The sequence below is a fragment of the Myotis myotis genome, unplaced genomic scaffold (genome assembly GCF_014108235.1).
Source record: "Myotis myotis isolate mMyoMyo1 unplaced genomic scaffold, mMyoMyo1.p scaffold_m19_p_9, whole genome shotgun sequence".
Classification (NCBI taxonomy): domain Eukaryota; kingdom Metazoa; phylum Chordata; class Mammalia; order Chiroptera; family Vespertilionidae; genus Myotis; species Myotis myotis.
In genome coordinates, this window is record NW_023416401.1 from 26,215,269 (window position 1) to 26,357,541 (window position 142,273).

A 142,273-nucleotide genomic window follows, 5' to 3' on the forward strand; every position below is an offset into this window, starting at 1 on the left:
CTGGGCCTTTCTGGCACAACTTGAATAAAGCTACAGGAACACATGATTTCTGTATGTCAACTTTTCCAGAGTTCATCTGATATTCTTTTCTTGAATGCTGAATTTTACATATTTCTACTATTTTCTCTGAATGTACAAACTACTATAAGCCTCTCTGAAATCCTCTGTAGAATATGGGAAGTAAATTCCTCAACAACTTACCTAGGATTTGTTCATTTTCAGATGTTCTTGAGAAAGGGCCAAGAGTGATGATGCCAGAGCTGGGTAAGGAAGAATGGGGGATGGAATCATGAGCAATCTGTCTAAGATAGCAGCTCTTAGAATCACCTATCAAGAAAACGGCCCTCTGACCAATCTGGCACCGGAAAATACAGGAAACAACATATGGAGGCAATATCCAGGTGTCCATTTATAATTCTAAAATGAGCACACAGAACTTTCATACTGAGTGAATGTAAACTGTTTTCTACAGCATTATTGTTAAGATATGCCTTTGAAAATATTAAAAACAACCTAAGCCCAATAACAGGAGGTTGGGCAAATAAAATATAGTATTAAACACAAAGTTTGGGGTACTATTCCAGATTGATTTTAGGATTAAAATATTTACTGGCACAGGATCTCAGTTTACCTGTTTTCCTATATTTTTAGCCACTTGCCATCAGAGAATCCAGAAGCGCAGAAAAAAGCAATGCAAGCTTATCCTTTTGCGTGGTCCCCTTAGTTACAGTTTTTCAAGAGGATTTTTTTCGTCTTCTAAGAAATGTGTTTTAACTTAAATGTGGTAGAGGACAGGGTCCCCATCTGGGAATCAAGACCTGAATTCAATTTCTGGCTCTCCCACTAGCAAACTGCATGACTGGATAAGCTATTTATCTTCTAAGTCCTAAGTTTAAGGCAAAAGTAATAGATTAAAAAACTATCTCCACAGTGTGATTTTATAAGGGGGAAATTCGGTGAATCCCTGGATTGGTGATGAACAGGGTTTGAGCAACTAAAAATTAACAGAAAGACAGAGTGCAGATTGTAAGGGCTGATGTGTTTAGAAAATGGTGAGGGACAATTTCCTTAGCTATGGGTGGTACCCCTTCCCTCCCACCCACCTCCTCACAAATCCTCCAATGAAGTGTCTTTTCCTGTGAGACCTGCACCCTGCCCATGCCCTTCCCTCAGTGGCAGCTCACATCCTCCTCCCGCTTTGCTGAGCCACAATAATCAATGATCCCTGAACATGGTGTGACCACCCAGACTTTGCTCACAACGGAGAGGAAAATTCTGGCCCAATAACTGTTGGATGTGCTCCTTTCAGGGATTCCTCTGCTTCCATGCTGGAATTGTAGGGCAAGGCTTCAGCTCAGAAGCATGTTCTTCTAGGTGTGGTTCCTGTTCCCGGGGGCCTTCTGCTTTCCACTTCACTGGAATGGTTTTGTTTCAACCTGGGCCTAGGAGCCACATTTTCATTGAATTGGAACCTGCCCTTGGAATCCCAAGGTTCAAGTGCCTGATGAGCTGGGCCTTGTCTAAAATCTAATGAGGGCTGCTTTGGAGCGAGACAACACTGCAGCAGGCAGGCAGGAACTAGAAGCCTCAATTTGTGCCTTGTGACCAAGGGAAATAGACCAAATGGTTTGGTTATCGAAATATATCGCTAGTTGCTTCCTAGGACACACATAGAACAAGTCATTGTGTCAGAGAAAACCCAATGGGTATAGGTAGAGGAGAATGTATACTAAGAAGACCATGAAACTATGAGTAAATCTTGTTTTGAAACTCGAGTCATGCCCAAGTGAGTAAATCATGTTAGTTCTCTGCAAGTGAGGTTTTAACATATGCTACGATAGGGATGGTACTGCCGACCTCGCAGCCTGGTTGGAAGGACCGAGTGAAGTATCTAAAGATCTTGATAACACTGACAGCAGGGGATGATGGAGGGCGTATTAAATGCTGGGCTTGATCCTCACAGGTGCGAGCTCACTCTGCCTCAGAACCACCCTCACAGGTGCAAATATTATTCCCATGCTCATTGAACAGGCGAGGAAACAGGATTCCTCTAATTCATGTCCCCAGGGATGCCGCGCCGTTTTGTGGGAGGACCTGATCTGAACCCAAACATCAAGCTCTTAAAACTTCATGCAACGCTGCCAACACCTCCCACCCTCAAATCTTTCCCAGGCAAATCTACACCATGGCCATTCCCTTCAGCTGCGGTTCAGATCTCTGTTCTAATAAAGACGTAGGATAAGACAAGTAATATGATGATAGTATTTAACTCTCAATAAATAGCTGTTCCCTTCCCTGCTGCTCGCTAGTTCTTTTCAAACCACCACACAGGCTGCAGATCCAAGCGCCTCCGTAAAACTTCTGGAACCAGATTTTGGCCACATGGCTGCACAAACCTTTCATCTTCATAGAGCACCTTCCTCAGGCAAAGAAGGTCAGGGCGCCTGCAGGTCGGGAGCCCAGCCCGGCCCTCGCTGCCTTTCTCCGGGATCGAAACCGCTCTGGGCTCCCTCCCTGGTTGGAGAGCCAGCACCCGCCCAACCCTTCCCGCCCCTCCCCTCCGACCCCCGAGGGCTGGCGGCTCCCCGCAAGCCCCTCCTCTGACTGGTGGGTGCACCCACTTCGCTTTGAGTTCGCACCAGGTCAGGTGAAATGAGGGGAACCCCCGCAAGAGCCTGGCGAACCCGAGGGGCGCCCAGGTAGAGAACCTAAGGGCACATGCGCAGAAGAGGCTTCCCGGCGCTCTTCCCAGGAATCCCCAAAGGGCGCCTGATGCCTTGCCTGACTACATTCCCCATAAGGCACCGCGGCGCCGCCTCTAGCAGAGGGATTCTTTGAATAGCTTTTGCTTTAATTATAGAGCTTGGTTGATTGACATGAACCATTAATAAAAAGAAAAGTTGCTGAGACCGGTTTGGCTCAGTGGATGGAGCGTCGGCCTGCGCACTGGAAGGTCCCGGGTTCGATTCCGGTCAAGGGCATGTACCTGGGTTGCGGGCATATCCCCAGTGGGAGATGTGCAGGAGGCGGCTGATTGATGTTTCTCTCTCATCGATGTTTCTAACTCTCTATCTCTCTCCCTTCCTCTCTGTAAAAAATCAATAAAATATATTAAAAATAAAATAAAAAGAAAAGTTGACTATTAATTTCACCCAACACTATAGATGAGAAACGAAGATTACAGATTAGCAAATGTCCACCAAAATGCTAATGATCCTCAACATTTTTACGTTCCTCTGAAACCTAGCTTCAAGAACGCCAGAACTAGGTTTTCCCACTAAGCATCAGAAAACAGCCTGTTCCTGCTAATCATTAGCAGCTAATGGGATGGGGCCTCTGCCCAGTAACAGCCCAGAGGGCGGCAGGAGCCAATACCCTGGCCTCTCTCTCCCCTCCCACTTTGGACGGCCTATCAGTGCCTCTCATGGACCGGGTCCAACCAAGGGCAAGGGAGCCAGGGTATTATGACTCCCGGACTCACAAAGGTCAGACCCCTGTGAAAGACAGCAGGTGGGAGAAGGGCAGATAATAATCTGGAGGGGAAAACAAGGGGTACCAAGCCCCCCAGGGAATCGCAATGTATTATAACTTGGATGGGGATCGCGTTGTCAGATAAAGTGCAGGTTAACCAGTCCAGTTTGAATTTCAGACCCACAACCAATATGGGCACATTCTAAGGATGTTTAGCATAAGAACAATATGTCACAAGGACATTAAACCCATATTCGTTGTTTGAAAATCAAATGGAAGCTGGTGTTCTGTATTTTCATTTGCTAAACCTGACAGCCCATAAAGGAGTTTGAAGCAAAAGAGTAACCTAACCTAATTTAGGATTTAATAAATATATTCTTTATAAAATGAGGACACTTGTAGATTACAGTCAGTAAGTTCAGAGGGTTCGGGGGCACATAAATAAGTTCCAGGCGCATTTAGGCACATTCACAAGCAAAGTCTCCACTGGCCAGGTAACGTTGATGCGGGTGAGAGCCTTGACCGACTCCCACCTGCCTGAGAAGCCCTGAGCCATTTCTGCGCTTCCTTGCCTTCCACTTGGCATAGCTCTTTTCTGTGTACGGGGGCCTTTCATGCCCAATATTTCATTCTGTCCTTCCCACATTCCCGTGTGGAAAGTAGCTCGCATCATTGTCATTATGTGGCTGCTGAAAACGAGGCTCAGAGAGGTGCAGCCACCACCCAAGGTAACACAGGGAGGCGGCAGAAGGGCCAAGATGACAACTTAGGTCTGTGTGACTCCAAACATCTTTCCCCTCTTCTCCAGGGCTCTCTGTTCTTCCAGGGGTCCAGTACGTCCAGGCATGTCTATCCATGTTGGGTGCTGGCTGGCAGGTCCAGGTGTGGGGATCAGGAAGGAGCCTGCAGGGGCAGCTGCTGGCCTCGGTTCCTGTCGTATCTCCGCTGGAGCCGGGCATGAAGGTGGTGGACCCTCCTCGCCTCCTGGGCCGTGAAGAAGGACGCTGCGATGGTGTGCCGCAGTCGGCAGGCGTAGGTCTCCAGGAGGACCGTGGAACAAGCCACCAGCTGCAGGACCCCCGCGGCCAGGGGGGCGGCCGTGAGGGGGCGCTGGGCGGGCAGCAGCGGGCAGCCAGGGGAGGTGAAGCGGAGCTCCCACTGGAAGGACCTGTGGGCAGAGTGGAAGGGTTTCTCCAGAGGCCGCTGGTTGAAGAGGAAGGGGACGAAGTCCAGGACGGTGTAGGCAGCCTTCGTAAAGGAGAAAAAGGCCAAGTCAACCGACAGATGTTCTAGCCATTCCCTGCCCCCCACCACTTGCCGCTTTCAGGGCCCGCTCAACTTTCCCTGCCCTCATCTGCAAAATGGGCACAGAAGCAGTAGGGGGTGAGAACAGAAACACTGTGTCATGTTGTAGTGGGAATTAAATAAGTTCATCGGCGGATGCCCCAGGTCCCACAGCCTATCCCAGGACTCTGACTTGAAGGTAAGTAAAATTCAATTGCAAGTCAGGGATTTCACGAACCCTTCCCCTTCCCTCAAGAAAATGATTCTATGCCCATCTTCCCACCACCACACTTACATCATACTTGACCATGAGTGTAACGGGCACAGCAGGCAGCTTCTGAGCCCAGTCCACGGCTGCCTGTGCCAGGAGGAAGGCCACGTGGTCTGTGGCCACGGTCACCGCTGTGGCCACCAGAAGCAGGGTGAGCAGCCCCAGCCTTAGTAGACAGCTCAGCAGCTCCCCCTGGGACAGCCTTGGCCAAGCCGCCCTGAGCAGCCAGGCTGGTGGGGAGGTCAGCAGGTGTGTGGCCCCAGTCTCTTCCAGATGCTGGGCTAACTGCCGTGTGGCGTAGACATTATCAAACCGCAGGTCAGTCAGGTAGCAATGGAGATACCGGGCTGAGTTTATCAGGAGGCCCAGCATAAAGAGTCCTGTCACCACCCGCTGGATGCCCAGCACTGCTGCCTGGGCCAGGGACTCCAGGCCAGAAAAGTCCTCCAAGACCTGCTGAGTGACCTTGAGCATGTGAAGCCGGAAGACAGAGCCATTGCCCTGGGCCTGGAGTGTCAGGCCTCGGCCAGTGGGATTCAGAGCCCTGGACGCTGTGTGTAGCTGGTGAGTGGTGTTGAGAAGACTCTCCAGGGAGCCCTCGGTGACACACCTCAGCACCTGTCCAGCTGCGCCCACGTTAGCCAAGACATTGGGCACCACGGTGACAGCCAAGGTGGCAGTACTCCAGGATAGGAGCAGGCGGCGGCCCTGTGCTGTGCCCAGAGTTGGCACGCTGAGTGCAAACAGGCAGCGAGCTGGAGGCACCAGGCCCAGGCCTAGTAAGACCAGGAGGCCACAGAGAGAGGCCACCATGGCCGAGGGCCCCAGAGGATAAAGCAGCGAGGACACTAGCCAGTGGTGGGCCAGACCTGCAGCAGCAACAGCTAGGGAACCACACAGGAGAAGCTGGATCAACAGCTGGTCATAGCTGGCTGGGACAGGCTGAGAGAAGGCAGCCCAGGCCGCCTGCAGTGGGACAAGGGCCTTGCAGAGCCCCAAGAGCCAGAATCTCCACCTGCACACAAGAAATTGGGGGAACCTTTATCAGGAGGGTGGGGGTTGGGTGCCTGCCCATTGTCTCTGCCCCACAAACCCTTCACCTGCTAACAGGCTCCATCCCGTTAACCAAAGGAGAGGGCAGTCTTCCCAATTGGGCCAATTAGAGTAACCCACCCCAGACCCACCTGACCCAAGCTGAACCAATCAGAGCCTTCCCCAGGATTATTCACACTGGAGTTTTCAGGGAAGAACCCAGTTTGTATGCAGTTCCTGAGGATGGGAGGATGCTTGCGTCCATAATCCCAATTTTGTGAGGGCAACTGTCCCAAGAAAATGAAAGAGTCATGAAGAGAGAAGCACAAATAAAAGAGATAGAATGAGAAAGAGAAAAATAAAGACACGGTTTCACTGTTGGCACTGTGTGACACTGAACATGCCTTCTTTCTAAACCTCAGTGTCTCTTTTATAATTTGGGGGGAGAAGAGAAAGGGAGAGTGGATCCGTTGACCTCTGAGAAACTTATCTATTTTCCTTATATTTATTTATTCAACAAATATTTTTAAATCAACTACTATGTGTCACCCATTGGAGAAACAGGTATGAATAAATGGATGAGAATCCTTGCCCTTACAGAGCTTACACTAAAGAGTGACTGCAGAGGAATTATAAGAAGAGGTTGGATTCTGGATATGTTTTATTGGAAGAGTCAATAAAATTGACAGACTGATTGGCTGTGGGTGTGAGAGAAAGAGGACCATGAGGTTTGGTGGCCTGAGCACTGTAAGCATCGAGGTGTCATTTCCTGAGACAGAAAAATCTATGGTTCAGGCAGGTTTGAGTGAAGTGGGGAGAGAAGGAATTCAGTTGAAAGTCTGAAATTTAAGTTGCCAATTTAGCCTTTCAGTGGAGCTGTTGAGTATGTGGTTGGAAACACGAATCAGGAATTTAGAGGAGAGATCAGGCTAGAGATAGAATGTTGGGTGTTGTTGGTTTATCCATAGTATTTTAAATCAAGGGGCAGGATGAGATTCCTCAAGACGTGTGTTGAGGAGGAGGAGGAGGAGGAGGGAGATCCAAGGACTGAGCCCTTGAACTCTAGGGTTAACAGTTTGGGAGGTGAAGAACCAGCGAAGGAGACCAAGAAACCAGGCAATGTGGTGCTTGAACAGCCAAGTAATAAAATGTTCCAAGAAGAAGGGAGCGGTCAACAATGTCAAATGCTGCTGGTGGATCAAGAAAGATGCAGTAGCCGATGGGTGAAATGTGACCAAGAGAATTCACTTAAGATGGAAGAAGCTCTGGCAGGCTTGCAGGTGGGAGGTCCACTAAAGAGGGGGACAGTGATGAAGGGGAGGCTCCCTGCAGGGATATTCATGGGTGGCAGGGGTGAGACCAAGAGCACAACAGGTGGGGCTGGTCCTAGGAAGAAGCAGGGGCCATTCGTTCTTACTAGCAGGTGGGAAGGCAGAGGAAATGGGTACAGATGATGGTAGGTGGACAGGCAAAGTGTGGGCAATTATATATCAGCATCATCAGATATGCACAGAACACTGCAATTGTTAAAGGCATGACTCCAGAGAAACCAAGATGGTGGCATAGGTTAACGCCGGAGATTGCTGCCTCGAACAACCACTTCAAAAAACAACTAAAAGACGGAACGGACATCATCCAGAACCACAGGAAGGCTGGCTGAGTGGAAATTCTACAACTAGGAGGAAAGAGAATATCATACCCAGACTCAGAGGAGGCGCAGTGCTGAAGTGTAATACTCAGGTGCGGAGTGCGCGCAGAGCGGGCTGGCGGCGGAGGGCACGGTTGCTGTTTTCAATCGGGAGGGAGTTTCAGACTCTGAGCTCCAGATCAGGGCGAGTCTCTAGGGACCCAGACTCAAACGGGAGAAGCGGGACTGTCTGGCTTCGGTCAGAACTCGAAGGCAGCTTTCTCTCCGAGGTTTGCAGCGGTTTCTGGGATTCTGTGAGGCAGAGCCCCTAGGGACGGAACTGAGAGCAGCCATAACTGCTCACTCCGGCCCGCCCTGTAGATCCCCGGGGACCCGTCCCGCCCAAGCCCTGCTCAGAGCCATTTGCCGGATAGCCTCAGGCAAACGCTAGATTAGCACCACCCTAGAGATCCAGCACATAAGCTCTCCCACTGCAGACACAGTGGACTCTCATAGCCAGTTAGCCTGGAGGTCAAATCACCCCCAGTATTGCCGACAACAATCAAGGCTTAACTACAACAAGACTGCACACAAAGACCACTAGGGGGTGCACCAAGAAAGCATAAAAAATGCGGAGACAAAGAAACAGGACAAAACTGTCAATGGAGGATATTGAGTTCAGAACCACACTTTTAAGGTCTCTTAAGAACTGTCTAGAAGCCGTCGATAAATGTAGTGAGATCCTTAAGAAATCTAATGAGACCCTCGATGTTATGATAAAGAACCAACTAGAAATTAAGCATACACGGACTGAAATAACGAATACTATACAGACTCCCAACAGCAGACCAGAGGAGCGCAAGAATCAAGGCAAAGATTTGAAATGCGAAGAAGCAAAAAACACCCAACCAGAAAAGCAAAATGAAAAAAGAATCCAAAAATACGAAGATAGTGTAAGGAGCCTCTGGGACAGCTTCAAGCGTACCAACATCAGAATTATAGGGGTGCCAGAAGATGAGAGAGAGCAAGATATTGAAAACCTATTTGAAGAAATAATGACAGAAAACTTCCCCCATCTGGTGAAAGAAATAGACTTACAGGTCCAGGAAGTGCAGAGAACCCCAAACAAAAGGAATCCAAAGAGGACCACACCAAGACACATCATAATTAAAATGCCAAGAGCAAAAGACAAAGAGAGAATCTTAAAAGCAGCAAGAGAAAGAAACTCAGTTACCTACAAGGGAGTACCCATACGACTGTCAGCTGATTTCTCAGCAGAGACTTTGCAGGCCAGAAGGGAATGGCAAGAAATATTCAAAGTGATGAATACCAAGAACCTACAACCAAGATTACTTTATCCAGCAAAGCTATCATTCAGAATTGAAGGTCAGATAAAGAGCTTCACAGATAAGGAAAAGCTAAAGGAGTTCATCACCACCAAACCAGTATTATATGAAATGCTGAAAGGTATCCTTTAAGAAGAGGAAGAAGAAGAAAAAGGTAAAGATACAAATGATGAACAACAAACATGCATCTATCAACAAGTGAATCTAAGAATCAAGTGAATAAATAATCTGATGATCATAATAGAATCAGGGACATAGAAAGGGAATGGACTGACTATTCTTGGGGGGGAAAGGGGTGTGGGAGATGCGGGAAGAGACTGGACAAAAATTGTGCACCTATGGATGAGGACAGTGGGTGGGGAGTGAGGGCGGAGGGTGGGGCGGGAACTGGGAGGAGGGGAGTTATGGGGGGAAAAAAGAGGAACAAATGTAATAATCTGAACAATAAAGATTTAATTAAAAAAAATAATAATAAAGGCATGACTCCAGACTGCCTGGATTCAAATCACCACTCACCATCTGTGTGGCCTTGGCCAGGTTTCTTAACCTCCCTGTACTTCAGTTTTCTCGTCTATAGAATGGTACAATAAAAGTAGTACAGCATAGGCCGAAACCGGTTTGGCTCGGTGGATGGAGCGTCGGCCTGCGGACTGAAGGGTCCCGGGTTCGATTCCGGTCAAGGGCATGTGCCTGGGTTGCGGGCACGTCCCCAGTGGGGGATGTGCAGGAGGTGGCTGATCGGTGTTTCTCTCTCATCGATGTGTCTGACTCTCTATCGCTCTCCCTGCCTCTCTGTAAAAAATCAATAAAATATATTTAAAAAAAAAAAAAAGTAGTACAACATAGGGTCATTTTGTGTCTGGCAACTTGTATCATGTTAGCTGTTGTCTGTTACCAGAGCATCCACCAGGCAGGAACCTGGTCTCTTTTGGTCACTGATATGTCTTAGTGCCTAGAATAGTGCCTGGCATGTAGTGGGTGCTCCCTAAGTATTTATTGACTGTAGCATGTTTGCTTCCGTTTGCTCAGAAAGGTCAGCACTGATGGTGAGGATGCCAGAGGAGGCAATGAAAGCTTGAAGATCCAGGAGAAGGTAGTTGTCCAGGAAAGTGGGAAAGTAAATGAATAAAGGAAATGCTGGGCACCATGGAGGACCCACTTGAGGTTAGAGTTAATGAATTATGACCTCCCCAGCTCCTGAAGGCATTTTGATTTGGAACTAAACCACCTCCTCCTGTATCATTAGTATTCGAAACCTGGTAGCTGTGAGAATAAATAGCTACTAAACAGTATTGGGATGGAAAACCAGTTCTAAGTCATCGGGTGCCAAGGCCTGTGCTGAGCGTGGTCACTAAGGATTTTAGTTGCCATTTATTGAGTGCTTACTCTGAGCCAAGCACAACAGCAAGTCCTACATGAGCACTTCCTCATTCGATTCTCAGTACAGTCTTACGGACATTGCTGTTACTCTCATTCCATGAATGGGAAAACGAGGCTCAATGAGGTGAGGATTTACCCAAAGGCATGCAGCCAGGGAATGGCAGAGCATGAGACCTCGGCGCTACCTCAGATGCCTGGTGCTCCCAGTATCCAAGGTCTCCAGACCTACCCGGTCCTGATGAGGTGCGCAGCTGTCCCCTGGAGGGTCCTCATGCCTCCTGAATAGCAGCGGAGCCAGCCAGGAGGCCTTAGGCAGCGGCAGCAGGTGGAGAGGAAGTGTGGGGAATTTCGTCCTCTGAGACTTGGGAAAGCCTGTCACTTCTGCTTTTCTGCCCTTAATTAAGTCCTCCTGGCCGCCTGTCCCGCCCTGCCGGGGCCCACCTCCCAGGAGGTTGGGCAAGCTGCCTCATCCTCCTCGGGTAGGCAGGAGTGGGTAGAAGGTGTGGGAGGAGAGAACGGGCCTTTCCCAAGCAACATCTCTAGTCCTGGTAGTCCTGTAACAGGAAGATGGAATTAGTTCCATTTCACAGAGGAGGAAACTGAGGTGCAGGGAAGCCATTCAGCTCATTCGTGGCAGTGCTGGGACTAGAACTCTGCTCAGCTTTCTCTTTCCCTTTCCTTCCACAGTTAGGTGTCCCAGGAGCAGCCTTAGCCCACCTCTTAGAGGGTGGGGACCCACGGGAGACAACTGGATTTCTGCGAAGACTTTTCTCTAACCATCATTGGCTTTCGTCTTTCTCTCCAGCTCCCCTCCTGTCTTTAGGCAAATGGGGACCTGGCTTCAAAGCACAGCTCTGTCCCTCCCTAGCTGTGTGACCTTAAGCAGGTGACCTCATTTCTCTTACTCTCAGTTTTCTCCTCTTAAAAGAGAATAATTGTGATAATAGTTAATATTTATTGAGCACTTGCTTAGCATCTGAACAGTTTATAAATGAATTTATTGAATCCTAGCAATTTACAACCCTTCGTAGTAGGGGCTGTTATTGTTTCCACTTTTCAGTTTAGGAAACTGAGACTCAGAGAGTTAAGTCTCTTAACCAAGCCACTCAGCTGCTAAGAGGTGAAACCATAATTTATACCCCACAGTCCTGTTCCAAAGTCAACCGGTCAACCACCGTTCTCTACTAGTGTGGAGGGAAGGAGTCCTAAGACTCATGAGGACCTTGTGATGCTCTGGCACTGCAAATAGTAGCTGCTCAATAAATGTGTGTTCCCTGTATGTGCTAGGCTGCAGTCATTACCCTGCAGGTACACTTCCAGGCTGTCTTCTCCCAGCACCTCTGTGCCCCATCACTGCCTGTAGGACTGCCTCCTCCAGAAGGCCTCTCCTGAGCCCCCAGGTCCCCACCCTGCAGGATGGGCTGGTTAGGGGACATTTAAGCTGCATTCCAGACTCTCTGCCATTTTCCCTTATAAGGACATGGTGCCTGGGTCACTTGCTCAGGCCTGAAGGAGGATGTCTTGTGGCCCAGATAGGAGAAGTGACACAACTGAATGAGACACTTTGGGCCCACAGGGAGCCTAACATCCTTCCCAGATCACAACCCCTCCAGGAAGGCAGGCCAGGCACCCAGTGTGCAGAGAACGGGGCACCCAATGGGCCGGAGCAGCAAAGGCATGTGCCTGTGGAGCCATCCAGCCAAGGTGAGGGGCACCGCTGCCCAGGTGGAAACAGCAGTGCCCGGCCACGTGGAGACACCTTCACTAAGGGCAGCTTCTACTCTGCTCCAGCTGAAGGTTGAAGCCCCTTGAAAACGAGGCCCAACGTTTCCACATACTGTGTGTGCTGTGTGATCTTGGACAACACACTATCCCTCTCTGAACTTGTGTGGACTCTGCTGTAAGGAGAATATTTCTCGGGTGGCCTTGAGGATTTAGTGAGATAATGTATGCAGAATGCCCAGTAAACAACAGCTCGATGCTCCTGCTTGCTCCTTCTCACCGTGGCTGACAGCTATGCCTGCGTGTGTTTCGGGCTGCTGAGACCTGACTGTACAGGTCTCTGTGATGCCCACTGGGCAAGATCCCTGACCAGGGTCCCCTCACCTGGGAAATTTCAGGGGACGGTGCTGGTTGGAGATGAGCAGCACAGTGCCCTGGAAGACACCAGCATTTGCCCAGTTTCTGCACTGGCATCAGGGAACTGACTGGTTAAGACCCATGTTGGTCATTGCCCAAAGGCCTCTGGGTGGATGTGTAAGATTTGGGCAGATGGGGGCAATAGGCAGGGAAAGGGCAGAAGATATTTTTGGCTTTTCTCAGCACATGTAGGCAGCCACTTCTGCCTATATAAGGCTGGCTTGACTTCAAGTCCACAACAGCCGGAAGCGGCTTCTGAATCACCAAAATAGAATCAACGTAATTGAAGGGAATTTCTGCATTGAGGATTCATAGCCATAAGACAGGACAGGAAGAGGAAGTGGTAAACCCTCAGATCTGGAATCAGAATCAGAGGCCCATACGCTATGGGAGTCATTGAATCTTACAGCCTGTGGGTGTAGCACGTCACTGCCATGTACTTGATTTGAGAATATGCAGAGGTGGCTGAAATCTTCCCAAATAGACAGTGCTATCCAATAGAAGCAGAATGGGAACCATTTAAACATTTCTGGCAGCCACTTAAAAAAGTGAAATTAATTTTTTTAAATCCTCACCCGAGGATATTTTTTTCCATTGATTTTCAGAGAGAGTAGAAAAGAGCGAGGAGAGAGAAAGAGAAAGAGGGAGGAGAGAAAAAGAAACATCGAAGTGAGGAAGACACATCAATTGATCGGTTGCCTCCCGCACTGGGGCCAGGGGTCGAACCTGCAACCCAGGTACGTGCCCTTGACCGGAATTGAACCCGCAACCCTTCGGTGCCCAGGCGGACACTCTAACCACTGAGCCATGCTCACGAGGGTGTGGCATTGATTTTAATAAAATATTTTACTCAACCTAATATATCCAAAATAATATCCTTTAAACATGTCGTCAATATGTGTTAATAGGATATTTTGCATTCACTTTTTTGTACTAAGTTATTAAAATCGGTGTGTGTTTTATACTGACCGCCCATCTCAATTCCAATTAGCCACACTTGGGTTGCAAGTGGCTACCGTACCCTATAAGGCAGATATAGACCATTTCCAGCACCACAGAAAGTTCTACTGTGAGCACTGCTCTAGGTCATTAGAAACTGTGAACGAAAGCTAAAATGGACCTTCTAGGTCAGTGGTTCTCAACCTGTGGGTCTCCAGCCCTTTGGCGGTCGAACGACCCTTTCACAGGGGTCGCCTAAGACCATCCTGCATATCAGATATTTACATGACGATTCATAACAGTAGCAACATTACAGTTATGCAATAGCAACGAAGATAATTTTATGGTTGGGTCACAACATGAGGAATTGTATTTAAAGGGCCGGAAGGTTGAGAACCACTGCCCTAGGTCATGTTGCTCAGGAGTCATAGACACAAATGCCTTCAGAAGCCAGGAAAGTGCCAGAGTCTAATGAAGGGAGCCGGTGTCGTACATTAAGGAGTGGTGGGAACTGTGGCAAACCAGAGGTTCACCTTCCAACTTAAGTTCTCCCACCACAATTACTCAACTCCAAACAATTGTTGCCAGATAGCAATATGATCTGGTATTTTCCTTTCCAGGAGAAGCATAAATCCAGGTTTTAATGTGAAATCTCCTGAATTGAAAATGTTAGCAATAAATCAATAGTTTAAAACTCACGGAAGCGGGGAAGGGGAAGGGGGGGAAGAACCTGTGGGCTGGAGGCAATCCTGGGGACTGCTAGTTGCAAGCTCTAATATGATTTAAACCTTCCATGACCCCTTTTCTGTTTGCCCTCCACACTCAGTGTTCTCTCTGCCTGTGCCGCCAGAGGTAGACCAGGCGAAGAAACCAGTGTACTAGTATATTTGGGAGCAAAGGGTTCTGGGCAGAGGAAACAGCATGTGCAAAGGCCCTGAGGCAGAAGGTGTTGCGTATGTGGCTGGAGTAGAGCAGAGAGCAGTAAGAAAGTGAGATCAGGGAAATCAATTCTGTGAAACTCCCTTCTCAGGAATTTGGGGCTTTGAAGCTCTTCGATGCCCAGAACAGCAAAAAAAATCTAAAGGGCCAGTGTTGATTAACATCCTTTATTTTATAGCATTTTCAATCAGAAGTACTTGAAATCACAGTTCATCTGGTTATAAGTTCCATGGGTTTCTCTGTGAATGCACTTCTCTCCTGCCCTGTCCCACAGGGAACACACCTTCTCCCACTCCTCACCCCCGGGGCTGTAACTGTGACTAAATACTGACATTCTACTCAGTTGGGAAGGAGCCTGCTTCCAGGGAAACATCCATGACTCACTCCTGCTGTACTGCGGGTGAGTTCAGTCTCTGGGGACTGCCTTCCAGGCCCAGGCTGCTGCTCAGGGAACCTCATCCCTCGGAGGTGCAGGAAGGGGAGAGGTGAGGCTCTGGGGCCCTCGGGGTGCCTTTGCCGGTGCTATCTATGCTAATGCCGGGCCACTCGTTCCACAGACACTTGCTGAGCATCCGCAGGGCCCCGGACTGTGTTGTTCACTGGAGATGCCCAGATACTTCTGCTTGAAGCCAGCAGTGACGGAATCCCCGAGGAGAGCCCGCCAGCCACTGGCTCTCGGGAAGTCTCAGTGGCCCTGTCTGGAAAGAGGATTGTGATACTTGGCCTGCTTGCGACATGTCACCCTGGCCCTTTGCAAGTCCCCAGTTTCTCTCTTGACTTTCCTCTCCTCCCTGGAAAATATGGTCTTTGCTAATCAAACATCCTTGCCAGTTGGGGTAGGGTTGGAACCAGCTGCGGAGTAACCAGCAGCCAGCAGCCACACGGGCCTCTGCGGGCCACAGGCAGGTGGGTTCTGGCTGGAGGAGCCATGAGTCACCTGCAAGAGGGCAGGGCCCAGGCTTGGCCCAACTCCAGAAATATGGCCACAGTGAATCAGATTGAACAGAATCATAACAGCTTAGGTAGAGATGTCAGCGGGGGTTCTAGAACTCCCCTCGTGTGCTTGGGAGCTCGGAGAAGCAGGAAGGAGGCTCTGCAAGTCTCCGTGTCCTCAGGAGGCCATCTGTCCCTTCTGACCCCTTCTCCCCTTCCCCCTGGCTCCATGGGTTGAAAATTCCCCTGGCTGCTGGGTTTCAATAGGGGAAATAGTCAAACAACTGGTGCAGAACAGGCACCCACTGAAGTGAACATGTATCAGCTGTGAGCAGCTGGGACAGGTCTCCAAGGAAGGTGGCCCCTAAAGGCGAGATGGTGTGTCCAGAGTGCAACCTACAGTAGTCAGTGGGGAATGTTCACTGTGCCCTTGGGGATGGATAGATTCCCACCCCAACTGTTCAAGACAAATGCAATTCTAGATTTATTTATTGTTGCTGGAGTTGGGCCCTCTTGCATCCTAACCACAGTCCAGCTCAGAGATAAAGGAGCTTGAGATCTGGGAAATATCTGAGTCCTGAGCTGCATGAGCGAGGAGAAGGTGTCCTAGGTAATGAACTTGCTGACCCAAGTGGACCACCGGAGGTTACCCTTGCGTGTTGCCTACTGGATCACAGAGAATTGCTTGATCACCCTGTCTGATCCTAAGAGCAGGTACTGGTAAAGCCTTCTGGGAGGGCCCGGCCCAGAGTCTCCAAGGAGGACTCAGAGGGCAAGTAACGTGTCGTTGGCCACCAATGAGGGTGGCTTTCCCGTGACATTGGTTAAGTGGTCTTGGGCCCAGTCCGGGAAGGAGCCCAGTTGGAAGATGGGCTGTGCCCAAGTATTGATGGCCATGTTGAGTATCATGATGCCCATCAGGTTCATCAGGAGGCCTGTCCGCACCTGAAATAGAACACAGACTCGAGGCCCATTGTATACATGGAAAAACCCCAAAGTCATTCACCCAAACCCAGCTCGGTGGATGCCCAAGACCCTCCCATCTTTACACACCCTAGGCTGTCCCTCAAATGTCCTCATTCATTGAGTGGCTTATAGGGGCCAGGTACTGTGCCATGCAGCTGTCATAGGGTCATTTAACCCTGAAAGCAGCCCTATAAGGGTTATTATTATTATTCATATTTTACAGAAGAGGAAAATGAGGCTCAGAGAAGTTGGCTTATTTAAGGCTACACAACTTGAAAATAGTCTGATCTGATCATTAAATCACCTCCTCGCCCCCTCCCCCCCCACCCCGCACAACAGTTAAGGCTATAATTGTTTACTGGGAAGATTTTTTCTCCTGGAAATGTTTACCTCTTCAAACAGCTGGAAAGAGTTGCCCACTTGCTCCCTCCCCAGGCTGACTCTCATACTATGCAGTCCAAACACGGGCTGAAAACACCTGTTTCCCAGCTCAGTTTTCTGTTTGTTCCGCCCTAGCATCCAGCCGTGAGAAAATTACTCCCTTTAGGTTGCTTTTCAAATCGCTTCCTCAGAGCAAGTCTGCTTCAGGGGCTACCATGCCCTTCCTTAACGCTTCTCTCCTCTTCTCCCACTGCCCCCCACCCCCCGCCCCCGCTTTTTCTTAAATATATTTTTGTTACTTTCAGAGAAGAAAGGAGAGGGAGAGAGATAGAAATATCAATGATGAGAGGGAATCATTGATTGGCTGCCTCCTGCACGCCCCCTACTGGGGCTTGAGCCCACAACCCAGTCATGTGCCCTGATCGGGAATCGAATGGTGATCTCCTGGACTTAGGTTAATGCTCAACCACTGAGCCACACTTGCCAGGCTTCCACTTTCTTTTTTTAACAAGACCCTTCTCCAGGCAACTGTAATTGGGGAGAATTTCATTATTTTGCTTTTTCCCCCTTTGCATGTATTTTTAGACTTGCCATCAATGGCATGCATTACTGGTTTTCCATTTACATGTACATTGGTAACTTTTCTTTTTAAATACTGTTATTTAAGGTTTTTTGTTTGTTTGATTTTGCTAATCTTCATCTGAGGAGATTTTGTCATTGATTTTTAGAGAACGTGGAAGGGAGGGAAGGAAGGTGGGGAGAGAAAGAGAGAAGAGAGATGAGAGAGACACATCCATTGGTTGCCTCCCGCTTGCTGCCCCAACCTGGGCTGGGATTGATTTAACCCAGGTGTGACCTTTTGGTGCGTGGGCTGATGCTCCAACCACTGAGAAACACTGTCCAGGGCTCTTATTTAAGTTTTTAAAAAATGTAAGTTGATTTAGCAAAATTGTGAAATGAGTATTTCCCCAGATGGTTCATGAAAAGGGCATAGGCCAGGAAACCGCTGTGCTGGCTGCCTCTGTTCTAGGGAGTCTTAAAGCCCCTGACAAGTGTGGAGGATTAGAAGGAGTCCAAAGCTTTGGGGGAGCTGGGAGGAGGGTGGGGTCTTCCTTCGCCAGGGTCCAGGGAACCTGGCTCAAATGCCTGCTTAGTTCCACTTGAGTTACGTAGTTAGTTAACACCTGTGTGTGACACTGTTTGCTCTGGATCGCTTTCTGCCTCTCACTCTGGTTCTCTGGCCACTCATCCTGCTGAGTCCCTGAGCCTGGAAGCCAGCATCCTGAACTGGTTAAGCACATCACCCCTGGGGTGCACCAGTTTAGGATGAGTTATTTACATTCTGAGCGTCCAAACGCCCCAGGCCCAGGTGGGGGTGGAGGGGGAAGAGGCAGCAGGAGGTAGGAGGAGAGGAGAGGGTGGGAGGGGCGGGTGTAGCAGGGAGCATGGGGAAGAGGGAACACACTGCCCCATAGTTGAGCCCTGCTGAAAGCTGGAAACCCCTCCCCCCCCAACTCTGGGGGCTTCTGCCACACTCCTCAGCTGGCCAGGCATTGAGGCCACCCAAGTCCCAGGGTGTGGACTGGCATTTCTCCTCCCTAAAGATGCTGGGCACAGTGCAGTTGGCCCAAAAAGCAAGCACAGAGAGGGGAAAGTCCCTTGTCCCCAAAGCAAACTTTGGAAAGCAATCACTTAAGCAGTGTTTCCGGAAGTTGTCTAAACAGAGTGTTTGCTAAAATATATCTTCCTGGCCTCACTCAGAATGACTTACATAGAAATTGGGGGATGGTGGCTGGGGGAGCAGGAGCCCTGCCCAGCTGCCTAGCCCACCACCTGTGTCCACCCACCTCTCTGGGCTCTGCTAGAAAATGCCCAGACTTGCCTGGCCAGAGTTGCTCTGTGGTTGAGCATCAACCCACGCACCAAGAGGTCGCTGGTTCAATTCCCCATCAGGGCATGTGCCTGGGTTGTGGGCCCCATCTCCAGCAGGGGGCATGCAGGAGGCAGCCAGTGGATGTTGATGTTTCTCTCTCATGGATATTTCTATTTCTCCCGTCATTCCTCTTTCTGAAATCAATAAAAACTTATTTTTTTTAAAAAAAAAAAAAAAGAAGAAGAAAATGCCCAGGCTTACCATGTCTTTGACCAGCAAGTGTCCAGTGGCGAAGGCAATTGAGTTGGGGGGCGTCGAGACCGGGAGCATGAAGGCGTAGGAGCAGCCCACTGTGGCAGGGATCATCAGGTACAGGGGGTGCACTTTCAGGCGGATGGCCTGGGCTCAGGAGGGGGTGGTGAGACAAAGACACAAGAGGTAGAGACAGTTGGAGGGAGAGCAACACGGAGACAGATTTAGAGACAGAAAGAGAGACAAAGACACAGGGATAGAGAAAGGCAGCGTGAGCGTGCGCAGTCAAGACAAATGAGAAGACAGATGTAGAGACAATGAGAAACCAGATATACGAACACGCAGAAATGAGAGATACAATACACAGAAACGGACAGAAGGCGAGAGTCAGACCAAGGGAGAGACGGAGAAGACATTCTCAAGGTCAGTGACATTCTGGGGCCGCACTGCAGGGTCACCAGGGAGGCTGGGCTGGGGAGATGTGCCTAGGACACGCCTCCGATCTGAGCGCGCAGGAGCCACCGAGGCTTGTTAAAGCTCAGCGGGCTGGCCCCCACTTACCCAGAGCTGCTGACTCAGCAGGCCTGGGGTGGCCCCAAGAATCTGCATGTCTGACAAGGTCCCAGGTGAAGCAGATGCTCTAAAATAGCAAGCTCATACTCTGGTTTCTCTTCAGATCGCATAAATCTTTCGGCTTTTACTAAAATAGCAAGCCCTCTACCTGGTCCTAACAGTTGGAGTCGGGGCCCCTTGGGTTGGGGCCTCACTGGACTTCAGGGATAAGGAGAGCTCAAGATGGCAGCTGTTGGCAAACATTTCCAAACGTCTAAGACTGGGGGTCAAACGTGTCTGTGGGTTGGCCTCAGTCAGTGGGCCGCTGGTTCTTCACCTCTCTCCAACGACATATTCGCCTACAATCCATGTCAATTACTTCTGCAGCATTTTATTTTAAGGTAGGACATCTTGGGTCCCTTTAGGGAATTTTTGCAACCTAGAGGATATATGTTTTCTCAAAGGTGCTAAAATCAACCCCTTGTGTGTCAGATGTTTTGATTTTGATGATAAGCATCATCTGGAAGAATGTGTCCTTTGCTAGTGTCTTCTCCAGTAAAAGGCTGTAAGCTCCCTCTTCCCTCCCACCCTCCCACCCTCCATCTCTCTCAATGGCCAGATCCCTCAGATACTGGGGAAAGTCCTGATTCAATCCCATCACACTCAGCCAGGGGAGGGAGACCCCACCCTACATGGCAGGTGCCAGTGTGAAGTGGCCCATTCACTTTGGAGGGCAATTTACCCACATCTAACAAAACTGAGTGTCCGGGCTCTTTCATCCAGGGATCAATGCTGCAAGTATCTCCAGATGTCATCCAAAGTGTACAGACAGGAAAAGTTCCAGGAAGCCTTGCTGGATAATAGCAAAGCCTGGAAGCAGGTGCTTAAACAAATCGACAACTATCGATACTAATGGAATATTCTCCGGTCATTGACAAAGAACAGAGTGTTTCCTTGTGTATAGAAATACAGCATGATCTCTATTATAATTGACTAGAGGCCCAGTGCACGAAATTCGTGCACTTGGGGGGGGGGTCCCTGAGCCCAGCCTGCACCCTCTCACAGTCTAGGAGCCCTTAGGGGATGTTCAACTGACGGCTTAGGCCCGCTCCCTGGGGGGAGTGAGCCTAAGCCATTAGCTGGACATCCTTAGTGTTGCCACGGAGGCGGGAAAGGCTCCTGCCACCACCGCTGTGCTCGCCAGCCATGAGCCCGGATTCTGGTGCACTGACCACCAGTGGGCAATTCCTATGTTGAGTGTCTGCCCCCTGGTGGTCAGTGCACATCATAGTGACCGGTTGTTCTGCCATTTGGTCAATTTGCGTATTAGCCTTTTATTATATAGGATGCCTAAGTAAGCAAAGAAAAACAAAGTGGTTCAGACGAGTGCCTGGTCTGTCACTGTTTGCATACAAAGCATATACTCACAACATTGACTTAATTCTCTAGATGTGGGGTTACGCTGAGGTAATAACACCCCTTTAATCTATTCAAATGTAAAACTCAGGATAATCAGTTTTGAAATCCCAAGTGTAAACTCTTCTTGTCCATGATATGTTGTTCTTGGCACATGATCCTGGATTCGTTTTGCTATTTGCATCTTTATTTACACACGAGGTCGAGTTAGGACATTTTTCTCCCCTGGTTTGCGTTTGATTTTGGGGTCTTGCTAACCTGACACGTGGGTGGGATGGCTTTCTCTGCCTGTCTGTGCTCCGAAACGCTTTGGGCAAGTTGAGAACTCTCTGCTCCTTGAAGGCTCCAGCTCTCACCTCGCCAGCCCTCCAGGACTGGTGACCTTTAAAGCAGTGGTTCTCCGCAGGGGATGAGTATCCCTCCCGGCGACACTTGGCAATGTCTGGACACATTTGTGATGGTCACGATTTAGAGGGGGCGCTATTGGTATCTAGCGGGTAGGGGCTAGGGGTGCCGCTAAACACTCTGCTGTGCACAAGGCTGTCCCCACCACTTACCCCACATGTCAGTGGTGCCAAGGAGCCCGGGTTTACAGGGAGGCTAGAGCTTTGCTATCATCAGAGTTCCTCCTGTGGTTATTGGACTAGTCAGACTTTCTACTTCTGCTTAATCCAAACCTGGAAATTATATCTTCCTAGAAAACTTTCCAAAGAAGGCCATTTGGTCACTTTAAAAATATTTACTTTGATAATGCATTTTTTTAAAGAAAAAAACTCCACAGTATTTTTTCTTGGAATCTGGGTTCTGCCACATTCACACATTTTGGAAGAGAGCAGTGACTCCTGGGGCTGCCTGCGGGAGACCCCGCCAGCAGGGGAGAGGTTTCTGACCTGGGTGGTTGGAGGGACGGGTGCTCCTCCTTGCCTCCCCCGCATTCCCAGAAGGGCCCTCACCAGCTCTGACATGACGGGCAGGAAGATGATGATGGTGGCCGTGTTGCTGGCAAACTCGGTGAAGAAGATGACGACGCAGGTGATGATGAAGACGGCCAGCGCGGGAGACACGTTCTCCAACGGGTGCAGCTGATCGCTGATCCACAACGACAGCCCGGACTGCTGCGGGGGGAGGGGAGGAGCGAGGGCACCTCTTCACACCCAGTCCACCCCAGTGCCACCCCTGAGGGCTGGCCCAGGGGGGAGGGTTGGGATCAATCACAATGATGGCAATGATCCCTTCGTAGATGGGGAGTCTGAGGGTCAGCGCGGTTAGTGACATGTCCGAGGTCACACATGGAGCCTGGACTTGAATGAGCATCTCTGCTTCTTGAGCTCTTCTCTGTTTCGTACGCTATAGGCCCGGGACTCAAAGCCTTGGATCCTCAACTAACCCATTTGGTTCTCTAGACAATTCACTTGGGTCTAGCACCTTAAGCTCCAACTGGAATGGGAGAGGGGACTTGGATCCTCCATGATAAATCTCCTCATTCCTCCAATGACAGTAACGAATTAAAATGATATGAACATAAATATTGCACAAAACATTAACCTTGTGATTGTTATCTATTAATATGCATCAAATGTATAATATATAGAAGATATACTCTATATCACATGTCATATAAAACATGTATCAAGTATCTATTAAATATGACACTGTCAATATGATTATAAATAGTAGATATTTATGATCAATAAAAAGGATGTTTATTACAATGATCACAAATATTAACGCTGTTAACATTGTATTATTCATTATCATAACAATCACCATTAATGTGGCTCTATAGGGTGCGAGACACCTGCATACATTAGCTCCCTGAGTCCTCCCAACCATCCCATGAGGTGGACACTTGTCCCTGCGTCACGGAGGAGCAGTGTGAGCCTGGCAAAGTTTCTGTGATGTCCTCAGTCGCCAAACGTCATGGCTGGGATGCATTTCACACGTAGGGCCATGCGCCTCTGTGAGCTAACGTGCTCCTGCAGAGCTCCCTCGGGAACACCAGTCTGCCACGGCCCCTCTCAGTGAAGGGCATGCCCGGAGCTCACCAGAGCCCAACAGGACGGAGAAAGGACTGGTTAGAGCAGTGGTTCGCAACCTTCCTAATGCCACGACCCTTTAATACAGTTCCTCATGTTGTGGTGACCCCCAATTTCATTGTTACAAGCTGAACATAATGAAAGCATAGTGATTAATCACAAAAACAATATGTAATCATATATGTGTTTTCCAATGGTCTTAGGTGACCCCTGTGAAAGGGCCGTTCGACCCCCAAAGGAGTCACGACCCACTGGTTGAGAACCACTGAGTTAGAGGGTTCCCTCCCTGGCCCCAGACTCCACGCTGCCATCTATTCTGCAGAATCATCCCCAGCTCTTTCCAGGAGTTCTCCGGGAATGACTCCATTTACAAGTGTACAGTATGTATACTCTCCCCAGCTACTCCCTCCTATCATCAAATGTATCCTAAACTACCAGGCGTCCAGAACACCTTCATTAGGACCCCAAAGCCGCAAAGCTGAAGATGTAAAATTTGTGCTCTCTTTTGCCCCCCTGGTGGTGCCATGCAGCAACATCTCAAAAAAACCCACAGGTTGTTTTTTGTTTTCATTTTTAACAAAGATAACAAAACCAGAGGCTTAGATGTTGGCCAAGGCAGAGTTGGGTTAGTCCCCTGCCTTCTAGAATCAAGTGTATGTCTACCACAGCCCTTTTATCACCCCGTGCCATCTGGTACCAATACACTCTGCTTTATCAAAGAAACTATACACATTTCTTTTATGTTTAATAGAAAATCTACTGCTTATCCCAAACTTAAAATTTCATGATGGATTCTAGAACACAGCGCCCTGTTTTTCCATAAATAAAATAGTACACGTGTCCCTACAACTTGCCTTGAAAGAGACTGTGTAAAATTGAGGTTTCTTTTACATCTGCACTGCTTGTCTGATGGCCTAGAAAGTATGGCACATGGCAGTGTCGAGGCCCCCGCTTCTCCCCTGGCCCCGGGCAGCCTTCACAGAAAAAATGGGCCGCTGGTTTTTCCCAGAGGCCACGGCTTTGGCAAAGAGATGGACAGCAGTGTGTGCCATTCAACGGAAAGAGGCTGGAGAGAGGGAATATTAATGACTTGGATGAATGAGAAGTCAAGAACTTCCCCGTAGCCAGACCTCTGGGTGATGGGCTTCCAGCCAACGTCCCAACGTGGCTCAGCCTCCATAGCCACAGGGAGGTCTGGCAGCTTCGTGAGAGAGGAGAGCCTCCAAGTGCCTGGGGTTCTCTTGGGGACTCCTAAGGGCCTCACCTGCCCACTCCCAGTCCCCTCGGAATCAGCAGCTCTGTTTCCTCGGAATCACAAAGCCCCGCAGTGTCCTGGGACTCTGGGATCAGCAATAGGCAAGGTCAAAGCGGAAAGGCCAGAGGGCAAGGAGAAAGGGCTCTGGAGTGAGACTAAGTCTGTTCTCCATCTTAATCCTTTCTGGCTGTGTCATCCTGGCCAAGTAACTTAACCTCTCTGTGCCTCAATGTCCTTATCTGTAAAATGGGGATATAACACTACTTGTCCCAGATGGTTATTATTGGAAGAAAAAGAGCTCATCCCTAAAGCATTTAGTGAAGGGCTTGGGCATCTATGCCCAGGGCATGCCAGCTGTCATTAGTAGCACCAAGTCAGGAGATGCCAGAGGCAGCAGAACACCCAGAAATCACCCAGGGCAGTGGTTGTCAAGTTGTGTCTTTACGATCCTCGGAAATGCCAAGAGAGGCCTGAGGTCACGTTGCAGGATGGGAGAGGGAGGCTGAGCAGGCAGGACAGTGCTCCCCTCTTCCTCCTCCTGTCCTGCTTCCACCAGGCCCTCTTCTAGATCTCTGTGATAACAGTAGGGTCGCATCTTACAAGGAGGGTGTATGGTCTAAGTCAGTGGTTCTCAACCTTGGCTGCACATTAGAATCACCTGAGAATCTTTTTAAAATCCTGATTTCTGGGCCTCATCCTCCGGAAATTCTGTTTCTTTGTTACTAATGTTCTGGCCCCATCCCATAACAAAGAAATAGAATTTCCAGAGGATGAGGCCCAGAAATCAGGATTTTAAAAAGATTCCCAGGTGATTCTAATGTGCAGCCAAGGTTGAGAACCACTGGTCTAACTGAAATGCTTAACATTGAAACTTCAATGGAAAACACCCTTGAAAATCTCTTACAACACTCATAGCACATAGTAGGTTCAGCTGTGGGTGTGCACCTCTGTATAATAATTCTTAGGTAGAGAGAGCCAGTGAATTTGATTAAAAGAAGGAAACAAGAGAAGGCTGCATACATGAGGTGAACATTCATACCAGGGTACCGCTCTGGCCCTCGATTTCTTCAAGGGGCTGTGGTAAGGATTAAACAAGCACTCGTAGAAGTAGTTCCGGTGTCACAGTAAGCCCTGGATGTGATTTATTTTTAGTTATTTTACTTAACAACACCTACAGTGTTTACTCTGTGTTGGGCTCACTTGTAAGCATTTTGCGAACATTAACGTATTTAATCTTCATGGCAACCCCAGGAGGTAAGGCGTAGAATTCTCTCCATTTTTGTGGTTGAAGAAACTGGGGCACCAAGAAGATGTGATTTGCCAATTAGGTCAGATGACTTGCCCCAGGATTGGAATTTTGAGCTCACAGTCTGGCTGGTAAGCACCTCAGTGGCTACTTTCTCCAATTAAACTAACAACAACAACAACAAACATCCTCTCTGGCAGGAAATGAGGGACCGGGAAGAAGACCATGTGTCTACTCCGCTCTGAGGGGATGGAGCCTCAATCCCCTCAATATATTTGTAGAGAAGTTTGTTGTGGTGGAGACTAAAAGACTACACACAAAGGTGCCAGGATCAGGCCAGGTTTTTATCCATGAGACGGTAAGATTAGAATAACAACAAAAGTGGTGAGGTTGATAGTGGCCCCCGTGTTAGCACCAGGTGGGTAATGCATCACCCCTCTCCGGGCACTTTCCATACATCCATCTTGTCATCAGTCCTCAAAACCGCCCATCTGCTAGGTCCTGTCCAGCTAATGTGTATTCCGTGAGCAGGGGACACGCGGATAAGACAGATATGATTCTTGCCCTTGCAGAGCTTATATTCTAGCAAGAGAGACACCTGTAAACAAACAAATGACCGGGATCCTTTGAGGGGCAGACGCAGTGTGAGCAGAGTGGTAAGAGGGAGAGGGCTGTGTTGGTGGGGAGACTCCTTTAGATACGCTGGCCGGGAGGCCCCTTCTGTGGTGGTGACCTTGGAGCTGAGACCTGAAGGGTGAGGACCCCGAGATCTCAGGGGGAGCAATTGGTGGGGAGAAAGCCATCCGGAGGTCCTGGGTGCGAATGAACATGGTGTGGCTGAGGAATGCTGAGGAGGCAATGGGACTGGCGTGGAGCGGATGAGAGGAGACAGATGGGAGCTGACGGGGCTGGTGGGTAGGCCAATGGGAGCCTTCAGCCTGGAGTCTAAATTCAGGGGGCGCCATGGATTTAGTCTGAAGCAGGAGAAAGCTGGTGAGAGCACTAAGTGGGTGTAAGCGAGTTGCCCAAGTTCAGAGTAAGCCCTGGGATCTGATTCCAGCCCTGCGGAGCCAGCATGTGGGAGTCCGCACAGCCAGACTCACCCTGGGTCCCATCCAAGGGCCTCTAAGCCACAGGAGGCCACTGTGGCCTGGCAAGGGCACTGGGCAGGGACGAGGGAGCAGGAAGTGCCGTGAGCATTCTGGTCCCTCCGGGGCAGGCTGTGCTGCCTGGGGAGGGAATGGAACCAGCAGGAGCTGGGGGAAAGGGGCAGTGGCTACACAAAGCCCTCCTTGAACAGAAATCCCAGCCTGCTGCCTGGGGCCAGGCCAGGGGCCAGGCTGGCCTCCCAGCATGCTCAGCGGTCCTGCAGCCCATCCCCCCCTGAGAGAGCTCTGAGCTCAGAGAAGCCTCTGGGGTGTGGGGTCACCCTGTGCCTCCTCCCTCGGGGTCAGAATAGGTGCATCTCAGTAAACATCTTTTTCCACAGAGCTGCTCAGGGTGAGAACCTCTGTGTCATCCTTGATCCTGAATTCCCCTCTTCCCCAACATCCCTCATAATAACCAGCTATGTTGGCTATGCGCTAAGTTCTCCATATGAATAGGCTCACTTAATAATTGCAACAACTCTATGAGATGGAATCTGTGTGTGTGTGTGTGTGTGTGTGTGTGTGTGTTTTAATATGTTTTTATTGATTTCAGAGAGGAAGGGAGAGGGAGAGATGGAAGCATCAATGATGAGAGAGAACCATTGATCAGCTGCCTCCTGCATGCCCCCCACTGGGGATCAAGCCTGCAACCCCGGCATGTGCCCTTGACTGGAATCAAACCTGGGACCCTTCAATCCACAAGCCGACGCTCTATCCACTGAGCCAAACCAGCTAGGGCTAATTTTTTATTTTTATTTTTTTTTGAGAGAGAGACCAATTTGTTGTTCCAATTATGTATGCACTCACTGGTTGCTTCTTGTATTTACCCTGACTGGATATCGAACCTGCAACCTTGATGTATTGGGACGATGCTCCAACCAACTGAGCTACCTGGCCATGTGAGCTGGGATCCATTTGAATTCCTATTTTGTAGATGACGACATGAAGGCACACAGCTAAGAGGTAGAAGATATAAGACTCTAACCGGATGGCCTGGTTCCACAGCCCACTCTTTCTCCCAATGCACTGCATGGTCCTCTTAAGACCTGGATAGCATGTCACTTCCTCTGGGAAGCCTTCCTTAATACAGCTCCAGCAGAAGACAGTAGTGAAAAGAATCAGAGAGACACCAGTTCAAAACCCAGCTCTGCTACCAATGAGCTGTGTAACCTAGAGTCAGGCAGTTAACCTCTCTGGTCTTTGGGATTCCTTAAAAGGAGACAACAATAATACCTTTTCTCATCCATCCCTTTGCTCTTTTTGAAATCTGTACCATTGTAACTGTGTTATTTATTGGGGGGAAAAGAATAAAATGAAAACATAGTTTGCACAAAAAGAGTTGCTGTGTAGAGAACCTAAGTGTGCTACCCAGACCGCCTTCCCTGAAGGCCTTGTTGCCCCAGTGCAGGGAGTGCGGGCAGCGGACAGCCTGCACTGCCAGCCCCTGACCCCAGGCTACCTTGCTCAAGGTCACCCCTGCTCCCGGCAGGCCATATCCACAGATGCCGGAGGGAAGCCAGGGTGGAAAGGCCTGGCCATCCCTGACCAACGGGGTATCTCTGAAGGGCCGTCTCAGCTTGGCGCTCTCTGTGGGGTGGGTGGAGGCTTCGCAGGTCTGCCTCACAGCTGTATTGTGACCCCTCAAGGTCACCGAATGACCTCAGAGCCTGCTTTCGGGAAGCAAAACCTACACTGAGCGTGGCCTGAGGATGCACAGGGCCTCCTCAGCACTTCCTGTTTGCTATGGATTGCGTCAGCATGCCTCCTTCAATGACTCCCAACAACCCCAGAGTAAGAACTTCGAGCTGATTCATAGAGAGAAAACTGGTGCCCAGGGAGGTTAAGGAACTTGCCCAAAGGGCCCTCGAAAGGGGTGACAGAACTGAGATTTGAATCCAGGTACTTGGGTCCCCAGACCTGGGCTTCTGACTGGTGTATACCTTAATGGGTGACTTGCACTGTAACACTTCGAATCTGAAATTTTAAATTTGAATTTAAAAAGAGAGCAATCTGCCCTAACCGGTTTGGCTCAGCGGATAGAGCGTTGGCCTGCGGACTGAAGGGTCCCAGGTTCGATTCCGGTCAAGGGCATGTACCTGGGTTTCGGGCACATCCCCAGTAGGGGGTGTGCAAGAGGCAGCTGAATCGATGTTTCTCTCTCATCGATGTTTCTAACTCTGTATTCCTCTTCCTCTCCCTTCCTCTCTGTAAAAAATCAATAAAATATATTTTAAAAAAAAGAGAGAGAGCAATCTGAGGAGTAGTTTCAGGTTTCCATTACCTTAATTTCAGATGGACCTTTAGCTGGGTGTGGTTTAAATGCATGGGCTTACAGGGAGGGATTTGGGAGGTGGCGCGCGCAGCAGCAGCAGCTATGGGTTCAAATCCTGGCCCTGCCACCTGTCTGCACAAACACAGGCAAGCTATTTAGCGTCAGGTGCCTCTGTTTCCTCATCTTTGAAAAGGGGCAGCAATAGCATTTCCTTCAGTGGTGTTTATGAAGATGAACAAAGTCAGTATTTGCAAAGTGCTTCAAGCAGTGCCTGGCACTTGGGAAGTCCTGGAAACTGAGCCATTAGGAGCCTGGACTCCGAAATTACATGGACAGGAGTTTGAGCCTCAGCTCCTAAGCAGAGTGTGATGTTATGATCTTAAGAGGGTTGCTTAATTTTTCCTATTTGCTATGGATTGCATCAGCATATCTTTAATTACTCCCAACAACCCCACAGAGTAAGAACTTTGAGCCTCGGTTTTCCTACCTGGAAAATGGGGGTAAAATATTACCTAGACCAGCCGTGGGCAAACTACAGCCCGCGGGCCGGATCCGGCCCGTTTGAAATGAATAAAACTAAAAAAAAAAAGACCGTACCCTTTTATGTAATGATGTTTACTTTGAATTTATATTAGTTCACACAAACACTCCATCCATGCTTTTGTTCCGGCCCTCCGGTCCAGTTTAAGAACCCATTGTGGCCCTCGAGTCAAAAAATTTGCCCACGGCTGACCTAGACCCTAGGGTCCTGTGAGGGGTCAGTGAGGTAATACACTATGACACATGGTGGGCACTGAGGCTGCACTTCCTCTGAGCAGGGCTGACGACCCCGAGCGTGAGCGCCTCCTGGAAATCCTGCACCCCCGGTGCCTCACTCGCCTCACTCTAGTCCCAGCCCTGCCTCTGAGCTCACAGAACCCTCTGGAATAACATTAATGACTAATTGAATAAATAGTATTAAAAGTACCTAACATTTATATCATAGTGGCTAAGAGCATACACTCTAGAGTCAAACTTCCTGGATCGTAATCCGGAGTACAAAGCTGTGTGCCCTTGGGCAGGTGACTTTACCTCTCCGTGCCTCCATTTCCTAATCTATAGAATGGGAATAACGATGGCATGGATCGCACGGACTTGTTTGGAAGTTTAAAGCAGTTACTGCATGTAAAGCACGCTGGACAAGGCGAGCACTGTATGTGGTGGTGGCCCCCTGTGCTCACAGAACCCTCGAGTCGTGATGTTACTGGTACCGGCAATAGTATCGAGTCCACTGTGAGCTCCTTGAGGGTCCAGATCAGACCTTACTCCTGTCTTTCTCCTCAGCACCGGGCACTGAGAGGGGAACTATGATTATCCTAATTGGCAAAGGAGGGGGTGGTGTCTGCAGGGCCCATGGAGTCTCCGGCCCTTCGGCTGCGCCTGCAGCTGGGACTGGGACCTGCCCACGCCGCCCGGGCGTGCAGCCCTCCTGCCCGTCTTACCTCGCAGGCCTTGGCCATGGCGAAGCCCCCTCCCAGGAGGAGGATGATGCTCCAGGGGATGGTTTCCTCCGCCCTCTTCCACGTCAGCAGGGGCTTTGTCTCTGTGTTGGGAGCTGGGCAGAGAGAGAAGACACTCACTCTGAGGGGACACGGCTCCCTGCAGGCCTGTCTTTGTGGGGGCACTCGGGGTTCTCCAGGAAGTCACGATCTGGCTCTAGCATCTGACTTTGGAGCTGCCGGGGAAAACCCACACCACCATGGCATGGCACCTGCTCTATTCAGAATGAAAACAGGGGGCCCCGCGGCTGGGGCGTGTCCTGGAAGCAGGCCTCCACGCCAGGACACCCTCCCAGCCTCTCACAGTCCTTCTGGGCAAGTGTTACTTTCATCCTCACCCAGGGCAGAAGGTTCTCTCTGTAACTGGATGTGCAAGGGAGGAAGGAAAGAGGAAGGCTATTCAGGAGAGAAAAAAGCTATGGGAATCTTTGGCCCGTGGAACTATGGGATGGTTTTTAGGTTTTCAAAGGCGGTGGTGCGTGCAGTGGCCAGAACAGGGGCCAGCACACTTCTGTAAAGGGTGAGGGACCGGATAATTTAGGCTTTGCAGCCTCTGTTGCAACTAGGATGCCGTGATGGCACAAAGCAGCCATGGACAAAACATGCATGAACGGGCATCCCTATTCTCCACGGGGCTGGGCACTTGCTATTTTCATGTAAGACAGAAACTGTTTTCTGTTTCAAAAATGTGAAAGGAATGATGAACAGGGAGGGCCTTGTTTCCTGAAACACATTGCCCTGCACCCAATCCGCTGCCTCCACACATGTCACCTCCCTGTAGGCATTGGAGCCTGCAACCCCCGTTCTGTACACTAGGAAAGCCAGAGGCGAGAAGTGTCTAAGGGGCCTACTCGGGAAAGCCAGTCCCAGAGAATCCAGGGACTCACTGGGAGGTCACCCAGCAAATCAGGGACAGAGCTGGGGTACCAGACATCCAGGTCCTGGTGCCCTTCCCGCCGCCCCAGCCCGAGAGGAAGCTCAGGTCCTATGAGCCCACTCCCAGGTGACAGAACCCTGGACGGGACCCGGTCAAGAGCAGCCAGGCCACAGGCTGGTCAGGAACCGATGAGGCTACAAGGTAGCCTGGTGGGGGAAGATCTGCCCAAATAAGAATAACAAGTACCGCCCTGGCTCAGTTGGTTGGAGCATTGTCCCATACACCAAAAGGTTTGGGGTTCAGTTTCTGGTCGGGACACATACCTAGGTTGTGGTTTCAATCCCCAGTCGGGGTGTGTGTGGGAGGCAACCAACTGCTCGCTCTCTCTCTCTCTCTCTCTCTCTCTCTCTCTCTCTTTCTCTCACCATATCCTTTGGTGAGGATTTTTTAAAAAAAGTAGCATTGATTCATGTTATTACAACATGGCTCATCCTTAAAAACCATCATGTTAATTAAAAGCAGCTAGTCACAAAGAATCACATATGTAACTATGTTTACATTTATATAAAATGTCTAGAATAGGTAAATCCGTAAAGAAAGTAAACTGGTGATTGTCTAGGGCTTGAGGGGAGGGGCATGAGCGACTGCTAATGAACCAGGGTTTCTTCATGGGGTGATGAAAATGTTCTAAAATAGTACTGATGACTGTACAACTCTGTGAATATACTGAAAACCACTGAATGTACACTTCAAACGAGTGATTTGTACAGTATGTAAATTATATCTCAGTACAGCTGCTATTTTAAAAGGACAAACAAACCAAACCAACTAGATTCTTACTCTCAGAAGCATCCATGGGCAATAGAGAGACAACTGGGCAAAGAGAAGTGATAACTGAAGATAGAAGAATGGACAGAGGTCGCATAATAATATAGGAGGGGGGCCAGCAGCGGAGGTTCTGTGGGGACACAGACACTTTGAGGAAGCAGATCCTCCCAGGAAGCAGGAACTGCGAGGAAGTGGGGGTCACGAGGAAGCAGACGTTATGAGGAAACAGATGCCAGAAGGCAACAGAGGCTCCGAGGGAGTGGACGCGAAGGAGCGCACATGGTAAGACGGGAAGCCAGGGGGACGGAGGCTGAGGGGACAGGAAGTAGAAGCCGTGGGAGCAGATACTAAAAGAGAGTGGGCACCAGCAAGGTGAAGACAGAACTTACAAAAAGGCAAGAACTAGAATGAAGCGGAAACTATCAACATTCAAAAGCTAAGGAGCAGTGGAAACTATGAAGAGACCAAGAAATGGCACACGGAGCGGATTGTGAGGAAAGCGCCTGGAAGCAAGACAGAGAAGCAGAGATGGAGGAACAAGGGAAGCCTGTTCAGTTTTGCAGAGGCCAAAGCCCACAGCCTAAGCCCCTCGGACCCCGAGCCAGCCTCCTCCTGGGCCAGCTCTGCTCCAGGAACTATTGGTGGGACCGAGAAATCCTCTCCCTCCCGATCCTTACGCGGTACCCCCCACACTCCAACCCCCATCCTACAAAATTGGAACTATCCTTCCTAATATGCCATTTTTTTCTACAATAGAAAATAGTGCCTGGCCGGTGTGGCTCAGTGGTTGAGCGTCGGCCTATGAACCAGGAGCTCACGGTTCAATTCCCCGTTAGGGCACATGCCCAGGTTGTGGGCTCCATCCCAGTGTGGGGTGTGCAGGAGGCAGCCGATCAATGACTCTCTTTCATCATTGATATTTCTATCTCTCTCTTCCTCTCTGAAATCAATAAAAATAAATTAAAAAACACACAATAGAAAATAATTAGCTTAGGACCACTGTTTCCTGACTCCTGGTCCAGAGCTCATCTCACTCCCCAAATAGCGATGGGCCAGGCACACACATGCTCATCTGTGACAGGTGGCAGGTGTTGGCACCCTCTCAAGGCAGGCTGCTGGAAATCCAGTGGGGTCACATGTTGGATGGAGCTCTGAAGACCAAGGCCAGACTACAGACAGTTTGGTTTGGAGGGCTCTGTGATGCTTTTAGGCTGGATTTGAATGTTTTCCAGCAGTTTTGCCTCACTCCACACCGCTTCCTATTCATTTTAACCCAGCTTGAGATGCTCACATCTGGCCCTGTGGGCAATTGAGTTGCAAGTCCAGAGGTGGCAAAGCTTTTCTATAAAGGAGCAGAGAGTAAATATCTCGGGCTTTGTGGGCCAACAGGCAACAATGAGGCTATTGCAGAGACACTTAAATAACTAGAGAAATTAAAAGCCCACAAATTTCTTATTGAAGAAATTAAAAACTTTATGGCCACTGAAATTTGAATTTCATGTAATGTTTGTGTGTCATATTTTCCTCTTGATTCTTTTCAACCATTTAGAAATGTGAGAGCCATTCTCAGCTCATGGGTTGTACAAAAATAGACAGGCAGCTGGATTTGGCCCGGGGACCGTATCCAGTGGCTAGGCCCTGCCTGGACAGCCACCTCCGGAAGCCCAAAGTGCCAGACAAGGTAGCTGCTCAGACAGAGAACGGGGAGCGGGGGTGGGGAGACTCAGGGTGGCTCGTGGCTCGTACAGTAGGGCTGGCTCTCAGGTCCCAGGTGTGGGGCCCACCTCAGGCCACCGATTACTACGCTCCACACCACAGAACTCACTGAGCTCACCGACACCCCAGCCCTGACCACCTTACCTTTAAAGTCACACCACCACTTGAGAGAGGGCCTTTTGGATGGGAAGAAAAACAAGATGGTGACAATGCTCACGCCGGTTACAGCATCAGAAGTAAACCTACAAGGACAGACAAGGCCCTGAATCATGTGACCCTGGGCATCTCAGCAGGCCAAGGCTTGGCAGATTTACCAGTGAGGATCTGTGGGAGGGCATCAGGGCCACTGTGAAGGGGCCTGGTCAGCGGCCTCTGGATTCTGTCTTGCACTGAACTCAGCACGGATGCAACCACCCGTGGATGCAAAAGCCCTTTGCCCACAGCCCCCCCGGGGCTTTTAGATCCTGCTTGAGCCAAATAAATACTTTTCCTCCCAACTCAAGGACACGAGGTCAAGGGACTTGACCAAGGAGGAAAGAATCTGAGAGCCACAGAATACCGGGGTCTGTGGAACCCCCATGGGTCACTGTAACCAGGGTTCCTGTAGCAGCTCTGTATTTGCTCAGCTTCTGTTTGCATTCCTCCTGGGACGGGCAGCTTACTACATGGACATGGAGCTCACTCAGATCAGCAGAGCCCAGATGGAGCCAGCTTCATGGCCCCACAAAGCCTAACTACCAGCTTGCAAGGATCCACAAGGTGTCCAGTGGAGGAGATGCTAAGCTCTCAGAAGCCTGGGGTAGGCCTCTTCCATTTCAGATGAGGAACCCAAGGCTCAGAGAGCAGAGCAACTGGCTCAAGGCCAGACCATGGTCTGTGGGGAGATGGGTACTGAACCCAGATTTTCCCAGCTGCAAGTTCAAAGAAGCTCAGAGCCAACTACTAACAAAAGCATGTTTAGCCCACACATTTGGGAAGAAGAGTATTCAAATGGCCAAGAAACTGGAAAAGGTGGGCGATACCACTATACTCGAGAAATATAAATCAAAACACTAACGGAGTACTACTCTGTTTTTACCTCTGCGAACAGACAGGCAAACTTGGAAAGGGTGGTAACACCGAATGAGGATGTTGGAAAACATATAGGGCTGGTGGGAAAATAGATGTTTAACCTTCCAGAGGACAGCTGGCATCATGCTTCAATACTTTCCATGTGAATACCCCTCGATCTGGTTATTATACATCTAGGAATTCACCCTCAGGAAATAACTGGACTCTGTACACAGATTATGTACAGAGATGTTCATTTGATAAGACTGAAAAATAGAAGATGCTTAGTAGAGACATGTTTAAATAAAGTGTTTTTAATAATATATATAATATGTACATAATGAAATACCCTACATCTTTTTTTAATATATGAGATAATATCAATTTTTATGTGTAGACATACAACCAAGAAACCTTGTAAATAGAAAAAAAGTTTTTATTTGCAGTATTGGACACAATCCAAAAGGAATTGATAAGCTAAATTAAGATACTCCCATTCTATAGGATACTATGCAGTGTTTAAAAAGAATGAAATAGCCCTGTCAATGTGGCTCAGTGGTTGAGTGTTGACCTATGAACCAGAAGGTCACAGTTCAATTCCCAGTCAGGGCACATGCCCAGGTTGCAGGCTCAATCCCCAGTAGGGGGTGTGCAGGAGGCAGCCAATTGATGATCCTCTCTCATCATTGATGTTTCTCTCTCTCTCTCTCACCCTTCCTCTCTGAAATAAATAAAATCAATAAAAATATTTAATAAGAAGAATGAAATGGCAAACTGTCCATGATCCTATTATTATATTTCCCAATTTTTTGTTATATGTCTCTGTGTGTGTATTAATGTGCGTGTGTGTGTCTACAATATTACACACCAACTTTAATTGTGAATATCACTGGGGAGTGGGACAGAGGGGAGATGAAGGGCAACTAAATTTTACTTTTTCACTTCAGCATTGCTTGAATTTTTTTATAATGAGTAAACATAACTTTTATCATGAAACAAAAAACAGCAGATCACAAACAATATGTTCACTGTAATCACACTTCTGTCAAAAAAATCTTGTGTTTAGATAGGTTTCTTTTTAGTCAGTTTGCTTGTGTTTTAAAAAATTAGTTTTACTGAAATATATACTTAACATGGAATACAATGCACCCATTTTAAGGATATAGTTAAGTGATTTTAGCCTAATGTACAGAGTCTTATAGCCACCAATCCAATCAAGTTGTGGAATGGTTCTCAGAGAGGCACTCCTTTTAAGTCAGAAAGGATGTCCATCAGATCTGGAGACAAAGATTCTAGGTGATTTTCACTTTCTTTGTTTCATTCGAGCCGTTAACGCCTTCGCCGAGATTGGGGCCCATAACGTCTTCTATAAAAGGCCACCCAGTAAATACCTTGGCTTTGCAGGCCATGTGGTTTCTGTCATGGCTCAACTTTGACATCACAGCACGAAACCAGCCGTAGACAGTACCTAAGGTATGGCTGTGGTCCAACAGAACTGTATTTGTAGACACTGTCCTTCGAATTTCATATAATTTTCATGTGCCACAAACTACAGGGTGGGGCAAAAGTAGGTTTACAGTTGTTCATATGGAAGATAATACGATAATTAATAAATAATGATGCAAGAATAAATTCTGTATTTTGCTTACTCACAACTATAAAACTACTTTTGCCCCATCCTGTATAGTCTTTTGCTTTTCCCTAGCCATTTAAAAATGTAAAAACCATTCAAAAACAAGAGTGGGCCAGATTTGGTCCATAAGCCTTAGCTTCCTGACCCCTGTCTCAGATGACAGCGGCCATCTGGATGGTGTCATAGCTCCTAACTGTTCTCTCACCTGTATTTTTGACCCCGCTATGCATTCCCTAGTAAATGTAATTGATGTTTTACTGAGTTCTTCCTATGAGCAATTTTAATCATTTGACATGTATTAACTCATTTATCCTCAGAACAATTCGGTGAGAAATGTGCTGTTATTATACCATTTTACAGATGAGGACACTGCGACACAGATCCTCCAATAGCTTCCCATTACTCTTACTAAAAAATACCAAAATGCTTAACATGTCCAACAAGACCTCCATGATCTGGCCCTCACCTTCCCTTCCAGCCACGTCTTTCCCACTTCCCTCCCTTCCCACCAGGCGTGGGTCACATTGGGCTTCAAGGGTCCTAAGTTGGTTCCTACCTCAGGCTCTCATAGACATGCCTAGTGTGTCTCCAGTTTTTATCTCCACTCTTTCTAACTTCGGTTCTTCCCAGAACTATCCAAAGTCAAGGCCCGCACTCCATTCGTTTATAATTCCACCCTCTCACTCTTTCATTGCACTCATTACAATGTTATGTTGTTGTCTAACTACTTGTTTTTGTCTGTGTCCCCAGCATCTAGCATAATGCTTAGCACATATTAGGCTCTCAAAAAATGTTGACTGAGTGCATGAATGAATGAATGACATGATTGGGGCTGCACAATTTGTAAGTGACACAGCTGCCCATGAAACCCAGTTTTGTCTGATTTCAAAGACAAAGCTCTTAATACATGAGAACCCAAATGTCTTATCCTCCAAACCAAAACTCTTTATGACCAGGGACCAGAGGCATGAACCTCGCCCAGGTCACCCCACTGCACTGCCTCTCCAGCTCCACGCGGCCCATTCCGGAATCTTCCCTGTTGGACTCCACCTGTGGGTCCCCAGAGGCTCACCCAGGTTTGAAGAGATTGGACCAGCCAGGGATGAACTTCGGGTCCCGGAAGAAGAGGAGGATGGCAAACATGCAGAAAAGGACGAAAACGGCCCGTTCAGCAAACCTGTGGTATAGATATGCAGGCACATGGTGACCGTGGGCTCGGGCGGTCTGCGGGGTGGGAAGGCCTCGGGCAGGTGCCCACAGTGTGACTGGGCCCAGACCCTGCCTCTGAGAAACTGAAAGGAGGAGTTCACTCCCCAGGAAGCCCCCCGCGTGAGGAGAGGGCTGTTCTGTGGTGTGAGTGGTTCCTGCCTGGGCCTACCACACTCGCCAGGGTCCTTCCTAAGTATCAAGCAGCCCCTCAGCAAAACTATTTATATAATTTTTACTGGGAATTTCCCAGAGTCCTAGGGAGAATCCAGAGACAGAGAGAAAGAGTGAAAAAGAGAGAATCAGAGAGACAGGAAACAGAGAGGTAGGCAGAGAGTCACACACAGGGATGAACACGAGCGCAGAGTGGGACAAACACAGAAAGGGACAGACATGAAGAGAAGTAGAAAGAGAGAGTCTGCAAATGTTGGGGGCAAATATCTACCCAATGTGCCCATTTCACAGATTGGGGAACAGAGCCCAGAGAGGGTTAGTGCCTTGCCCGAGGTCGCACAGGAAATGAGTGGCAGAGTCAGCCCTTGGGGGCAAGCCTGCTGACTCCGAGTTATTGTTACCACAGGAAATACACACTTTAAACAAGGTCCTGGAAGCTGCCCAAAGCAATGTTGAGTCTCCCATGTACCAGGAGGGAAAGGGTGCATTTGGCAGGAAGGAGGCAAGTCCCTACCCCAAGTACACCCTGAGGAGCTTCCTAGTATCTACCCCAGCACCAGGGCAAGAGGCTGACTGTGTGAGCCACCTCCCTACCCTCCATCTCCAGGACCCCATTTCAGGCCACTGGTCCTGATATTCCCCTGGGACTCAGCCCCTGGGGACCCAGGAATCAGACCAAGAGGTAATTCTCTTGAAAGTCTACCGCCCAGTTTTCTCTCCACCCCATGGATCCCTGGATCGCGCACACCATGTGCCCCAGACTCTTGTATTCCTCCTGAATCACAGCTCGAGCCCTTTCTTCTCCAGTGGCATTGACCTCTGTGTCCTTCTTCCAGCCCCTGAAACAGAAAGTAGAGAAGTTAGGAGTGGCTACTGCAAGGGTGACTAACTTCGCCCCAGCCCACCACCACCTGGCCAGGCCTCATTATCTCTGTTCGGGAAACTCCAGTGGCCTGCTGGTCTCCCTCTGTCTTCCCTTCCTAAAAACTGTTCTCCCCACATACAGCCTGGATGTTCTTTTTAAATGTGAATCTGATCATCTGACTCCCAGGGGATCCTTTAGGGGATCAAACAGAAACATGAATAAACAGACAAATCAATGGAATAAAATAGAAAGCCCAGAAATATAGCCAAATATAAATGGGGATTTATCTGTGACAAAGTTGGTATCACAGCTGGTATGCAAAAGATGGGCTATTTGTTCAATGGTGTTGGATATATAGTTCAATGGAACAGAATTGGGAGTTCAGAGATAAACCCATACACATCTGTGGTCAATTGATTTTTGACAAGGATACCATGACAATGAATTTAAACCTCATAGCACCCTAAGGATAAACTCCAAATAGATAAAAAGGAATTTAAATGTGAAAAATATTAAAATATCAGAAGAAAACTGATTACTTTTTTTTATAACTCCTTTAATGGGAAGGCCTTTTTAACTGTAATGGAAAATTCAGGAGCCATATGAGAAAAGATTGATAAATAGTCTATGTAAAATTTTCTCAAAAATCTTACATGAAAGAAAGCACTGTAAGCAAAGTAAAAAGCAAGTTAGAAAAATATTTGCAACTCATATTGCAGAATAATCACTAACCTTTCAATATATAAAGAGTATTAGAAATCAATAAGATCAACCAACACCAACAGTCCATTTGAAAAATGTACAAAGGATATAGACACACAGTTTAGCAATTCACAGGAAAGTGAATACCAATGGTGCCCATGAATATATAAAAACTTTTCATACTGCCCCCCAATGTTAAAAGGTGTTCAAAATTACTCTTAATAAAGTAAATGCAAATTACTTTTCTCTTATCAGATTGGCAAAAATCCACTTTGCTGTATGGTAACAGACACTCTCATATGTGGTAAATGGGAGAACAAATTAGTACAATTCTTATGAAGAATGATTTGACAATATTTATTAAAATAAAAATGTGTTTTTATTAGTGGTTTAATATTGATGATGGCTGAATTAACTGAGGGTCTGAGCATAGCACCACCCACTATCCACACACCACCCACTATCTGCACACGGTGGGGAAGTGAGGTCTACTATAGTCACCAAGTGAGAAGATAACATGACATTATAAAGACAGTCCTCGGTATATGCAGAAGACCAAGACTCAAGCCGCCATTCCCTAGTGAGAAGGAACCTGGGTTGAACACAGCTCAGTCTGGCTCAAAGCTCAAGTGAAACATGAAGGTGGTACCTCGTGAACAGTCCCCCATACAGGAAGGAGATCCAGAGCCAAGCAATCAACAGGAACAGCACCATAAGAGGTAAGGCGAAAATGAACCAGGAGCCGAAATTCACCACGTCGCTCTGTGGGAAGGCACTGGAGAAAAGAGGGAGGCGAGAGCCAGCCAAGATCAGCCATGCTGGGGGGTGTGTGTGTGTGTGTGCGCGCGTGCTCACGCATGCATAGAAAAATGAGAAGTATGTTAAATATTCACAGTAGCATGAAAGGTATTTCAAATGTTTATTTTTCTATATTATCTGAGAGTTCTATAATGTACCCACCATTAAATGTATAATCAGAATAAACTAATGAAATGAATTTGGGGAACAAAGCCCCAGGAAAACGCTCAGGGCAGCTATTGCCCTGTCTCCTGGGCTCCCAGCTGGAGAACCGGAACTCCATATTACTTAGCATTCCTTCTAAATCCTCTCCTCCAAGACCAGAGAGTCCAAGCCTGAGCAATTAAATGTTGCCGATAACATGCATGTAATTTATATACAATTTACTCCAAATCCTTCATGTTTGATATTTTCACTTACAACTCCAGCATTTCCTCCCTAATTGCTTTAAATTTTTTTATTATTATTATTGATTTCAGGGAGAAAGAGAGAGAGAAACACCAATGATAAGAATCACTAATCCGCTGCCTCCTGCACACCCCCTACTGGAGTTTGAGCCCACAACCGACTGGGTATTGAACCATGACTCCCTGGTTCATAGGTCGATGCTCAACCATTGAGCCATGCCGGTCGGACCCTCCCTAATTTCTTTTAAAGTTGGGACAAAGTTCTGTTCATGTCAGCATGGGCAGGCAGCCTGAAATTTCTCTGATAGCAACTGCCACCCCACCCATTACCTGCATCCCCCACCTCAGGACCTGCCCTGAGGCTCCCAGAACCCACATCTTTCCTGTCCAGCCTCTTCCAGTTGAGGAGACTACAGGGCCAGCCCAGGCTGTGCCCACATCTGAAACAGGGCCATCTAGGTTTGCTAACCAAAACCTAAGGCACAGCCAAGTCTTGCTCAGAGAATGGAGATGAAAAGACACCAAAGGTCTGCAGCCGGCTGAAATCAATTGGCAAAATGCTGACACCTGGCCCATCTCACACCCCCTGAATCACACTCTGCAACTGAGACCCAGCTGTATTTTTTCATCTCCCCCAGTGACTCTAACAAGCACCCAGTGGCTGAGAATCACTGGTTTCTACCTGATATCAAATCATACAATCAAGGAACTTAGGCACCTGATATAATATAGTGGAGGTTTAAGGTTTTAAAATTAGTTTGTGAGGCAAAACTGGAGTGTACTTAAAATTTCTCATAAAAAGAATTTCAATTACCCTCAAGTAGAGGACCGATTTATGTATGCCAAACCTGCTCTCAGGAGACCAACACCAGCTTTCCCTCACCCTCCCGATACTAGGTCCTTGATTCCTTGGTTGAGTAGCAGGAAAAGAAACTGGTCAGCCGCTGGGGCCATGTGGGACATCAAAGACTTTTTACTGTTATCTGCTTGCCAAATGCTTACGTGCGCATTTGTGAAGATTAAATCAATGCAGGCCGTATCTCCACTGCACAGGAATCTGAAAACCTCTCAGAATCCTAGAATCTGAACATCTTAGGATCTTGAAATACAGGAATTTTTTTTAAATCTTTGAACTAAGAGGCTTGGAATGACCGAGTCGACAAGCCATGCTGTCTGAGAAGCCTTCTCTTGTTCTCATGCCGGCCTCTGTTGAAATAGTTTCAGAGATGGGAACACTTCACCTCCTGGCAGAACCCGCTGTCCCGCTGGCCCGCGTGCATGGCTGCCAAGCTTCTTACTGGACAGGACAGCGCAGACCAACGCCTCTAGTTGGGGTGTTTTCAAAGCAGATGCCACATCACGTCGCCCTTCTGCTCTCAGCTTCCACGGACTCCCCACTGGGTCTTCCAAGAGCTGCCTTCGTCTGGCCTCTTCTTACCGCATCTCCTCCCACAATCCCCCGCACCTTCTACACTGCAGCCTGGCGGCCTTTATGCCGTTCACCTTTGCTCAGGCTGCCCCTCTGTCTGCAAGGCGCTGTCCTTCTGTGTCCACAGGGTTCACTCCCTCACTTCTAGGGCTCTGCTCAAATGTCCTCTTGTTAGAAAGGCCGGACATCCGTGACCGACTCACTCCTGTGCCTCCTACCCCTTTATCCTGCTTTGATTTATTTCACAATTTATGACATGGACATCTCTCATATTCATTTGCTGTTTCCTTTACCATGTATCTCCCCACCAGAATAAAAGTCCCACAGAGCAGAGACTTGGCTGGGTTTTATGCTGAAGCCTGGCCAATAGAAGGCACTCAAGATACATTCCCTGGATGTTAGTTAACTGAAGCGGGGGCGGGGGCGGGGGGGGGGGGGAGGGGAGGTGGGCTGGGGGAACGAGGACACTTGCTTTTACCTCTTGATCCCACCAAGTAGGATGAGGTTGGGAGCCGTGCCGGTGAGAGTGGCCGTGCCCCCAATGCTGGCCGCGTAAGGGATGGAGATGAGGAGGCCCTTCCAGATGTTTTTGCGATATTCTTCCGCCTTCTTGTTGCTGTCTGCAAGAGCCGGCGGATCCTCTGCCTCCTCAGGGAAGTCTTTGCTTTAAACAAACCCAAAGAGACGCCATTCAGCACACACACAGCGATCCTGGGCTCACACGGAGCAGCTCGCACATTGCTGGGGTGGGGAGAGCTCCGTGGTCTCCTGAGAAGGTAATTCGGCACCCCTTCAGCTCAGGGGTTCTCTGCTAAGAATTAGTCCCAAAGAAATAATTGGGCAAATGTCTCGATGTGGGTACAAGAGTTCCCCATGGTGTTAAATACCATTTTAATTAATTAGTTAATTAATTTTTATCATTTCCATTTAGAATAACCTAAATCACCATCAAAAGGGGATTGGCTAAATAAAGATGATCCCCTTTCTGGATGCTATTTAAAAATTGTGATTTAGATGAGTGTATTAAGATGAAAGATATCCATTATGTAAAGTGGAAAGATAGGTAACAGCACTAGTTTTTATTTTATTTTAACAATACTCACATTATTTCATGAATATTTGAGTTTTAAGAAAAGTCTAGAATAGTCATAGGCAAAGTCATTTTGGTACCTTTCTCGGGGGTTGAACTACGGGCCCTTTTTTTCTATTTGTATTTTTTCTGGGTTGTTTTCCTTGCACAGTTAGAGTTTTGGGAAAGAATAAAATTAAGAGTTATTAATTATATAATTTAAAGTTAATGATGTTGACACAAATGTGATTGAGGTAAAAAGATGTTCACTACACTCCATTAAGTGAGATAACAGTTTCCAAAACAGCATATATAGTATTGTCAGCATTTTCATTTAAGAAAATGTGTGTATATATATATAGAGATATCAATAAATAATCTAGATTGGTATTCACTTTACTGTTTTAACTTGTCTTTGGGAGTGAGATGCCGAATATATTTTTTGTTTAAGAGTTTGTTTTTTTTTTGACTTGTGCAATTATAAAATGTTTATAAGTGAATGAAATTAAGAATTGCTCCTGTGCCATTAAAAAATCAAATATTTTGCCCTAGCCAACTTGGCTCCTTGGATAGAGCATCGGCCTGCGGACTGAAGGCTCCCAGGTTTGATTCCGGCCAAGGGCACATGCCTGGGTTGCGGGCTCGTTCCCCAGTGGGGAGGTGCGCAAGAGGCAGCCAATCAGTGATTCTCTCTCATCATTGATGTTTCTATCTCACTCTTTCCTTCTCTCTTCCTCTCTGAAATTAATAAAGAAATATATATATATATATATATATATATATATATATATATATATATATATATATATTTTAAATCAAATATTTTAAAATAATGAAAGATCCATCAAATACTGTCTGGTTTTAATTGCTACATGAGGGGCCCCATCTCCAGTGGACAATGGGGACATGATCAGAAGTCTGAAAGGGACACAAGGAAGCAGCTGGAGACCCATGTCATCATGGTCTGACTTCTCAGGTGAGTGGCCTGGTCGGGAACTGTGGCCTCTCAGATGTGGGAACCCAACCAGACTGAGCCTCCCAATGAGAATGAGACAGCAGATGGGCCTTAGGGTTGATTTAGTGCAACCCCTTCTTTGTTTAGATGGGGAAACTGAGGCCCAGAGAGGGGACAGGGCTTGCATCCAGAGGACATAGAGTTTTCATCTAATGGACATGGCGTTCCAGAGAGTAGCATCAGGTATTTTCCAATAAACTCTGCATAGGCAGGAGGAAAATTGATTCCCAGGTTGCATGGTAGTGAGTGGCTGGGCCATCACAGAACCCGTGATTTCAAAGCTGGACTCAAAGCTCCCAAGGGGTGCTGGGAAGGAGTACAGTCATTGGGATAAAACAATCAGATGTAAAATCATATTCCTCCTCTGCTATCCCTCCATCAGCTCCCCTCCATTCAAAATCAACGCTACATCAGCGGCCTATGAGGTCCCACATGCCCTGTCCCACTACTTCCACCCTCACCATGCAGGCACTCTCTCTAACACTATCTACCACCCACTCTCCCAACTCCAACCCCACAGGGAGCGTACAGGCTTCCTGTCTGCTTTGGACTCCCAGGAACTTTGCCCCTGCTGGTCCCTCTGCTGAGAACACTCTACAGATCCTCCACGATCCCGCATCTCCTTCAGGTGTCTGCTCAAGCATGACCTTCTTAGAGAGGCCTTCCCTCATTACCCATTTTAAAGCTGCCCTTTCCAGCTCCAGGCCCCCGCCCTGGCCTCTTTACTGCTTTATTCTCCTGCATAACACTCACAACCATGGGACATATTATGGATTTTACTTGTGAATGAAACAGACCTGATCAATGCCCAGCAATGCTGAGAGCAAATCACTTTACTTCCTACTGTTCCATCACCATTAAATCAAGATAACAATGCCATTAATAACAAGCGCTACCATCGTGCATGTAGGGCCTAGCAGCTGGCTTTGTCGACATTATTCCATTTAATCTCAAAACAACCCTTTAAGCTGGGTTCCGATATCATATCCAGTTGTTAGGTGAACTTAACTGAGGCTCAAAAAGGTTAAATGACACAGCAGGTAAATGGCAGAGCCCGGGTTCAAAGTCAGATCTGTGTGGCTCCAAACCCCAAGATCTTAACCATATTGTTATACACAAAGTACACCAGAGACTGGACATGCTATTGATGTGAAGGTGCTTCTGGACTCACAGAAGTCACGATTATTACTGTCTCATAGGACGTTTTTGTCCTTGGCGCCTCTCGACCTGGTCTGCACCTGCTCTCCTTCTTGACTATCATGTGGCTTGTGCTCTTCTGCTCTTCTGGGCCTGGCCTGGAGCCCCTCCCCTTCCTAAAGCTCCAGGGATTGAGTGTACCCCTCTGCCTAGCCACATCTGCATTTTTAAGGGTTCTGTGGAGATCTATGCATAAGCAAAAGGTGGAAACTTGGGCAAGTATGTCATTTGGAGAAATTTTCAGAGATGGGAGGGAGGTTGCTGGCAGCACTGAGCTCTCGTTCATCATCTCCTTGGACCAAGAATTGGCTCCTCAATGATTTTTACCAGGAACTCACTCTTCTCTTCTGGCAAGAAATTGCATCTCCATGGGCACAGGGTTCATGCCTTTTGTCCCCACAGCAACTAGGAGAAGAAAGCATGATGTGCTTAGTGTCATGTGAGTGGGACAGGAGTGTGCCCATCCTTTTGTAGGCAGTCAAGAGTACTTCTTCAGGGTTCACTCTTGGCCAAGAATCCCATACTATTCATTCAATCAAATAAATAAATAAAATAAGCCACTCAACATTCCATCTTCCTGCCCCACCCGTGCCTATTTGGAGACCCCAGACTTGAGGGCAGGGAGTTCGCTAGCTGTAAGACTGCTTGACAGCCCAGAACTCAAGCCTACGCTTACCTGAGCAGCCATTGCCAAAGGGATGTTCGGGAAAGACTCGTTATGAGTGGTAATGGATCAGCAATGGAATGGGTGGCCCCAATCTCCCAGTTATTCATTCAAAAAGTATTTACTGAGCACCTACTATGTGCTATTGACTATGAGCTTGGGATACACAGTGAAAAGTATACAACAAGGTCCCTGTTCCCATGAAGTTTATGTTCTAGAAAGGGAGACAGACAGTGAACACAGAAAGAACATTTCAGGTAGTGATGAAAGTGAGGGAGGACATAAAGCTGGGGCAGGTGATAGAAAGTAATTACAGAGTAGGGAGAGGGAGCAGGTGGCCTACTGTAATCAGTCAACAGAGAGACACCATACGCTGATGGCTTTGGATGTGAGACCTTAAGGATAAAAAGGAGCCAGCCACATGAAGGGTCTTGAGAAAAAAGTTTCGAGCAACAGAAACAGCATGTGCAAAGGCCCTTGGGTAAGAAGCTTAGAAGAACTGAGGAACCACGAGAAGGCCAGTGTGCTGGGACAGCAGAGAGTAAGGAAGCCCTAGGGGAGATAGGGAGTGGGACTGCACTAGGCTAATGGCCATAAAAATGCCGAGAGTGAATAAGTTGTAAGAGTGTTTCCATTCTTCTGAGACAAGAGCTTGGTACAACCTGGAGCCCAGGACCAGAACTGTCAGTGAACCCTAGCCGATCCATCAGTGATGTCATTGAGTGACAAGAAATGAAAATCTATGTCCTTGTGGAACTTACCTTCTGGTTAGGGAGACAGACCATAAACAAATAAGTATAATATACAGTATGTCAGATGGAAATTAGTGTCATGGAGAAAAATAAAGCAGGGAAGGGGCCCGGTATTCTGGGATCAGACAATCTTTGTCAAGAGAAGTATGACTGAGAAGGTAACAGCAAACAGACACCTGAAGAAGGTGAGGGGGTGAGCCATGCAAACCTCTGGGGAAATTAAGAGCAGGTGCAAAGGCCCTGAGGTGAGAGGGTGATGGTGTATCCAGAAGCAGAGGGGAGACCAGTGGGGCTGAAGGGGCCTGCGGGAGTAGGAGAGGAGTAGGAGGTGAGGTGAGGTAAGTGGCAAGGGGTGGGGGTAGCAGAAAGTGGGCTGGATCAGACAGGAGACTTGGGGATCACAGTAAAAACTTTGGTTTCTCCTCTGAGTCACATAGGAGCAGAGGCGGAAGAGTGTTGGACACTCTTCCAGAGTCAGGACAGGATCTGACTTTATTTTAAAAGTATCCCTTGCTTGATAGTGTTTTATAGACAAGAAAAATGGAAGAGATCAAAAGTTCTTGCTGCTGAAATCATCACCAAGGGCAAAAGAAACCATCCCTAGGTATTGAGCATGTGACTGGGTTCTGGGTTCAAATCATACCTTCATCATTTAGTATGTGACCTTAGATCAGTGGCTCTCAACCAGGGCCACTTCTCCCTCCCATGGACATTGGCAATGTCAGGACACATTTTTGGTTGTCACAACTGGGGTGCGGGGGGTGCTACTGTCATCTAGTGGGTAGAGGCCAGGAATGCTGCAAAATATCCTACAATGCACAAGTCAGCCCCCCACAAAAAAGAATTATCCCACCCATAATGTCAATAATGCTGAGGTTAAGAAACCCTGGTTTAGAGATATCTCTGAATCACTCAGCACCTCAATTCTTTAATTCACAAAATGGAAGTAGTTTTCCTAGGGTTGTCAAGAGGGTTAAGGAGTTGACTCATTTGCTACAGACTGAATGTTTGTATCCTCCCCAAAATGCATATGTTAAAATGTTATCCCTAATGGGATAGTATTAAGAGGTGGAGCTTTGGAAGGTAATTAGGTCATAGGGGTGGAGCCCTCATGAATGGGATTAGTGCCCTTATAAAAGAGACCCACAGAGCCCTCCTGCCCCTGCAACCATGTCAGGACACAGCAAGAAGACAGCCCTCTATGAAGAGGAAGTCAAATCTCACTAGACACCAAATCCGCTGGCTCCTTGATCTTGGACTTCCAGCCTCTAGAACTGTGAGGAGTAAATGCCCAATCGGGGATATTTTTTACAGCAACTAATGGGCTGATGTACCATTTAAAGCAGGGACTGGCAAATTTCTTCTGTAAAAGGCCAAGTGGTAAATATTTTAGGTTTTGGAAGCCACATGGTCTCTGTTGTTAACTATTCAACCCTGCCATGATATCATGGAAGCAGCCACAGACAACACGTAAAACGTTATCTGGGGCTAAACCTTTATTTGGGGGCACTGAAACTTGAATTTCATATAATTTTCACATGTCACAAAATATCCGACTTTCGATTTCTTTCAACCATTTAAAAATATATCAACTATCATTGACTCACAAAAAAACAGGTAGTGGGCTAGAGTTGCTGGGCCGAAGTTTGCCAGACTATGATTTAAAGAATGTCACAGGAATCTGAGCACTAGCCAGGAGTTAGTTCACGTGGGTTGCTCTTGAGAAAGAATATCGAAGTGGCCCCTGACGTCTACCTGCATTATGTTGCTCTCTTGTTGGACCTAAAGAATCTTACACATCACTGGCCTCCAAGTCACTGATAAAACGATGAGCCGAAGCAAGGATGTTGAAGTTGCCTAAGCACAAAGCCGCTTGCCTCCCACAAAATGCCAAGCACCCCCACTCTTGCCAAATGAATGGCTGCCACTTCCTTACCCAACCATTAAGCTGCCCCTGACTTCTGACAGCAACTAATGTAGAGCAAAGCCTGCTCCCTTAGATGCCCCTCCACACGACCTGGCCAAAGCCCAAGTCTTATGAGAGGTCCTTTAACACGCCCTCTTACTGAGACGATCAAGCCTGTCCCGTGTGCACTCCCCCTCATGGCAGCAGCAGAAATACACTCAGCCTGTTCGACTACAGATATATTTCTGGGATCTTCGCCCGCATGGACTGGGAAGAAGGGTCTAGACCCCTGCTTCTGCTCTCTCCCTGCCTCACCCAGGGACCTGGAAGTAAGTTCCTTCCTCTCTCCACTCTGGGCTGCTCCTGTCCTGTTTGTACCAGGACTTAAAGCCCCCGGAGCCTGGCCTGCTAACAGCCTCCACTCCACTGCCTCCACCCTGTCCTCACCTCCCCTCCCCGACACAGCAACTGGGTGAAAGGGAGCATCTCTCTTTGCTTTGGAATGAGCTTTGTTTCAGGTCTTGGGGTTGATCATTAACCAACCCCAGCTGTCTGATCCCACTGCCCACAAAAGCAGGCGTCTACCCCAACCTCCCAGGGTCTCCTACCTCCTGACACCCTGCAGCGTAAATAAGAGGGAAGACGGAAGTTCGCTGTGTGCTATTTTTACTGTGTCTGAGGCTGGCACTGCTGACCACCAGCCAGGGTCCGAAGGCTAAATGCAGATCAGTTCACCCTGGGCCAAGGGGACGAGGGCCTAGGGGCTCCTGTGATGGGAATACATGTCCACATGCAGTGCACACGGCCAGAGGTCAGGGCACTGAAGCAGGAAATGAAGCTGTTAATAGGACACAGATGCTGGGAGGCAAAGTCGCTCCCCAGGGGATGGCCGGACAGGGAGAACTCTGACCCAGTGACCCTGAACCCCACCCATCGCTAGCTCTCTCTGTACCCTTCCCTCCGCACCCCTGGGGAAATGGCAGCATTTCCTGGGAGTACCTGAGTCCCACCCTGGAGGTTCTGGTTTAGTGATCCTGGGGCCGCAGTATTTTTGAAAAGTTCTGCAGGTGAGTATTCTGGGGAGCCCGGGTTGAGAACGACTCCCCTGAAGTTACAGATGGGGGAACTGAAGCCTCCTGAGGCTGCCCACACCCTCAGAGGGAGCATGTGTTCACCAGTTGACCTCAGTCCCCCCAGCCCCTGTCACTCATCCACAGACCCTGGTTGCTGCCAGCATCTTAGCTAGGAGCCCCGATATTAGACTGTACGTGCTATATACAAGGCTGGTTAGAGGTTGGGGTTTATGTAAGGTCTTATTCAAATAACACCGGTACCTGAGTTTGTATCAGGGAGGGCAGGGAGAGCTGGGCAGGGGTTATTACCGTCCTCTTTACACCCAGGGAAACTGAGGCCTAGAGAAGTGGATCAGGGTTGGGATCAAGTTGACCCAAAGGGTTAGTGGCAGAGTCAGGCTCGTTCCAGGACTATTGATTCGCCCCACCCCCTCTCCCTCGAATCTCACTCCATCTCCAATGGTGCCCACCTGGCCCTTGGTAGGTCTGACCTGGAACTGTAAACCCTCGTCTAACCTAGACGTTGGGAACACAGAAGCCCCGCAGGGAAGAGTTCTTGCATCAAATTAAGTAAAGAGAACCCCAGGGACAGTCAAAGGGCCCAGATGAGGCAGGCTTACATCCATGCATTCAATTAGCACTCACAACAACCTAGACGGCAAGTATAAATATCCCCATTTTATCTATGAGGAAACTGAGGCTTAGAACAGTTAAGTAACTGGTCTATTCATTTCTTTCTTTTCTTAAATATATTTTTATTGATTTCAGAGAGAAAGGGAGAGGGAGAGAGAGATAGAAACACCAATGGTGAGAGAACCGTTGACTGGCCATTTCCTGCATGCCCCACACTGGGGACTGAGCCCACAACCCCGGCATGTACCTTGATGGGAATCGAACCTTGACCTCCTGGTTCATAGGTTGACACTCAACCACTGAGCCATGCTGCCTGGGCTGGTCTATTCATTTCTTAATTCCACTCATTTATTGAACACCTATTATGTGCCAAACAATGTTGTAGGGAAACAAGACCACAGCAAGGAAAGAGACTGACACAAACTCCCCTTCTGCTTGGCGTTTACAAGGAGACAGATAATAAACAAATGAATCCCTCCCAACCAGGAGGCACAGGAAACTTCAACTGTGCCTGATGGTATGAGGTTTATTACCAGCTCCTCCAATGCCTGGAAATCTAATGGTTTTTATACAACTTCCACATAGTAACGGACCCCTTCCTGTGTTCCCGGTTCTCATTTCTCATGTAAACTTCACAAGAAGATATTTGAAATGGGAGGTATTGCCCTCATCTTAGAGTTGAGAAAAGAGCCCCCGGCTCCTGGCCTCATGAATGAAGAGCAAAGAAGGCGGGCGGTGCTTAACCCAGCCTCAAATATGGGTTTTTGAATGGTGGCCTCTTGGACACTCCTAAAGGAAAGACATGGTGGCAAACTGGGCTTCTTTGGGCAGAGAAATGCAGGAGGAAGGATGGTAGAGCTTAGACTCAACAGCCAGGTGGGCCCCTTACTGGCTGAGGGAACTGGGCAGATACTTCACCACTCTGGGCCTCAGTTTCCTGCTCTGTGACATGGGCATGACGAGAGGGCCACCAGCAGGTGGGGGATCTAATGAGAATGTGAAGGTAGAAGGACGCTCCTGAGTCCCCTGGGGAGCACTAGGAGCAGAGCTGGTGAAGGAACAGACGAGAAGAGCAGGCTGTCCTCGAAGTCTGAGGACCCCTGGGGTCTTGTCCAGCGAGCACCACCCTGCCCTTGGCTCTGTCCTGCTCTGACGTGGTGCTCAGAAGCACAGGTTCCACATCCCGACAGAGCTCAGCACTTTGGACAAATCACTTTGCCTCTGAGCCTCAGTCTTCTCATCTGTGAAATGGGGATCATCTATCTCACAGTGCTGTTGGGAAGATTCAGTGAGCTGATGGGTATGAGGATTTTAGCACAGTGTCTGGCATGTGGTGGGGCTTCAGAAAGTGAAAGTGCACACTATCCTTGTGGTTGCTGCTTGGCTGTCTCTCATGGACTTACAGCCCCTGGAGCCTCCTCGCCCCTGTCCTGACCTGTGAGCACAGCCTCCACGCCCTCCACCCCCATCCTCACCTCACCGCACCTCACCTCACTGAGCGAAGGCACTGGGTGAAAGGGAGCATCTCTCTTTGCACTGGAATGAGCTTTGCTTTAGATCTTAGGGTTAATCGTTAATCACTCTCTGATCCCACTGCCCAGGCATCTGCCCCAACCCCCCAGGGTCTCCTACCTCCTGACACCCTGCAGCACAAATTGGAGGGAAGACAGAATTTCACTTTGTGCCCAACATTGTGTGTGACTTGGGCAAGTCCCTTCCATTTCCCAGATCTCAGATGTTTCATCTTTGTAATAAGGGACTTGGCTTTCAAACCTTTTTTTGGCCACTAGACTCTTTGAAAAGCTCTTGTGTTGGAGGCAGAATAACAGGGTCAGGACACGGGCTCTGAAATCAGCCAATCTGGGTTCAAAGCACCAGAGCAGCTGTTTGAAAGTGGGGTGACCTGCTTTCTTTTATTTTATGTATCCTGTTTTGTTTATTCCTTCCTCCATTTCCATTCTTCTGAATGGGGCCCATGCTAGCTCCTCCTCATTCAGCTGTCAGGCCCTAAGAAGAGTCCTTGCATAAAGTAAGTGCTCAGTAAACACCTATGACTGCTTCTTGGCAGCTCGGTGTATAAAGCAGATCCAGCAGGGGCAGCTGGAGTTGAAATGGGAGGAGCGAGCCTTCACTGTTAGCTGCCACCCAGGGCACTTACCAGGCAGCTCTCTTGGAACCCAAGACTCAGGGGACACAGTTTGAAAACCAACTACAAAATAGGGATCCGCAATCTAGGAATCCAGCCCACTGCCGGCCAGCGTAGAATGACGCTAACGTTTTTAAATGGCTGGGAAACGTCAATAGAAGAAGAATATTTCATGACGTTTATGGGTTCGGCACCATAAACAAAGCTTTCTTGGGACGCAGGCGCGCACACAGTCGTTTATGTATTGTCTCTGGCTGCCTCCTCTGGGCAAGGGCAGAGTTGACTGGCTGCGGTGGAGTGGCCAGCAAAGCCTCCAGGGACTATCTGATCATTCACAAAAAGACTTGCCAACCCCTGGTCCAGAGCGTTTCTTCCCTTCCACGTGGAAGCCCTTGACCTGCCTAGGCCCTGGCTCTGTCCTTTGCCAATAAGGTGCTTGGTTCTTTACCTCTCTGAACCTCCTCTATAAAGTACTTACAGTCATTTCTAGGTTTCAGGGCTGCTGCGGAAATAAAGTAAGCAAGGCCCCTTACTACAGGATGGGGAAGTAACCATACCACAGTAAATGAGACTGAATGTAGATGGTCAGTGGGTGAATATGTATATTTTCAGCATGAATATGTATATATTTACTTGAACGAATATTCGAAAAAAAGTAACTAGCACACAAAACCCATGGTGTCATGGGTAATGTTTGTTGTGTTAGGTGGGGTAAAGGAGCCAGAGTTTCTGGGGTGCATCTACCATCCATTTTTCAATATGTGGCTTCCATCTTTGGGTGCCAGGCAGCATCGCTCACCCCCTCCATCATATTCCCATTCCCATTGGCTAAACTTAGTCACATCTAATTGCAAGGGAGGTTGGGAAATTCAGCTTTTTCCCTGCCCAGCCATGTGCCCCAGTAGGGGTTCTATTACTAAAAGAACAAAGGGCCTGGCCGTGGTGTCTCAGCGGCTGAGTGTCGACCTATGAACCAGGAGGTCGGGGTTCAATTTTCTGTCAGAGCACGTGCCCAGGTTGCGGGCTTGATCCCCAGTGTGGGGTGTGCAGGAGGCAGCCGATCAATGATTCTCTCTTGTCATTGATGTTCCTCTCTCTCTCTCTCTCTCTCTCTCTCTCTCTCTGTCTCTCTCCTCCCCTCCCTCCCCCTTTCTCTCTGAAATCAATAAAAAAAATATTTTTTTAAAAAGAATAAAAGAACAAAAGAAGAATCAATACTGGGTATAAATTTTCAATCTCTGCCCACATGTACTAATGTAAAATTTCTGTTTAAAGATATTTATGTAAATAAAAAGGAAGACTTTTTTAAAGCAGACAGGATGTGGTATTTGAGTTAAAAAAAAATCTTATTCTTTAAGCCACCTGCAGACTGGTATTCTTTTACCTGCAGCCAAATGAATCCTCCATGATTGCAGCTGGTTTCATGGGTAAGAGAGTGGACTGGAGCCAGACTGCCTGGGTGCAAAGTGGGGCTCAGCCATGTGCCTGCTGTGTGACTTGGGGAAGTCACTTCCCCCTCTGAGCCCTCATTTAATCATCTGAAAACATGGCAGCTACTTGCATCTTGTTTTATTTAGAACACAGAGGTTTCAGAGGCTTGAGTGACCCCTCAGTTGTGGCACATTCTCATTTGTTGCACAAGGCCCCTCTTTTGTTGTATTTATTCATTTAGTCCCTTTTATCTCCATTTCTCACTCCCGTCTTTCCCAGAACAGCCACCCTGATGTGTTTACTGTGTTGCTTTTCATTTGTTTATGGTCTTGCAAAATGTTTGGTCACTTGTGTGTGATTTTAATTTACATTATGGTATTTTACACAATGGAGATGTATCCTGTATCTCCTTCTGGCTATTTTTTCAATCACAACTATGTTTTATGAGCTCCATTTATTTAACAATAGTTGCTCCTAAAAGCAGTGTAGTGCTCTGTGGTGTGCACCCGCCCCACTTTCCCTTCCCTTTCACGAGTGATCGCACCCATGTGGCTACCAACTCGCCACACCACTGAGAATGCTGCTGTGAACATCGTCACATGCGTCCTCTCAGGGTCCTTTGTCAGAATCCCTTTAACATTTACATTCAGGAGCAAAACTGCTGAGTGGCAGGGTATGTGCACATTTGATCTGATTAAATATTTGCAGGACGCCCTTAAGAAAGACCGACCCAGTTTCCCCTTTCTCTAGCAGTGCTCAGAGTTCCAATGGCCCTCATTCCTGCCAATACTTGGCATTATCCAGCTCTCTCATTTTTGGCCAGTGTCATCAAAGTCAATCTCATTGTTTCAATTTGCATTTTTCTGGGCATTAATGACTTTAAGCATCTCTTCAAATGCTTTAAAAAAAAGGTTTAGCCCGGCCAGTGTGGCTCAGTTGTTGAGTGTCGACCTACAAACCAGGAGGACACGTTTCAATTCCTGGTGAGGGCACATGACCGGGTTGTGGGCTCAATCCCCAGTGTGGGGCATACAGGAGGCCGCCGATCAGTGATTCTCTCTCATCAGTGATGTTCCTATCTCTCTCTCTCCCTCTCCTTCCTCTCTGAAATCAATAAGAATATATTTTTTAAAAGGGTTTAATGATAGTACCTATTTCATAAAACTGTTTTGAGAGGTGGAGATGGTGTATGGAAAGTGTTTAACTCTGCTTAATATATAGTAAATTCTCAACAAGTGCTATTTTTTAAGTACCATGGTTTGACTTCGTTACTTTTCAGTTGTTATTACTATTATTGCTATTATTAAAATACTGGGCGCATAACAGGTGCTCAATAAGTGCCTTCCCTTTGCCAGCCCTGACACCCTGTGGATATCGCCACTCCTCCACCTGCAGGTTGGCCCCGCCCTTTCCCACAGCCTCACCTGTGTTCTCTTCCTCCTCACCAAAGAGGTTCTTCAGGATGGCGCTGGCGATGGGCAGCATCATGGCAGTGGAGGCAGTGTTGCTCAGCCACATGGACAGGAAGGCGGTGCTCACCATCATTCCAAAGATGAGCCTGGGGATGGAGGGAGTTAGAGGCAGCGCTGGAACTGGGGTCCAGGAGGTCCTCTGGTCTGAGTTGGCCACACCGGAAGCACACAGCCCCCTCATTTTACAGATGGCCCCCCTTGTATAATAAAGTTGCCTTGGTTTAGCACCAAGACCCTCTACCATCTCACCCCAAACAGCCTTCCCAGCCCCCTCTTCCCCTTCCCTCCCAGTCTTACCAGCGCCCCCCCTCCCCCCGGCTCTGACGAACTCCCCCAGCACTCAAGTGGGCCCTCATCTCTGCCTCCCTTCCATTGCTTGGTCCTCCCAATAGGAATTCATGTTTCCTGACCTGTTTTCTTACATTCCACTTTTAATCCACCTTAAATTACTGAGATGTATATATAGTATGACGTTAGCTCTAAGTCGATCTTTTTTCGAAGAATAAGCTGATTATTTCAACACCCACCATTTACTGAATAACCCTTCCCTTCCCCACTGACTCAGATTTCTTCTAGAGTATTTATTCTGTGTTGTTATGTTTCTCTTAATCCTCACCCGAGGATATTTTTTCCATTGATTTCTAGAGAGAGTGGGAGGGAGGGAGGAGGGGGGAGAGAGAGAGAGAAAAACATTGACATGAGAGAGACATAGTGATTGGGTGCCTCCCGGGGCTGGGGAACCCGAAACTGAGGTACATGCCCTTGACCGGGAATCGAACCCAAGACCTTTAGGTCTGAGGGCTGACACTCTAATCACTGAGCAAACCAGCCAGGGCTATTCTGTTTTAAAATCTATGTCTGAACTGGTGTCACATTGTCGGAACTTTAAAATATGTTTGCCAGAGCCCCACCCATTCTTCAAGGTCAAATGTAAGCTCCCCCATGACATGACCCTACCTCTCTAGTGGGCTCCCACAGCACGTGTGTTTCTTGGGTATTCCACGACAGATGGAATCTCTCCCCAGGACTGCAGTTCCTCCAGGAGGAAACACAGCTTCAGAGCCTAGCAGAGTGCTAGGCCCAAAGCAGATGCTAAAAACTTACATGTTACCCAGAACCTTCTTCACGCTCACCCTTCCCCCACCCCCATCACAAAAAGAGCTCTCTCATCCTGTCCATCTCCACTGCCACCACCTAGTCCACGCTGTTACCATCTTTGGTCTGGACCCCCAGCACAGTCTCCTAACGGGGCTGCGTCCACCTTCTCACTGATCATCGGCTCTCCACTTGGCAGCCAGGAGGAATTTTTTTAAAAAATGCAAATTTCATCGTGTCCCTCCCCAGCTTAGATAATTTTAAAATAGAGTTTCATAATCAGGGTGGGGCCATGGATATCATTCAGGATGGAAAGGAGGGAGAAAAATCCATCTTTCTTTTGCTAACATCTGATAGAAATTTTCCCATCTGTGATAAACAGAGGCCACAAAGTTCTGCGGTATTAGAAGTGCCTGGGACTTGGCTACCAATGAAGACCACGGGTACTTTCATATGGCATTACTGTATAACAGGTATGACATCTGGGAATATCACTGACACTCAAAACTGCCTCAAACGACAGCGGTTGCCTCACCCCTGTCTGGTGTGGCTCAGGTGTTGGCTCATTCAGTATATCAAAAGGTGGCAGGTTCGGTTCCTGATCAGGGTACATACCCAGGTTGTGGGTTCCATCCCTCGTTGGGGCACATGCAGGAGGCAAACTGTGAGTGTGAGGACACGAAAAAGGCCTCTTTTTCTGAGAGGTAGCCTTCCACAATTTAGAAAAGCACCCCACGACTGTTAGCTCCTCTGATTCACACAGCCCCTCTATTCAAACTGCAAGACAAGATAAGTTCCTTTCAAGGCTATGTTCTCGCATACCCCTCCTCCCTGCTATTTCTACAACTCAGGGGTAATTTGCATCAAGAAGTCTCTAGTTAGTAGACAGTTCCCTTCCCCCTTCCTCTTCAAACGAGCCTCTTTTGATCTCTTCATAACTTTTACTCTAAGCATGTTTTACAGGTTTGGGAAAAATACTGATAAGACACTTCCCTAGGACATCTGCCCAGAATGTCTCCTGAAGAACAAACAAATTACAACCCCCCTGATATCTGCTCAACTCCGGCCCAGGATTCCCTTCCCTTCCTTGTTGCTTAGCAGCAGCCAGGGCTTAAAAGGGATGCCACTTTTGTTTTCTGTATTGATTAGCAATGCACTGGCCCTTTACCTTTCAGGGAAAGTAAAATAAAGTTTCTCTTTGCATCTATCTCTTCTCTCAGTTGTGAATTCTTTCACAGCCCAAGTCACCAGCCAAAAACCTAACACAACTCATCTATGTTTCTCTCTCTCTCTCTCTCTCTCTCTCTCTCTCTCTCTCACTCTCACTCTCACTCTCCCTCCCTCCCTCTCTAAAACTCAATTTAAAAAAAGAAAAGGAAAACAAAAGTACAATTGTTAGGACAGTAGTTATATCCTATCATTTTTACTGGAAAGAGGTACATACATATGATATTATATCATGGATTTATGTGTTTTAAAAAAGTATTTGGATGACTGCCTTTTGCTGTAATTGTTGTGCTTATTGTTGTTTTAAAGCTCATGTGTTGTGCTTTATGATTTAAAAACATTATTCCCAAAGGAATACTTAAGATTCACCAAATTGGAGGGGGGAAAAAAAAGCAAAGAACAACAATGGCCCTATTTGAAAGGCCACTCAATCCTCTTAGAATAAAAATTCAAATCCTAGCCAGGGGCTGAGGGCCTGCCTGCGGGAACAGACCTGCCTCCTGCTTCTCTGAGGCCATTCTCCCCATTCCCCACCCTCCCTTCTCCTTGGCTGGTAAACACCAAACTGGGATGCTTCATGGGCAGCGTTTGCTGTGCAGGTCTCGGCTATTATATCTCCATTTTACAGGCAGAGAAAGGTTCAGCCCTTCCCCAGAGCAGGTAACGTGGGATTCATACTGCTAAACGGCCCCTTCTAAAACCACTGACCACAAATCCCGGGGGATGGAGCCTGGGAACCAGCATTTCAACCGATTTCCCAGTGGTTCTTATGCACTTTTGAAAATTCTCACTGTGTCTGCCACACAGAGGGGCTCATTAAATATAGGAGGAATGAATAAGTAAGTGAAAGGTGGGACATGCGTTTGTTAGCCTGGATGAGCAACAAGGAAGAGTAAATCTGGGCTCCAAGAGATGTGGTCCCTCTAACACCCCACCTTTGGGCTGGACCCGTTACCTGGCCTTACCAGACCGGCCGGACCCCCACAAATGTGAGGATCTTGAGGGCGATTCTCCGGTGCAGGTTCCACTCCTCGATGGCGCTGGCCATGATCAGACCACTGAGGAAGAGGAAGTTGGTGTCCACGAAGTACTGGGGGCAGACGTCTTTGGACTTCAGGATACCCAGGAAGGGGAAGAGGATGATGGGCAGCAGGGCTGTCACCGACAGGGGCAGCGCCTCCGTGCACCAGTACACGGCCATGAGCAGGATGACAAACAGACAGCGGCCTTCCTGCAAAGGGGGGGTTGGGGAGGGGGATGCAGGCTCAGCACCGCTCAGGGGCAGGGGAGTAGGTCCTGCAGCAGGTCCATCGGGCACATTCCATGGGGAGGCAGAGGAGAGGGTACGTGCCCAAGCAGGTGGTGTCACCTGTCTGAGCCTCATTCTGCTCAACTCTAGAACAGGGAAGCCATATCTGTCCAGTTTAGAGGACTGTTTGAGGGTTCTATGAAATACCCCGTTGACTTAAAAGTAGACCCTGAGACGAGCATGAGACCGAAAGCACTTGACTTAATAGGGGATCTCAGAAAGTTCCAGCAGGGTGTGGTGAAGTAAAACAGAGAAGGAAGCCAATGCAGAGTGTTAATGAGGTTACCACTGTGGGCTGCCGGGGTCAAACCTGATGGGGACCCTGGGGGATGGTGTAGATCATGCCTCCTAGTTGTCCCCCCGAGGGGCAAAGAAGTTGGGCTATTCACCTGCCCATTCCCTGGTTATCACTGACTGAGGGCTGCTCTTGGGAGCATTTCTGCCCCACTCTTCCAGCCGGCCCCATGTGCAGCTGGAGGGCTTCGTGCTGAGCAGCTCAGGGGCAGTAAGAAGCTATGAGCATGCGTAGAATGGGGTGTGTCAATGGGGATGTGGAGGGAGCATCAGTAGCATCTCTACCTGGCAGGCAGCACGATGCCCGACACTTAGTACACACGCCATCCATAATAGTAATAACGGCAAGGACTTTATTGTGCCCTGTTCGTTGGGAATAAAATTGGTATAGCCACCATAGAAAACAGGATGGTAGCTCCTCAAAAAATGAAATAGAATTACCATATGACCCAGCATCTCCACCTCTGGGTATTATACCCCTAAGAACTGAAAGCAGGAGCTCAAAGAGTATTTGCACACCCATCATCACAGCAGCATTGTTCACAAAAGCTAAAATGTAGAAGCAACCCAAGCATCCATTGACAGATGAACAAGAAAACTGTGAAATATAGACATGTATACAATGGAATATTATTCAGTCTTTAAAAAGAGGGAAATTCTGACACATTGTACAACATGGGCAAACCTTGAAGACATTATGCTAATAAGCCAGCCACAAAAAGAGGAATATTGTACAATTCCACTTATATGCGGTACCTAGAGTTGTCAAACTCACAGAGACAGAAGGTAGATTAGGGGAGAATTTTAACTTCTGTGAATTTTAACTTCTGGAGTTCAGAGGCTGCAGGAGGTGCCTGACCTTGCAGGCTCTCTCTCTGGGTCATCTCCGAGTCAGCACTTTGCCTCCTGACCACCCTGCTCTGTCCAGAGGTTCCACTTCAAGAAGGTGGCCCAAGGTAGGTGGCGTCCTGGCCCCAGGTGAAACATTTCTCAGCTTCCCAGACCATCCCTCCCTTGGCCCTCAGAAGTTGGCATGACCCAGCCGAAACTCCCAGGGGTGGATACGCCTAAAGGAGGCTGGACCGAGAAGACGGAGCCCGAAGCAAGAAGCCTGGTCCTAATTTTAAAGGCCAGGTTTGAGAACTTGATGTCCAGTGATGGCTGAAGTATAAGGGAAAAGAGCGCCAAGGACGTGTCCACGGCTGAGCTGTCCAAATGCAGTAGCTTCAGGCCACGTGGAGCTATTCAAGTTTAAATCCATGCCACTTCAATGAAACTTAGATTCCAGTTTCTCAGCCACACCAGCCGCAATTCAAGAGCTCAGCAGCCACATAGACTTGTGTCTACCATTCTGGACAGAGAATGCCAGACATTTCCCTCATCGCAGGAAGTCCTGCTGGACAGAGCTGCTCTAGAGAACCCGGGCCTCAGGGCCAGGAAGCCTGGGCATAGCGGTTTTGCTACTGAGTTTTTGTGGCAAGTCACTGACCCCTCTGAGCTTGAGTCTGTTCATCTGAAAATGGAGAATAAATAATCTGGGGTTGTCTACATCACAGAGAATCCCACTGAAATAATTTCTTTTTTTTTTAATCTCATGGAGAAATATCTGTTCAGTAGTTTCTCCAACTTCATAACGCAGCTCTTCAGTGTTTATTCTTTACTTTTATTTGATGTCCCCTTTCTTCTTATTTCTCACACTGTCTTTTTGGGGGTCCCATGCTAGCCATTTGTCATTGGGGCTACTCCTCTCAGACCCGTTCTTTGTTAAAGGCAAGTGTGGGGAGAGGGGCCGGGAGGAGGCTGACAGCAGGTGCCTCCCCCTCACCGCTGCTGGTCATCGCAGAGTCCCTGGTCACCAGCGCTGCCCTGGAATGTGTCTCCACTCTGAGCGCAGGGCTTACTGTGGAGACTCAGTGTGAAGACCCAAGAAGGTCACGGTCCTTTGAGGGGTCTCTTTGAGTTTTCATGCCTCTTAGTCTGACTGAGAAAGAAAACTAGAGCCGTGTTACAATGACAAACTGATCACTGTCCGTCCTCTGTCTGCCACCCGCCTCCCAACACCCTGCATCTCAGCGAGGGGCTCCGAGCCTCCTCCTCCAGGTCATCTGAACGCCGTACTGCACGGTACTCAGCGCCTCCCCTCCCCCGCGCCTTCTCCAGGCTCTGCCAGGATTAGGACGAGCTCGCGGCACTGAACAATATTTCGGGAGCAGTCTGCGTCCTGCCTGGGAGCTGCAGAGCATGCTCGGCCCTTGGTTTCCTTCTGCCATTTGGTCCAAATCCCATCGCCATTGTCACTTCTTCTTCACACACCAGGGGTGGGACTGTGGTCCTCCCTTCTCATCAAAGATGGCATTTTCTTCTCCCTTTGTTACCCTTGGTTGCTGCTGTCAGGCTGCTTTAGAAAAGTGGATGGAGTAGAAAAGTCTGGGTTCCACCAGCTTCCACCAGAAGTGCCTTCCAGTTAGGGCCTCAGGAGGTACTGTATGTCCTAACGTTTCTATGTGAAACATGCACAGTAGAAACAGCAAGGCTTTTCGAATCAGATAAACCTTCCACACTCTGGCTGTGTGATCCTGGGCCAGTCACTTAGCTTCCTCACCCTCAGTTTCCTTACTTGCTGTAGGCACACGATTATAGTACCTGCCTCGGAGAGTGAATTATTTCATATAAGTTAACCACTGACCCAGGGATGGACACATGAGGATGCCAAATAAATATGAGCTATTATGTTGGATAAATTATTTTTTTTAAATATATTTCTTATTGATTTCAGATAGGAAGGGAGAGGGACTGAGATAGAAACGTAAGTCATGAGAGAGTCATTGATTGGCTGCCTCCCGCATGGGGATCAAGCCTGCAAACCGACTATGTGCCCTGACTAGGAATCGAACCCTGACCTCCTGGTTCATAGGTTGACGCTCAACGACGGAGCCATGCCGGGCGGGCTGGATAAATTATTATATATTAATCATATATTAATGTACTTTATTATTAATAGTTCAAGTTCGTAAATACTCTTCATAAATCTTAAAAAAAGAAAAAAAGAAAACCTTAAAATATGACAGCCAGAATGAATCTGAGATCATTTAACCCCATGGTTCTCAACAGGGGGTGATTTTGTCCCCCCCCCCCCCCCAGCCCGGGGACATGTGCCTGGGGACGATTTTGCTGGTCATGATTAGAGGGGGAAAATCTAGTGGGTAGAGGCCAGGGATGCTACTAAACTTCCTGAAGTGCCCAGCACAGCCCCACACGGAGAATTACTCTTTCCCAATAGTGTCAATAGTGCCGAGGTTGAGAAATCCTGGTCTGACCTCACCCCTAGTACAATGGCTGCCAGGGAGGGCAAGTGGCTTGCCGGGGGTCACGCCGCGCATCAGCTGTAAGGACTTTACCTTGAAAGCCGCTGTGCCGCAGGAGTGGGCAGCAGGCCTGAGACCAGGGGAAGGCAGGTGCACAACCCTGACAATGAGCCCAACTTGAACTGTGCTCCCTGGGGGCCTCCCTGGGCTTACTAGAGTCCTGGCCCTGGTTGGGAGCAAGAAAGGAAGGTTCCCACAGCCCCTGAGCAGCCCTATTCATGCAGCCCAACCCAGGCAGTTCTTTCGGGAAGCCGCGTAATCCCCCACTCCCACCCAAGAAGTCCCAGCTTCTCGGGCTTAGCCAGTCCATTACCACAGGGATTAAAGTCTGCAGGCAAAGCACACGAGGGTGGTGGGGGGGGGGGGGGGGGAAGAAAATGCTTTATCAGGCGGTTAATTTTTGAGCTGGGGAATGACTTCCAGGCAGACACAAGGCATCTTTCTTCCCACTGCCCCATGCTTGCCCCCGTCACTCACTCAGGACAGAAAGAGAACTGGTCTGTTCTCCGAGCCCTGATCTGGAAACTTGATCCACTACCATCCTCCCCCCGCCCGCCCCCCCCCCCCCCCCCGCCAGCTCCCTGGTGGGCAGCAGCAGGCATATTTGTCAGGCACTGGGCTGCACCCAGGCTCTCGGCAGGCCCCAGTGACTCCATGCCAGGCCCTTTGGGGAGCAGGACTGGGGCCAGCTGCCCACTAGAGACCCATGGGAAGCCCTGAACTTTGAACTCTAGAGAGGCAGAAGCCATGCCTTGAACAGCTCAGTATCCCCTCACCACCCTCAGCCCAGGGCCGGTACCAGCCAGGGTCAAAGCCTCCGGAGTCACCAGGATTGGGAGCGTCATGGCTCAGGCCCCATTACCGGTGTAAGTGACCTTGGGCAGGTGGCTCCCCCGCTCGGAGCCTCAGTTTGCTCAGAGGTAACCGAGGGATGATGGCATCGCGGTCACCAGGGTGGGGCAGCACCAGGAAGATGGCCAGCGCCGGGGAAGCAGAAGCCTTTGGGATCAGGGGACAGGGAGCTAGGAGAAGGGGGCTGCAACCTGGACACAATGCCAAGAAGCAGAGTGCCTGGGTTCAAATCCTGCCTCTATCGCTTCCTGGAGTAAGTGACGTCATTCTGTGCCTCAGTTTCCTCTTCTGTAAAATGGAGATGGTGATCATAACGATAAGAACTTCCACCTCTGCCTGGCCAGTGTGGTTCAGAGGATGAGTGTTGACCTGTGAACCAGGAGGTCACAGTTTGATTCCAGGTCAGGGCACATGCCTGGGTTGTGGGCCCGGGATGAGGCAGCCGATCAATGATTCTTTCTCATCATCGATATTTCTATCTGTCTCTCTCCCTTTACCTTCCTCTCTTAAAAAAAACAAAACAAAACTTTTAAAAAAGAGAGTTAAATGAGTCCAGCTGAGGCTCAGGTGACAAGGCCACTAGGAGTCACGCCGTCCACCACTCACAAGCTGCAAGCTTTGGACAGACGGTGCCCTTTCCGAGCCTCTGTGTCCTCCTCCCTAATTCAGGGTGCGTATGACAGCATCTGAGGGCGCTGGAGGGGCAGGAAAGGGGATGTGGACGGGCTGTTCTCTGAAAGCCTGTGATTCTGGGGGCTTCTCCCCACCCAAGCAAATCTTCCTCCTTGCCTCAGAGCAAGCCCAGCACTTGCATGCACTGAGCACTTACTATGGACCAGGCATGGCTCCTATGGATCCCCTTGTTAAACCCACCACAGCCCGTGAGGCAGCTAGGACCGCTGTCCCCAGTTTACATGCGGCTCAGTGACCGTGGCTCAGAGAGCTTGGGTGACTTACCCACGGTCACCCTGCTCTAACAGGAATGGTAGGTGAGAACAAGAAAGCTACCTTTTCCGGAGGCCTTACACTGGCCAGGCACCAAGCCTTGCCTTTGACCTGCACTAGCTCACCTATCAAAGGAAATGAAGGGACAGACACTCAACAGAAAAGCACCTGACAGGCCCCTTTGCATCCCCTCTGGCCTGTTCAGTCTTGGAGAGGAGCAGAGGTGACTGTCGCGTGTGCCCACTTTCCATGGAGGGAGAAGCCAGAAACTGCGCCAGGGTGACAGAGGGAAATAATTGGGGCCGCCCCGGAGTCCGGTCCTGATTCCCAACCAGGGCCCCCCTACCCTGAAAACACTCCGAGAAAGCAGTTCGGTGCCACCTGTATCCACTGGGGCCGAAGACTCAAGGGCCGTGGTTCTCAACCTTCTGGCCCTTTAAATACAGTTCCTCCTGTTGCGACCCAACCATAACATTATTTTCGTTGCTGCTTCATCACTGTCATGTGGCTACTGTTATGAATCGTCATGTAAATATCTGATATGCAGGATGGTCTTCGGCGACCCCTGTGAAAGGGTCGTTTTACCGCCAAAGGGGTCACGACCCACAGGCTGAGAACCGCTGCTCAAGGGGGAAAGAGGAGAAAGTAGAGAGGGTGACTTGCCCCAGAAGACCTCTGAGTCCAGTCACCCCTATCCTCCCCCCTTTCCTCTGGACTGGAGTGTGTTCGTCCTCTGGACTCATTAGCAGATGAGGTACAACTTCAAGTACAAGTTAAAGTTCTCGGAGCCATTCATTAAAAGCGTTCCCGGGCGGCTCACTGCCGCAGCTGCCCAGCCCTCACTAATCATTCCTGCGCCAGACAGGTGGGTGGGCTGGTGGGAGCCCCACCGGATGCAGGAGCCCCCTGCGGCCTGGCTCAGCCCCAGGAGGACAAAACAAGTTGTTCAGAAAAAGAGGCCAAAAAAAAAAGGCTCCTTCCCCTCTCTGGACCCCAGTGTCCCTGTCCACAGGGCATCTCAGTTCCCATCAGGGGTGGGAGGGGGTGCAGTTAAAGCCCCACTCAGGGCTTCTCCACTCTCCCCCCCGCCCCCCCGACAGCCCCGCCCACCCCTTTGGGGGCCTTTCTCTGGTGGAAGTGAAGTCCAATCCGAAGGCAGAGGCGTGGATCTGCCTTTAAATCTCCTCAAGGCTCTTTGACTTAGTTTCTCTGTGACCTGAGGACCAGAGGTGATTAGGAGGGGCCGTCATGAGGACCCAGGAAGATCTTGGATGTTTTCTTTTAACACCTGCCACACGCCCACCTCAGGACCTTTGCACTTGTAAAGTGCCCTGCCTGGTGCTCTTCCTTTGTATGTGCTCAGGGCTCCGTCCGCGACCTCCTTCACGTTAAATGTCACCCTTCGGGTATTCATTCAAAGGGTCTCTTCCCAGGAAACCTCCTGACCCTGGAGTTGCACTATCCCGTTCCTGACTCCCACCCCTTCTCTGTGTTTTTCCTCCCTGGCACGCGTCATCACCCAACACCATAGTTCTTGTTTGTTTTCAGTGTCGCCCCCTAGAATGCCAGCCCCATAAGTATAAGGACTTGTGAGTATTGGGTACACTGCCATGTTCCCCGAGGATAGTGAATGGAGTGTCATAGGTGCTCAATTAGTTTTTGACTGGATGTGCTAACTATTTGTGGACAATGCCTGTGGCAAACACTGAAGAAATATCCGTTTGATTCTGGATTCATTCTGAAGATATTTATTAAGCACCTAGTATGTGCCAGGTGCTGGGGGCGCACTGGTGAACAAGACAGACAAGATACCTATTACTTCACTCTTTGCAGGACACTTCACTGTTCACAAAGCACTTGGGTTCCCTGGCTCCTCAAAGCAGCCCCAGGAGGTGGGTAGGCCCATGGGACAGATGAGGAAACCGGGGCTGGCAAGGGAAGTGCCTCGCTCCCCCCACTCACAGAGCAAGTTCTTGGTCCAGCCGGGATTCATCCTGGGTCAGCTGAGGCCACATCCTGGGTGCCGACCACTCTACCTAACTTCTCTCGGGCACTGGGGGATCCGCCCTGCCCCTGATGTTTTCAATTCTCTACTGTTTATCATCACCCCGCCCCCCCCCCACCCCCCCACCACCCACTCTGGTCCAGCTGGCCCTGCTGCAGGCATCCCGGGAGCTGATACGGTTGGTTAGTAACAGGGAAGTGGACCCTGCTCCTGAGACCTGACCTGACAAAGACTTTCCAATGCCCATAACCTCTCACTTCTCAGACCCCGGGGGCTCCAGGCTTCAGGCCAAGAATAAGAATGGCAAGGGAACTTTCACTGAGGTTATTCTCTGAATAAGCACTATCTCATTTAACCTTCCCAGCAACTCTTCAGAATGACCTTCCTTCCATTTTATAGGAAAGGAAAGGGAGGCTCAGAGAACAAAAGAACCTACACAATAAGTGAAGGGAGGTTGCCAAGAGGACTCAGAGACAAGTTCCATCCCCTATAAAGCCCTTCTGGACCCCTGGATCCATGGGCTCATTTGTAAAGCAAATAACAATATTACTACTACTACTAACAATGCTAACAGCAAACATTTACTCCGTGCCTCTTATATACCAGGCACAGACCAAAGTATTTTCGGTGTATGAGCCAATCTTCACAACACCCCATGAGGTAGGTCCTATCAGTGTCCTCATACTATAGAGGAGGAAACTGAGGCACAGAGAGGTTGAGTAGCTTGCCCAAGGTCACACAGCCAGGAAGTGGGAGAGCAAGACTGGAATCCAGGAAGTCTAGTACAGGGTTCATACGCTCACCCTTCTGCCCTTTCCCCGCCACCCCCAGAAAGTTACTCTGGGCAGACCCCTCTTCCAGAGGAGGTCGAACTCCCATAGCAGAAAAGATCAGGAGCAGGAAATCAAGCCAGGTCTCTAAGGTGGAGGGCCAGGTTAGCGGGGGTGAGATGGTCCTCTCAGAACAGGCCTCAGTCTCCCTAACACCCCAAAAGCAGGTGTTAGGCTGCAGCAGCCCCTGCCAGGCTCCACTAGGCCTGGACATCCCTAGTTTAGTCATGGTGTGAGCACAGCAGACCACATTCCCAAGACATACATCTCAGTAAACTGCTTGCACTGCGGTTGTTTGGACTCTGCCAACACCCTGCTTGAGCGCCATGAGGAGCTTTGCTGAGTCCTAGCCCTTTCCAGAGAAGTCCAAGGGGGCAGCAGAAAGGGGCAGGAAGTGGTTGGGGGATCGAGGGGTCGAATGCGTTTAGTACGGGGGTCCTCACCCTCAGCACCACTGACACCTGCGGCTGGGTAACTCTTTGATGTGAGGCTGGCCCTTTTGTTGTGGGGCGTTTAGCAGCAGCCCCAGCCTCTTCCCACAGATGCCAGTAGACCCTCCCTCTCCTGCCAATTGTGACCATAAAAAATGTCCCCAGACAACGACAAAGGTCCTCTAGGGGGCAAAATACTTGGGAACCACTGATGGAAAGCGCTTCCCAGAGCTCAGAACACAGAAGGCGATTTGTCCCTGAAGGCAGCCAACATCTGTACAGCCCTTTGCAAGCATCATCAATTATCAGACCCACTTACAGATGAGGAACCTGAGTCACAGAGGGGTTAAGCAACTGGCTTAAGGTCACACCGCGTGCTTCAAAGCCAGAGTTTGAACCCAAGCAGCCAAACCCAAGCTCCTGTTCATCATGCTTAACCACCCCTGTTAGTCCCTGTCTTCAGAGAACTCCCCACGGCTTCCAAAGAGCGTCAGCATGACATGTCTCTCCCCTGAGAAGCCTTCCCTGAGGTCCCCCGCCCCATCCAGCCTCCACTGAAGCGTGGAGCATGGGCTTTCCACAAGGCAGACCTCGGCTCCGGTGCCAGCCCCACTGCTCATTCAGTGGCTGTGAGGTGCTAGGCAAGTGGCTTCATCTCTGAGTCTCAGCCTCCTCACATGTAAAATGGGTCCATCACCCCTGTGTCCACAGCACGGGGAGAGCACATATTCTAGAGCTAGGGTGTCAGGGTTTGAATCCCAGCTCTGCCACTTTCAAGCTCTGTCAGTAACCCACTCTGTGCCTCAGTTTCCTCCCCTGTGGATGTGGATAATAACGGCGCTTGCCCCACAGAGCCGCGGTGAGCATAAGTGAGCCAGCAAGCAGATCTTTGGTGCTTTGGACCCTGCCTGACACTTCATAAGCGCTAGAGAGGTGTTGACTGTGGCTCTTGGGGGAAGAAGGGGGGGCATGAATAAGGCATGTGGCCCAGGACACCAACAAACTTGAATTCACTTCCTGCAGCTTCCTAGGGACCAGCACATTCCTACAGGAGAGCTTAATTCTGCTGGAATGAAATTCCTTTTTTAGCCCAGACTGCTGATGAGGATCCCCGAGGGGGAGCCGAGCCGAGCCAAGGGGACTGGGCAGTGGGCTGGCTGGCAGGGGCATGCTGGCCTCCCCAGCCCTTTCCCAGTGTCTTTATCCAGCTGGGAGCGCTGTTCTGTTCTGGGTGTCGGTGCCCGCTCCCCCCGGCACCGGTTCATTCCCATGGACCACCTTTCCCCCTGCGAATTCCAGGGACAAGTAGACAGAGCCAGGATCCCGGTGCTCCTATTTTGCAAATAATAGCAGCCGCCACCATTTTTTATTGAGCACCTGCTGAGCATCAGGCACTACCCTATCTGCCCACTTTGCAGCGGGGAAATGAGGCTGGGGGTGGGCAATGGCTTGCTGGAAGGCAGTGTGGCTTTGTGTCTCTTCCCGGGGACTTCAGCTGGAAAGAGTGGTTCGGGCACATGTGTGTGACGTGTCGAGCTTAGCTAGGGTGCTGACTTCGTGTCTTCAGTGTCTGGGGGTGTCAGAAAATGCTACTCATCAGTCCAGAGGGCACTGTCCCGTTGAGTCCGGTCAGGAAACATGATCTTGGTCCCTGCGGCATCCCGGGGAATCACGTTGGCCTGTTTACACGCCTGGCAGGAGCTCTGAGAAAGTGGAAAGTTGGCAGGAGCTCAGAGGAGCCGCTCCGAGGCCAAGGGTTCTGTGTGAGCGATGGGTCCCAGCATGGTGGGGGCACAGGTGAGGGTTGTGGGACCACCTGGCTTTGGAGACTGGGAAAGGCCCCCTACCTTCCGGGCTTCAGTCCTCCCAGCTGAAAAACGAAAGTGCTGGAAACACTGGTTCCAGCTCAGAGCTCCCGTATGAATTGATAGTCATCTAGGGCAGTGGTCGGCAAACCGCGGCTCGCGAGCCACATGCGGCTCTTTGGCCCCTTGAGTGTGGCTCTTCCACAAAATACCACGTGTGGGCGCGCACGTACAGTGCGATTGAAACTTCGTGGCCCATGCGCAGAAGTCGGTTTTCGGAAAGGAGATAGACGAAACAAGTATACAAGACGAGTGTGGATGGGAGAGTGGGAAGGGGTCGACCTCAGCGAACGTACCTCAATCAGATTGAGGACGTTTTTAGCAAAGACCAGATTAGGAGTACCCTAATTAAGTTAATAATAATGTACCTACCTATATAGTTTAAGTTTAAAAAATTTGGCTCTCAAAAGATATTTCAATCGTTGTACTGTTGATATTTGGCTCTGTTGACTAATGAGTTTGCCGACCACTGGTCTAGGGTTTTAAGAAGTGCGTGTCTTCTGAAATCAGAGCTACCTGGGTTCAAGTTTCAATTCATTCCTTCACTTATTTACTAAATGCCTACTATGGGTCAGATGCTGTCCTAGGCTCTGGGGATGCTGCAGGGAACAAGACAGGCCTGGGCCCTGCCCTTAAATTGCTCACAGCCAAGTGGAGAAGGCAGACAATGAACAGACAACGATCATTTCTGATTGGGATAAGCCACAAAGGGAATAAAACAGGAGGCTGTTTTAAAAAGAGTTTTGTGGGTAAGGAGGGCAAGTGTTCTTGAGAAGGGAGCCCTTCTCGGAGGAAGTACCATTGGAGCTGAACCCTGAATGACCAGAAGGATCCAGCTCGTGCCGGGCAGACAGCAAATGCAAAGGCCCTGAGGCAGCAGCAAGCTTGGCAGGCTGGAAGAACCGAGAGAACTCAAAGCTATTCTCCTAGTTTTACAGGCCGGAAGCCTGCAGTCCTTCTCACTGGGCTGAAGTTGGTTCTTTCTGGAGGCTCTGGAAGAGATCGTACTAGCCTTCCAGCTTCTAGAGCAGGGGTGGGCAAACTTTTTGACTCGAGGGCCACAATGGGTTCTTAAACTGGACCAGAGGGCCGGAACAAAAGCATGGATGGAGTGTTTGTGTGAACTAATATAAATTCAAAGTAAACATCATTACATAAAAGGGTACGGTCTTTTTTTTTTTTTTTAGTTTTATTCATTTCAAATGGGCCGAATCCGGCCCGAGGGCCGTAGTTTGCCCACGGCTGTTCTAGAGGCTGCCTTCCTTCCGACTCTGACCTCCATGCCTCCCTCTTGTACCGGTTATGGGGGGTCCACCCAGATAATCAGAATAATCTTCACATTGATTGGTTGCCTCCCATACATGCCCTGACTAGGGCCAGGGAATGAACTTGCAACTCAGGTACGTACCTTTGACCAGGAATTGAACCCATGACCCTTAAATGCACTGGCTGATGCCCTAACCACTGAGAAACACTGGTCAGGGCAAGATATACCTTTTTTTTTTTTTTTTTTTTTCAAGAAAGGAAGGGAGCCGAAACCGGTTTGGCTCAGTGGGTAGAGCGTCGGACTGCGGACTGAAAGGTCCCAGGTTCGATTCCGGCCAAGGGCATGTACCTGGGTTGCGGGCACATCCCCAGGAGGAGGTGTGCAGGAGGCAGCTGATCGATGTTTCTCTCTCATCGATGTTTCTAACTCTCTATCTCTCTCCCTTCCTCTCTGTAAAAAACCAATAAAATATAAAAAAAAAAAAAAAAAGAAAGGAAGGGAGAGGGAGAGAGAGATAGAAATATCAATGATGATAGAGAATCATTGAGCTGCTGCCTCCTGCATGCCCACTCATAGAAGGACAGTAAAGAACATCAGGGTGACTCCCTTTCTGATTCTTCCTTCAATTTCCCTCCAAAAAAAGTCTGTTTGGTACTAGCTTGTCTTGAACACTTCCCTCCCTTTATAACAAAGAAAGGGCAGGTCTCAGGCCCTCAGCTTCGAGCAGGCTGTGTGGAGCTGTGTGGAGCCAGAATTAACCAGCACAGTATTTACTTATGCACTGCTAGTTTTCTTCTGTTAGTCATTCATGATCCTTATTTTACATACATGATCCCGTAGTAACATATTTTTTCTAAGTCATTGTGTTTATGTTTGTTTGTTTGTTTGTTTTTAAGGTGGGGCAATAAGGCATTAACATAAAAAATAGGGAAGTGATAGGAATGGGTAATTAAGTGGTCAGAGGATCTGGCAAAAATGTTGTGAGTGGCATTTGGGTGACGGAAACCAAATCAGACCCCACGCCATGTTGGGGGTACATGTGGACAAATTCCCTGTCCGAGCTCTCCGGGGTTCAAGGAGATGACACAAGTTAAAAACACGAGGCAGTATCTGGCCAGAAGGTGTTCGATCCACAAGTCTGAGCTTGTCGTTTTCTTGTTGTTTCCAGGGAAATATTTTTAGGGGGAGGCTGAAGGGTGTCTCAGAACCCCGGCCACCCTGTCTGCCAAAACCTAGGACCATGAGAAGAGGAGAACTGATTGAAGTAATATTTAGTAGCTGTGTGACTTCAGGAACATTACCTAACTTCTCTGTGCTTCACTCTCCTCATTTGTAAAAATGAGGATAATCATTATTCCTGCTTCTTATGGCTTATGGGAAGAGTAAATGAAATAAAATGTGAAAGGCATGTAAAACAGCATAAGATAAAAGGGGAAAAATCATAAGTTATTATTATTATTATTATTATTATTAGGGAAAGGGGGCAAGATTTCTCTGCAAACACACGGGGCTGCTATTTATTTGCAAGCCTGCGTTAATAGTCTCATCTGTCCCTGCTCGCTGTCCAAGGCCAGTCCCCAAACCTCCACTGCCTGGATGGCCATTTTTGGAAAGCACTCTTCATAGCGAGAACAGGAACCCTAATGGCACATTCCAGAAGTGCATCCCACTCCTTTTGTCCCTGCTGACAGCGTTTGGAGCCAGGAAGACATAATGTAAGAATTGTTCCTCCCCCACTCATCTGCCCTTCAGATTAACCCCAGCCTCCCTGAAGACCAGCTCACCAGTCACCAGGGTACAGGTGCATGAGAACCAACCCATTCGACCAGTCAGACTCCTAGGACCTCAGAGCCACAGTGGCCTGGAGACGTCATCCAGCTGGAAAACCCAAGTAAGAACCATGCACCCTAGTAGTGTGGGGCTCGACCCGCCTGAGGAAGAGCCCCTTCTCCTAACTTGTACAAAGGTATCAAGTCTGGCTACCGACGGACTTGTTTGGGGATGGTGGGTCTTTATAGGGGATGGTAGTCCAGACCCAAATAGGGGCCTAGAGCAAATGTCGGAGCATCTCAGACTTCTCTGCTGTTCTGATATCTGCAATTTTGCAAAAGTTTTTAGGAACCCATATGTGTGCAGGACAACCTGCCTGGGTGCTTCCAGAATTTCTATGTGAGAGAGGCTTAGAAGTGGCATATAAAACTGAAACTCATGAACACAAACAGCAGTGTGGGGGTTGTCAGAGGGAAGGAGGGGTAAAGGGGGCCCTAATATATGGTGGCAAGAGAAGATTTATTTGACTTTGGGTGGTGGGCACACAGTAGAAAATACAGATCTTGTAACATAGAAACCCACATCTGAAACCTATATGATCATGTTTACCAATGTCACCCCAATAAATTTAATTTAAAAAGGAAAAGATAAAAGAAGTACAGACCTTGCATTCTTGGCCTTGTACAGGCTGTGTGACCTTGGGCAAGTCGCCTAACCTTGCTGAGCTTCCATTTGCTCACGCGTTCGATAGCCATGCTGACAGCAGCTGCCTCCCTGGTTATAGGACAATGCCTGCGAAGCTCTGAGCATGGTGCCTGGCACATAGTAAGAGTCAAGCACTCCATAAGACATCTTCCTCATCAGCTACTACCACGGCAGGGGTTAAAGGCACTTCCGTTTCCTGTCCACGCTGGGGTTCACAGGGAAGCAGATTCAATGTGCAGCTAATGAAGTTTTAAGCTTCATATCTCCTTCCCAAACCCATACTCAATCTTGCATGCGTAAACCTGAATGCTTTTTCTTAAATAGAGCCCCTCAAATACTACACAGGTCAGGCCCCATAACACCTGGATCTGCCTCTGGGTTCACAGATCTTGCTAGAGGGCAAAGTAGAGAGAGAGAAGCTTCCAGAACCCTCTGCTGAGGAGAGAGATCCTGTGCATTTCATCTCTTCGTCCCTGGAGCTTCGCCTAGGACATAGCAGACCCATCCATCCTTCTACCAGGCAGGCCACTTCCTCTCTCAACCCTCTCATCTTAGTTCTTGAAACCGGCAAGGTAATCGCCTCCTTTTACAGACAAGAAAAGTGAGAGCCAAAGAAGAAGTTGGCCCAAGGTCCTGAGGTCAGCCTAGGATGGAATGCTTTTTGAAAAAGTGACCTAAATCCTATTCCAGCATTTATTGTTTTTTCTTTTCTATGTCAAGAAAGTTTAATTGGAAAGTCTAGTTGGATAATTCCACACTAAAGGGCTTGCCCGAGGATTAGCTCTAGATTTCCTTGGCACCACCTAGTACCATCTCCTCACTGCCTAGGCCCAAGGAGGAACCCTTCCTCCAGGCAGCTCTCTCTGAACACCTGTCCCAGCTCCTGGCCTCCGCTGGTGGGTGCTGGAACACACCACTAAATCATACCCTCTCATTACTTTTATGAATGTTTAATATCTCATTGAGGGATGGCAAAACAACTTAGTGCCCTCCCATGATGCTTCAGATGGACTGGGCACCAGTTCAGGACCCCACAGGGACCTAAGGTCCCATCTCTTTTCAGCCCCCATTGATGGTGGTTTCCAGCCAACACTCTTGACATCAATCTGGATCTCCTTTGATTTTCAAGACTTTCTTTGAGAGTCTGAAAACAGCATGAGGTCTGGATTCTGAGAAGCTAGGGACTAAACCCCCATTCAGCTGCTTGCTGTGTGATTCTGAGCAAGTCACTTCATCTCTCTGAGCCTCACTTTTCTTCTCTGGAAAATGGGGTAAATAATCCTCCCCCTGTGAGGGGCATTGAAAGGTGAAGGGATTAAGAAGTACCAATTGGGAGTTACAGAATAGTCATGGGAATATAAAGTACAGCATAGGAAATATCTCTCTATATAAAAGCCCAAGTGACCGGCTGATTGGCTGACCATTCAACCGGCTGACCGGTAGCTATGACACACACTGACCACCAGGGAGCAGATGCTCAATGCAGAAGCAGAAACCACAGGCATGGAATCATGGAATAGACTGATGAATCTCAGAGGGAAGGGGGAGGGGGAGGGCAGGAAGAGATTAACCAAAGATCTTATATGCATACTAGAAGCCCGGTGCACAGATTCGTGCACCATTGGGGTCTCTCAGCCTGGCCTGCACCTTCTTGCAATCCAGGACCCCTCAGGGGATGTCGGAGAGCTGGTTTCAGCCTGATCCCTGCAGGCCAGGCTGAGGGACCCCACTGGTGCACAAATCCATGCACTGGGCCTCTAGTAGTCAATAATCCTATATAATAAAAGGCTAATATGCAAATTGACCAAATGACGGAATGACTGGTCGCTATGACATGCACTGGCCACCAGGGGGCAGACGCTCAACACAGGAGCTGCCCCCTCATGATCAGTGCACTCCCACGGGGGAGCGCTGCTCAGCCAGAAGCCTGGCTCACGGCTGGCGAGTGCAGCGGTGGTGCAGGAGCCTCTCTTGCCTCTGCGGCAGTGCTAAGAATGTCCAACTGCTGGCTTAGGCCCGCTCCCCGCCTTCAGTCAGACATCCTCTTATGGCTCCCGGAATGCGAGAGTGCACAGGCTGGGTTGAGGGTCCTCCCAAGTGCACAAATCTCGTGCACCAGACCTCTAGTATTATAATAATTATGTATGTATGGTGGCAGACGGGTACTGCATTTATCAGGGTGATCCCTTCATAAGTTATATACATGTGTAATCACTGGGTTGTACACCTGAAACTAGTATAATATTGTATGTCAACTGTAATTGAAAGACAAAAAAATATTTTAATAAAAGAAAGGATTAAATGACATGAAGCACCTAAGGCAAAGCTTAGCGCTGCACCTTGCTCCTAGCCAGCGTTTGTTAAACTTGACTGTCCCCATCATGCAAGGCTCCTGGATTAAAATCCACCAGTATATTATTAGGCACTTACTGTATACCAGGCTCAGTTCTAAGAGATTTACATATACAGTCATGCACCACTTAACGACGGGGATATGTTCTGAGCAAGGCATCTTCCGGCAATTTCATCATTGTGCGAACATCACAGAGTACACTTACACAAACCGAGGTGGAATAGCCTCTACACACCTAGGTACCATAGCCTACAGTACCAAACAACACAAGATTAAATCAAGCACACGGAAATCAATACAATCGGGAGACTAAATATGAGACATATGAAGCCACAGCGGGCGTAAAACAGCTTATTGATTGTTTACAGCAAACTTCTTCTTTTTTTTATCCTCCCCCGAAGATGTTTCCTTATTGATTTGAGAGAGTGAGAAAGAGAGAAAAAGAGAGAGACACATCGATGTCAGAGAAAAACATCAATTGGTTGCCTCCCAGACACACCCTGACCGGGGTCGAACCCGTAACCTTTTGGTGTACAAGACGACACTCCAACCAACTGAGCCACCCGGCCAGGGTGCAAACTTCTTTTTACAAGTAGAAAAAGTACACTCCCAAACAGCAATAACAAGTATAGTCTAGTGTGGACGAAAGTCTAGGATAGTCTATCTAGTATGGGCCACATACTAAACCTGACCAGCTCCGGGGAGGCCTGCATGGAGGCTTACAAACTCAGACTGAGAGTTTGTGGTCTGAACACAAAAGTTTAACTAAAAGTGAGTCACGGCAGGTAACCAAGTCCTGGGCATGTCGCTTCCTTGACTAAGGCTGGCATTTACCTATTTACCTCAAGTGAACCTGTCTACTGTCTTTTTGCATATCTGATAAGATGCCTTTGGAATGTATAATCCCCACCCCTTTCTAGACCCCTCAGGGCCTAATTTCCCACCAGACCATGGGACCACGGAACCCTCCTGTTATCTTGTTCTCTGAATACCTTCTCTATGTGCTGTCAGTGTTAACTGTTAACTCCCCCATAGCCACCAATGTAGAAGTATGTGGCTCTCCATCTCTGTCCATTCTCAGAGATTTCCCGGTTTGCTCTCTCCCACCTCCCCAATCTACCACCAAATGAATTTCATGTAACCTGCTCACGTCTACTCCTTTGATTTTAATCTACAAAATAAACTGTAAGATAACCATTTCTCAATCTGTTGAGATTTTGCTTCCCGGCAATTGTCATCAGTTTGGCTCAAATAAACTCATAAAAATTCTCTATCTAATACTACACAACCATAAAAAATGGGGGGGCTCTTCCCTCTGCAACAGCATGGTTAGACCTGGAGATTACTCTGCTAAGACAAACACCATACTATCTCACCTGAATCTGAAATCCAATGAGCACAATAAACTGATGGACAAAATAGAAACAGAAACATAGACACATGGGACAGACTAGCAGCCGTGGTAGGGGAGGGAGGTGGGGGAACTGGATGAAAGAAGAGTGAAGGGATTCGTCAAAAAACATACAGTATATGCATAACACAGACAACAGTGTGAAAATGGCCAGAGGGAAAGGAGGGTAGGGACTAGGGCAGTGATGGCGAACCTTTTGAGCTCGGCGTGTCAGCATTTTGAAAAACCCTAACTTAACTCTGGTGCCGTGTCACATATAGAAATTTTTTGATATTTGCAACCAGAGTAAAACAAAAACTTATATTTTTGATATTTATTTTATATATTTAAATGCCATTTAACAAAGAAAAATCAACCAAAAAAATGAGTTCACGTGTCACCTCTGACACACGTGTCATAGGTTCGCCATCACCGGACTAGGTGGAGGTGGACAAAGAGAGGAAGAAATGGGGATGGAAAGAGACTTTGCTTGGGGTGATGGGCGCGTGATGCAGCATGCAGATGTTTTATTGAGTTGTGCACTTGAAACCTGTATGGTTTTGCAAGCCAATAAATTCAATTAAAAAGTTCTCTACAGGTTTGCACATTTCTTACATTGACAACAGGAAATGCGCAAACCAGTAGCATACTGGTTTATTATCAAGTATCATGTACTGTACATAATGGCATGTGCTGAGGTTCTTGTTCCGGCATTAAGAAGGGTTCAGCAATCTGGAAAAGGGGCTGGTGTAACTTAAGTGAGAGTCCAAAGACGAAGCATAATTTTGAAAGGCATTTGGGGGTCAGAGGAGCCTAGTTTAAAGGAAACTAAGATCTCCTTGTCTCAGGACCCCATGCTTTTTATTAACACAAATTGTCCTTAGGCAAGGTGGAGATATACACTTCAAAGGGTAGGGTTTCCTATACAGAGTCCATTGTCAGACCCGGGAGAATTAGCCTACGGCTGTTCAGGTGTTTGGCCAGTAGGAGGCAATAACATGTAGGTTAAGATGCCCTGAGCTGTCTGGCAGCAAGCAATCATTTCTTTTCAGGTTTTGGGAAATGCCTTTAGCCATTCCCAACAATAACATATGTGACTCAGCCCTTGTTGAGTCCCCAAGTTCCATCAACCTTTTGATGAAACTCTTGCAATTACGACATGCTGGAATTGGCTTCCGGCTGTGCTGCACTTTAACGGGACTGGGAGCGCAGTGGGCTCGTTCACACCTGCATCACCACAAACAGTGAGGATGGGTACAGATTTATCACGGTGATAACTTCACACATCACATAAATATCTAATCACTGGGTTGTACACCTGAAGCTAGTATACTATCGTATGTCCACTGTAATTAAAAATAAAAACATTTTAATTTAAAAAAGGATTCAATGAGATGGAACACGTGAGGCAAAGCTTAGTGCTGCACCCTGCTCCTAGTAAGTGTTTGTTAAACGTGGCGTGTGTTTTGTTACATCAGGATGGCTTCATGTCACTTGGGCAGTAGGAATTTCTGCAGCTCCATTATAATCTTACGGGACCGCCATCGCATATGCCATCAAAACATCATTCATTATGTGTATGACTGCATTGCCTCATCTAATAGTCACGACAACCCTATGGATTGGCACTATCATTTCCCCCAGAGGCGTTAAACTTGGAGCGGTGAACCGACCTGCTCCAGGCCACACAGCTGGGCATGAGTGCTCATTGTCATGACCAGGTGAAATGTGTACCGCTCCAAGCCTGTGGTTCGCGCTCAAGACGGAGAAATCGTTCCCTAGAAGTGAGAAGATCCAGAAAGCTGGGTGGGACTCGGGCGCTGGGAAAGGGAGCAAGGAGTTAGGGGCGTGCACAGCAGCAGGAGAAAGAGAGAGGAGAGGGGCGTCCGTCTAGGCGAGGACCTCAGCGTCCCCGGCCTCTGAGCTTGGGAAGAGGGGGTCCTGCGGGCGGCGCTGCCTGGGAGGCGGGACTGCGGGCTCGCGGGCGGAGGGGCGTTACCTTGGGCGGGAGGGCGAACACCACCGGCAGCAGCAGCAGCGGCGCGATGAGCAGCACCAGCAGGCGCCGGCTGCACCACACCTTCTTGGCCAAGATCGCCAGCACCGCCATCTGTGCGACCGCGCGGGTGGGGGAGCCGGCCAGCCCCGAACTGCGACTCCTGGCCCACGCGCGCGCTTAAAGGCTGGGGGAGGGTCCAAAGAGGGGACTCCGCCTTCTCCGGACACTGCTGGGCGAAACAGGACGCTGCCAGCCCCCACCCCCAGCCGGGAACTGGATGAAAGGGGCCGGGAAACGTTAGGAAAAGTCAGGCAATAACTAAGCAACCGGACTCCAACTCTGAAGGCAGCTTGGCCCCGGGGTTCAGCCCGCCCTTTCGAGGGCTGTGGCCCGGGGCAGCGGTCTTGTCTGCCTTGATTCCCCTGTGAAGTGTGCGATAATGACACTGTGAGGACTACCGTACTTACTAGTACGGTACTTACCGTACTTACTAGGCTAGGACCTCAGCGTCCCCGGCCTCTGAGCTTGGGAAGAGGGGGTCCTGCGGGCGGCGCTGCCTGGGAGGCGGGACTCCCCGGTTCCGATCCAGGCTCTGCCACGTGCTAGCTGCGTGGGCTCGAGCGACGGTCTCTGAGCCTCAGTTTAGGCCTCCAGCTGGCGGGGTGACGGTAAGACTGTCACTACCAGACAAGAGGTCCGCGGGGCAGTTTAATGGAGATCATGCGCATAATGGCCTGAGCACAGTGCCTGGCACAGCGCAAGCCCTCAGTGAGAATTATTGTGTGACTGCCGCAGCCGTCGATGTTGTTTTCTGATTTCCCCCCAGGTGGATCCGCGCGTGGAGGGGTCCTTCCCTTCCCCTTGGATAAACGCACAGGAGTGCAGTTGCTGGGTGTGTGGTAGTTGCATCCTTCGTTTTTTTAAGAAACTGCTCAGCTGTTTTCCGCAGTGTGTGTACCACTGTACATTTCTACCAGTGATCCAGTTTCTCCGCATCCTTGTCAGCATGTGGGGTGTCACTAGTTTTAGTTCAGCCTCTCTGATAGGGGTGCATTGTGGTTTTAATCCGCATTTTCCTAATGGCTGAAGGTGTTTAACATCTTTCTGGGGCCCTCTTGGCCATCTGCATAGCCTCTTTGGTGAATGATCTCTGCTTGTCAGTTACCCATTTTCTAACCAAACTGTTTGTTTTCTGCTGTTGCATTTTGAGAGTACTTTGTATATTCTAGACAGCAGTCTTTACCAGATATGAGGTTTGCAAATATTTTCTCCCAATCTCGTCATCCTCTTAACAGCCTTTCACAGAGCAAACATTTGTGATTTTGGTGGAATCAAATTTATTGGGTTGTTTTAAGGGGTTGGGGGTGGGGGGTTATGCTTTTGGAGTCAAACTCTTTGCATAACCCTGGATCCTGAAGATTTTCTCACTTTGTTTTTCTAGACGTTTGATAATTTGTAATTTTGTTTATATTTAAGTTCATATGTTCATTTTTTCATGAGGCGTGATACTTAGGTTGAAGATTTTGGTTTTTTTTCTTAATTTCCTTTCTTTCCTATCATTGACCAATTGCTGCAGCATCATTTGTTTTACAAGTTTTCTTTACTCCATTGAATTACTTTTGTACTTTCGTCAAAAAATCAATCAGGCATATGTGCTAGATCTATTTCTGGATTCTCTATTCTGTTCCATTGATCTAATTGTTTCTTTACCAATACCCCGTAGTCTTCATGCCTGCAAGATATAGTCTTTAAATTGGGGAGACTGATTCCTCCCATTTTATTCTTTCTTGAAAAATGTATTTTAAGAAAAAGCAACAGGAGAAAATTTAGGTGGGGCTGCTCTGGCTCACTGAGAAAAGTTATAGAGACAGAAGTAAGCCAAGACATTAAAATACATATCAAAACACATGCAGTCGCCAGAGTCCTGAGACAGTCAGGGAACTTCTCACAGCAACAAAAAGCCACACATCGACCAAAACTGAAAACCTTCAGCTGCTGAATCGCAGGCCTATGACTGCTGTTGAGATCCAGCTGATGGTGGAAGAGAGTGAAGAACGGCTGGCAGAGGAGCAGATGGAAGACGCCTCCACTGGGTCACAAGCCTTCTGCCTGCAGGGCCAGAGGCTGAGCCGAGGAACGCTACCCACCATGACAATGGATGAAGCGGACCCCGCATGGGCAGCACAGCTGGGCCAAGCATCTCGGGAAGTTCAAAGGCCAGCAGCTGTTTTTCAGACATAGAGGATTGTTTGCTTAGTTCCCCCCTCTACCCCAACTGACCTGATTTCACGGTTAGTTGGGTAAATCATAAAAATAAGCCTTTCTCCAAAGTAAGCTGAAGAGAAACACGTTGCATCCGGGAGAAGAAACATGGTGAAGACAGGCTGAGGTTGTCAGGCAGAGAGCTAAAGAAAGGAGGGCAGCCCGACCGGCATGGCTCGGTGGTTGAGCATCGACCTATGAACCAGGAGGTCACGGTTCGATTCCTGGTCAAGGCACATGCCCGGGTTGTGGGGCTCGATCCCCAGTGGGCGGCGTGCATGAGGCAGCAGATCAATGATTCTCATCATTGATGTTTCTCTCTCTCCCCCTCCCTTCCTCTCTGAAATCAATAAAAATTAGAAAGAAAGAAAGGAGGGCAGAGTTAAAGAGGACAATGACTGGGGAACCCTCTGTGGGAAAAATATTTCTTCTGTGGCTTTTGCCACAGTTGTGGGGAAGTCCTTCATATGCAGCTAGTACAATACCTGGGTTGCCTTTGATGGGCTGTCCTACTAATTAGCTCCATCTGCTTCCCTAGGGACTTCCCAAGGGGGGCAGGGAGACAGAGTGCTGTTGGGATGAGAACCGAGTTAGCAGAATCCAGTTTGATGGCTTATCCTAGAGCAGCTCTAGATTAAAATGAGCCGCTGAACTTGGCTCACCTTAGAGGAATCTCTCTCTGGAGAACAGCAGAGATAAGAAAAGAACAGGTCTGCCAACTCCTCATCGGGTCTAAAGGCCCTTTCCTCTATGGCATGGGCTTTGTTTACTGGCCCACTAGTTAGTTTTAAATGTTCTGGCTCAGCTCATTCCAACTGAGAAGGCACTTCAAACTGAATGACCGGCAACAAAATGCAGTGCTGGTTGCCTTTCTGACTGCCCTGGGCAGGTGCCTCCTGTTGAGACCAGGTGAGCTTCATTTGCACGATGGGCAAATTATCTGCATCTTTAAAAAGGGCACAATTATTTACCTCTTTTCACAGACTATGTAAGAAATAGAGGTTGATTGATAAGAATTTGAATTTATTGGCTATTGCAGGGTTGTTTCCGTTTGTTTGTTTTTTTAATTTAAAATATTAAGATAATTATTATTGGGAGAGCTTGTTGATATTCAAGCCCTGGAGAGTTTAATAGCTACAGATATGTGGTTGCCTTTGGCTCTAGGAATATTAAAAAAAAAATCTAATTTTCCACATTCACTCTTCTCCCTATTTGGGGAAGAAAATGCCCCTAGACATTAATCTTCCAAATTGATATGCATTTTGTTGTAAGATCACGTATTTTCAATGCTGCTATTAATTGGATTACTTCCCACTCCCTGCAATTTCTAGGTTTTTATTTTCTCCACCTCCCCCCTTTCCAAGTTGTAATTGTGTCAGTCTTAACTTTATCATCTAAGGATCAAAGGAGATCTGATTACAGGCAACTTTATTTTTTTTTTTTTTTTTTTTTTTTTTTTTTTTTTTTTTTTTTTTACTTTTTTTTTTTTTTTTTTTTTATTGCTTAAAGTATTACAAAGGGTATTACATATGTGTCCATTTTATCCCCCCGCCCTAGACAGTCCCCTAGCCTCCCCTACCCCCCAATGTCTTATGTCCACTGGTTATGCTTATATGCATGCATACAAGTCCTTTAGTTGATCTCTTACCCCCCTACCTCCTGCCCCGCAACCCTCCCCGGCCTTCCTGCTGCAGTTTGACAATCTGTTTGAGGCAGCTCTGCCTCTGTATCTATTATTGTTCAAAAGTTTATAATGGTCTCTATTATCCATGAATGAGTGAGATCATGTGGTATTTTTCCTTCATTGACTGGCTTATTTCACTTAGCATAATGCTCTCCAGTTCCATCCATGACGTTGCAAATGGTAAGAGTTCCTTCCTTTTTAGAGCAGCATAGTATTCCATCGTGTAGATGTACCACAGTTTTCTAATCCATTCATCTACTGATGGGCACTTAGGCTGTTTCCAGATCTTAGCTATGGTGAATTGTGCTGCTATGAACATAGGGGTGCATATATCCTTTCTGATTGGTGTTTCTGGTTTCTTGGGATATATTCCTAGAAGTGGGATCACAGGGTCAAATGGGAGTTCCATTTTCAGTTTTTTAAGGAAACTCCATACTGTCTTCCATAGTGGCTGCACCAGTCTGCATTCCCACCAGCAGTGCACAAGTGTTCCTTTTTCTCCACATCCTCTCCAGCACTTGTCGTTTGTTGATTTGTTGATGATAGCCAGTCTGACAGGTGTGAGATGGTACCTCATTGTTGTTTTGATTTGCATCTCTCGGATGATTAGTGACTTTGAGCATGTTTTCATATGTCTCTTGGCTTTCTGAATGTCCTCCTTTGAAAGGTGTCTATTTAGGTCCTTTGCCCATTTTTTGATTGGATTGTTTATCTTCCTTTTGTTAAGTTGTATGAGTTCCCTATAAATTTTGGAGATTAGGCCCTTATCAGATATGACATTGGCAAATATGTTTTCCCACGCAGTGGGTTTTCTCGTTGTTTTGTTGATGGTTTCTTTTGCTGTGCAGAAGCTTTTTATTTTGATGTAGTCCCATTTGTTCATTTTCTCTTTAGTTTCAAGTGCCCTAGGAGCTGTATCAGTGAAGAAATTGCTTCGGCATATGTCTGAGATTTTGTTGCCTTTGTATTCTTCTAGAATTTTTATGGTTTCCTGTCGTACATTTAAGTCCTTTATCCATTTTGCGTTTATTTTTGTGTATGGTGTAAGTTGGTGGTCTAGTTTCATTTTCTTGCATATATCTGTCCAATTTTCCCAACACCATTTATTGAAGAGACTATCTTGGCTCCATTGTATGTTCTTGCCTCCTTTGTCAAATATTAATTGAGCATATTGGTTCGGGCCGATTTCTGGGCTCTCTATTCTATTCCATTGATCTATATGCCTATTCTTGTGCCAGTACCAGGCAGTTTTGAGAACAGTGGCTTTGTAATACATCTTGATATCTGGTATTGAGATCCCACCTACTTTGGTCTTTTTCAGGATTGCTGCAGCTATTCGGGGTCTTTTTTTATTCCAGATGAATTTTTGGAGAGTTCGTTCTAGATCTCTGAAGTATGCCGTTGGTATTTTAATGGGAAGTGCGTTGAATTTATAGATTGCTTTGGGTAGTATGGACATTTTAATGATGTTGATTCTACCAATCCATGAACACGGTATGTTCTTCCATCTGTTTATGTCTTCCTCTATATCTTTTTTCAACGTCCTGTAGTTTTCTGAGTAGAGGTCTTTTACCTCTTTAGTTAAGTTTATTCCTAGGTAGCTTAATTTTTTTGGTGCGATGGTAAACGGGATTGTTTTTATAATCTCTCTTTCTGAAAGTTCACTATTGGTGTATAGAAATGCCTCGGATTTCTTGGGGTTAATTTTGTATCCTGCTACATTGCCAAATTCATGTATTAAGTCCAGTAGCTTTTTGATGGAGTCTCTAGGGTTTTGTATGTATAATATCATGTCGTCTGCAAATAAGGACAGTTTTACTTCCTCTTTTCCAATTTGGATGCCTTTTATTTCTTCTTCTTGCCGAATTGCAATGGCTAACACTTCCAGTACTATGTTGAACAGGAGTGGTGAGAGGGGGCATCCCTGTCTTGTTCCTGTTCTTAGGGGAAATGGTGTTAGTTTTTGTCCATTGAGTATGATGTTGGCTGTGGGCCTGTCATATATGGCTTTTATTATGTTGAGGTATGATCCTTCTACTCCCACCTTGCTGAGAGCTTTTATCAAAAATGGGTGTTGAATTTTGTCAAATGCTTTTTCTGCATCAATTGATATGACCATGTGGTTTTTTTCTTTCAATTTGTTTATGTGATGTATCACGTTTATTGATTTGCGGATATTGTACCATCCTTGCATCCCTGGGATAAATCCTACTTGGTCATGGTGTATGATCTTTCTGATGTACTGCTGGATCCGATTTGCTAAGATTTTGTTGAGGATTTTGGCATCTATGTTCATGAGGGATATTGGCCTGTAATTCTCTTTCATTGTGTTGTCTTTACCTGGTTTTGGTATTAGGGTGATGCTGGCTTCATAGAATGAGCTTGGAAGTGTTCCTTCCTCTTGAATTTTTTGTAGTAGTCTGAGGAGGATAGGTTTTAGTTCTTCCTTGAATGTTTGGTAAAACTCCCCTGTGAAGCCGTCTGGTCCTGGGCTTTTGTTTGCTGGAAGCTTTTTGATGACTGCTTCAATTTCTTCCATAGTTATTGGCCTGTTGAGATTTTTAGATTCTTCCTGATTGAGTTTTGGAATGTTGTATTTTTCTAGGAATTTGTCCATTTCCTCCAGGTTGTCTAGTTTGTTGGAGTAGAGCTGTCCATAGTATTTTTGAACAATCATTTGTATTTCTGTGGGGTCTGTTGTTATTTCGCCTCTATCGTTTCTGATTTTGTTTATTTGGGTCCTCTCTCTTTGCTTCTTGGTGAGTCTGGCTAGAGGTTTGTCAATCTTGTTTATCCTTTCAAAGAACCAGCTCTTGGTTTCATTGATTTTCTGTATTGTTTTTTTGGTCTCTATGTCATTTATTTCTGCTCTAATCTTTATTATCTCCTTCCTTCTGCTCACTCTCGGGTTTTCTTGTTGCTCTCTTTCTAATTCTTTGAGTTGTAGAGTTAGATGATTTACTACCATTTTTTCTTGTTTGTTGAGATAGGCCTTGATTACAGGCAACTTTAAATGCACTGGACATTTATTTTTAAATCTTTCCTGCGTATTGGGAATTTTACCAGGGGCTGTTTTTGTTAGTCAGGGCATACATGTGCCTATGGATTATTTAATCTTAACCATGAGTATGTGAGATTCTTTTTCTTGATGGATTTAGGGCTTAATCCATTTAATAATAAATTGTTTCCAGATGAAAAAATATTTCAGCTATTGTAGTTTCTTTGAATTTTCATGTAAATCTTTAGAATAATTTGTATCTACAAAAATTCTTGTTGGGATTTTGGTGGTAGGAATTATATTAAGCTTGTATATCAATCTTGGAGAGAATTTACGTCTTTACTATGCTGACTCATCTAGTCCGTGAGCATGGTATGTTTCTCAATTTATTTAGATCTTTGATTTCCTTGATCAGCATTTTGCAGTTTTAGCCTAAAATTCCTATACATATTTTGTTAGATTTACATGTGTTACATTTTTGAGCAATATAAATGGTATTCTGCTTTTTCAGTGTCCATATGCTCACTGCTAGTATACAGAAATAAAGTTGAATTTTGTTTGTTTATCTTGCAACCTTGCTCAATTTACTTATAAGTTCTAAGAGGTTTGTTTTATCAAATCCTTGGGACTTCCTACATAGACAGTCATGTGGTCTACAATAAAGACCGTTTTATTTCTTCCTTTCTGATCTGTATGCCCTTTATTTACTTCTCTTGCCGACTGCACTTGCTAGAACCTCAATCACTGTGGTTGAATAAGGGCGTGAGAAGGGACATCCCTGTATGGTTCACAATCTCAGGAAGCATTCAGTCTCTCGCCGTTCAGTGTAACACTAGCTGTGCTTCGTAACTGCTCCTTATGACAGCTATTCTAGTGGACATGCTTTTCATTTAAAACATCCCTTGGGCCGAGATGACAGTGGTTGAAACCAGAGTAGTAGTGGCAGGCGTGGTGAGAACTTATTCGGTTCTTGATATGTGTTGGCAACAGAGCTGCAGGTCTTACTGATAGTCTGATGAGGCCTGGAGAGAAAGAAGCTGTTGCCGGGATCTAGTGAGATGGTGGAATATTTCTCACGGTGTGAGGAGTACACCAGTTAAGAAATACACGTTATTTTATGTTGTACTACACGGCATTTAAATAATAACATGTAATCCCAGAAAAGCACTCCCTGTGTCAGGTTCCTTTAACTCTTTATTACACCACGGAGAGAGTCTCACTGGGTGTTAGCATCCTTGTACACCTCGGCCCTTGGTCAGCTCTCTTTGTAACAGCCAGAGAAGGCTCTAGAGCAGCGGTTCTCAGCCTGTGGGTCGCGACCCCTTTGGCGGTCGAACGACCCTTTCACAGGGGTCGCCTCAGACCATCCTGCATATCAGATATTTACATGACGATTCATAACAGTGGCAACATTACAGTTATGAAGTAGCAACGAAAATAATTTTATGGTTGGGTCACAACATGAGGAATGTATTTAAAGGGCCAGAAGGTTGAGAACCTCTGCTCTAGAGCCAGACAATGTTGAACAACATTGGACAGTAATGATTGATTTTTATTTTATTTATTAAATAAAATAAATATACAGGTCTCAAGGCATGTATAATTACTTTTGACTTAGAGCAGGTGACTTTTGTATTTTTTAAAGCCCATGGTTTATTTTTTTAAAAATCCTCATTTTAAGCTAAACCTATTTAAGTTTATAACGTGAAACAACTCCAAGAAAAACATTAAGGAACTCATCGTGAAAAGAGTACCCAGTCACAGCAAGATCCGGAAATGGGATGCAAAGACCTGGAACCTGGCAAGCTGAGAGGTGGGAAGAGAAAGGCCCAGAAAGGGGCACTGCGCTCGCCTCCTAGCTGGGTCACGCTTTCAGGATTCCAGGAACCCCGAGGGCAAGGTATTTCCCAATGGACCTGGCAGGTGGTGATGAAACTTCCTCCATGAACTTTCAGACTGGGGGCCTGACCTTGAACCAGCCCAGTAACCGGTTTCATCAAAGGTTGTAGTTAGTGAGGTTGGCATCAGACAGCACTAGATGAGGGAGAGGCCCCACGGCGGGCACTTTGGACATTCGAGGCCTGGGAGCGGGAGGCTGGGGTGTTCCAAACTGGACCAGCTGCCATTAGAGAAACTCGGGCCCATTCCCCAGAGTCTCTGGAACCAGCTAAGAGGCTAAGAGTACGATACTGAGTCTGAGCCCGGGGCAGTGGTTCTCAGCCTTGGCCGCACATGAGAATCACCTGGGAATCTTTGTAAAATCCTGATTTCTGGGCCTCGTCCTCCGGAAATTCTGTTTCTTTGTTACTAATGTTGTGGCCCCACCCCATAACAAAGAAACAGAATTTCTGGAGGATGAGGCCCAGAAATCAGGATTTTACAAAGATTCCCAGGTGATTCTAATGTGCAGCCAAGGCTGAGAACCACTGGCCCAGGGGCTTCCATCTGGTGTGGCTCAAAAGTAATAATAAGAATGTTGTTAATATAGCAAGAATATAGACTGTATCATGTACCAGGCACTGTCTCCAGGTCTTCACATGTACGATCTCATTTAATCCTAATAATCACGCTGCATCAGACAAAGCTACATTCAAGTCCTGGCCGTGCTGCTTGCTTACTGTGGCAACCCAAGGCAAGAGGTTTCATTCCAATGGCCTCAGCTTCCTTTCTGAAAAAGGGATGATAATAGAGATGTTGGGAGGATTAACAGGCAAGGGTGTAGCACAGTCCTTGCACCCAGTAAGTGTTCCGCAATGGGCAACAATCATCATTCTGCCTGTGTGTCCCCTTCCTAGGTGTGCATCCCACACGCTCCGCTCAGAGTGGGATTAACACTCTTTCCACTCAGCGGCCGGAAGGGGGTGGGGAGTGGAGGGCGTGTCTCTGTCTCCACCTCTTTTTGGAAGTGGGTGAGGCTTGTGACGAGCCCACTAATAGAACACGGCAGATGGATGCTAGACATTTTCCAAGGCTGAGCTCGGAAAAGGGTACAGCTTCTACCTGGTTCCTTCATCCTTGAGACTCTTGCCTTTGAAACAGCCACCATATTTGATGTTCAAACTAAACAAGGAAACACACACACACACACAGAAACCAAGGCTCCCGACAAACAGCCGGTGGCAAGGAACTGGTGAATGAGTGAATCAGCCTCAGAGGATTCCAGGCCGCCCCCCTCCCCCCCATACACCCAGCTGAGGCCCCAGATATGGTAGATCAGAGGTAAGACATCCCTCTACTGCCCTGTCCAAATTTTCGACCACATAATCTGTGAGCATAGTAAGTAGTTGTTTGGTGTCATTCGGTTCTGGAGCAATTGTTCCATTGCAGTAGTTAACTATCACCTTTCTCACCTGGAGAAGAGCTTCTTAGAGGAAGGAGAGTCCACAAGGCATGAGCCCTCTACCTGGTGGCTTAGAACTGCAGGAGGAGAATGGCCCCAGGCTGCACCATGAACTTCCTGTGTCTTCCCCCTTGCCACTGAAAAGGAAGTAGAATGTGGGTGGGAATTCTTAAAGAACGTCCACAGTCCATGGATGATTTGACTACCATTTCTTTTCATTCCCTACTAGATAGGCCCATTGGACAGATGAGAAAACTGAGGCTCAGAGAGATTGAGACGTTTGTCCAAGGTCACACAGCCAGGGCATGGTGGAGTGATACACACTGCTACTCCCCTACAGCCCATCTACACTAATAAAAGAGAAAAATGGTAATTGGCGTAAGGCGATACCGTTTTCATTGGCTAATCAGGGCTATATGCAAATTAACTGCCAACTAAGATTGGCAACTGCCAACAAGATGGCGGCTAATTTGCATATGTAGGCACAATGCAGGGAGGCGAAAGGAAAGGGAAAGCAGGAAGAAGCCCCCTGCCACTGACAGTGATCTGAAACCCAGGGGGGAGCTAAGAGCTGGGGGGCAGGGCAAAGGCGGCCCCAGGGATGATTGGAGAATCAGGCGCCTTTGCCGCCCTGGCCAGTGATAGCAGGAAGTAGGGGTGGAGCCAGCGATGGGAGCTGGGTACGGTCGAAGCTGGCAGTCCCAGGAGCTAGGGGTCCCTTGCCTGGGCCTAAAGCGAAGCCCACGATCGCGGCGCCCCCCGCTGCCACTGCAGGTCCCTGCTGCCCGGGCCGGATGCCTAGGCCAGAGGCGTTAGGCCTGGGCAGGGGCAGAGCCTGCAACCATGGGGAGCTGGGGGTCCCCTGCCCAGGCCTGACACCTCTGCCGGAGGCCTCAGGCCTGGTCAAGGGGCCGATCTGGTGATTGGTGATCGGAGGGTGATGAGGGTCAACTCCTCTGGCTGAGGCATCAGGCCTGGGTGGGGGGCGGAGCCGGGGATTGGGGGGATATGATGGTCCCCTTGCCCAGGCCTGAAGCCTGGGTCAGAGGCGTCAGGCTTGGGCGGGGGGGTGGAGCAAGCGATCAGAGGGAGATGGGGGTCCCCTGCCCAGGCATGATTCCTGGGCCAGAGGCCTCAGGCCTGGGCGGGGGCCAGAGCCAGTGATCGGGGGGAGATGGGAGTCCCCTGTCCAAGCCTGACACCTCTGGCGGAGGCGTCAGGCCTGGGCAAGGGGCCGATCAGGCGATCAGAGGGTGATGGGGGTCAACGCCTGAGGGCTCCCAGTATGTGAGAGGGGGCAGGCTGGGCTGAGGGACACTCCCCCCCCCCCCCACACCCAGTGCACGGATTTCGTGCACCGGGCCCCTAGTTGTTAATAAGCAAGTAACACTTTATGGTAAACTCTGCATTCTATACTGATTGTAGTCATCCTCCCAGTTATTAAGGGCTTGGTGTGTGTCAAGCACAGTGCCGGGCACTTACATAAATGGTCAGGTCCTGCCTGACCCCAGGTCATGCCTGCTGTGCTCTCAATAATTATGCAATACCCTCTCTGTGACCTTTTTCTGCTTTTTGAATGCAAGTTCTTTGCAGTGACTGCTCCCTCTGCCTTCCCCACCTTCCTATCACAGTGGCTGATTCATTCTCATTCAGGTCTCAATGCAAATGTCACCTCCTCAAGAGGGGCCTCCGTGATCACCTAATCTGATGAAACGTAGCCTTCCTCAACGCTCTATCACTTGTTCTGTATGGAACCCCCCTGAGTTATTTCCTTTACAACATGGCTTGTCATTTGCAATTATTCCCCACTGGGTTAAGCCCCATGAGAACAAGGAGTCCAAATTGTTTCTGTAAGGGCTGGAACATTCCCAGTGCCTAGAACATAGTAGGGATTCAAGAAATATTGAAGAATTAAACCTGCTTGAAATCATTGTATTTTGTTATTATGAACATCAATCAAAAGTCTAAATACCATTCATTCAACAAGTATTAATTGAGCACCTACTATGCACTAGGCACCATTTTGGGTTCTGGTCTATAGCAGTGATCAAATAAGACAAAAGCCTCTGCTCTTATAGAGGCTTTGTTTCAGTAGCTTTATAATGAATGAAACATACAGCATACCCCATGGTGCTTGGTGCTATGGGGGAAAAGGAAGCAAGGTGAGGGGAGAGAGCGTGAGGGGAGTATTGGCACCACTCCCCCCACCGCCACCCCCCTGCCCCATCCAGTAGGGACACTCAGTGCCCCACACTGGCCTCGCTGAGCCCTGTACCACTGCCAGCATCTTTCCTTGTGACATTTTGGTGGAGTCCTCTACAGCTCCAAGAGTAATATTGCCTTTGAGGCAAGTCCCTGCCAGTGGGCCTCAGGCCGGGGTTGGGATAAGTCACCCCTGGAGATGCCTGGCTTGGTCTTCCCTCACTCTGAAAGGGGCAGGCCCTGAACTCCCCTGGCCTGGACTGCAACGGACTCTGGGTTCCGGGCATCCTCTTACCCCCTCCATTCCAGGCACAGACGAAGGTTTACAAACAGGAGGAGGCCTTTGATCAGAACCAACCCCCCAGGGTCGGGAGTGTTTTTTGTTCCAAGCTGCAAGTCAGGACAGGACTCTGCTTTGAACTCCAGCAGGAAGACTGAGGGTAGGTGATGTGTGTGTGTGTGTGTGTGTGTGTGTGTGTGTGTGTTTGCAGTATTGGGAGGAAGGCTCACGCGGCTCCTTGATTTCCTTCCCAACAGCCAGGTTGGACTTGTACTAGAAAACTCATGTCAATTCAGTAAATGTTTACAGAGCACCCACTACTACCCACTACTTTCCAGGCACCATTATAGAAATGAGGGCTGGAGCAGAGGGGCCACCAAGGCCCCTTGTCCACGGAGCACACTAGAAGCAACTGAGCAAATATAAGATACCTGAGCCTGTGAGTGGGAGGGAGAGAAAGCTGGGCGGGGGCGGGGAGGGGGTGTCGGATAGGGAGGGCTGAGGATGGGGGTGCTACCTTTTACACAGGGTGCTTGTGGAAGGCAAAGGGGTGTTTGGCAGAGACCCGAAGGAAGTGAGGTCTGTGGGGAACAGGGTTGCAGGCAAAGGGAACAGCAAGTACAAAAGCCATGAGATGGGCGCATGACTGTGGGAAGAACTATGTGGCCGACCCAGAACGACAAGCAGGGGTCAGAAAGGGTAGGGTGAGGGCAAGTGGATATATTGACTTTGAATGCGGTAGGAACACTGGAGTATTTTGGAAGGAGGAACGGCATGATCTAAATTAGGTGTAACAGGATGCCCCAGGCTGCTGAGTGGAAAACAGATGGGGGGTGGGGCGGGGAGAGGTGACACAGAAGCAAGGCATCCATAAGGAGACTGCTGTGCCGGTTCAGGCAAAAGATCCTGTGGCCTCAGCTGGAGGGATGGTTGTGAAGAGGTACATAGCAACAGGTTCTAACCCTGTGTTCATAAGCTTTTGATTGAATTGTAACAGACATACAGAAAAGCACACACATCATAATATGTATGCACCTTGATGAAGTTTTACAACCGAATCCACCCATGTAATGAGCACTGAGTTCAAGAAATAGACCTGACCCGTTTCCCAGGTGCCCCCAGAGCCTGCTCCAAGCCACTGCCCCTCTCTGAAGCCAGTCTCCTAACTTCAGGACTGTATTTTGAAGGTAAAGCTAACAGGATTTGCTGCTGTAGGGTTGGGTGGGAGTGTGGGGGTGAGAGAGGGGAGTCAAGGGGGCTCCCAGGTTTGGAGCTAAAGCACTGGCTTTGCAGAGCTGCCGTTTCCTGTAATGGGAAGGCTGGCACAGAGACCCAGGGGCGGAGTTCGTTTCTGACCATGTTGAGTCTGAGATGCCTGTTCGACCTCTGGAGAAGGCGCAGGCCATCTTATCTGGGAGCTGCAAATTCAAATGCCTGCAGGGACCAGCAGCATGAGGGTGAAAGGGTCTGGGAGCAAGAAATATTTCATTTTCCTCTTAACTTGATACTGAAAAGAGCAGGATAAGCTTGATAATAAATGGTGGCTGGCAGCTGGCTCTGCATCAAGGGGCACTAGGGAAGGGTGGGGATTGGGGTGAATCGGTGAGCACAAGCCCCCCTCTAAAGACAGAGGTATTGGAATGGTGTCTACTGTGGCCAGATCTCCTGACAATATGTCCAGAGAAGTCAGATGTCTGGATTTTTCTATGAAATATAAAAATGGTTTAACACTAGCAACCAAAAACCAAACACTATATGGACCCAACAAAAATGTCTGTGGGTATGGCAACCTGTCTGATCCAGATCAAGCTGTTCATTTTACAGATGGGGAAACTGAGGCCCAGAGAAGCCTGGCATTTCTCCCAAACTCGAGGAGGACGTTGGTGGCAGAGATCAGCCAGGCCTTGAATAGGCTGGATCTCAGTCCAGTGTTCTTGCCGCGTGGTTTCTGGAGGGCAGGTGCTGGAGCCCGCCTGCCACTGCCCCTTCACTTTGATCTAAATAGAGGCTCCTGCTGCCCTATGCCCAGCCTGACCCAGAAAGGCACCGTGCCGTGGGACAAACATGGCTGTAGGGGACTGGAATCTGCATCTTTCTCTGGTTTCAATGACAGGAAACCTGGTTAAAGCAGCATCAGCTTTAAAGACGGTCGCTTATGTGGTAAATCAAGGAAGAGAGGCTTGAGGTCTGATGTCAATAGAGTCACACTCCGCCCATCGCTCTACTCCATGGTCCTCTTCTCACTGACGCTTTACCTGCAGGAGTGGCCTCATGGTCTCACGGTGGCTGCTGAACCTCCAATGACCACCGTTGCCTTCAAAGGCAGGGATTGCTGATGGGCAGGTGTTGGAGTCTAGGCGTTCTCACCCCCTTTCATCTTCTACGAGAAGCAAAATCTTCCCCAGAAGCACAGATTCCCTCTTGTGTGCTATTGGCCATATAAAGGTCAAACGCCCACCCCTATGTCAAGGATCAACCTGAGATTCCCTGATAAAGGATAAAGCCATCGTCCACTAATAAATACCTGAACAAGCCGGGGCTCCATCCAAAAGGGATGGGAGCGCCTGAGGCTCTTGACATTGTCTGGCACCATCTCTACTAGTTACAGGAGGATGACTGGGCAGGTTGCTCAGAACCTCTGTGCTCCAGCTCCCTCTTCTGTGAAACGGGTATAGGGAATAGCTATTGTTTCTGCCCCTTCCGCATCCATTTCCTGTTTTCATGAAGCAGTGATTTTCCTTGGGGCGGTGGTACTCAGCATCACCTGGGAACATGTTGGAAATGCACATTCCCAGAGCAGCCCAGACCCTTTGATTCAGAATACACTGGGTTGGTGCCTGGCTATGTGGAAAAGTGCACCTGAGTACCCTTGGCTTATACATTGAGCATACAGTGTCGTATTAAAATTGCCTGTGTATTGGTCTCTAAAAATACTAGCAACAAATTGTATAACAACAACAGCAGCAATAGCTAGTGCCAGGCACTGCAATACTCCACATGCATTATGTCACTGATGCCTGCAGTGGGCATGGAAGGACCGGTTGCCTCGGATGCAGGAGCCGTCAGCAGGCAGCTTCCAGTTATTGCGCTTCCGGGATGGAGTGATGGGCAGAGAGTGGCCTCGTATCCAAGCTCATACCCTCCCCGGGGGTGGCCCGCCAATGACTGGGTGATGTGGGGTTATGAAGGCCCGGTCATCTCGGCTCAACTTGGGACATCTCCGCAGGCCATGGTAGCTGAAAAGCTCCCCGTGGGGTCAGCTGAGGCTGTGGTCAGGGCTGCCTCTCAGCCCACTTCTCCCTCTGCCCTCCCCATCTCCTTCCCTTCCCTTCCCTTCCCTTCTGCGGAGGTTAACTCCAAGGCCATGCCTTAGTAAATCTCCTATAACTCAACTGCATCTCAGAGTCTGTTTCCTGGGGATTCTGACCAACAGCTCCATGAGGGAGGCACCGTTGTGAGCCCACTTTGCAGATGACACTGAGGCTCAGAGAGGTGCAGTGGGGGGTCCCGAGCCAGGCCGCTGGTAAGCAAGGAGACAAGGGATAGGAAGCCATCAAACTTCTCAGTAGAGAGGTGGCATCATCTGGCTCTGAAAGGTGCCTCTCACTGCTGATGAGGAAGACTGTAGGGGCTAGTGCAGCAGCAAGGGGAGCAGTGGGGGAACCACTGATGGCGGCAGTGTGGGGAGAGGCGAGGGGCTCCCGGCGGTAGCTGGATTTTCTTACTACCATGGCTCCTTCTGAGCCAGACACAGCCGAGGTGCTCAATAAATACACGGTGGATGAATGAGTGAAGGTTAGGGGATGGGTGACAAATTAAGACAGGAGGGAAGTAGGCATCCCACATCTGTCTTGCTCGCTCCGTTCTGAGCGATGAGCATGGTGCCCACCACATATGGATGCTGAGCTAGTGTTGAGTGAATAAATGAACAAATTCGAGAGAGGGAGATGGGAAGGAAAGAGGGAAGAGGGAGGAAGGAGAGGGAGAAAGGCAGAGAGAGGCAGGATGGAGGAAGAGAGAGGGGAGGAGGAAGTGGAGAAGGAGGAATGGGAGGGAAGATTCCTTTACATCTTTGCTCCAGGAATGAGAGTAACCTGCGACCTCTAGTGGCAAAAGAGAGCCACTCCTCTGGGCTGGGGAAAGGGGAATTCAGTGCTTTGGAGTTGCAGTGCCAACTTCAGGACCGGAGAGGATATTCCCGGTTCCCCCAAAAGAGGTTTGTAAGAACACGGGTTCTAGCAGTCAGGGTCAGCCGGGTGAGGACAGGGACCAGGCGAATGAGGCTCTTCCTAGGGCACAAGCTAAGGGGGCACCTAAAAACTCGGTAATCAAGACAGATGTTTTAATGTAATACTTTAAAAAATCAAGTTGGCAAGCGAATGCACACAAGTCAGCTGCCTGTTTTTGTAAGTAAAATTTTATTAGAACCAGGACCAGGATTAGGGTTTACTTTCTTAGTTACAGCGAGTTTATACCCCACATGCTTCATGAATGCGGGTGTTCCCAAAGCCCTCCAGCCTGCACATGGTGCCGGTGTGGTCAGCTCACCTAACTTAACAAGAGCACGCCTGTACAGGGCACTCACTATGCCAGGCTTGTGTAAGTCCTTCCTGTGGCCCATGGACTGCCCATGAGGCTCTTTTAAATATTCCACATGTGGGCCATGCCCTTCTCAGTGATGGACAGATCTCAGGGTCACATCACATTTCCCTGACTGTGCCACTCACTACTTGGGGGACCTTGGGCAAGATTCAATTTCTCTGAGCCTCACTTGCCTCCTCTGTGAAATGGGTTAATGCATGCCAAGAACTTAAAACTTCTCAACAAACGGTTGCCGTTGTTTAAAATGTGGGCTATCCTCCCAAGGTTTGAAACCCAGCTCTGCCACTGACTGTGACATTGGGACATGATGTTTTTCATTGCTACGCGTGTTTTCCCATCTGTAAAGGGGGGTTATAACTCCTGTCTGAGGGTTCAGGTGGGAATTCACACACAGCTGTCATTGGCTCATACTACAAAGCACCGGCCAACCCCGCATGGACCCCGAGGGAGCTGGAATGGCAGGAGGACGCCTCAGAGCTTGTGAGACAACTAGGGCCGCTTCGGAATGCTTGTTAACCTCTTACTTCCCATAGGCCGGGTACACAGATAAGCCAGTGGTCTGCAGTATCCCTCTCCCTCTCAACGTCTGCAGGGGAGATCCGTTTTCCTTCCCCACCGCTGCTGGCTGCCATGTCACTCACACCAAGGGCTGTCAAGCGGCTTACAGCCACGCTTGGCCACCCCTCCACCCCAGCTACCACATCACTGGCCCAGCCGGTTGTGTGGCCTTCTTGTTGATTTCTTGCCCCTATTCCTTTTTCTACCAATGTAATGCTTTCAAAACATGTCTCCCTGTTTAAAACCCTCTGAGATACATCCTATATAATAAGAGCCTAATATGCTAAGTGTCCGGATGACCGTTCAACCAATCAAAGCATAATATGCTAATGATATGCTAAGGCCGCTCAACCGCTCACTATGCCATGCACTGACCACCAGGGGGTAGACACACTGACCAGTAGGTTAGCTTGCTGCTGGGGTCTGGCTGATGGGGACTGAGATGGGCCGGACACACCCTGGAATCCTCCTGTGGTCCCTCCCCGGCTGGCCAACCTCTTGCATCTCTCCCCGGCCCTGATCTTGCACCGGTGGGGTCCCTCAGCCTGGCCTGCTCCCTCTCGCAATCCGGGACCCTTCGGGGGATGTCGGAGAGCCGGTTTCAGCCCAATCCTGCAGGCCAGGCCAAGGGACCCCACTGGTGCACGAATTCATGCACCGGGCCTCTAGTTTAGAATAAAACCCAACCTTGCTACAGGCCCCTAACTACCTCTGGCCTCATTTCCTGTCTCTCTTCCTGGCTTGTTGCAAACCAGCCCCACTGGCCTTGCTATTTTGTACGTGAAGGCCCTTCTGCCTGGAATACACTCCCGGTATTCAGGTTTGCCTGCACATCTTAGCTCCCATGTCACTTCATCAGAGGCTTTCCCTGACCACTTCCCTCCTCCCCTTGAGGTCACACAGGACTGTAGCACCCTTACAGCATGCGTCGCTGTCTGAAACTGTCATGGGCACTTCGTTTATGCTTCCAGGAGAGTGAGGACAGCCTCCGTGCTCCCTATCTCCAGGACCAGGCACAGAGTGAGTGCTGGGTGACTTATCATCTGCACACGTTCAGGTGGGAATTCATTCACTCTTCCCACCAGGTAGACACTGGCCTTAATCAACCTTATAGTACATTTGAGGACCCTGGGGGATGAGCCCTCTGTCCTTTTTAAAAAGTATGTATATTTTATTGATTTTTACAGAGAGGAAAGGAGAGAGATAGTTAGAAACATCAATGAGAGAGAAAGATCTATCAGCTGCTTCCTGCATGCCCCCCACTGGGATGGAGCCTGCAAACAAGATACATGCCCTCAACCGGAATCGAACCCTGGACTTTACAGTCCACAAGCTGATGCTCCATTCACTGAGCCAAACCAGTTATGGCATGCCCTCTGTCTTATTACATACTCACTGAAAAAAAAAAAAAAAGCCAGCCTCTGGAGATGTTTAAAAATGTTATATACTGCCAATACACATCCTCCTATATAATAAAAAAGCCTAATATGCTAAGTGTCCGGTAGTCCATTCAACCAATCGAAGTGTAGTATGCTAAGGCCGCTCAACTGCTCGCTATGATGTGCACTGACCACCAGGGGGCAGACAGCTGACCGGTTGACCAGTCGCTATGACATCTACTGACCACCAGGGGCAGATGCTCTGACCAGTAGGTTAGCTTGCTGCTGGGGTCTGGCCAATTGGGACTGAGCAAGATAGGCCGGACATACCCTGGAGCCCTACCGTGGTCCCTCCCCAGCTGGCCAACCTCCTGCATCCCTCCCCGGCCCCAATGGTGCATTGTTGGGGTCCCTCGGTCTGGCCTATGCCCTCTTGCAATCCGGGACCCCTCGGGGGATGTCAGAGAGCCAATTTCAGCCCGATCCCACAGGCCAGGTCGAGGGGCCCCACTGGTGACGAATTCATCTACCAGACCTCTAGTTATCAGATTAAGACCTGTCATAGCCAGCATTTCATTTCTTAAAGGATCAGTGGAAAGAACGTGGGCTTTGGAAGCAGGTGAAGTACCCCTAGCTGTGACACCTTGGATAAGTTCCCCCCAGTTTAAACCCATTTCTCCATCTATAAAATGGGGACAATGCCTAACGTAGTTTGTTTTAGATCCTGGCACAATGCCTAACATGCAGTAACCAGGTGATGATTAGTTCTACGAGTCACCACTGCCCAGGAAGGGCTGCTTTCTTTCATTCCTGGGCATCTGCCACATGGAAGTGGTAGCTATGGTGATGGAAACAGACACATCTCGGGCCCACCCGAATGTTCCGTCCAGGAGAGCAGGTGTCGTGTCCATCTTGTTCACTGTTGTACCCAGTACCTACTACAGTGCCAGGCACACAAAATATTCACTTGCTAGTTGGAGCTGACAAGAGTATTTTACTATGCCTTCCACACACACCTTCGTTGGGGCAAGAAACTGAGGCTGGGCAACGTTAAGCGTGAGCTATTAGTGGCACTTTGCATCGTATTTCAGGTTTCTTCTACCTTCCTGTAAACCAGGCTTCATCAAACTTCAGTCACAGCCAAGCCACGTCACCATTTTTACTCTATCTACTTATTGTCTGTGAGACAAAGTGATTCGCTTTTTTACCTATATAAACTAAAAGGACTTTATGTCAATCATTGTCGTAACTAGAAGATAACCATAAAATCACAGAGCAACACATATAAAAACAATGTTGTATAAAAGCTTTTTAAAGGGAAATTGGAGTTAAGCAGTATTTTTCATCTTTTTCACCATAAGTCTCAAAATATATTTTACATCAAAACCCAGTACATACTCGTCTATATACACATATATAAATAAGTCTTATAAAACAGTACTGACAATACTCCATGTAATGCACATTCTACTTTATTCTGATTCTACTTTATTTTTAAAATGCTGCTTGTATCCCACTACACTGATTCCAAGAGGAATGTCATGAACACAACAAACAACACTGGTTTAAAAGGCCGGTATAGATGCACTGTCACCGAGACTTTGTTCTCGTCTCCCCAGGAATGAACAGAGGACACTCTTCTCATCATGTGGGTCAATGTTTTTTATTGCCATGCCCATGCTCCTGAGGAGAAAGCCTGTCCTAGGTTTATTTTGTACTCAGTTGTCTAGAACAGTGGTGGGGAACCTTTTTCCTGCCATGGGCCATTTGAATAATTATATCATCATTTGCAGGTCATACAAAATTATCAACTTAAAAATTAGCCCGCTATATTTGATCAAACATTGGCAGGGCCAGATCAAATGGTTTTGCAGGTCTTACGCGGCCCACAGGCCAGATGCTGCCCACCCTGGTCTAGAACATGGCTTATGGACATGGTAAGCTCCTGAGAACAGTCCAGTGTAGGTGATAATGACACTTAACAAGCATGAACGCAGACAGCACTTAAAAATATCCCAATACTTTTTTTTAGGTGTAATCCACACTCTTAGCACTTCTTCAAATTTACTGTGAGGTAAATAGCTTAACTGTCCGTGGCTGTCACACGCATCCTTCTACCCGACCATGGACCTCTTTCTTCCTCTCAGGCGCACTTCATCTAATTTTTTGAGCACCGGCTTGGCCTTTTTGGAGGAGGCGGAGTAGCTCTTCAGAAAGGCTTCAAACACACTCTCGGTGTTGGGATGGGTGCTGAGGAAGGCTTTCTCCAGCACGTAGAGGTCAACCCCCTTATCCTCCGGAAGTGCTGAAATGAAACTCAGCCCAAAGTCGATGAGCACAATGTTCAGCTGCTCCAGGGGGGGTTTCAGGAGCATGTTCGAGGTGGTGAGATCACCATGAATGAGGTCCTCATCGTGCATGCGAGCCAAAACCTGCCCCACAGTCTTGGCTAAGCCAAGGAGACTTTCAGGAGTTTTTCCAGTCTCGATAGTGGATTGAATATAATCTCGAACAGTCACCGAGCCCTCAATTTCTTCCATGAATAAGCAGTTGGAAGCATAATCCACAAAGAAGACAACTGGGGCAGATATCCCTGCAATCAAGACATAACCCGTGTGAATTAGACTCTTTTTTAAATGATAAGCTTAACTTTCAAAGATTGATGCAGTTTTTTAATTTCCTATCTGCTTATTTCAGGAAAAAGACTTAAAAACACTGCAGAATGGTACATTGGAACTCATCTGAAAGTTTCCCCTGCTCATGCTCTTTATAACTGCTCTCTAAACTACCTCCTGGCTAAGTTCAGTGCCAAAGCTCCCTCCAACTTTCCACCCGTTACGACTGGACTTCACTCATACTTATTTCCTAAAAAACAAGCAAACAAAGCCAGAAGGGTAAGTGTAGCCCAGGAAAAGCACTATCTACCTGATAAGGATCCAAACAGGAGGCCAAGCAGTGTACTGGCTTCCAGATTCATCTTCCAAGTCAGAAGGACGAATTCAACTCCCAGCTCCCTTCCTTGTTAGTTGTGAGCAAGGGGTGAAGAAAACAAGATGAAACCAGTACAGCTAGGCTGACTTAAAAGGGAGTCTGTATAGTCAGGCTGACCAAATTGGTTCAGACAAACGGGAGGAAGCCCAAGGAAAAGATTTTACTTCATTTTAACTAGCCGAAGAACGTGAACTTTTGAACTGGAGGATATATAAATACTATAACTCCCTGAAGAACTGATATTCATTGTGCAGACCATCACTAATCTAGAGGATTCGTACCTCAGACCAATCCAGAGGCTAGGAATACAGGGCTGAGTCTTCTCAAGAATGTACTTTTTACTATAAGAACTCCCAACTTTTTTCTTTGGAACGCTCTGGGTGTTACCCCGTAACGTTTCCAATTTGCAAATTCTAAGACCCTTGAATAAAACTTTGTCATTTTCAACTTTAACAAGGTCTCCTGATTCATTTACGCTTGGTTGCCACTTGTATAACCTTAAAGTCACATCAACTTCTCTCCACCTCCCTTACTGCTTCTATAACATGAGAACAAGACTTGCAAAGATGTAATGAATCTTTACTAAATGTCAATCATGCTCAGGATACTGGGAACATTTTGGGGGGTTTGGGGGAGATACAGCAGGAAATAGGGCAGCCACGATCCCTGCTTAATGAACCTTATATCCTAGAGAGGATGCAAAAGAAAATATAAACACACAAATAACTTCCTTAAACCCAAGCAGGTCAAAGATCTGCCTGCTTGTTCACTACTGCATTTCCTCCAGATCTCCCAGCACCTGACAATGTCCGGGTGCCCACGTGCCTAAAAAAATACCAATGTCAGGAAGAAAGGCAGGAAGTATGAAAGTGAGAAGCCCGTTTTTCTGAGGCAGAGGAATGCGAGCTGAGGAGCTGAGCGCTTGGCTGGGTCACTAACTGAGTAACTTTGGGCAAGTTGCCCCCTCTCTGAGACGCAGTTTCTCACCTGAGAACAAGTTTACGGAGATGGTGCACAATGGTGTTTTAATGGGGAAAAAAGTGATTTAATGAAAGCTAAATTCATTAAGCACTACATGCCAGTCAAACATTCAAATGTAATACATGGCATACATACCTCATCGTATGGTCCCAAAAGCACTATGAGATTAATACTGCAACTGGGATTTCTCTTTATGGGCGAGGAAACAGGCTGAGAGGTTACAAAACCTGTTGAAAGGCTACAGTGGTGTCGGTATTTAAACCCAGAGTCTGACTCCAGCGCAAGTACTTATACTTGCATCTGCTTCTTAAAAGTAATCCTATATAATAAAGAGGTAATATGCAAATTAACCCTCATGCCCTCACAAGATGGCTGCCTAGGAGGCAGAGCTTTTGACACTGACTGGCATAGAAACTGACCAATCAGAACCAAGTCTGAGTGAACTGTGAGGAGCCAATGGCTGCCTAGGAGGCAGAGCTTTTGATGCTGATGGCATAGAAACCAACCAATCAGAACCTAATCTGGGTGAACTGAGAAGGCAGAGCCTAAGGTGGGGGTTGAGTAGGGGTTTTTAAGGGCAACAGCTACTTGGTGTAAGATGTAAAAAAGTGGTTCAATATTTTAATGACCAGTTTGGCAGCATAGTGCATATGGCTGGCTATCAGTCCAGATACAGGGATTATGTGTATTTGTCTGCCAAGAGCATCTTCTGCTGGAAAAGGCTTTTCCCCACCATTTAAGCAATCCTGTACTACATAATCTATACTAATAAAAGGGTACTATGCTAATTAGACCCAGTCGACCTGCCATCTTCCTGACTTCCAACTTCCTTTCAGACAAAGCCATGATGGTGGGGGCAGAAGCAGAGGCAGTAAGGGGCGAGCAGGCCAGTGGAGGAGGGCAGTTGGGGGTGACCAGGCAAGCAGAGAGGTTAGGGGCAATCAGGCAGGCAGGCAGGCAGGTGAGCGGTTAGGAGCCAGCAGTCCCAGATCACCAAGGGGTCCCCGATTAGAGAGGGTGCAGGCTGGGCTGAGGGACGCCTCCCCCCCGCCCCCCCCACGAATTTCGTGCACCAGGCCACTAGTGCATAGATAATGATCCAATACTGAGAGGGCACAAAAGGGGCAATCGAGACTGAGCATGGTTAAATAACGCCCTCTACAGGAGCCACCGTGGCAGAGCCTGGTATTGACCAGGCTGACCAGGCTCCAGGACCAATGCTCGTCCCTGCAAGGCCCAGAGGCTGCCTAAGCATTAATGAATGAAGAGGCAGGGACAGAGGACGCACTCAAGGCCACGCAGACCGCAGGGGGCGCAAGAGAGTCCTTCACCTGCACCCGCATCCGCACCGCCTCGGCCCCGAGCCACGCCGTCTCACCTGCACGGCGGCAGCGGAGCAGCGCCCGGGCCTCCTGCACGGTCCGCCGCCGGCTGAGCCGCGCCTCCAGCGCCGGGTGCCGGTAGCCCTTGGGGAAGCGGTGCTTCACCACGGCCGCGCGGCCCTGGAAACGGCCGCGGAACACGCGCGCCTCGGCGCCCTGCTTCATCAGCTCCAGGCCGCTCAAGAAGCGGCTGCACCGCTCCCGGGCCGCGGCCAGCGCATCGGTGGCCAGCGCATCGGCCTCTGGCGTCGGTTCCTCGCTTTTCTCCGCCGCCACAGCTCCGGCCGCCGCCATTGCTGCGCCTCGGCGCCCCTCGGCTCTGCCCGGGGGCTGTCGGAGACGTTCGGCTCGCTCCGAAGGTCCTCGGCTCTCTTTGGCCAATCGAATTCCGACACTCACGCCCCGTGCGAGTGGTCCCGCCTCCCGACCTTTCGGCTCTTACGGAAGCCCCGAAAAGACTCTTGTGGCCCCGCCTCCCAGCTCTTCGGCTCTTTCCGGAAAACTGCTGCCAGAATCTCCGGTCTTTTCCGGAGCTGGGCGTTACTGCCTAGGAGGCAAACACAGGTTCCTGGCACCACGTGTAATGCAGCAAAACAACATCATTTCTCTGAGTTTCAGCTTCGTCACCTTCAGTACGAAGATAATCAGTTTTATTTTGGCAATTGCTTATTAAAATTAAATAAGATGTTGCCTGTGCGGGTGCCTGGTGGATGGCATGCACTCTTCATATGTTCATCTTCCTTTTCGCCTATCACTGGGACTCTGAAACACTGAAGAAAGGCCCTTCGGTCCCAGGGTTGCTGTGCCGCCAACTCCCAGCTCCACAATTTCATTCATCACAGGGCGGGTCACCTTTTCAAACATCAGACCCTTTGTGATGGTATACTGTGGTTTCCAGCACCCTTCATCAGGCGAGACTACTCAGAGCTCACCCAGAACTAACTCGATTAATAACGCCCAGTTTCCCAAGTGTGTGGTTTCATTATCATAATTGTTAGTGTCCACATAAGCCTTCTGTTTCTATGGTTACCAAATCGGTCTGAGCCCCGCCTTTGAAAAATCCACTGTGCAAACATATTTACATCCCAGGCTTGCTATGGTCAGACTGGTTCTGGCTTCTATGGCAGGAAACCTAGCTTAAAGCCTTCCAATGGCTCCCACTGTGCTTGGGATAAAGACCCACAAGCACAAGGTCCTGCATGGGAACACGACGTCCATCTTCCAGACGTAACTCCCACCAAATTCCCCTTTGTGCTCGATCTTCAAACAAAATTGCTTTCTCTCAGTCTTTCATTCTTTCCAGGTTCCCTCTTGCCATCGAACCTTTGCACCTGCAGCTTCCCACTGCCCTTCCCTCCCTTTGTTGCCTAGACCCATCTACATATCCTTTCATTCTTAGCTCAAATGTCACTTCCCCAGGGAAGCCCTCCTGACTTCTCACAAGAGGGAAAAATCCAACTTTTATAAGTTCTGGTGTCCCCATGAACCTCTTCTCTTTTGCATTGTCACAGACGGTCTTGTTTGTTTGTTTGTATGACTATTCGATTGGTGGTGGGGTTTATATCTTCATGGGCCTTCGTACCTTGCTGCCTATTGCCTACAGGCCTCCCTCACCTCTAGCCACGTGGGCCTCTCATGACATAGCAGGTGGCTTCATCAGAGTAAATGAGTGAGAGCTCAGGAAAGGATGAGCAAGATGAAGTCACTGTCATTCATAACCTAATCTCTGAGATGACGTAACCACTTTTGCTGTATTCTATTAGTTAGAAATGAATCACTAGGCCCTGCGCACCCTCAAGGGAAGTCATTTGTGAAGATGCTACCAAAATGCTTGATTAGAACTTTTCCTTTCTCATCTGGGAAAACCAATAAAGAGGGATTCTCTTGCTCTAGGAGAGAGAGAACATGACAGCAAGTGTGCAAACATCTGCATGACTTAATGCCAGCCACAGAGATCACAGAGAACTCCATGCTCCATTCCACCGTATAACTTCTAAAGGGTATCTCACAGGAGTGGAGCACTTGCTGTACCAGGTCTTCTGGTGACAATTCCAGACACCCACAGACGAAGGAGGAGCTGTCACTTGGCAATGGCCAAGAGGCCTCCTTGGGATCTTTCCATGCCCGAAAGGTAGCAGAGCGTGATGGTTAAGTACCTGCTTTCCCCATGACTGGGCTTGACTCCCAGCTCAGCTATATACTAGTGATTGTCTTTGAGCTTTATTTATCTTATTTATTTGTTTATTATGCAAGCAAGTTACTTCCCCTCCCTTTGCCTCAATTACATCTTTCATAAAATGGGGTAATTGTAATAATTCCATTCTCATTAGGTAATTGTAAGGATTAACAGTGAGCTAATATTTGTAAAGTGCTGAAATCAAAGTATATAATCATTGCCCCATAGTTAAAGCTATTGTCCTGGTTACTATTGCTGCATAACAATTTACTCCAAAACTTTGGACCTTAAAACAACCATTTAATTAATACTCATGGAATGTGTGGGTCATAAATCCAGCCTGGGAACAGTAGAGATGGCTTGTCTCTGCTCTACATCAAGCATGTCAAACTCAAAGGCTAACACAGGCCAAATAAATGCGGCATGTGGCTGGCGGGCTGCGAGTTTGACATGCTTGCTCTCCATGATCCTGGACCTCAGCTGGAAAGATTTGACACTGGGAGCTGGAATCACCTGAAGGCTCCTTCTGGAGCCATGCTGGGATGACTCAAAGGCTTGGGCCACCCACTAAGGCATGCCCACGTGGCCTCTCTCTGCACCTGGGACTTCCTCACAGCATGGCGGCCTCAGGGTAGTGGGACTTCCTAGAGGTGTGGGGCTCCAGGCGCCAGTGTCCCCCTGACTCAGCCTCAGAAGTCACACAGTGCTACTCTGTGCACTGGTTGAAGCTGTCACAAGCCCACTTTGATCTCAAGGAAGGAAACAAAGAATTTTGGAGCCATGTTTTCAAACTGCCCCAGCTATTATTATTTTCCGAAGTGTACAGGGTCCCCTGGCTCAGAAGGTCTTGTCAAATGCTGTCTTCTTTGCTGGATGCCCAGTTGTGTCTGTGGCAGACAGTCCATGCTGGGTGAGGGTATGTGACACATGTCAACGAATGTGTCTGTGTATGAGCATAGGATGAGAAAAGCCTGTGACCATGTATATGTTTTTGCCTGAGAGTGAGAATTAGTGGGGGTATCCCCAGCCTGCCTCCTTTCCAGAACTCCAAACTCTTCCATCGAACACCCTACCTGTTTACACAGGGATGCTGAGTGAGCACCTTAAATGTCACACAGCCAAAACAGAACTGTAGATGTTCTTTCCTGCCCTAAGCTGCACCTTTTCCATCAGTAGGTCCTTATCAAGTCTATCTCCCATCTGCCCACTTTCTTCCATCCCCACTACTATCACCTTAGTCCAAATCAACTCCACCTCTCACCTGCAGAAGCTCCCCTGTTTGCACCCTCGCTCCCTATAACCTACTAGAATGCCCCAATTATTTGTGTGTGTGTGTGTGTGTGTGTGTGTGTGTGTGTGTGTGTATGTGTGAGACTTGGAATAAAATCCACATTTCCGACCCCGGCCTCCAATGATCTGACCCTTAACAACCCCACTCTTGGGCCCCATCTCCCTCCACTCTCTCCGTCACGTGCCATGCTCCAGACACTCTGGCTTCATTTTTGTTGTTCCTTATACTCCACAAGCTGTTTCTGCCCTGCCTGGAAGCTGAGGTCTCAGCTCACATACCCCCTCTTCAGAACAGCCTTCCCAGACGCCGGAGCTAAAGCAGCCACCTGTGCCTACCTGCCCTATCACCCTAGTTTCATTCTCTACCCAGCCATGATCACTAGCTGGCATTTCTCTGGCTTGTTATTTACCTTTCTTCCTCCCCCACTGGACAGCAAATTGCACAAGAACAAACAAATCTGTCCGTCTCGTTCTCCCAGCCCATCCCAAGGCCTAGCACAGTGCCTGTGGTACTTGGGAGGTGTCCAAACCTGTGTCCAATGACTCGAGGATGAGTCCATGGGAGAGTGTCTGAGTGGCTGAAGTGGGTATGTGTGTGACCCCATCAGTGTAGAGGCGTGTGCGTGCGTGTGCATGTGTGTGTGTGTGCGTGTGTGTGTGTGTACATGCTGGTGGCCAGGCTAGTGTGGACTGCAGTGATTTCAAAGTCTTCTTCCTATGGGGGTTTGGGGGGGAGGGGAATGCATGTGGGGGCCCCAACAGGGATGACAGTGGGGAGCACCCTGGGGGGGATGGTGAGAGGCATCTCTCCCTGGAGAACTGCGAGTAGTGGCCCCCAGCCAGGCGCAGGCGCCCCTCTGTCACGCCTCCAGACACAGGGGGCCAGGGCTGGCCTACGTGGCAGCGGCGTTGGGGGCGGGCAGGCAGAGAGGGAGGGACGGAGGCGGGCCGGCCAGAAAGTTTGTGGGCCTGGCGGGACTCCGGGACTCCGGGACTCCGGCCCAGGGATGCGCGCCTGGCCGCTCCGCGCCCGCAGCACGCTCGGGTGTCCTGCTCGCCATGGGTAAGTCGCGATCAGGCGCTGCCCACCGCAGAGTCCCGCGACCGCATCTGTGCGCGCGCCCTCCGCCCTGGCTGGCACCCCTACCAGGGACCGCCCACTCGGTGGCGAGTCCCGCGCTCCAGGCCCTGGCTGGGGCCTGGGAAGGGACCTGGGCGCACTTCCTTTCGTGCTCCTTTCTGCCCTGGAAAAGTGACTTGAGAGTGCGCCTGACCTAATGCTGAGCGCTTACTCCCGGCCAGGCCTCCCTTGACCGGCTCAAGCCTTACAATTCCAGGCAAACGAAATTGTTCTGTTCTGTTCTGTTCTGAAGAAAAAAAAAAAAAAATAGAGGCTCCACAAGGAGCAAATTCATTAAACTATTCACCGAACACCTCTGTTCGTCAGGCCTGAGGATGCTGCCCTGAGCATATAGACAAAACCTCTGCTCTGGAGGTGATTCAGCAGAGGGGAGACAGAGGAGATTAGAATGTAGGACTGTGTGTGGGAGTAAGGAATTTCCTTGTTGCTATGGGAGACCAAGGTTTTAATATTTTTCTCAGGATTCAGAAGCCTCAAAGGCTCACTCTGCCATCCATTCATCTACTGTGTGGCAGACATAGGTTTACAGGTAGGGGGCGCAGTGGAACACATAAAATGAGGTGGTGTGATGGTGATGAGGGGGCAGGTTTTTAGGTAAGCAGGAAGGAGGGCCTCCTGGAGTAGGAGGCATTGGCGCTGAGCAATCACTCAGAAGAACTGAGCTTGCTAAGATCTGAGAGAAGAGCTTCAAGGAGGAAGAAACAGCAAGTGCAAAGGCCCTGAGGGAGGAGTGAGCTGGAGCAGTCCAGGCCAGTGTGGCTGGAGCACACTGGGCAAGAGGAGAGCAGTAAAAGGGAGGTCAGGGAGGTAGGCAAGGGCTAGATTATGTGGGACTTTGTAGCCATAGTGAGAAGTTTGGATTTTATTCCAAATAACATGACAAGCTGGAGAAGGATTTTAAACTCGGGTGGGACATGACCTGAGCTGTGTTTTAAAAACTCGCTCTGGGTTATTCTGTGGAGACTCAGAATAGGTAACACTGGCTGTCAGGTCGGTAGGCATATGAGGTGGGTATTACTATTACCCTCATTTATAGATGAGGAGGCTCAGAGAGGTTAAGCGAGCCGCACAAGGCCATACTGCGGTGAAGGGGAGAAGCTGGGATAGAACCCGCACTTTGGTTCCAGCCTGCATTCCTAACCACGGTACCACCCAGCCTCTGATGCACAGGGTGATGGTGACGAACTCCAGCTCTGGTTCTAGGGTCCTAATTTGGCAGCCAGGATTTGGTCTGATCCTGTCCATGGCCACTTCTAGGCCCTGGACCTCACCAGATGCTCAAGAGCCAAGATCCTTTCTCTCTGGATTTCCTATATTTCCAGAGTTGGTTCGTTAGTTGGTTCATTCATTCATTCAATCAATCATCCACTTATTCAACAAGTATTTATTGAGGGCCTGTTATACGCCACAAACTGCCCTCAGCATCAGAGAGACAGCTAAACAAGCAATTCCTGTTCCTTTGGGGCTGACCTTCTGGCAGGGGAGACCAATAAATATGTAAAATATATCGTTATTTCCTATGGTGACAAGAACCACGGAGAAACACAAGCAGGGAAAGGGGATGCGAAGTGCTGGATGCCAGGGGGAGGCTGGTGTGGCCAGAGGAGCAGAGTGAGAGGAGGCAGATCTTGCAGGGCCTTGGCCGTCACTGTAAGGACTTTGGCGATTTTCGGAGAGAAGAGGGAGGGAGCCTTGGAGGGCTCTGAGCAGAATGACACGGGCCAACTTAGGCTTTCACAGGAGCCCTCGGGTAGCATTAGATGAGGTTCAAATGTCCCTGACACAGCCCCTGGCCTGCCATGTGGGAATACCATCCTCAACCCAGCCATTGGTTCTTTCAGCAGAAACCTCACTGAGCCCCTCTTGGGTGGTAGGCAGCGCTGGGGTCCTGGAGGCAGAGACAGTAAATCTCTGTCCTGTCCAACTTAATAAGGAGGACACATCAATGACCTCACGATGTGGTATGAGCAAATGAAGGGAGAACGCGGAGTTGGTTAGAAGTGAAAAATGTGGCTTGGAAAGTTGAGGAAGACATACGGGAATGACGCTAATGGCCCCGACTCCTTGGAAACTGTCCTTTGTGTCTCCTGGGGCAGTATCATTGCATCATGTTTTGTGACATGGGATTTTCCTGAGAGCTTTCCTTCCTCTCCACCTCTGCCCCGTGTCCCTGCTCTCTCTCACACCCCACGTATCTCTGATTGGCCCTTCTTGCTTGAAGTCAGTTCGGCAAAGCTCTTAAATATTTAGGTTTGGGATTCAGATGGGTCAGCATTTGAGTCCTGATCCTGTTGCTTCTCGGCTGTGAGAACACTCGGACCCTCAGTTTCTTCATCTGTAAAATGGGGATAACTGTAGCAGTGCCACTTAGCGTTGTTAGGAAGGTGAATTGAGAGAAGGCACCTAGGATTGCATAGAGGAGGTGCTCAGTAAAGGACACTGGTTATTATGACCATTTCATGTCACGTTTATTTTTCCTTGTTCTCTTGCCACTGTGACCAGAATCTGTTCTGATGCGTTTTCCAGCAAAACCTGTAGACAGTCAGCTTTGCCTGTGAGCCCTTTGGCCGGGTTCCCTGTCACCTCAAGAGGAACCTAGGACACAGCAAACAGATTCTGTGCTTTCATTGATTGCCTCACATGGCCTGGAAGACCTTCCTTTCTGGCAGTAAATTCTAAGAACTGAGGGAGGTGGGGCCAAGAGAGGTAACGATGAGGCAGGACCTGGGCAGCATAATCTCCCCCGGGTGTTTATTGATGGTCATGAACAGGTAGAACAAGGCTAGAGAGGGAAGGGTAGGAGTTATTTCCCTGGGGCGGGGGGGGGGGGGGGGCAGGGGGCGGGACAGTGATGGGAAGAAGGGTTAGCAGAAAGGGGAGGATTTTTCCACCCATGAAACTCCTCTACCTGTACAAAAATCGCCTAACGGAGATGGGGAGAGGCAGAAATAAGAGAGCCCCGAGTGAAGTCATATTGTGCCAAGGCTTTCAAATGGAGTGGTGAAGAGAATGGATTGTGGAGCCAGACAGCCTGGCTTTGATTCTAGGCACAGCTACTTACTGCTTTTGACCTTAGGCAAGTCATTGCACCTGATGGTCAGTTTATTCATTCATAAATAATACAAAACCCCACCACCTAAAGTTGTGGTGAGAATCAAATGAGTTATGGTACTTAAGTGCTCAAAGCAGTGCTTTACATGCAATGACTCACTTGGTCCAGAGAAAACACTCAATAAATCTGGTTACAACGTTATGAATGTTGTCAGGTCCGGGTGGTTTGGCTCATGAAGGGCCTGGAATATTACGTGAAAGAGTTGGGACTTAGCATGGCATGAGATACTGCTGGATTACTCTAGATGCTTCCAGAAACATTTGAGTTTAAGTATGTGGGTTAAAATTTCAGAGTAAACGGTATAACTGAACTGCCGATATGGTAGCCTTTAGCCACATGTGGCTATTTTTACATGTAAATGAGTAAAAATTAAATAAAATGAAAATTCAGTTCCTTAATCCCATTAGTCACCTTTTAAGTGCTCAAGATCCACATGTGCAGGTGACTACCAAAGATCATCTCCCCCCCGCAAGCTTCAAAGGCTTCCACCCACTGACAGTGAAATCCATCGTTGTTCTCATGACCCACACAGCTCCACATGCATGATCTACCCCTGTCTGCTTCTCTTACCTCATCGTCTCTCTCACTCACTTGCTGGGCTCCAGCCATGCTGGCCTCCTTGCTGGATAGCACAGTGATTAAAAGCCTGCACTCTCTAGCTACATCAGCTCTGCCGCTTACCTGCTGTGTGACTCTGAGAGAGTTTCTTAACTTCTCTGTGCCTTGGAGGATGATGCTAATAAATAATATGTTATAGGGTTGTTGTAAATGAGGAATTAAGTGAGTGAATACATATAAAACCCCTAAAACGGGGTCTGGTGCTTAGTAAGTGCCATATAAGCACTAGCTATTAATATTAATAGTTATTGTTCAAACATACCAAAAATTGTCATGCCCCAGGGCCTTGGTTCTTGCTGTTCCCTCTGTCTAAAATGTCTTTCACCCAGGCTTTATATGACTTTTACCCTCACTTCATTCGGATCTCTGTTCAAATTTTCCCTCTACAGAGAGGCCTTAGCTGACTACCCTATTTAAAATAGAAGTCCCCCATCACTCTCAGCCCCCACCCCCTGCTTCTTTACATGATACCTATTGCCACCAGAAGTTATAGCACAGATTTATTTGTTCATCATCTGCCTTTTTATACTATTGCCAGCCCTAAGAATACAGCTTGGTGTGTTGTAGGTGCCAGATAAATAAGTTTTGAATGAATGGTTGAATGGGTGGGTGGGTGGGTGGGTGGATACATAAGGGATGGAATACACATATGGCTGGATGAATGGATATATTTGTGAATAGATGGATTAATAAATGAATGGATGTTTGGGTGAATTAAGGGGTATGTGAATGGATAAATGAATGGATGAATATGTGGTGGATAGAGTAGATGGATAAATGGAAGAGTGTATAATGAAGGGATGGGTTGATTGATCACTAAATAGATGTGTGAATGGATGAAAGAAGGAGTGGATGAGTGGCTAGATGGTTCAATAAATGGATAAATAGGTGAATGGATAGAGTAGTTGAAGAAGGGGTGGGTGGATGAAGGAAGGAGTGAATAGATGCATGGGTAGATGGATGGCTGGGTGAATGGAGGAAGTAGATGAATGGGTGGAGGGATGGAGAGAGAGATGTTTGAAGGAAGAAGTGGATGGATGGTGGATAATGAGTGGTTGGATCAATGGATGATGCATGAATAAATGGATGGATGGGTGGATGGATGGATGGATGAGCTGGATGCAACTGTCAAATGGAGGAGTGGTTGAATGGATGGAGGCTCTAGCAAGGAACCATTCTGAACTCAGCCCCTGTCACTTTTGTTTTCCAGGCCGCCCACCACCCCTCCTGCCCCTGTGTGCCTCTGTGTCTTTGCTGGGTGGCCTGACCTTTGGTTATGAACTGGCAGTCATCTCGGGTGCCCTGCTGCCACTGCAGCTTGAATTTGGGCTAAGCTGCTTGGAGCAGGAGTTCCTGGTGGGCAGCCTGCTCCTGGGGGCTCTCCTCGCCTCTCTGGTAGGGGGCTTCCTCATTGATCGCTATGGCAGGAAACAAGCCATCCTGGGGAGCAACTTGGTGCTGTTGGCAGGCAGCCTGAGCCTGGGCCTGGCTGGCTCCCTGGCCTGGTTGGTCCTGGGCCGCTCAGCTGCTGGCTTTGCCATCTCCCTCTCCTCCATGGCCTGCTGTATCTACATGTCAGAGCTGGCGGGGCCACGGCAGCGGGGGGTGATGGTGTCCCTCTATGAGGCAGGCATCACTGTAGGCATCCTGCTCTCCTATGCACTCAACTACGCGCTGGCCACGGTCCCCCGGGGATGGAGGCATATGTTCGGCTGGGCTGCTGCACCCGCTCTCCTGCAGTCCCTCAGCCTCCTCATTCTCCCTGCGGGTACAGACGATGCTGCAGCCCACAGGGATCTCATCCCCCTCCAGGGAGGTGAGGCGACCGAGCTGGGCCTGGGGAGGCCAAGATACTCCTTTTTGGACCTCTTCAGGGAGCGGGATAACATGCGAGGCCGGACCACCGTGGGGCTGGGGCTGGTGCTTTTCCAGCAGCTAACAGGGCAGCCCAATGTGCTGTCCTATGCCTCCACCATCTTCCACTCAGTTGGCTTCCATGGGGGATCCTCAGCTGTGCTGGCCTCAGTGGGGCTTGGCGCGGTAAAGGTGGCAGCTACCCTGACTGCCATGGGGCTAGTGGACCGAGCAGGCCGCAGGGCCCTATTACTAGCTGGCTGTGCCCTTATGGCCCTGTCCGTCAGTGGCATAGGCCTGGTCAGCTTCGCTGTGCCCATGGACTCGGGCCCCAGTTGCCTGGCCATGCCCAATGCCACCAGGCCATTCAACCTCCCTGGAGAGTCTGACCTGCCAACGGGCTTCTCTTCACATCCACTGTCAACAACCAGCAAGAACCAAGAGGAGCCAGTCTTGCCAACTCCTGAGAAAACCAAGCGTCATTCCAGAGCTGGGAGTCCCACAGCCCCTCCTGTGTCAGTCCTAAGCACCGCCTCCCCAGCACCCCCTTCTCCTGCCCCAGAGCGTGCCCTGCTGCACTGGACCGCGCTGGTCTGCATGATGGTGTTTGTGAGCGCCTTCTCCTTTGGATTTGGGCCAGGTAGGTGGGAGCTCCTTGCAGGTGACTCTGAGCCTTCTACCCTTCCTAGTGGGAAGCTTGGGGACGGTGCCCTTCAGGGTCTTGGAGGGACACTAGAGGGGGCTTGACCATGAAGCCAGTGTGGCTTTAGCTTCAGGGCTCCTCGCTTATGTGCAGGCACTCCTTTTGAGGGCAAGCGCCTGCCTGCATGTTTGTAATATTGTTTACTTTAAAAAGCCCCCAAATCATTTAACCTAAAACCTGAATTTGCTCCTGGATAGCTCACTCAAAGAATTCGAAGGGAATTTAATGACTAGGGTGACCAACTATCTGGATTGCCCAGGACCCTGAAAGTCCCCTGTCCCAGGCATCCACACCCTTGGTCCTGGGGAAACCAAGAGTGTAGGTCACTCTAAAGGGATTCTGGGATCTTACAGCCTGTGGGGGAAGCAGCCGGGGAGAGTCTGGTTTCAGTAGCCTACCCTGTTTGAATCACACTGATGGAAGGCTGCCTGCTGGACCTTGCGTGCCCGCCCAGCCCGGCCACAGCCTAGGAGCCCTCCCTGCTCTCCTGTCCTAGTGACCTGGCTGGTCCTCAGCGAGATCTACCCGGAAGAGATCCGAGGGAGGGCCTTCGCCTTCTGCAGCAGCTTCAACTGGGCCGCCAACCTCTTCATCAGCCTCTCCTTCCTCGACCTCATCGGTGAGTGCTCTCACCTCATTCCTCGGTCCAGTGCCTCTGGATCCAGGAGCAACCTCCTTATCGGTCTGGGTACAAATGATAGAAAATCCAAGGCGAACCAGTTTATGAACAAAAGGGGATGTTTTTTGTCTTGAATAATTGAAAAGAGGAGGGCAATTGGCGTCAAGCACCAGAAGCGCCAACAAAACTGTGGCCACCTTTCATCTCTCTCCACTCTGCCTCCCACACTGTGGGCTTCACCCTCAGGCAGGCCCTCCTGGTGGCCAAGATGACCACCAGCGACCTAAAATCGGCAGCCCCAAGGAAAGAGAGCGTTTCTTTCCCAGTGGTTCCTCCCCAAGACCTACCATTGAATCTCATTGGCTAATCAAGATCACATGCCCATCCCTGAACCAATCACTGTGGCTGGAGAGCTGTCTCCAGGTGTGGGACACTACCCACCATGGAGCCAGGGGGCAGGGACAACCTCTGCCAACCGCATGGATCAGAATTTGGAGGGGAGGCTTCTTCAAAGGAAATTGGTATCAGAAAAAGGGAGAGGTGAGGCTGGGAGACAAAGACAACAGAGGATCTGATTTGTGAGGCTTCTGCCTCATCCCAGGCCCCACCGGTGTGTGGTCTGGCTTGATGGGTGACTTGGGAGTGGAGGCTGAAAGAGGAGAACTGAGGCACCCACTTTTCCTGGTCAAGGGGGCATCTCTGATGAGTGTGGAGGGGGAGGGGCACGAGCTCTGGGTGGGGACCTGAGTATAGGGCTCTGCTTTCCCCCCTCTCCCCCAAGTGCAAGCTCTTCTCTGTAGCCCGAAGTCCCACTCCAGAGCGGGAGAGTTTTTAAATGTTTCCTATTTGCTAGCAGCAGAACTATTCTTCAAATAAAACTTCGTGCACATGTCCCATGGAAGTGTCTGACGGCGTCCAGAACCCTCAGACATGCCGTGAAATCCTCCGAGCCCCATGACAGGTGACAGCCCACACCAACACTGGCGAGAACTTGTCTGAGAGCAGAGGGTGCGGAGTGCAGCCTTTTCTTTCTGTTCTAAGCCAACTCGTACCGGCTCATGCCCACCGGCGAGCAGGAAAGTCTTCTCAGATCTAGTTTGGGTGACATGTCTCTTCTCACCTAGCATTCAAACCCAGTCTAGGTGGGTGGATGGGGTGTGTGGGAATGTTATGGGCACAGAACACCGGGCAAGGGTCTCTGAGACGCTCCTGGCCCAAGGTAGCCCTTGGTTGCCTGGGCCTTCATTGCGGGTCCCACATTCTTAGGGTTCAATGATTTTCCCGCTTCCTGCAGCCAAGCATTTCTTCCTCAAAGGCACAGCCATCCCCGGGCGCCTGGGGGAAACATGGGTATCTCCCACCCCCAGTCTTAGGGAATCCAGATTTCTCCCCACTGCGTCCTCTTCAAGCATTCCCTCAGGGGAATGAGTGAGTGGGTGAGAGAGTGGATGGAAGAATGGGAGGGGTTTATTAGGATTGTATCCTACCCTTATCATCCACATTTCCCAGATGGGGAAGTACGTCCTCCCTAAATCCAGCCAGGTAGTGTGCAGGCGAGATCCCAGCCCTCCAGCTTCCCAGCCCAGCTCTGGTAGAGGCGAGAATGGCAGCCAAAATATCATTCTCACTTTTGGCTCAACCCGGTCTCTTCCTTCATAGCCTCCTTTTTCTCTCTCTTGGGCTGATTGACTTCGAAGGCGTCAGGGTCATCCCAGGGGTCCTGGTCGCTGGCCCTGAGACCCAGGCCTCCACCCGAGTCTCTAGGAAGAGGGAGAGGCTAGGATGCTAAGGTTTCTGTCTTCTCTCCCAGACCAATCAGACTGGGGCCAAACGGGCTGAAACTCAGTTCCTTGAATGCTCAGTTCACTGAATCACCAATCCACGAATCACTAAGGATTCTTTTTCAGAGCCGAGCTTTGCCACAGCTGCCTCCTGCAGCTGTTTCTTTGCTAAGGTGGAAAGTAGTCTCCCTCCGTTCACATTTTCTGATTCCACGCACACTCCACCCGTGAGTGGTTTAGATGCGAGTGAGTAGGCTGCCCCAGAAAGACAAGATGCCCTGGGCAGCGTGTGTGGATCTGAGCCCTGCCTCTGCCGGCCTCTGGGACAATCAGTCCTACTCCTGCTTTAAGGTGCTTTTCTGACAGTTGTTGGTCATTCTGCAAATTGACCATCTGGAGAATCTTCTTTAGGCCAGCTGACTTTCAGTGCGTGACCCGGAGCCAGCCGGTTGGCTGTGCCCAGGCCCACACTCCCACCCCCGTCCCCAGGCACCATCGGCTTGTCCTGGACCTTCCTGCTCTACGGGCTGACCGCCGTCCTCGGCCTGGGCTTCATCTATTTATTTGTCCCTGAAACGAAAGGCCAGTCGTTGGCAGAGATAGACCAGCAATTCCAGAGGAGACGGTAAGCGGGACAGGGCGGGCCCCGGGGAAGGGTCCCATGAGCCCGAGCACGTCCCTGCAAGACCTGAGCCGTCATCCTTTCCCTTTGCAAGGGAGTGTTTTTCTTTTCTTCTTGCCTCTCTTACTGGATGCTGTGCGTTTTGTCCTGACTTCCTACAGGAGCTGTTCTCCTTGAGTTGTTTGGAGTCTTCCTACAACAGAGTTTCATTTGCCTTTAAGCCCAGCTGACAGGAGTTGTTAAATCCTGTAATTGGGGAATGACAGGAGGTTAGAATGGAAGGGTAGTGTCTGGCTGGAGCCGGGGACTCAGGGGCACATGGCGGTGAGGGGAGACACAGGGAGACCAAGAGGAGTAGTTGGGTAATCCAGAAGATGGAAATGGATATTAAAGCCGGAGGTAGGAAGGAACAGGTAGGATTGGGAGTGGCGATGGGGGTCCCAGGGGATGTTCCACTCCTGTCTCCTCCAGGAAGGCTCCCAGGCCCTGCCCCCTGACTCTGTTCACTCTCTGCTTGGCAGGTTCCCCCCGAGCTTTGGCCACAGGCAGAGCACGTCTGGCGTCCGGTACAGCCGCATCAAGGTCTCTGCGGCCTCCTGAGGAGGCCCTCTGCTTGGAAAATGCTGGGCCCATGGTTTTTGCAGACGAGATCCAGCTTCCTGCTTGCCTGGGCTCCAGAGCACAAGTTCTAGGTGGTCCTTTGAGACTGACCCCTGCTCCAGAGGAGGTCTTTTGTGCTGGGGTGAAAGGGATGAGAGTCTGAGAACCCGAAAGTCTTCATGTTCAGTCTCAGGCTCTGAGGGTTTCTGAGGAGCTGCCTTCTTGCCTCAGTTTCCCCACTGGCTCTGCACATCTCTACAGTACTTACAATGAGAACTTCTTATGGAGTTTCCACAGTGCCCTGGGCTTTCTCAAAGAATCTCTGGCAGGAAGCCTCTTCTGCTATCACCCCTCAATCCAGCTGAGGATACCATAGTCTCTGCTCTTTTGTTTCATCTGGTTGGGACTTTTCAGCGAGGGGGAGGCCTGCTCTTTCGACTCTTAGATATCAGTTTTGTTCACCCCCCTAATTCTCTTCTCTGGAATATGTACCATTCACCAGCAACCCACACTGGTCAGCAAAAGGCTTGAGTTCTAGTCCTGATTCTGCTGGTGTCATTGCTGTATGACCACGGGCCTCAGTTTCCCCCATTTGTACAGTCAGGGACCTGGACCAAGTGGTTCTTAAGATCTGACACCAATGAATGGGAATTCTAAGTGCTGATAATACAACAGATATTCAACGTGGGCCCTGCTCTCAAGTCTCTAGTCATCTCTCTGGAGGATGTAAGTTTCATTGGGGAAAGGTCAACAGAAGTCCAGAATTAAGTGCCCTAAAATCCAGTGTGGAACGAGCTGCTGGGCTGTCTCCAGGACGGTGCTGGCTGCCCTTTCATGCAGAAAGGAGATGGCTTTGGAGGCTTATAGACCTGGTTGTCAGTGTTGCCTCTACCTCTTGGCAGCTGTTGACTTTGGGTGAATAACAACTCCCTCAAGCTCAGTTTCCGCTTCTGCAGTGGAGGGGGGGCGGGGGAGGTGACTATGCCTCGGGGGTGTATTTAACTCCATCTGGGAGATCTTCGGCTGGTCCCATGCAGCTAATCAGGGAGTCGGAGGTGTCTGTTCACCTCAGTACCCATGCCCGCCCCTTTGGGACATTGTGAAGCGTTGTCCCCCAATGGGTGAGTCACATAGAGATTGAACAGAGAGTTCAGCCAGTGGTCCCTGAAGGAAGGGACTGGCCAGAGTTCCCAGTTGCTGAGAATGAAGAGCTAAAGGAGGTCCAGGGTGCTGGTGTCAGGCAAGATTTTGTCACCGTGTCGCTCACCTGGGGATGCTGGCGCAGTCCCCACGGACTGGTCCCTCAACTTTTCTCCTCTCCTTTCTACATACAGATAGATGCTCCTCGACTTGTGATGGGGTTACAGCCCAATAAACCCATGGTAAAGCCAAAAATGCGTTTAGTACACCTCACCTACTAACATCGTAGCTTAGCATGGTCTGCCTTAAACATGCTCAGGACACCTGCATTAATTAGCCTACAGCTGGGCACCACCATCTAACAAAACACTGTCGCGTATCGGTTGTGTACCCTCGTGATGGAGTGGCGGCCTGGGAGCGGAGGCTCGCTGCCGCTGGCCAGCATCACACGAGAGTATTGTCCCGCGTATCACTAGTCCAGGAAAATAGAAATTCACAATTCAAAGTACGGATGCATATGGCTTTCACATCATCATAAAGTCAAAAAATCATCCGTTGAATCATCATAAGTTGGGGGTGACGGTACTTCCCTTCTAGCCAGTGGGGTGCTGGAGCTGGCTCCTACGGGCTCTGAGAGCAGACTGTTAAATTTTCAGGATTTTTGAAAGCTTGAATCACAGTTAAACACAGCCATTAAGAGAAATTAAATTACTGAAACTCGTAATTAAATAAATTGTATTAAAAACAAAGGAAATAAACACTAAAAACTCATCACTTCCTTATTTTACCACATTTTATACTATCTGTGCTCTGGAGGTTACATCTATTGTATCTTATGAGGGACACGGGGGAGACTGGGCATTTCTTTCTGATTCCACCTCAGTGAAAACTGGCCATGGGGAGTGTGCTGGCCCCACAGAGATGGGGGAACATTACAGATCAGGGCTTGATTTATTGTTTTGTTGATTTTCCAGCCTTAAGACCGTGACGGATAGAATGTGCAAATAAAACACTATGTCCATTGTGTCTATGGCCCGTACATTGTGAGTGGCACAAAAAGTGGAGGAAATATTCTTTTGTGAGGTGAGCTGTTTATTCAGCTTAGCAAGCAAGTTGCTCAGGCCATTGATGAAGGAGTTCTCAGGAACCTCTGCATTGTTTACCTTCCTCTGACTCATCAATGTCAACAGAAATCCCAACCAGCATTCGTGTTGGAACGCCACTTGTGAGCGTCTTTTTGCTGAGTCGCATTGTCATCAGGTGATCATTTGTCGCCTAACTTTGTCCAGCCATGGCGCCATTGCAGTAATAGTTGTTTGTGCCTACAAGAGTTTGACCAAAAATAAAAACCATTCCATGAGAATTAATTGGCAATATGGAATTTACAACGAAGAGTATTTTCAAGAAAGTGAAAATATATTATTATATATTAATATATATTAATATATATTTTATTATATATTAATATATATTTTACAAATATTATATTATTTGTAAAATTTGCGCAACAAACACATTTTTCATCCCAGCAGAATTTACACATGTGCATGCACGTGCGCGCGTGCTCTCTCTCTCTCTCTCCCTCCCTCCCTCTCTCTCCCTCCCTCCCTCTCTCTCTCTCCCTCCCTCCCTCTCTCTCTCCCTCCCTCTCTCCCTCTCTCTCTCTCTCTCTCTCTCTCTCTCTCTCTTTCCCCTGGAGAGCAGTTGTTAAACACATACCAGCACTTCACTGCTAACATCTGTCCTTGGGGCCCCTCCAGATCAAATTCACTCTCCAGAGACTCCCAAACCTCTCTCACTTCTCCTTTCCTGTCAGCCCAGGAGAAATGCGTTTCTAGTCGTAGGGTGGATTCTCCTCTCTTTTGGCCAAGGTATAAACTCACAGACCACGCGGGGAATGTCAGAGTGCGCCTGTTGTGTTAGGCAGCAGGGAGTGGTGAGGTCTGTGGAAGTGCCTCCGTTTCATCATCTATAAAATGGGGCGCTTGCCAACCCTACCTCAAAGGTTTGAGGACAATTAATGGAGATATCAGATGGAGAAACCACTTTCCGAGCTGTAAAGGGCAGTGCACCCATAGAGAGTGGGTCTCCTCCGGAACTTCCCCCCAGAACTAGGCAGGGCTCCCCCCACCCAAGGGCTGCCGCCACTCTGACCCAGGGCCAGACTCAGTTTCCATATTTGTTCATTTTGCTTCCAGCACAAATATTTTTTCATTTGTGGCATAGGAGGAGGGTGGAATTTTGACATGAGGCAAAAAAAATGTTCAGAGCCACACTCTGAAAGTGTTTCCAGACCCCCACATGCTGGGTCCTGTCCAGGGTAGAAAAGAATTCTCATGGATGGGTTGGTACATGGGTTTGGAGTTTTTCCTCCTCATGAAATTTGAAGTGGAAAAGCTGACATTCTGCTTTTAATTGATCCTCGCAAGATGCAAAAAGTTCCCAAGTAGATTGTTCTGTTGAAAGCTTCATATTCTAAATGAAATTAAATAACTAAATCAAATTTAGTTGTTTTTAAAATTGTTTTATGTAATGAGATGAATGGCAGCACACAAAATATCAGACACATTTCGGGATTATTATTTCATCTACTGAGCTCTACCTTGTATTAAAATTGTCTTGAAGCATTTGTTGACTCATATTTAGGTCCTCCTAAGTTATCTGCCTAACATAGTCTCTCACTGTTTGTTTGCATTCTTTATTTTCTGTGACAACATTTGAGAATCTTTAACGCTTGTTGTTGCACATAAAGTCAATAGCTCTCTCTCTCTCTCTCTCTCTCTCTGTATGGTTGTGTGTGTGTATGTGTGTGTGGTTGTGTGTGTGGTTGTGTGTTCCCACTGCATTTGGCACTGCAGAGTTGCTAAATTCTTCCAGATCTGGAGTCTGATGCCATCCCAATTCTCCTGATTTGACAAGCTGGGTCGCTGGTTCCAGAGATGTGACCCCAAAAGCTCTCTCTGTAGCATGTCATTCCTGCAATAATAAATTTACTTTAAAGCTGGTCGATACAAGTTAAATATGTAAAGCAATCATGAGATTGTTCTAAACCTCCAAGTTCCTGTAGAAGGTGGATGACATGCCTGTGTGTTCCATTCATGGGACGGATAGAAACCCACTGGTTACAGAACCACTGGTGACACGCGGGTGGGCGGCTGTCCCTTGGACTTTCCAAAAGCCAAAGCGAAGCCTAGCACCAAATCGCCATTGTTGTCTCACTGCCACAGCCAACACCAATCTTGGGTGTACATGAATTTTCTACTCTGGCTATTCAACAAGATATTAACAATGTTTATCTGTAAGTAGTGGAATAAAAAGGAATTTCAATTTGGTTGATTATGTGTTTCTGGATTGTCAAAAATTTCAGTGATTAATATAAAATTTGTAATAAAATTTTAAAAGAACCTCAATAAAAATTACTACAAACCATAAAGATCAGAGTGAGGCTGTGGTACATTTGCTTATTATTCAGTAACTATGTGCTCCCTCCCCACTCTCCACAGAGTGTACTTTGCGGCCTCATGATGTCGTTCTTGTCTATGAATATAAATCAAGCTGGTTAGAAAAAGAGATAGATATTTGGACAGATATTTTCACATCATTGAGATCTTACTGTATGTAAAACATGGAGGCATTTACCCTTTTATATTATCAAGTATTTCACAGGAAGCTTACTTCATGTACATGTTGCCCTTGCCAATGCTAAGCATGGTAGCAGAGATTTCTCCCAGTGTCTGGCTTTTCCTCACTTCTGAGTGTGTAGAAAATGGAGTTATGTGCTTACCAAGTCAACGTTCGTTTTCCTGGCAAAGACTGAATCTGCCAGTGGAAACAGAGTGTTTTCATTCTCTTTCTTTCTTTCTTCCTCCCTCTCCTCCTGTGCTTTTCTGGTTTCTCTGTGTGCATTCACCCCCCCCCCCCCGACCCCCGCATTTGGAAACTGTGAAGTTGCCAAGTTCTTCGAGATCTGGGGTCCCATGCCATCCTACACCGCTGGATTTGACAGGCGGGCTGGTGGTTACTGAGACATGATCCATAAAGCTCTCTCTGAGAACATCTCTCAGTCAGATGTCAAGTCATGAGATGGGAGGTGGCAGCCACACTGCATCTGGACGCCAGGGTCGGTCGCCTTCTCCCTGGAGTGTGTCTGCACCGTGCTGGGCCCAAAATAAGGTCCATTATATCCCTGACAGTTCTTCAACTGACGTGCAACCAGATCAGAAGTTCTTGGCAGGAGCTGTAAGATTTTAGCTCCCAACAAACTCTTCATTGCTCTCTTCCCACCATCTTCAAGTGGCCATAGTGACCACCCTGCTCCACCGTGGGTTACTTTTTGAAGACAATTACAATGCGGCCGGCCCTCGTGTTAGCACCTGGGATTTCCATCCTTTAGGCTCACCCTTCCTGTCACCTGATCAGAAGCCTCAAGGTGGGAAACCAAGAACTACCCCCACCTGCCATCGCTGTATCTTTGAGCCTGCCTGTGGGGCTGGACCTTCCGGACATCCAAGGAGTGGAAGTCAGAGGTGCAGTCAGTCCTCAGCGCTTCCCCTCCAACCGCCCATCAAACACACGGTGGGATAGTTCTTTATCTGGCTCCGCGTGAGCTCCTGGGCAGTTCCCACAGCCTGTCTGCGCACTCTTAGAGGATGATAAAAGACAATATGACGATGAGAACAATGAAATGCCTTCCAGTCACTTCCAAGTGTAAAACGGTCTAAGTTCAATAATGAAAATGTTAAGTCATGTCACAAATTCAAACGTCATTCATGTTACACCTTTCTCCTCCCTCTCTTACTGCCTTGCTCTCCCCTCGCCCACCCCCTGACTCTCAGCCGGTCAGGGGCAGGAAGGCCTTACACACTGGGCTGTTAGGATGTGGCACCGTGCTTTCTAGGCTCAGTGGGTGTTTGCACCTCTTTCTGCTCTTAGGGTGTGTGTGTGTGGGGGCGGGGGGAGCTGTTCTTGGCAAGTCCCTGCCTGGGAACCTCTGAATGAACTTCCTCAGACTGGGGTGATGTGTCTCCTCCGGCTGGCCACTTGCAATCTTGCCCGCAGATACTTGGCATCTCCACACGTTGCCTCACATTTCCAGGTCGTCCTCCCACTGGGAATTCCAGGCCATCCCCGGCCAGCTGCTTCTGTGGGATTCAGACCCAGTCCCTGGAAAATCTGCACCTTTGACCAACTCTGGAGCCACTATCTGATGCCCCTGGGAATAACCCATCATCGCGCACAGGCTGAGCAGCCACCACCTCCAACTTCTGCTCGCCCTGGAGGACATTCTCCTTCTCCGGGCTGGACAATGACCAAAGCTCAGCCAATCAGAGCCAAGGATGCTGCATCCTGGGAAACATTTGCAAATATCATAGGAGAGACTGTCTTTTTTTTTTTTTTAAACTGATTGCTGAGGGACTAGGATGTGCGCCTGGAGCTGTGCCTGCCCTTATGCTACCAGCAAGGAGAGCCTGGTTGAAGACGAGGCCAAGACAAGGCAGCGTGAGGACAGGGAGGGAAATAGATTCCCGACATCCTGTGAGCACCTTCTGTCCAAAGGCAGACTCACCCGTGAACATCTTCGATATGTGAGTCAATACGTTTATTTTTCTTTTAAGCCAGTTCACGCTATTTTTTTCTTTCACTAGCAATCCAGGGACCTGGCTGACACAGAAAGAGGAGGAGTCACAGGCCAGGAGAAATGATTAAGCATGCAACCTGAGGCCAGCCTGGTCTGAAATGTCCCCTTAGCATAGCTCCCATCCGGAGTTTCATCCATTCCTCCCTTCGACAAATAGTTCCGAAGCACCTTGTTTTCTCCGGCAGCCTTGAAGTAACTGTTATTATCCAGGTTTCATAGGTAAGAAAACCAGGCTCAGCAAGGACACGGCACCTGCCCACTGTCACACACACTGGATGGCAGAGCTGGGTCTCACCCGTGGCGCCTGTCCCCCAAGCCCTGGTGCTCCCCTCTGGCTGCAGCACCTGCTTCGAGAGGAGCCGCCGTTACCGCCAATGCCTGGCCGCTGGTTGGATCGCATTCCCGGAATGAGCTCCTGGAACAGCAGGGCACAGACCGCCATTCCCAGGGGGCGACAGGGCTTGGTGGGGGGGGGGGGGGGCAGCCTCTCTACCTCCTCGAGAACCTTCAAGTCACGTCCGTGTGGCCCCAGGAGCCTGATCCGTCCTGCAGTCTCTCCTGGGACTTATACTTTGCATCCAGCAGGGGCTCCGCCATAGTTTATTGAGTAAAAGACAGCGGGAAATGTTTGCCACTGCAGCGCAGCGCCAGGGCTGCGAGTCGAAGAGCCACGTGTCGCCCCCTGGAAAGGACTGCGTATACATGCAATCCTACACCTGAGCCCACAGACCCATGCCAGGACCTCAGCGCAAGGTTGGGCGGGTTGGGCGCTGCCCAGCATTGGGAGGCACCTTTCGCATCCTGGGGGATGTGGTGAGAGGTAGAAACTTTCCAATGTCTACCTTTGTGTGCTGTGTGATTTTTTTTCTTTTTGCCATAGTCCAATATAACTTCTTCCAAAGAAAACCTTTCGCGTGTTTGCATTCCTTAATACATTGCTGGGCACATCAGCGCTCAATGAGCATGCACAGCCACTGTCATCACTGTTGCTAGCTTTAAAGTGCTGTTTCGAAACTCCTACAATGTTGTTACACCAGAGGGACACACGGGGGCGCACCAGGCACCTAGAAAGAAGTGTTTCCCCAGCAGCAGCCCTCTGAGGCTGTAGTTTTGAGGATACAGGGGTCGAGGGGGAAATATTGGGGGTCCTCTATGAGTGACAGGGGCAAAACTTGGCTCCATCTTGGTCAGTCGGCCAACCTTTTCAATGAGATACCAGGCTCGTTTCCTGCGCGTTTCCCTAATGGAAATCAGGGTGACTCCATTCTGACTCCTATCTTTGAATGTAGTCAGAATGGAAAAAAAATATATCCTCAGGTAAAGATTGACAGAAAATAAAAAAAAATAAAAATAAAAATGCACCCAGAATGAGGCCACTTCTCATCACCTCCATCACTGGAACCCTGGTTTGGGCTGGCATCCTTTCCCACCTGCACTGTCAGTGACCTCCTCGCTGGTCCCTACCTCCACCCCCATCCCTGGCCGTCTATGGTTCACACACAGCCAGAGGGATCCTGGCAAAACCAAGGCTGACCACAACCCTCCTCCGCTCGGGACCCCCACCGTCCCCTCCTCACTCTGAGTGAGAGCTGAAATCTTACAGTGGCGTCCAGGCTCTCGGAGAGCTGGCTTCTCGGTACCTCCCGACCTCCGCTCCCTCCGCACTCCATACACTCTGCTCCAGCCACTTTGGCCTCCTTGCTGTTCCTCAAACACACCCCACAAGCTCCCGCCTTCTGCCCAGAACAGTCTCCCCCAGATATTCATGAGGCTCCCTCCCTCAGCTCCTTCCAGTCTCTGCAAAACAGTCACCTCCTCAGTGAGGCTCACCATGATTGCTCACATAGTAATCACCCCCATCCAGCCACTTCTGTCCCCCTTACACTGCCTCCTGCTGCCCAGACCCCACCTGACTAAGCAGGTATTGTTTCTCTATTTGTGTATTTTCTGTTTCTCTCTGTTAGAAAGTAATCTCCATGACAGCAGGGCCGTGTCTGTTTTTAAATCCACAGACAGTAAAATGCACTTTCTGTGGCGCAGCTCTGCAGATTTGATGAGCGCAGAGTTGTGTAACCAGCACCACAGTCAAGATACAGGACAGCTCCACCACCTCCAACAATGTCTTCGAGCTGCCCCTTGCCAGCCCGTCCTCCCCCTGCCCATTGGCAACCACGGATCTGCTCTGTGCCCGTGAAGTTGTGCCTTTTAAAGAACATCATAGGAGCGAATTATATAGTAGCTAGCCTTCTGAGGCCGGCTTCTTTCGCTCAGCAGAATGCTTTTGCGGCCCATCCGTGTTGCAGCATCTGTCCGCGGTTCATTTCCTTCTGCTGCCGAGTTTCCGTCCAGCGGGTGGATGTGCCGCAGTTTGTTTATCCACTCGCAGGGAGGGACCGCTGGGCTGTTCCCAGTGTGGGTGATTATGAATGAGCTGCTCTAAACTTTCATGTGCTGCTTTTTGCATGAACAGAGGTTTTCCTTTCTCGAGGTGAAACGCCCAGGAGTGGGATTGCTGGGTCGTATGGTAAGTATGTGTTTAACTTTATGTGGAAACTTCCAGATTGTTTTCCAGAGTGGCCGCACCGTTTTCCATTCCCACCGGCAGTGTGGGCGACGAAAGCTGCTCTGCACCCCACATCTGTCTTCTCCTCACTATGGTGTCTCTACCGCCCGGCGTAGAGCCTGGCACACAGTAGGTGCGCAACAAACACTTGCGGAGTGGTGGAACGGGTGACCTGGGACTGTCACACCAGGAGGCTTTACAAACGTAATGGCATAACTTTTGCAAAACTCTTGGCCTGGTGCCTGGTCCTTAATATGCACTGAAGGCCCAAGGGTCTTTGTTAACATCAGGGGCCACCTCCCCAGGGCCTAGGCCCCCACATCACCACCTCCTCTATTCTGATCTCTGGCTCCCAGCTCCAGGATGTGGGGATAGAGAGATCGTCTCTCCCCAGAAACTGAGGAGGTGAGGATCCCCCTACTCCTAGGAGGACCCCCCCCGCCCCAGCCTCTGAGCACTTTCTGAGCCAATCTCATGGCTCTCCCTGCTCCAGCGTAGGAGGAACCCTGGGAGACTTGGATCCCACCGTGTTTTCCTTGACTCCCCACTCAAGAATGAGCGGTCCACAGGCCAGAGAATGGAGCAAATGTTTGTTTTCCTAGCTGGCCCTGTCCCCTCGAGGGGACACCAGTGCCCCCTCACCGCTGAGTTTCGCCAAGCTCGTTGGCCTCCCTTATCCTCCCCCACCGGGGACCTGTTTGCCAGAATCTTTTCACCACCTTTTCCTTTTCACAATAACTCTGACCCTTTGTGCTATTATTTTTCTAGGTTAATTGAATACGTTCTCCTCACCGCGGAGGCCCGCAGACAGCGCCAAGCACAACAGGCCCAGCGTGAAGGGGGCCGGGGAGGCCCACCCCACCTCTGCAGCCTGGGGCCTGCTCAGGCAGGGGCAGGGGGATGTTTACGGGGAACAGGAATGTGAGTGACCCTTGCAGGCCAGGCTGGCAGCCGCCTACTGGGGTGAGGGTGCGGCCAGGGAGGAGGGAGTCTCAGGCTTACCTTTCTACCCCCTTTTTCTTATCAGAGCAGATCATCCCTAAATTCTTTGGTCGTTCATGTTGGTATTTTCTGAGCATCTTCTAACAGCAGGAAATGAGCAACGTGAGGGGTGTAAAAGTAAAAGCCAGGAGTGCAGGGTTCTTAACCCGGGCGGCTGTGCCCAGGGGATGCTGGCCAGTGACTGGAGACCTTGGGATGCTGTGGCTAGGAGGTGAGGCGCTGCTGGCACTTGGTGCTGCTAAGCTCCCTGCCGTACACAGGAAGCCTCCACAACAGAAAGCAACCTGGCAGGAAGCCGAGGCTGAGGGACCCCATTTGTCACTGTCCTGCTGCGTGGATGAGGAGCCAGAGCCAGAGCAGTTAAGTAACGTGTCCTGGGAAACACAGCCAGAAAGCCCGAGTCTGATGTCCTCCTGTGCCCCCCACTATTAGAGTTCACGGGGGCGAAGGGAGAGAGGGGGCCTGGGAGGGGGGCTCATTCAGGGCTGGGAAGGGGTGGGAGGGAGGGGTGGAGTCCCAGGGGTCTTCTACAGAGAATGGGAGCACAGGGGCCTTTGGAAAGATTCCCGGGGGGATGGAAGAGTCTGTCATGATCCCTCTTCTCATCCACTTCTAATACAGGAAAAAATCTGCTTCCAAACTTTGGTGGGACACCTTGCCCTGTCACCCCCAAATGCTCCACTTCAGGCAGATTCTGGGAGCTGCTCTGCAGTACCCAAAGACAAGCTGCAGAGGGCGCAAGAGTTCCTTAGCTCCTTTCCATCCATAGCTTTTTCATTATCAAGGAAATAGAGGTGCCTTAAAGAAAATAGGGAAAATATCTTTAAAAAGCAGAACAAAGGAATATAAACTGCCCATAGTCCCACCTCCAGGAAAAGCTAGAAATGTAAATAGTGAGTCCTTCCTGTCCTTCCCCAGGCAAAATTGTTTATCTTTTTTGTTTTGTTTTGGTATCTTCTGGTGCAGGTGTAATTGTCCCAAAGACATGACTTTGTGGCCTGGATTTTTCACGTCAGGTTATATCAGAAGGCTTTTCTGTTGCCCGGCAAGCTCTTCATGCCACCCTTAGTCACGTAGTACCTGATGGCTGTGGCGTGGATGATGCCTCCACTCAACAATCGTGTGTGAAGCTCCCACTGTGTGCCAGGCTTGGAGGGGGGGGGGGGGCTGTAACAAGCAAGAAGACCCAGATCTGGGAGACCGACCTAGCCAGGGTCATTTCAGGTGCGGGGCAGTGCTGGGGTGGGGGCGATACCCAGGGTGGTGTGATGGAGAGCGTTTGGGTGGTGGTTCCTGCCTCTCAGGGGAGGGGGCATTCAAACAGGGACCTCCATGATGACAGGGTCAGCCTGCAGAAGGAGCTGGGAGACCAGTGCTTCCATCAGGAACATGCCTGGCATGTTTGAGGGAGGGGCTGGGAGGGGGCACCGGCCGAAGACCTGGTGACGGGAAGTGAGGTGGGCAGCAGCCAGACCAGGTACGTCTTATGGTGGCTGCAGAGGGGACTTTGGTCTTCATTCTAAGAGCAGTGGGATGTCTCGGATGGACGGGAGTGGCAAGCTCTTTACACTTTTTCTCGGGGCTGGGGCGCTGTAGGAGGAGAATGACCGGGAAGCTGATGCAGTTGCCCAGCAAGAGGTGACTATGGCCCGGGCCAGGTCAGAGAGTGGGGGGAGAGATGTGATCAAATTCAAGGTCTGTTTTGGAGAAAGGCCCCTGGCCTGTTGAGAGATGGGAGTGGGGAGTGAGGGACAGTGAAGGGTGCCTCCTGGGTTTCTTGTTAGTACCTCTGGGCAGATGGCGGTGCCACACGTGGAGACCGGAAAGGAGGGAGGGGGACTCAGGCGCTGCTGCCCCTGCCCACCCCTCCCCGGGGCTGAGTCCACCCGCCTGGGCCCAAGGAGGGCGTTGTGCTTTTCTGCTTCCTTAGTGAAAATAAAAAACAATGGCACTAAAGGAGGAGGATCAAGATTCAATTCTGGTCTAAAATATAGGATTCTCTTGCATTTCATTTTTTTAAATTACTATTTTTTTTCTCTCTCAAATTGCAAAAATAATTATGAGGCATTGTAGCACCATTTATAAAACATGGGTCAGCACAGAGTGGGGGCCAATGGGCCCCCAGATCCCACCACCCAGAGGCCCTTAGTGGGCCTTTGGGAGCTTCCTTTACCCTAATATCTCTATCGATATCTCTACCTGTGCCTCATTCATTCATTCAACAGATTCTGGGGAGCAGCTACTCTGTGCCAGTCACTTTTCTAGACGCTGACGGTGTGCAGGGACTGAAAAGACAGAAATCCTGTCTCCATGGAGCTGGCACTCTAGTGAGCAATAAATACAAGAAGCAGTAAATGATGTCGTGGACAGTGGGGCCTTGACTTACGAGTTTAATTCATTCTGAGACCGAGCTCGTTAAGGAGATCGTTAAGGAGCTCGTTAACTCAAATTACTCTATCAACTCAATGCAAAAAATCAGCCGAGAGACAGCTGGTATCTCGAAAAACTCGTTAGTCGGGACACTCGTAAGTCAAGGCCCCACAGTATTTTATGGGGATACATGCTGAGTGTTACACAGGGGTTTGGAATTCTAAATAAGGTGAGAGGGGAAGGTGTCACTGAGGCCTAAATCTCTGGAGAGAGCAAGTCAAGAAGACATCTGGGGGAGGGGAGGGAGAACAGCACGTGCAAAGGCCCTGTGGGGGGAGAGCCTGGCGTGATTCAGGAAGAGCAAGGTCCATCTGTCTGGAGCTGAGGGAATGGAAGGAGGGGGTCAGGACAAGGAGGGAAGGGGAGGTGTGGGGGCCATGTCAGCCACGGAAGGGATCACAGATTTACTGAGTGACATGCAAAGTCACAATAGGACTCTTCTTTCTCTGTAAACATTTTATTATAAATCCAAACAAAAGCCAAGAAAACAGTCCAATCAACCCCACATACCCACCTCTCAGCCCCACCCGCCCCATCCCACTGGGTGCTTTTGAAGCAAAACACAGACATCATGTCACCAGCACCTAAAATGAAGTTTGGTGCATAAAAGGCCCTGCTGAAATGGCTGGTTACTAACCGAAGGAGTGAGTGAGTCTGTGTGTGCATGAGTGAGCGCAACGAGAAGAACCCACGGAGGGAGAAGAGGAGAGTGAGGGGAGGCCGAGACGTTGCACTCCTAAGAGAGGGACCCGGAGTTGCAGACCATGGTGGATGGAAGTGTAGGAACAGATCCCCAGGAAATACCAAGCCTTGTGCAATATTACAGGGTTTGAAGTGTAGCCTTAATGCGATTTTTTCATTTTGGGAGCAATAAAAACGTAGGCGCTGTCTGCTCAGAACATACTCCCTGATTCGATTTCCACTCCGTGCGTGAGCGTGCTGTGACATTGTCTGGCCCCACGGTTAAGAGCGAAGGATTCACAGCTCGAATGGGAAGGTCCAGGAAGCTGATTTGGGATTTGGTTCGCCTGGCAGGTTTTCCGTGCAACCCTCTCATCCTGGTAGCACCGAAGTCCCCGCAGAGCACCCGTTTCTAAGCCTTTGGACCACCGCCCACGGTAAAAACTGCAATTTACATGGTGACCCAGCACATGCGCATGCAACACACACCCTCATCCACACACGTTGCAGGAAACGATACTTACCTTCGTCATGCAATGCACCCTGATCTTTTCTATGTCATTTGTTTTAAGAATGATGTTTACAACCCACCAACTTGCAGAGCTGTTTAATGGGCCACAGCTCAGTTTGAAAACATCAAATGCCTTCAGTGTACAGACAGGGAAACTGAGCGATCGCCAAGGTGGGCGAACCATCTTGCTAAGGTCACACAGCATGTTAGTGGCAGTTTCAGGGCAAAGGGACTTCCACTCTCCTTCCTGTGTAGACGCCTGGGCATTTGGGAGTCCAGGGGACGATAGGGAGCCTTTGAACAGAAGAATTCCAGCATCGAGCACAGTGAATTGGCTGTGGTGCCCTGTTTGCCCCATTCAACTTCCTCTCCACCCTGTCCCGCCAAGCCACCCTCTTTTGCATGTGCTGCCTGGTTGTCCTCATGTTCATGGCCAGCAGACAAGGTCATATTAATCTGTTTGTTTCCCTGTTGTCCATCCCCCCCGCCCCCCAAAGCACCAAAAACGCCGCAATGTGCAGGAGAGCAAGGACATCCCTATACTGGGTTCTGCTGTGTCCCCCGCACTCAGAAAGGTGTCTGGCACATAGTAGGTGTTCAATAAGACTTTATTGAACAAATACAAGAATAAATGGATCAGCTTGCAGCTGGCATCCAGGTTTTGATGAAAAGCAGTCTCAGACCACATGCAACTTACCCAAATCGACATTTATTAACAGGCAGCAGAGAACAGCCTGCAGGTCTGCCTGAAAGCTCAGCGGGCTGCCAGACCCCTGTCCCGTGGAGGCTCAGAAAATGCTTTGCAGGAAAGGCTCACTGGGGCAAAGGCAATACTATTCCAGCAGCAGGATTTGTCTAACATCCAGTGGGGCCAGGACCAAGGCCACTGAAGGATCACATCTTGGGTGCCGTCACCTCGGCCAGCCCCGTCCTGTAGACCTCGTGGCAACGCTTGAACGTCCTGTTCTGTGCCGTTCAGTACACTCGTCTCTAGCCACGTAAGGCGACGGAGCCCTTGAAATTCAGCTAGTGCGACTGGGGAACGGAATGATCGATTTTATTTTAACCTTGGTTAATTCACATTGAACTTGAAATAGCCACAGTGTGGCTGAGGCTGCTGCATTGGACAGCACAGCGGGAGTTTAATAAACCCTGCCTGCCCGTGCAATCCTCTCATCCTGGGTAGCACCGCAGTCCCTGAAGAGCAGCCGTTTCTAACACCCTCTTTGCTAATCATCAGCCATGGCCTCCACCAAGCACCTTTTATGTCTAACACTCCCGTGCCAATGAGCGGAGCCTCTGGTGTTGACCACACATAAAGCCGTGGACGTCGCTGCCTCTGGGCTGTGGTCGCTCTGATTACATGATGGGGATCAGCCTGGAGGATAAACTCCTGACTGGAATCACTGGCCTCCGCTGAAGTGGAGGTTGGAATGAACTAATCCGCTTATGTCCCCCTGCCTCCGCACAAGCAGCAGAAACATTAAATACATTTGTCTGTAATTTTGATTGTGGTGGGACATGAAAGATGCTGAGAGAGTAACAGGAGAGGCTGCAGGTCAGCCCGGCTCCCCTGAGCAAGTGATTTTTAACTTGGTGTTTGAAGTTGAAGACAGAGAGGAATCCAGGGGCGGGCAAAGCAGAAAGCATGGCAAGCAGAGGTCACTGCGGGTGCAAAGGCCCAGGGGCGCACTGACTCCGTTTGAGGGACAGAACGAAGACCAGTACCGAACGCCAACAAGGGGACAGACTTTCTGGCTGTGCTGTCACAGCAAGAGTTTGGGATTTGGCTCGCCCGGCAGCTTTCCCCATCCTTTGCTTGAGACGCTGGCAGGCACCGGGTTAAGCAAAGCTCAGAAGAAGGCAGGGATTTCCAGTTGAAAAACATCCTTTGTATATGCTTTCTGCTACAGGATCTAATTTAGTATCGATATTCTCGTTAAAAAATAATAATTTCCATTAGATTGAGGCCACAATGCCCCGCAAAGCCTGGGGCGGTTTGCCAATTGATTCACAGAATGAAATCTTATCTAAAATCTTTTTATTTTATGCTATTAAGGACACAGGAGGGAGCAGCGGAGTGAGAAATCTCCCCGCCAGGTTAATGCACAGGGTCAGCTGGACGTGGCCCCAGGGCTGTCTTAAAGAGATTGTCATTTGTGATTTCCCATTATTTTGTTTCCCGTTACCAGTAATTGAAAAATTATTTTCTTCCCTTCGGGTGAAGTTAATGGATTGGCGTCTCCTTATAGGAGCACCTCCGATCCCCACTGGCGACTCCTTCCCTGGGCTGGCATCGCCCCGGGGCCCGCGGGAGGCCCGGCGGTCAGCATGGTCTGCTCACATTTCTCTCTGCTCCTCTGGGCGGTGGGTGTGGAGGGGGTTGAGGGAAGGAGGGGGTGCAGCCCTCGGCACAGACACCACAGGCCACACCGCACCGAACCCGTGCAGGGGGGCACCTCTCACACTGCCCAGGCGATGACCAGGGAAGGGGGCCGGGAGGGGTGCTCGGGTCTCCCAGGAAGCCAGCCGTTGTGCAGCAAAGCAAACCACGCGATGTACGTGAGCCAGAAAAGAGGCGACGTCTTCCCTCCCTGTCTCCTTCTCAATTCCTTTAGAGATAATCGAGGGCTTTTATTTCCATGATGCAAGTTCCATGCTCTCATTAGAGAAAACAGAAAGGGCAGCAAGCCGCCGCCCCCTCGCTTCTCTGCTGCAGCCCACCGCGCCGGAGTGTTTTGTACGCACTTACTGTTCCCTCTGCCTGGAACCTTCTTCCCCCAAATATCCCCACTCCCTCCTGTCCTCCCAATCTTTGCTCAGCGGTCACCTTCTCAGTGAGGCCTTATCATCACTCGATTTCAGGTTCCCTTCTTGGGTCAAAATTGGGGCGATTTCTGCAAGTGGGAGCCCAGGGGATCCGTGCCAGGTTAGCAAATCGCCAAGGAAGATGAGTTTGTCCTGGAAGTGGGGTTGGGGTTGCAGCTGGGAACTGCTTTCCAAGGGGAACGGACTCCAGGGTGAATTGGAAGAGAAGCAACCTGACCACTAGGGGATCCAGGTGGGAGTATAGGTTGCAGAGAGGTGGTATTAACCAAGATATGATTGGAGCAGCTAAGGAGGAGGTGAGCCCCGCTAATCTTAAAAATAACAGCGTCTAAATGCACTGAGTGCCTGTGACGTTCCAGACACCACACTAGTACCTTAAGACCATCATGTCTAAGCCCTCGACAGTCCTGTAAGGGAGGGGGCATTCTCCTCCCTTGTTATTGTCACAGAAGTGGGGATTGAGGCTCAGAGAGGCTCACTGACTCACCTGGTGTCACACAGCTAGTGAGCAGCAAAGCCAACATCCGAACCCAGGATGCGGGACCTCAAGGCTCATTTCTATTTCTAAACCACCTTTCTGGGCCAGAAGGCTCCAAGGTTGTGGCCGGGAAGACACGGGAGGGGCCTGAGCTGAAGGACAAGATTGGGCTGGCAACACGAGAGTAAGCGATACAGACACGCTGAGAGGTGACATCGACAGAGGGGCCTCTTTTCATTTGGTCAAAGCTGATCGGCTCAGTGGCTATGGTAACTGCCAGGTGTGACCAGGGCATGGGGGCCTGTGCTGGTGTCCTCCGTTTACCTCCTCACCTTTTCCCATCACTCTCTGCCCCGGAGGCTCACCTGTGCGCACTCTGTGTTTTATGGCCGGCGGGTTCTGGTTAGGTGTGGCCAGTGAGGAGCTTTAGCAGGATTGGGAGGGGATGTAAACAATCTTCTGCCTCCCTCCACCCAAGGCCATGGCCCTGGAAGTGGCCCCTGCACATGGCTCTCTCCCCAGGTTTCGGTTATTGCTTTCCCCTCATGTCTCTGGGTTTCGGGGTGATAACAGACCCCCTGTGTCAGGGGCACTGGGTTCTCTCCACCTGGCCCACGCGTTAACAGAACACTCCCTTCCGATGACCCTGTTTCATCGCGTCCCCATTTCTTCCTTGGATCCTGACCAGTACAGGCCTCCATTTGTTCACGTTTACTCATTCCGCACTTTCTAAGCCTGGATCGCAAACGGGGGGCCCTCGTGGGTTGAATTTGGCTGCCACACATGCTTAACTGATTCATGCAAACGAGTCTGCAACCTTCCACCATGGGGAGAGTTCACGTAAGTAGATGTTCACGTAGAAGTTTAGATCTGTCTATAGGAGGCCTTTTTTCATGGCAATTCTCAGCCAGCACAGAGAAGCTGATGCTTCCGTTGCCTTTTTAGAAGGTGGCCTGAGCCCTAACCGGTTTGGCTCAGTGGATAGAGCGTCAGCCTGTGGACTGAAGGGTCCCAGGTTCGATCCTGGTCAAGGGCATGTACCTTGGTTGTGGGCACATCCCCAGTAGGGGGTGTGCAGGAAACAGCTGATCAATGTAACTCTCTATCCCTCTCCCTTCCTCTCTGTAAAAATCAATAAGATACAGGGGGCCTTGACTTACGAGTTTAATTCGTTCCGAGACTGAGCTCGTTAAGGAGCTCGTTAATTCAAATTACTCTATCAACTCAATGCAAAGAATTGGCCGAGAGACAGCTGGTATCTCAAAAAACTCGTTAGTCGGGACACTCGTAAGTCAAGGCCCCACTGTATATTAAAAACAAAAAACAAAAAGGTGGCCTGAGCTTTCCAGGCACCATAAGGCCACCCAACCCCCTTTCTTATTCACACCACCCGCCTGGCTCCGTGGGGCATTGCGCCTATGACCTCTGGAGTCTTCCAGACGTCAGCTGCCTTTCACCATGAGCTGCTCCTGAGAGAACCACAGGAGGACCCCCCGCCCCCCCGGGGCAGAGGAAGTAGCTCGGGTGGCAGTCACCAAGTGGTTAGGCCTGGACGTGAAAGGGTGGAAAGGCAGCGCTGGCCCGCGAGCTTGGCGGCTGGGGTGGCGGGGCAGCAACGCGGGCCGCGGTGTGGACCTGCCCGAGTGGGGGCCACTGTGCTCTGATCGGGGGTGAAGCTAGTTAGATTTGGGAATAGCAGCCTCGGAAATGAGCCGGTGGTAAGAGCTGAGAGGAACGTGAGAGCCTCTTATTGCCACGTCTCTGTGATATTGAGCTCAGACGGAAGAGGCTCTCGATAAAGCGGCCACCTTTGCCCTCCTCTGGGGTTTCCTGTGCAGCTCTGGGAACAGGTAAGAGGGAGAAGATCAAGGCCCTTGACCTTCTAATCAGATGCTGCTGCAGATTGCCCCCGTTTGCTTATCAAGTTTACCAGCTCACACTCTCCAAGTGCAAGGTTAGGCCTGGAGAGAGCTCCCTTCATTGTCAATGAGCCAAGAAAGCTTCCTGGAAGGTTCCCAACACAGAGAAAGACCCCAAGCCCCAGCACAAGAGAGCTTAGAGAGAGCACGGAGTGTTAGGGTGCCATCTCCATTCAGTGGGGTGACAGTGCTGGCTCTGAGTCACCCCCACCATAACATCAACATTGGCTTTGGGTGTCTGACAGACGTCAAAACCCAGCCCATCCCTAAAACCTGGGGGCCTTTTGCAATTGAATCCACCGTTCTGACCTGGCTTCACTCATCCGTAAAATGCATGCAGATCATCATGGTGGAGTCCATGTGGCTCTGGGTGGCTGAGGACCTATGGCCTCCAGTCCCCTGGGAGCTGATAGACATGCAGCGTCTCGGACCCCACCCAGACCCACTGCTTCAGCATCTGTGTTTTGCCAAGATCTCTGAGGGATTTCCGTGCATGTTCAGTTTTGAGAAGTACTCATGGCTTCTATGAGGAGTACGTGCAATTCACTGATTGCACACACATTTATTGAGCACTTACTATGTGTGGCAGGCTCCAGGGCAAATGCTGGAAGGACAACAGAGAACCTGATAGATAAATCCTAACTGTGGTGGAGTTTACCTTCTAGTTGGGGAGAGACAAAGAAATAGACAAGAAAAAGACATAAAACATGGACTGTGTTAGATCATGATCAGCACGAGGGAGAAAACAAAGCAGTGCTCCGCGATGGGAAGGGCAGGGAGGAGGATTACGGTCCTCCCGTGGGTAGGGTGACAAGAAGGTCATGGAGCTGACGTGTGAGGAAAGGGGTGTTCCAGGTGGCTTGTAGCACATGCTGGGACAGCGCAGGACCCGCCTGCTGTGTCTGAAAGGTGGTCAGGGAGACCCGCGTGGCTGACAGTGAGTGAGTGGAGGGAAAGGGCTAGGAGATGAGCTGGGAGAGAAGTGAGGGCAGGGGCAGATGGCAGTCACCGAGGACCCAGCCTCTCCTCTGGTGAACGGGGACCGGCTGGGGAGGCGGGAAAGCAGCAGCCACATATGGTAAGGATGCAGCTCCATGGGGCCAGCCCTGCTGCTGCTCTTAGTCAGCGGCTGTGGAAACAGGTGGGACTCGCCCTGAGGGTTCAGCTTCGCTGAATTCTACCCCTGACTGCCCACGCTGGAGGGGGCGGGGGGGGGCAGCCGTGAGCACCCAGTCTTCTGCAAGCTCTTGGGTGGGGCTGGTGTGGGGAGCTGGCGGTCCTATTCGCAGCCACATCTCAGAGCCTAGCTCCATCCTTGGCACGAAATAGGTGCTCAATAAATACTTGTCAGCCGAGGGAATGCACACACAAAGACCTGGGTGTGGAAGGGCGGGCGTGCGCAGGAAGGTGCGCAGGTGGCCGGCGAGGAGTGGCAGGGTATTGTTAGGAGCGGACACCCGAGCTTGTCCATTCAGAACACCCTCTGGGGCCTGACGCCCGGGAACGAGCAGTCTCTGGCCACTCAGCTGGGAAAGGTGACCCAGAGGCCACAGGGACTCTGTGCCAAGAAGCCCTGTTTCTGTGCCGCGCTTGGCAAGCCTCCTTTCCTCCAGCCTCAGGGCCACCACACGCCTCAGCCCAGGCTCCTCCGCAAAGCCCTCTCCCCGCTGCGATGCTCAGACACCGCTGGCCGGAGGCTGCCAATGGGGAGCCACCCAGCAGCACGCGGAGAAAGCGGGTGTGTGCACGCTCGGTGCCAGGGCAGCCTGCCCCCTGGGACCAGAGCCCAGAGCAGTGGTGCCCAGCCAGGACAACCTTCACTCCAGGGGACACGTGGCAATGCCTGGAGACATTTTTGGCTGTCACAATTGGGGGCGTGCAACTGGCATCTAGTGGGTGGAGGCCAGGGATGCTGGTGAGTACCCTACATTCATAGGATGCCCCATAACAGAGAATGATCTGGTCCAAATATCAATAATCATTCACCCCTAAGGAGCCTTTTTGGGGCATTTTTCCTAATTGCACCTCCCCCACAATGAAAAGTTCATACCACAGCGACACTGTGTGTTCTGTGTATCTGTCTATGTGCTGTGGGTACAGCTGTGCTTTATACATACAGAGTACCTGCTACAGGGTGGACCTTGAGGACCTGATGCTCAGTGACATCAGCCAGTCACAGAAAGACAAGTACTGTAAGATTCCACTTATGTGACGTATCCAGAGCAAAGTCACAGATACAGAAAGCAGAATGGTTCCCCGGGGGGTTTGGGGGTGGGGGGAGAGAATGGGGAGTAGCTGTTTAATGAACTCAGAGTGTCAGTCTGGCAAGATGGAAAGAGCTAATGGGTGGATGCAGTGATGGTCGCACAGCAGCGTGAGTGTGCTTTAAACATGGTTAAGGTGGTCAGTTTTATGCTACGTGTATTTCACCACAGTTTTAAACAAGAGTCATGTTTTTTCACACACACACCCCTGGGGGGCATAGCATGGTTGAGAGAGGCCCTTGCACAGGACACACCTGCTTGGATGCTCATAGCAGCGCCATTCGAGGAGATGGGAGGCGGAGGGACCTGGGTGTTCCTCCCCGGTGATGGCGGGAGTTGTTCTTGGGAGGACGGTCCCGGGCTGGCCCTGTGGGGGTAAAGGGGGGCGGGGGGAGGTGGAGGTGCCAATGGAAAGACCTGGCCATCGCTCAGCCTGTTACAGGTGCTCCTCAATCACACTCTCCAGGGTCTCAGAACGCCCTTAAACAGCCAGCATGATTTTTTGCTTCCTCTACTTGACCACTCAACAACAATTTCAAACTGACCTCTTCGCTAGATGCCAGATAATTCATTTACCCACCCCCCAACCTCCCCCAAAACAAGATGTGCTGCTTTTCTCGAGATTCTATCTCAAAAACAAGATTCATTGTTTCCAGCCTGCAGTTTGCTTCAGTTCCTCTCCCTTATAAATCCTGGCTTTGCCTTTGTTCCTTGAAACAGACTAGGAAGATGAGCCTTCCTCGTGTGAGAACGAAACAGCATGCAAATATCTAACGCGTGTCTCCGGATTCTTCTTTGGCAACAAGGAAACCCTGCCAGGTTCACGCCTGGGAGGATTATGCGACAGTCACAAGCACTGCCCCAGATGTGCACACAGCAGTACAGAGAGATCTGCACACACCGTGCAGTGCCATCGCACAGACGGCAAACGCAGATGCCCGCAAAGCAACTAGACGTGGTTTGCAAAACACACATACCCACAGAAGGAGGCACTCAGACATGCCCCTGGGAGCACGGGGAGTGGGGAGTGGAGAGGAGAGGAATTAACGAGAACCGGACCTTGCCCAGCCAAGGATGATCACGCGGCAAAGAGGAGGATGAGGGACTCAGCCCCCTGCCCCTGGGGTGGGAAACAAAACAAACAAACGAAAAATGAAGAAAAGAAGGAAAGTCGTCTACCACATAGCGCCACATATGTAATTTTAGAGTTTATACGCACAAAGCAGCGCTTGCCTACTTTAGGCAAAATCAGAGTAAAAGGCACACATCTGAGCAGCTGTTGGTGGTGGGAGGTAGAGATGGAGGATAGAATCAAGGGAATGGGTACGCAAATGAACAAATCACTCAAGCGTTGGGGCTTGTCTGGACCAATTATGGTAAAATGTCGTTGCCTGAGGAGCAGGGCGAACCTCACTCTCAGGAGTCAAGGTCCAAAAAAGCCCAAGTAGGCATAAGGCATCATGTGTTAGTTAAGACTATTCATTTCAGCTGATGCCCACTGAGTTGGCTTAGCCAGCGGTTCTCAACCTTGGCTGCACATGAGAGTCACCTGGGAACCTTTTAAAAAGCCTGATGATGCTTAAGCCAATGCAGGGCCATTTTCTGTTTTTGTTGTTGTATTTTTGTTTCTTTGTTTTTTTTAAAAAAAATGTTTTTATTGACGAAGGGAGAGAGAGATAGAAACATCAACGATGAGAGAGAATCATTGATCAGCTGCATCCTGCATGCCGGGGATCGCGCTCTCAACCCAAGTATGTGCCCTGACCGGGAATCGAACCAGGAGCTCCTGGTTCATAGGTTGACGCTCAACCACTGAGCCACGCCGGCCGGGTTCAACAAACCTTTATAAGCACTTGCTGTGTGCAGGCATGTGAGTGAAAGAGACATGCAGGGCCATTTTCTTAAACAGAAGCCGTGGGCTCTCCCAGACGCAAAGGCTGAGAGACAGGGGGGCCCTATGCCGGCCCCAATACAGAGGGCACCTATCTCTGTGGCTTCCCTCAGTTTCTCTGAGTTCCTTCTCTCTCCTCCTCCATCTGCAGACCCACTTTCTCTGCTTCCGCTCTGAGAATAGCCATTCTTTCTGGCATTGACTCAACCCAGAGCGTCATGTCACCTTTGCAAGCCTGATCAGAGCTTTAGCAGTTGACCTGGAGAGATTTTTGAATAAGAGAAAAAAACAACATGTAGTAGAGAGTATAAAATAGAATCCCATTTTATGAAATAAAAAGCAATTGAAAAAATACCGATCCATTTGCATATAGTTGTGTGTATCACATAATTATAAATACAGACACAAATGAAAATATTTTGAAAGGGCACATTTAGAGTTGCTAATGTGGATCATCTAGTGCTGGGTTACAGGTGAAAGTGAGAGGAAATGGGAACAAGGGAATTCAGTACTGAACTTAAAAATGCGTATTTCATGTATCCATTTATGTAAAACTGTGTATATAAAAGGAAATTAAGCAGAAGAATTAAGAAAGAAACAGAGAGAGCAAAAGAGAAAAACATAAAAGTGCAGCCAGACTGTGCTTCAAATCCTTAGGTTACATTTCAAATTCCCAGGGAAGGACTCTGATTGGTCCAATTTGGATCAGAA

General features: G+C 49.2%; 4 protein-coding genes across 9 annotated transcripts; 1 reads left to right on the forward strand and 3 right to left on the reverse strand.

Moving 5' to 3' along the window:
• Nucleotides 1-3,865: 3,865 nt before the first annotated feature.
• LOC118663785 (osteoclast stimulatory transmembrane protein) lies at nt 3,866-13,100 on the reverse strand. Its single transcript, XM_036323740.1, is given in 5 exon segments — nt 3,866-4,292; nt 4,295-4,365; nt 4,368-4,719; nt 5,051-6,041; nt 10,641-13,100. Coding segments are annotated over 5 exon segments (1,821 nt in total). The 5' UTR covers nt 10,685-13,100; the 3' UTR covers nt 3,866-3,929.
• A 1,481-nt stretch (nt 13,101-14,581) lies between these two features.
• SLC13A3 (solute carrier family 13 member 3) lies at nt 14,582-79,218 on the reverse strand. 5 transcript variants are annotated; one of them, XM_036322579.1, is made up of 13 exons: nt 79,042-79,217; nt 58,627-58,892; nt 55,292-55,425; nt 45,601-45,667; nt 42,460-42,645; nt 39,997-40,122; nt 38,527-38,619; nt 37,473-37,577; nt 33,862-33,959; nt 30,240-30,352; nt 21,755-21,916; nt 18,843-18,980; nt 14,582-16,306 (listed from the first exon to the last, which is right to left on the reverse strand). In XM_036322579.1, exons 1-13 carry the CDS (start codon nt 79,150-79,152, stop codon nt 16,127-16,129), a joined length of 1,779 nt encoding a protein of 592 aa, XP_036178472.1. In that variant the 5' UTR covers nt 79,153-79,217; the 3' UTR covers nt 14,582-16,126. The 5 variants fall into 5 exon arrangements, with proteins under 5 accessions (XP_036178472.1, XP_036178473.1, XP_036178474.1 ...); XM_036322580.1 differs by lacking the exon at nt 39,997-40,122 and having other exon boundaries at nt 79,042-79,218; XM_036322581.1 differs by lacking the exon at nt 42,460-42,645.
• Nucleotides 79,219-99,640: 20,422 nt separating this feature from the next.
• Nucleotides 99,641-104,141, reverse strand: TP53RK (TP53 regulating kinase). Of its 2 annotated transcripts, XM_036322888.1 has the most exons (3): nt 103,697-104,141; nt 101,272-101,364; nt 99,641-100,939 (listed from the first exon to the last, which is right to left on the reverse strand). In XM_036322888.1, the coding sequence occupies exons 1-3, from the start codon at nt 103,992-103,994 to the stop codon at nt 100,461-100,463; spliced, it is 870 nt and encodes a 289-aa protein (XP_036178781.1). In that variant the 5' UTR covers nt 103,995-104,141; the 3' UTR covers nt 99,641-100,460. The 2 variants fall into 2 exon arrangements, with proteins under 2 accessions (XP_036178781.1, XP_036178782.1); XM_036322889.1 differs by lacking the exon at nt 101,272-101,364 and having other exon boundaries at nt 103,697-104,135.
• A 3,984-nt stretch (nt 104,142-108,125) lies between these two features.
• Nucleotides 108,126-120,940, forward strand: SLC2A10 (solute carrier family 2 member 10). Its single transcript, XM_036323208.1, has 5 exons — nt 108,126-108,229; nt 113,248-114,531; nt 115,091-115,213; nt 117,484-117,619; nt 118,138-120,940. Exons 1-5 carry the CDS (start codon nt 108,226-108,228, stop codon nt 118,214-118,216), a joined length of 1,626 nt encoding a protein of 541 aa, XP_036179101.1. The 5' UTR covers nt 108,126-108,225; the 3' UTR covers nt 118,217-120,940.
• The last annotated feature ends 21,333 nt before the right edge of the window (nt 120,941-142,273 follow it).

Coding starts and splice junctions, on each gene's coding strand:
- SLC2A10 (XM_036323208.1), top strand. Junction 114,532..115,090: donor CTCCTTTGGATTTGGGCCAG/GTAGGTGGGAGC, acceptor CTCCTGTCCTAG/TGACCTGGCTGGTCCTCAGC. Junction 115,214..117,483: donor CTCCTTCCTCGACCTCATCG/GTGAGTGCTCTC, acceptor CCCCGTCCCCAG/GCACCATCGGCTTGTCCTGG.
- SLC13A3 (XM_036322579.1), bottom strand. CDS start 79,152: ATGGCGGTGCTGGCGATCTTGGCCAAGAAGGTGTGGTGCAGCCGGCGC. Junction 33,960..37,472: donor TCCAATCTCTTCAAACCTGG/GTGAGCCTCTGG, acceptor CTGTCCTTGTAG/GTTTACTTCTGATGCTGTAA. Junction 16,307..18,842: donor ACTTGCTGGTCAAAGACATG/GTAAGCCTGGGC, acceptor GTTCTATTTCAG/GTGCGGACAGGCCTCCTGAT.
- TP53RK (XM_036322888.1), bottom strand. CDS start 103,994: ATGGCGGCGGCCGGAGCTGTGGCGGCGGAGAAAAGCGAGGAACCGACG. Junction 101,365..103,696: donor GCTCCGCTGCCGCCGTGCAG/GTGAGACGGCGT, acceptor ACAACTAACAAG/GAAGGGAGCTGGGAGTTGAA. Junction 100,940..101,271: donor CCTGTTTGGATCCTTATCAG/GTAGATAGTGCT, acceptor TCTTGATTGCAG/GGATATCTGCCCCAGTTGTC.